General features: G+C 45.9%; 3 protein-coding genes and 1 non-coding gene across 9 annotated transcripts in view; 2 read left to right on the top strand and 2 right to left on the bottom strand.

The window, feature by feature from the left end:
* NTNG2 (netrin G2) overlaps positions 1-29,468 on the top strand; it is a 158,015-nt gene extending 128,547 nt beyond the window's left edge. For all 3 annotated transcript variants that reach the window (XM_066580181.1, XM_066580183.1, XM_066580182.1), the window contains exons 6-8: positions 13,780-13,947; positions 23,414-23,548; positions 28,207-29,468. In XM_066580181.1, coding sequence (XP_066436278.1) covers positions 13,780-13,947; positions 23,414-23,548; positions 28,207-28,421 — 518 coding nt within the window. In that variant the 3' untranslated portion in view covers positions 28,422-29,468. The remainder of the gene's footprint in view (positions 1-13,779; positions 13,948-23,413; positions 23,549-28,206) is intronic.
* A 34,226-nt stretch (positions 29,469-63,694) lies between these two features.
* Positions 63,695-123,556, top strand: SETX (senataxin). 3 transcript variants are annotated; one of them, XM_066580179.1, is made up of 25 exons: positions 63,695-63,756; positions 79,244-79,442; positions 79,536-79,746; positions 86,122-86,231; positions 86,785-87,004; positions 87,418-87,537; positions 89,608-89,779; positions 90,240-90,336; positions 92,094-95,867; positions 98,953-99,067; positions 99,345-99,524; positions 101,427-101,659; positions 101,867-102,034; positions 105,568-105,724; positions 108,141-108,242; positions 108,459-108,565; positions 110,514-110,585; positions 112,936-113,085; positions 113,177-113,284; positions 117,652-117,824; positions 117,908-118,000; positions 119,181-119,345; positions 121,061-121,153; positions 121,248-121,335; positions 121,662-123,556. In XM_066580179.1, the coding sequence occupies exons 2-25, from the start codon at positions 79,263-79,265 to the stop codon at positions 122,271-122,273; spliced, it is 7,500 nt and encodes a 2,499-aa protein (XP_066436276.1). In that variant the 5' UTR covers positions 63,695-63,756; positions 79,244-79,262; the 3' UTR covers positions 122,274-123,556. The 3 variants fall into 3 exon arrangements, with proteins under 3 accessions (XP_066436276.1, XP_066436277.1, XP_066436275.1); XM_066580180.1 differs by lacking the exon at positions 63,695-63,756 and adding an exon at positions 63,829-63,845; XM_066580178.1 differs by lacking the exon at positions 63,695-63,756 and adding an exon at positions 77,520-77,685.
* LOC136581192 (U6 spliceosomal RNA) lies at positions 74,140-74,246 on the bottom strand. Its single transcript, XR_010787065.1, has one exon. It is a non-coding gene; the product is annotated as a U6 spliceosomal RNA (small nuclear RNA).
* Positions 123,557-137,934: 14,378 nt separating the features above from the next.
* Positions 137,935-144,179, bottom strand: part of TTF1 (transcription termination factor 1) — a 47,519-nt gene continuing 41,274 nt past the window's right edge. For both annotated transcript variants that reach the window (XM_066580175.1, XM_066580176.1), the window contains exons 12-13: positions 140,226-140,305; positions 137,935-138,588 (exon numbers count right to left, since the gene is read on the bottom strand). In XM_066580175.1, coding sequence (XP_066436272.1) covers positions 138,463-138,588; positions 140,226-140,305 — 206 coding nt within the window. In that variant the 3' untranslated portion in view covers positions 137,935-138,462. The remainder of the gene's footprint in view (positions 138,589-140,225; positions 140,306-144,179) is intronic.

The following is a 144,179-nucleotide window of genomic DNA, read 5'->3' as shown; positions in this document are numbered from 1 at the left end:
GTATTATGAGCATAATACACGTTGCAAATACACCCATGTGAACGAGCCCCAAGACAGGTGAGCACGTGCATATAGTAAATGAGAGATTCCGAGACCCTCGAAGGGATGGACTATGGGGTCCGACTCTCCCAGGATTAATGGGGGGTGGTGGGGTATACATGTATAAACTGTACAAGGACTTTACTATCAAATGCCGTAAACACCATTGTACCTTCTATTTGCAAACCCTCCAGCCTTCAGGCTCCTGAGCTGTGCAGCATCCACCAGACATTGAGAACACGTGGTCAATAGACATATTTTGCCTTTGTGTCTCACTAGTATCAAGCACTGCAAGGCCTGAGGTCACCACGGCCAGACACGTGCACACAACCGAGCTAATAACCTCTCATACAACCCATGTAACCATCACTACAACAGGTTTGTGACTTACAGTAAAGCAAGCGCCACCTGCACCCCTCCATGCATAGATCCCCTCAACTCTTAACTGGCTTAGCAATGGCCCCCACCCCTGCTACTGTGTTTCTGCAAGCACCACATGCAATCAGCACTGCGTTTGGGTTCCCTATACAGAATGTGGGGCCACATAATGAATGTCTAAAACTGTCAGAACAATACATCCACGACAACCTGTGTGTCCCCTGCAAAAAAAAAAGTATGTGGAAACCATCAGCAAGCAGGCTAGCTGACAGATCCCATGGCTTTGTGCTATTCCAAATAAGGTTAGTGTGAGGAGAGCTCAGCTCCATAATACACCATGAACGCCTGGTGCTAAGAAGTACACCGACACCTGAAGAGTACGATTCTGAAGTCTCCTTATCTGGAAACTGTCAGCAAGCTGCTGCTGATGGGCATTATGGTTTCATATATACATGTTTTTTTTTTTGCAAATATGGCATGCATATCCCCAGCTCATAATGAACTCATCCAAATCTAATTTCTGCAAGGTTTGTTCCCCCCCCCCCCCCCCCTCCCCTCCGAAAAAAAAATGTCATAAAAGTTTTACAACACATTGTATGGACCCCAGAGTGCAACCAGCAAAAAATACAATGCACCCCATAAAAAAATGCAACAAATCAAATCGCTTAGTCCTTAAGGCACAAAATAGGCTGGTCATGATGGGGTTAACCAACAATTCCCCCAATTACTCCACCCCTGGCGTAATCCTATAATAATCAAGTTGGGTTACGCATCACGTGACATGAAGTCTCAGATCAGTTGCATGACCCAAAAAATTGATGCAACTTGCTCATGTGTAGCGCTAGCCTGAATTTGCAGAACGCTATTTGGGAAATAGCCACTTAAAGGCGTTGTTCAGTTATAAACCATAGGTGGCCTATCCTCAGCACAGGTAATCACTAGTAGATCAGTCGGGGTCTGTCACCCAGGACCCCCACCAAACAGCTGTTTGCTGGGTCGGTGCACTCATGCACTAAGCTGATTTTGGCTGGAAGCAGTCAGCTCTATCCTTGATGCAGTGGCCAAGCTTGGTATTGAAATGAATTAGAACTTTGCCTGCAATACCAAGCCTGGCCACTGCAGTAAGAACGGAGCTGACTGCTTCCTGCCAAAATTAGTTCTATGCAAGAGTGCTTTGGGCACTGTAAACGGATGTTCCGTGGGGCCCCACTGATCTACTATTAATTACCTGTCCTGAGAATAGGCCACCTATAGTTTACAACTGCACAACCCCTTTAAGCAACTTACCCAAATAATCCGTAACGTTGCTTCACTTTAAGCATTTATCCGAGAGGCTTTCCTAGACATTAAAATGCTATAAATTTGCAGCCGGTCGTGCCGCCGCCGCCGCTGTTCTATTACATGTCTTGTCTGTGCACAAGTAAATTACAAAGCAATTTATCAGCGGGTGACGGGAGCTGGCACTGGGCACGGGCACAAATCCTCAGCTCATTCTCCATGGTGGAAAGCAGTCAATGCTTAAAGATTGTGTAATTCAATGGTTTCGCTACCCCCCTGATGGTTACACGCTGGGAGTGAGCTGCAGGCTGTAGGACCCAGTGTGCACCTCCTGCAATTTGCATATTTAAATTGGAAGTCCACTAACATCCCTATATTTGCCTCTAATACACGGTTTCAGAACCCCTTTACCTGCTCGTTGTGCCAGTTACCTGCATGAAAATATGCAGCGCTCAGTGGGTGGATTAGACCTTTTCAGCTCCTTCCTGTCTCCACTCCCTGCTCAAGCTGCATCAAATGTATATGCCATTTTAGAAACGTCACCAATATCTCCATCTTCAGAAGCTGTGAAGTAACACATTGATACATGAGGCCCAAGAACAAAAATGCTGCTTTCATTGGTAGATGATAGGAGTAGTAGTTACGCTGCACGTAGCGCCTAGAAGCCTCAGTAGACGTTTCTCCTTTAAGTATTTGGACTGACACTGATTTTTTTTGCCATCTATGACGACCTCAGAGGATCCGGTTCTACAGACGTCAGATGTCGCTCATACCGAGGAAGCCGAGGAGAAAGCAGGTATCACCCTGTAGACGAGGCGCCGGAATAAGACGTAGAGTAGTATTCCTAGTTCTTCATGTAGAATCCAGCGGGGTCTGTAAACGCCATCGCCAGCGGCGCAATTATAATCCCATCACGAAAAAGTTCTGCTGCTCATTAATAGTCTTTCTGCTTCCATCTCTCACCATATTCAAGATCTCTGCTTGCTGAGAACATTGGGGACATTCACCTGCTGTAAACCCGTCCTGACGCGCGGCTGCTGAGGTCGTTACAATGTATCAGTGCCAGCGTGAAAGTCCCATTGACAATTGGAAAAAAAAAAACGCAGCGAAAAAAAAAACGCTAGTGGGCGCTCACCGTAATGGCGGCTTCTCACGGACATCTTAGTGCACGCAAAATGTGCACTCACAATACGCAGAGAATGGAAACCATTCATTTCAATGGGATTGCTCAAATGCGCTTTCCCCTGCGCATTTCGATCACACGCAAAAAAACGCAGCATGGTCGATTTTCTTGCATATTTGCGCACCCATAGAAGTCAACGGGGATGCGCAAATATACTAGAAAGCGTGAAACACTGTGTGATCACCCAGGAAGAATAATGCATCGTGAACTCATTACACTAGTTATGGTTATGAGTAGAGATGAGCGAGTAGTGCCTTAGCCGAGTAGCTCCCCGCTCGTCTCTAAAGATTCGTGGGGCGGCGCGGGTGACAGGTGAGTTGCGGCGGGGAGCGGGGGGGGGGGGGAGAGGGAGAGAGAGATCTCCCCTCCGTTTCTCCCCGCTCTCCCCCGCCGCTCCCCTCCCCCCGCCGGCCCCCGAATCTTTAGAGACGAGCGGGGAGATACTCGGCTAAGGCACTACTCGCTCCAGTAATGTGCCTTAGCGAGTATACTCGCTCATCTCTAGTTATGAGCATCAATGCGTATTTTCCGCGCGCGCAAAAAGGACAGTAAAATGCACTGATGCGCGCCCAATGTTTGTTCCGTAAAAACACTAAGCTGACGCGCACACAAATACGCATGCGCTCATGTGAAGCCAACCTGAGGGCTCATTCACAGAGGTGTATGCAGGATTTGGTCCATGTACACACAGTGGACTCACAGACCAAAACTCGCCCGTGCAGGGTGGATTTAGTCCCTTTTTGCAATATTTATAAGCGCTGCAAACTCACATGCGCAAAAAAAACATTGTTTTTATACGCAAATATACAGTGAATATGCAGGTTTATGTGTATTCACTGCAGATTTGCGCAGCCGCAGTCGCCTCTATGGCCTATTTTGATCCATAATATGGAAGAAAATAGGACATGATGTGTTTTTTTTTCCGTATGACCGAAAATCGCATCTGTGAATAAACTGTAATCGATTGGTTCTATTCACTCTGTATTACATACATAAAAAATCTGCACATAATACATGGCGTGTAAAGGAGCCTTCAGGCCGTATTTACACCAGTGAGATTCCCTTGCAAGTTTTGTGTGTCGCAAAATCAAACGTAAATAGACCCCATTGTTTGCCCAGTGGTGCTGAGAGAGAGAAAAACCGCCATTTGGCAGAAAACGTGTCCATTATTTCCTATGGGTGAGTTAAAAATCGCACCTCCCATCGCACTGGCGTGTAACTGCGAGAGCCGTCTTTTAACACGCGGTTTTCTCGCACATCACATCGCACTCGGATAGGTAATCACCATTTTACAAGTGCGATCTCTCAGACCGATAGTGCATTCGCCAATGTGAATACAACCTTGAGGATTCACACAGGCGATAGCACGTTGCGCCCGACACAGCGTACCGACGTCCGCGTTTTACGTGATGGGCCGGACACCGCACATTGCAAGTCGTATTCTTGTGCACAAAAATAGGACCTGCTTCGGTTTTTCCATCTTGTACCATCAGTGCGGAAGGAAAATCATCCATGTAAAACAATGGGTTAATTCATCACACACGTTGTATATGTCGCGCAAACACACAGAACTCACGCGACTTTCTCGCCAGTGTAAGTACAGCTTTTAGGCAAGAGCTCCCGGCTCCCGGACAGGAGGCAGATTTGTGCTTCTGCTGTGTTTAGCTCAGAGGCTTCCCTGAACTGATACATTGTAACAACCCATAAGCTGTGTGAGCAGGACACGACCAGGGTGGGTTTGCAGGCTCTCTCAGCAAGGATTTCCATTCACTAGCAGTAAGCAGAGATCTTGAAAGTGGTGAGAAATGGAATCATAAAGAGGCAGATTTACTAAGACTGGTGTTTTATCTTCACGTGGACAATTTTCCACTCGCAGCATGCACTATTTTGAGGTGGATTCCATGCGGACGGCTTCTATTGAAGTCAATGGAAGCCGACCGACTCACGGCTCTTCCGCAATCATCACTGCAGAAAGGCCCGCGCTTCCGCTTCATCGCCTATTGACGGCGCGGCATTATCTGCACTGCGCATGTGCGCCATCTGGCACATCCGCAGCACAGATAATAAGAATCCGGACAGGTACGCAGTGGTCACCAGCCGGGTATGGGGTCAGATTTCGCTGCAGCATCCGGCATGCAGAATCCGACCCGGCCGTGTGCATTCGGCCTTAGTGTTTCAATTCCTCACCATTTTTAACATCTCTGTTTGCTTTTAGTGAATGGGATCACTGATTGACATTCAAAGCCTGTAAACCCATCCTGACTTTTACACAGCTGCTGAGATCGTTACAGTGTATCCGTGTAGGTAGGCGCTAGAGCCAATTTCTCCCAAGAAAATGCTGGAGAGCAGGATGGAAGTGCGACAAACCCCATTATAGTTGATGGAGTTCATCCGGCTCTGTTCATTTCCTTCGTAGAATAGATCATGTTTGCCGTTTTTCGGATCCCATGACAAAACAGAAGAACAGAAAGTATGATGAGCCCGAAGAGCGATCCACCTGAGATCAGGCAGATTTGTGCAGCTGTTATGGTTTTTCTCAGAGGTTTGCCTGCATTGATACATTTTAACTAATTGATACATTGTAACAAACTGATACATTCTAACAACTACAAGCTATGAGAGCAGCGCTGGATCAGGATGGGTTTGCAGGCTCTGAATCTCAGCAAGATTTTCTATTCACTGATGGTTAGCAGAGATCTTGAAAATGGTAGGGAATTGTATCAGATTGTAACTTCAGTAGAATCTGATAATCTCTTATGACCCCGATAGACCACCGATGCCTGTAGTAGAACCAGCTCTCCTCAGCAACTCACTGCTGTTGCCCTCTGTGGTCCATCATTGCTGATGGTTTCCCTGTGTATCAGTGGACGATGAGGTCGGACAGCAGCGGTGTGTTCCAGGCCCGGGTCTTCAGTTCATCTTAATGGGGTCTTATGTAGGAAGTGGATCCTCTTTTATCCGGAGAGCGATGCTAAACTAAGATTCTCCCATGTCAGCTTTTTTGCCGGTGCACACAAGCTCTTCTGTTGCGGCCCCCCTCCAGGTGGGCTCCCCTCCCTCAAGGAAATACCCTCACCACCATCACCACCATCACAACCACCACCACCACCAAGAAGGTAGGTTCTGGCCCCCACTGTAGTGGACTAGGACAAGCTACTGCTAGCCGTCCAGCTCTCTGCTCCTCCGCCTTAGATAGGGTGCAGCTTATAGAGCATTTAATGCCTAGAGCTCAGAGACCCCTGATTTGCAACAGCATTGTCAAAAAAGGGGAAACTCCTTGTCCCCCAAATACTTGGACCATTGCTAACCGTTTGGAACACGTTACTAAGGCCATAGCCCTGTATTTTGGTAGTAAGAAGGATTCCAACTCCTGGAGTACAAGCGGTATTATCCTGTGTGGTGTATCCGCCGTACTGCAGTAGGGTCCATGCTAAAAGTGGGGACAGGTCTGAATGGCTTCCCGTCACACAGTGTTTACCCAGAGCCACCACTAGGGGGAGCTCCCTGCATACAGATGTGTACAGCCACCACTAGGGGGAGCTTACCTTCTAACAGATTTAAGGCTCCTGCACATGGGCGATTTTTCACACATTCTCGTGTGCAATATCAAATGCGCAAACTGCAGACAATAGAAGCCATTGATTTCAATTGGCTCCCTCACATTGAGTGTTTTCGCGCCAGGTGAAAAAGCATATGCCATGCTCGATAGAAGTCAATGGGGGTGCGCAAATACGCACCCCCATCTACATGAAATCGCGTGCGTAACTGCATGATTTTGCAGTGTTAATTGCTAACACTGGGGACTAAGTAGGCTGTTGAGCCAGAAATGAGCGGTAGAGTAAAATGTGCGCGCAAAAACACCTTATTGCGCTCCATACAGAACGCAATCACATCATCCTCTCAAGAATGTATCTACGCGTATGCTCGTGTGCAGGAGCCCTTATACAGCCATGACTAATTGGAGCTCACTGTATGTAGATTTATACAGCCACCATTAGGTGGAGCTTAATGCATATGGATTTATATAGCCACCACTAGGGGCAGCTCAAATCTAAGCAGTGAGCGCCCCCCTAGTGGTATCTATTTACATTTCTAAGTGAGCTCCCTCTAGTGGTGGCTGTATATATCCATATGCAGTAAGCTTCCCTAGTGGTGGCTGTATATATCTTTATACAGTGAGCTCCACCTAGTGGTGACTGCAGGAACCAGAATTCCAGCTATTATCTCTTTGTGTGAAGGGAAGCAGGGGATTTGGAGCTCTATGTCTCCACCCCTTGTAAAGATATCTGTTATGGGCCCTAATATTTAACTCCATGCCCTGGACCCTTCTCCCCAATATTTAATCACCAACTACAACCGAAGACGATACATATTGCAGCCGCTGCTTCTGCCACGCTACCGCTCTCTGCTAGCTCTAGGCGGCAGCGCTGCTCCCTGCTCTTTTCCACAACCCCTATATCTCATTGTCTAATCTGTTTGTTAGAAGCACACTGGATTCCACCGACTCCTCGAACCACTGTTTTGCTAGAACCTAAGATCCAACATCAGGAACATCCAGAAAGGATACGAGGTACGTCCATGGCTGATATACAACCGTCCCCCATGTGGTGTGTTATACAATGACAATCCTAATGGAAGGAGGTAGAGTGGCGACTCCTATAGAAACCAGTCCTAGATCTGACCAATACCTTTAGTATTCACCCCCTAATAAGTCACCCCTGTAGAAATGTCAGCACAGACCACTGGATACATTGTATCTCTAGTACATCTCCTGTACTGAAGCGAATGCCGATTAGATGTTAAAAGGGGGACCTGGCAAGGATGGAGTTAAAAAGGTTTTCCAGAGAAAGAATATTGATGACATCCACAGGATAGGTCATCAATAGTTGATTGTCTGGGATCCACTGCTTGCAATATTACCGGATCAGCTAATCAGGCACCTGCTGTCAGTGCCCCTACATACAGGGGTTGGAGTGGAAGCTGCTGCTCCGACCCCTGCGTAGTGGCCGGCGCTTGTAACTGCAGGCACAGCGCTTATTAAAATCAATGAGAGCTGCATCTGCAAGTACAAGCGCCGGCCACTACAAGGGTCAGAACAACGACTTCCATTCTGTGTGTAGCGGCGCTGACTGCAGGCACCTGATCTGCTGATTGGCTACGGTTTCCGAGTGGCGGACCTCAGTCGATCAACTACTGATAACCTTCTCTGCAGCAAAATATGCATTTAGATGTGCGGCTTGCACTCCGATCACGGTGTATCCCATCACTGATAGCGGGGAGGCTGCCTAAAGAAATACCGCGCTGCACCGATTCATTTCATAATGTATGTTTATACTGGTCACTGCTTCACTTTTCTTACACCGAGCTCCAAATTCCCTATATAGACTTACAGCTATATGATAACATTCTGGCCCCTGAAGCCACCACTAGAGGGAGCTCCTGTATACAGTTTTATACAGCCACCACTAGCAGGAGTTGACTGTATACAGATATATACAGACTACACTAGGAGGGAGTTCACTTTATAGAGATATATACAGCCACTACTAGGGGAAGCTCAGTATATACAGATGCATACAGTTACCACTAGGTGGAGCTCACTAAACACAGATTGTGTAGCCACCACTAGGGGGAGCATGCTGTATATAGATGTAATATTTGGTTTAATGTATAATCAGAGTGCAAGGTCCCCCTCTAGTGGTGGCTGCTGGGAATGTTATAGTTTAAGGTTATACAGATGATTTGTTTCTCTGTATCAGAAACTTGAACTCCGTTCTGGGCTCCTTCACACAGGGGTATGCACATTTGTACACGCCTCAGCGCTGCATTTTTGTGGAGGGAACTGTACTTTCGCACATATCTGCATATTTTACTGCCCTTTTTCTGCCCACGGGGCACATTGATCTGCGCATGGCAAACAAGACCACTTGAAATGGATAATTTGTTTCAGATGTGTTCTTTTTCCAGCGGAATTATGCAGCGTATCGCACCTCTCCTTGCATATTCCACGCGCATCCAAGCACCCCCCATTGACCTCTATGGGGCCTTTGGTGTACAATTGCGCAGAAAAGTAGAGCATGCTACATTTTTTTTTTTGCACGAGCGAAATTTGAGCGTAAAACACAGAAATGTGAACAAACCTATGGAAATGAATAGGTTTTATTCTCTATGTATTGTACGCACAAATTTTGCTCACACAAGTACGCCCGTTTAACCCTTCGCAATCCAATTTTGGATTCATGGTTTCCTATGGGGGCTTTTTTCTTTCTGCCATTATACAATGGCGCCATCTCCTGGCTAGAGCCAGTACTGCAGTATGGGACATGCTGGAGAGGCCCCGACAACAAAGCAGCCAGTAATACACAGTAAGAATACCCTGCTGGACGTCTTCCGACATCAGAGCTGTACAGCCTTCAATCAGAATGTCTTTAGACGTCAGACAGTGGATTGGAAAGGGTTAAAGGAGTCCTTAAGGTAGACATTCACTTCAAGAGAATCAGTTCGCCCCTGATATTCTATGGAGCCGCAAAGAAACAGGCAAAACAATCTCCAATTTCTGAAAGGGGAAACAAAATAGTGTAGGCGTCCCCCTCCCCTCGTCTTCACCCCCCCCCCCCCCCCGCTCCCCCATTCTTCTTCTGCTCTCCCCAAGATAGAAAGTGCTACAGATGATATGTAATGTCTATAGGCATTGTACCCCCATCCGATATGGAAGGAGTGGCAGCGCCCCCCAATGGTGGCGCCAGGTACGTGCCTCTATGAGCAGTCACTAGTCTACTGCGCAGGAAAACCATAGAACATCAGTAATATAATGTATGCAGGCGGCAATTGTCAAGCAACCCTCTTAATGCTCGCTGTCCATCTCTCATTCTCTCTCATCCCGACTGATCAAACGCTCCAACAGACAGTATTGGGCTAGGGGGCTGGTAACGCTGTCCTATGACTATAGCCCCCCGGCTATTGCCACCTGTCCTATGCTATTCAGCACCCTTGGGTTCTGTGCCTGTTCAGAGCCGAACACAAAGGCCTTCTGTATTAAAGTCAGATTAGCCCGGCCAGCGTCGCTGCCATGTTATACACGGTGCACACAATTCTCTTAACCCCTCGGCTGTCAGACCAATAGATCATACTTGGCCTCGTCATTAATGCTAATTAATAGACACTGCAAATTAGACGTCTATTCCAGAGGCGTGCATTTTTATATATTAAGGGGGTTGTCCAGCATTAGAACAATTTGGCTGCTTTCTTTCAAACACAGCACCACCCTTGTCCATAGGGTTGTGTCTGGTATTACAGCTCGGCCCCCATTCACTTCAATGGAGCTGAGCTGCAATACCACACACAACCGTACAAACAAGGGTGGCGCTGTGTTTGGAAAAAAATCAGCCATGTTTTTCTAATGCTGGACAACCCCTTTACGCAAGTGGTCTGCAACCTGGAGCTTTCCAGCCGTTGTGGAACTGCTCCTCCCAGCATGATCTGCCAGCGGCAGGGGGAGGAGTTAGTCATCATAAGGGGCGGTTACACTGGAGAGCAGCTTTAGACCCCACCCTAAAGAAAATCAGAAAACTATAAAAGGTATCCTTGTTTGATACACTGTAACAAATCGCTGCTCTCTATGGGCTTGTTCACCTCCGCATCAGAGGTTTCATTCAGCACCTAAATGCTGTCTAAGACAAATAGTTCGGCATGCTGCGCTACTACCGCTTGTAAAAGGCCAGAAGTTTGTCCGGAAATTAAACAGACCCCATTATAGTCATCGGGGTCCATTCTGGTTCCATCTGACTCCCATAACAGAGCAGGACAATGGAACCCAGAAGAGCTGATATGAAGGAGCCCTATGGCAGCATGGCGTGGTCCAGCAACCAGATGACCCTGACCCCCTTCCTTTTTATATGCCCCTGATTTACACTTTATGCAAATTAGATGGGACCCCTGAATTTGGGCATAGCCTAATCGCTGTTATTAAAGACATAACATGGTGGCAGCAACTAGCGCCAAAGCACCAGCTGTCCGTCCGCTGCAGGCCGTGTGTAGTCTATGCCCTTTTAATAAGCCCCGCCTTTTTTCAGGTGCAGCTAAAATCAGATGGAGTGACACCGGGCAGCTGTAGAAATGCGCACAGAATGATTGTTTCGTTTCTCCACATGGAGAAGTGAGCTGTAGTGTTCTCCAGATTGGTAGTAGAAGGAATGATATCCCACTGCAAAGCATCATGGTCCTGAAAATTTGGACCAAAAAAAAAGTGCAACTAAAGTGGTTTTATGAAAATAAATGTGAAGCATTGCATAAAATATTCTGCAACTTTCTGGACCTGGTAAGGTATTATAATGATTTATCACCTCTGCTTGCTGTCAGTGAATGGTAATACTCATTACTTAATGCCAGAACATGTCCAGCTGACACAGGTGCAGGGCTTGTTACAGCGCCCTCTTGTGCAAGAAGTACTGCACTTCTGTTAGCAGGAAATGATGAGGACAGGTCTGTATTCATAAACAGCAAGCAGAGATTTATAACATGGTCATTGAACAAGTACAGATGTGGAGAACATTATCGCCCCCCCCCTCCCCTGCTTATTAAAGGGGTTGACCACTTGTAAACTACTGTTGGTCTGTCCTCCAATTAGGGCATCAATAGTAGATTGGCGAGGGTCTGCCTTTCGGAACCCCTGCCAATCAGCAGTTCGCCAGGTCGATGCATTTGTGGAAGAAAATGTCAAAAAGGGTCCTATAGCAGGATAACGACCCAAACACATCTAAAAGTGCACAAGAATGGTGAAAAAATGGACATCTGGCAGCAATGAGTCCTGAACCCAAAAGGAAAGAGCTGAAATCTGCTACTGCGAAAAGGAACCTGCAAACATTCAGTGGATAAAACCTCCAGGAGACGAGGAAGATGGCTGAAGACGACGACTGGAGACGCCATTGTTGTAGGGAAGCGCCTTTAATCCTGCCCATGTCCTGTACCAGGGTTATTCCCTATTTCTCATGGATAGACATAAAATATCCCAATGATATAAAGATTCTACATATAACGATGGTAAACAAACTGCGGGCCGATAACGTTGACCACAACTGTAGATGCCCTTTGAGGTTCCTCTAGTCCTTTTCGTTGTTTCTTCCACCCTTCACTTGCTGCATTTGTAATACACAGCTAACCCGCCGATTCACAGGGAGCCACCATCGCCCCCTAAGAAGCACCCAAAAACAGGTATCGTGACCCCACAGGAACCTAGTAGGTGACTAGAAGTATTGTCTTAGACTGTAGCCTAGATACATGTGTTACATCTTGTGGACGTGCTCCCATATCGATTAGTATAGTCGCAATAATCGTATTTGATTTCTCCAAATTCAAGAGTCTTCCAAGGTTTTCATTCATCATGAACCAACTCCGGCCTATGTCACCGATGTTTTCAAGAGTCCAAAAGGTACTAATTAGATCAGAGGTTCGTCCATCTTGGTGGGACTACTTTATTTAGAACTATTGGGGGTTATGGAGGTCTTGAGGGGTCTACCAATAGGGACCACTCTCTTCTAGACGGAGCAGAGCACATCTGTGGAGGCTTATGGTTACTGTACAGGAAGTGAACACTTAATGATGCCTTCAGTGACCATAATTGATTACTGGGAGCCTTGGCAGAGGTTCTTTCCACTATCATTGCCTTATAATTTGGAGGACATGGCTGGACCTCCATTTATAACACTAATTTGTGGAAAAAGAATGATAGCATGGAGCCAATATCTCCTCCTCCTCAACCAGCATCCTCCAACACTGTGCACTACATGGTTACAAAGCCATCCATGACCCTATGAGGGGTCCCTGTCACCATCCTTACTGTGTCTATCAGTTGAGAGTAGAAGTCCTAATGGTGGGTATGGCCAACAGCCATCATCGGATGGCCTTAAGAGTGTAGAGATGGACTAGAGCCATCAATAAGTTGATTTAACTGTTGGTGGTATATATAAGGGGGACTTCATATGCACCCTATGTGCGCTGGTCTTGGGGAAACCAACTACAGGTTGTGTTGCTTTCGTAAGTCTGCATTATGTAGCAATCTCATAATCGGGGTGTAAATCTACTACAGTACCTGAGATTTGCATCACAAACGGGTTAAGAGTATAGGGTTATGTCTGGTTCTTCAGGATCGGTCGCCTATTCTGAGATTGTGGAAGACTCCATGAAATGCCTTATATGACTGGAATACATTTTCTCAACTATTGGGGGCCTAGTTGTGATACTGATGGTTATTTGGGAGTGTTTGCCTTTGTGTGGTTGCCTGCATGTGATGCCCTCCTCTCATATGTCACCTCCATAGGCATGACTTGTCATCACCATGCACGTAAATTACATCCAAGTTCCATCATTCATGTTGACTCCTTATGACTTTGGGATGTCCCTCCGAGACATTGATCAGATTTATCCTTGTGTAGTCGCTGCCCTTGGCTTCTGCCCCAAGGCTAAGCTGCAGGGAGATTGACACTTACATGTGAGGTTCCCCACCGGTGTTTGATTAAATCTGGTAACAACATCTATAGCCCCCAGCAAGGTCATGGATCTGGAACTGTCCCCTCTGCATAGAACAAAGCTTAATTGAAACACGCACAAGCTTAGGGAATTGTGTGATTCACCGGTGACCTTAATGACTTTAGGTGGCACCTAAGTGGAGTAAAGGCCAAGATTCAGAATTTAAGGGTAACAGTATATCCTGCAAGAATCAGGTCAGATTTCCTTTAGCAGTCCATGAGGTGGTGGTCCGCAGTGGGACAAGTGCCTTTTTTTGCCCAGCTTTGGCTGAAGTGGTCCATGGCCTTTGCGGTGGATTAGATGATGGGACATCCCTGGTTGATGAGGAGTCGGGTTCTTCTTCATTGTTTCTCACTGTGGTTTTTCTCCGCTTTCAGACTGTGAGTGTTATGGACATTCCAGCCGATGCAGTTTTATCGACTTCCTGAATGTGGTCACTTGTGTCAGCTGCAAGCACAATACTCGGGGACAGCACTGCCAGCATTGCCGCCTCGGTTTCTACCGCAATGTGTCTGCCGAGCTGGAAGACGAGAATGTCTGCATACGTAAGTTGTCAACCGCAGAACCAACCCTCCACATTCTGAGCATGATGGTGGAAACTAGGCAGGTTCTTGTATGGCCAACACCAGCAACTATGTGGCGAGTCATACAGTGGGCCATGTAACTGGAGCCAAAAACACCCAGTAAGAGGCAGAAATGGCTTGTGGGCGAGAAGGTCCAAAGTAAGTTGGCATACTTGCCAATGTTTTAGAAGGGGCATCGGAAGATAAGTAGAAGGGGATAAATACCAGTGCACATAGCATGCCACGAAAACTGTTTTCCTTATGCTCTGCCTATTTCTACAGGACAGACCCCCAACATATGACACATATGAGTACATATACAGCCCTCCATATGTACGCCAGGCCTGCCCAACCCTCCTGTATTCGGACCTCAGACCAGATTTTCATATTCTTGCCTCTCCCTATTTTTCGGTCCCGGTTGCCACTACTGCAGGCAATCACCTGCAGCCTAGGACGGAGTCAGTACAGTGTGTGCAGTGGTGGCGCCCCATAGGCAACAGCAGGAACATTGAGAGGGGAGTATACTTTAACCCCTTAAGGACGTGGCCCTTTTTTATTTATATTTTTTATGTTCGGTTTCTCCTCCCCATTTTTTTAACATCCTAACTCTTGTCTGAAGGCTTGTTCCTTGGGGGACGAGTTGTGTTTTTCAATGATACTGTTTTATGTACAATATAATGTACTGAAAAACTTTTAAAAAATTCTAAATAGAATGAAGTGAGGAAACCCGTCTGTGTAGGGGTCTTATTTTTATGGTGTACACACTGTGCCAGAAATAACATGATAACTTTATTCTGTGGGTCAGTACGATTAATAGGATACCAAGTTAATTTAGGTTTTTATGCTGTACTACTTTAAAAGTAAAATATATTTTCTGACCGGCACAACTTTTTAGTCTTTCTGTTGATAGCGTTATGTGAGGACTTGTTTTTTTGTGGGACGACCTGCGGTTTCTATTGATACCATTTTGGAGTACATACGACTTTTTGATTGCTTTTGATTAAATTATTTTTTTCTGGCATTGTGACTTTTTTTTCTGTCAGTATTCACTGTGTGGAATAATTAACCCTTTGCAATCCAATTTTGGATTCAGGGTTTCCTAGGGGGTTTTCTCTTTCTGTAATTACACAATGGCGCCATCTACTGGCTAGAGCCAGTAATGTGGTATCGGACATGCTGGAGAGGCCCCCAACAACAGAGCAGCCAGTAATATACAGTAAGAATACCCTGCCGGACGTCTTCCCACATCAGAGCTGTACAGCCTTCAATCAGAATGTCTTCAGACATCAGACAGTTGATTAGAAAGGGTTAATGCATTATTGTGATAGATTGGATATGATACATGTGGCAATACCAAATATCCTTTTTTTTACATTTTGTTATAAATACGGGAAATGAGGAATTTGTTTGAACTTTTATTATCCTTTTTATAATAAAAAACTTTATTTTCTACTTATTTTTTTTTTTAGTCCCCATGGGAGACTTTAACTTATAATCATTTGAACACTTATACCATACACTGCAATACATCAGTACTGTATTATAATATATGGTATTCCTGTCGGCATTTTATTAAGACAGGCCACAGACATGTCCTAATAGGCAGAGAGACATGGCAGCTCCGAGAACCTTCACAAGGTCCTGGTCTACCATGATAACACAACAGCACCTAACAATCTCATGAGGAATGAGGCTGTCGGGGCCCCCAAACTCTAATCAGGGCATTGACAATGGCATTTAAAGGGTTAGCAGCCACGATCAGAGTCACCGCTGATTGTGGTTCTTGCCAGTTGGTGTCAGCTCTTATAGGCAGCTGGTACCCACCGTGTATGTAGTGGGATTGCCTGCTAATCCCACTCCATATGAATCCCAACGCTAGAGGACATATACATATGCCCAAACGCCTCAAGGGGTTAAAAATGTGATGCCTGGAATATTTGCCAGCTTTTCTGGGAGCTCTTCCCTTTTTTTAGGAAACTTGGCAAGCATGCAGATTGTGTTTTGTCCATGCCAGTTAGGCCGGGTTCACATCTTCCAATCGGAGCTTCCAGCGAAGATCCGGCATAAACTCCTGGATGAAATAGCGCAGCCGGTTAGAATTCCAAAGGCGCGATGGACTTCCATATAGTCAATGGAGTTCATTCGGCACTGTTCTGGTCCAGCATGTACCGGATCTGGTGGTTTTGACATTTCTAAACAATGGAAACGGACGGGAACTGCGGGTTCAGGTGTGAATGTGCCCTTAGCAATAGGCCTGAAGTAGTCGTGCCACACTTGGCATAGATGATGGGCTATAGATGCGTGGTAATAGAGGACATCCGTAGCAGTGGTGGCTTTGGGATCTTCACCGAGTCCAACATCAGAACCAAAGTGGCACAGCATGTGAAAACATTGTGGGCCCTGGGGGTCTAGCCATTGACAGGGGTCCCATTGCTCAAAGCCCTACCCAATGCCATCTCCAAACATGGTTCTATAACTTTGTTTTTGCTGTTCACCATGTCTGTATGTTGGAGATGTAATTAAGCAGTATGCACCTCATAAGTCATACCCAGACAGGAATCCGCCTCTGATATGGGTCATCCTATTTACCTTGCATTATGAATGCTTATAGAGGGACTTGGGGGATGTAAGTGTTGGGGGCAGTAACAATAATGGGGGTAGTAAGCTTCACTTTTGTCCTGAACAGTCTTGGATTGAGATGAAATGTCATATGTTCCTGCGCTCCCCCTTCTTCCAAATTCTTCCTGTTCTGCATTCAGTCACTTACAATTAATGTCCCTTCTGCAGCAGGAGAGGATAATTCACTCCCATCTATATAAAGACAAGCCATAAACATATTAGAGTCCCAGCATTGAGCTGGTGACTGCAGAGACATGGTGCTGAGTAATGGCCTGGGAGGACGGGTAATTTGATTACAATGAACAGTAGAACATCTGAACGGAGGAGATCACTCGAGTGCATCACAATATTCCCGCTATCTATTATCCTGACTCTTAACAAACTCCTAACATGAGAAGTGGCTGCTCACCCGGGATTGATACAATTACCACTAAATAAAGTGCTATCTCCCTACTGTCATCTGCTGCTCTGTAAAGACCCAGATGTGACCACCAGGTGGCGCTTTGTAGTCTCTCTGGTGAAGATGTCAGAATTTAACAAAGATGATTTAGACAACCAGAAGATTTAATCTATCTTTTTACAAAACACGTTATGCCCACATAAACAATAATTCATACAATAACTGCCCTTAAATTCCTTTTAGTATTTTAACACTGCCTCAGATGTACAAGAACATAACTACTATAATACTGCCTCCTATGTACAAGAATATAACTACTATAATACTGCCCCCTACGTACAAGAATATAAGTACTATAATACTGCCCCCTATGTACAAGAATATAACTACTATAATACTGCCCCCTATGTACAACAATATAACTACTATAATACTGCCTCCTATGTACAAGAATATAACTACTATAATACTGCCTCCTATGTACAAGAATATAACTGCTATAATACTGCCCCCTATGTACAAGGATATAACCACTATAATACTGCCCCCTATGTACAAGAATATAACTACTATAATACTGCCCCTTCTGTACAAGAATATAACTACTATAATACTGGTCCCTATGTACAAGAATATAACTACTATAATACTGCCCCTATGTACAAGAATATAACTACTATAATACTGCCCCCTATGTACAAGAATATAACTACTATAATACTGCCTCCTATGTACAAGAATATAACTACTATAATACTGTCCCCTATGTACAAGAATATAACTACTATAATACTGCCCCCTATGTACAAAAATATAACTACTATAATACTGCCCCCTATGTACAAGAATATAACTACTATAATACTGCCCCCTATGAAGAAGAATATAACTGCTATAATATTGCCCCTATGTACAAGAATATAACTACTATAATACTGCCTCCTATGTGCAAGAATATAACTACTATAATACTGCCCCCTATGTACAACAATATAACTACTATAATACTGCTCCCTATGTACAAGAATATAACTACTATAATACTGTCCCCTTATGTACAAGGAAATAACTACTATAATACTGCCTCCAATGTAAAAGAATATAACTACTATAATATTGCCCCTATGTACAAGAATATAACTACTATAATACTGCCTCCTATGTGCAAGAATATAACTACTATAATATTGCCCCCTATGTACAACAATATAACTACTATAATACTGCTCCCTATGTACAAGAATATAACTACTATAATACTGTCCCCTTTTGTACAAGGAAATAACTACTATAATACTGCCCCCTATGTACAAGAATATAACTACTATAATACTGCCGCTATGTACAAGAATATAACTACTATAATACTGCCCTCTATGTACAAGAAAATGACTACTATAATACTGTTCCCTATGTACAAGAATATGACTACTATAATACTGCCCCCTATGTATAAGAATATGACTACTATAATACTGCCCCCTATGTACAAGAATATAACTACTATAATACTGCCCCTATGAACAGGAATATAACTACTATAATACTGCCCCTATGTACAAGAATATAACTACTATAATACTGCTCCTATGTACAAGAATATAACTACTATAATACTGCCCCCTATGTACAAGAATATAACTACTATAATACTGCCCCCTATGTACAAGAATATAACTACTATAATACTGCTCCGATGTACAAGAATATAACTACTATAATACTGCCCCCTATGTACAAGAATATACCTACTATAATACTGCCCCCTATGTACAAGAATATAACTACTATAATACTGCCTCCTATGTACAAGAATATGACTACTATAATACTGCCCCCAATGCACAAGAATATAACTACTATAATACTGCCCCCTATGTACAAGAATATAACTACTATAATACTGCCCCTATGTACAAGAATATAACTACTATAATACTGCCTCCTATGTACAAGAATATAACTACTATAATACTGGCCCCTATGTACAAGAATATAACTACTATAATACTGCCCCCTATGTAAAAGAATATAACTACTATAATACTGCCCCCTATGTACAAGAATATAACTACTATAATACTGCCGGCTATGTATAAGAATATAACTACTATAATACTGCCCCTATGTACAAGAATATGACTACTATAATACTGCCCCCTATGTACAAGAATAGGACTACAATAATACTGCCCCCTATGTACAAGAATATAACTACTATAATACTGCCTCCTATGTACAAGAATATGACTACTATAATACTGCCTCCTATGTACAAGAATATAACTACTATAATACTGCCCCCTATGTACAAGAATATAACTACTATAATACTGCCTCCTATGTACAAGAATATGACTACTATAATACTGCCCCCAATGAACAAGAATATAACTACTATAATACTGCCTCCTATGTACAAGAATATAACTACTATAATACTGCCCCCTATGTACAAGAATATAACTGCTATAATACCGCCTCCTATGTACAAGAATATAACTACTATAATACTGCCCCCTATGTACAAGAATATAACTACTATAATACTGCCTCCTATGTACAAGAATATAACTACTATAATACTGCCCCCTATGTACAAGAATATAACTACTATAATACTGCCCCTATGTACAAGAATATGACTACTATAATACTGCCTCCTATGTACAAGAATATGACTACTATAATACTGCCTCCTATGTACAAGAATATAACTACTATAATACTGCCCCCTATGTACAAGAATATAACTACAATAATACTGCCCCTCATGTACAAGAATATAACTACTATAATACTGCCCCCTATGTACAAGAATATAACTACTATAATACTGCCCCCTATGTACAAGAATATAACTACAATAATACTGCCCCCTATGTACAAGAATATAACTACTATAATACTGCCTCCTATGTACAAGAATATGACTACTATAATACTGCCTCCTATGTACAAGAATATAACTACTATAATACTGCCCCCTATGTACAAGAATATAACTACTATAATACTGCCTCCTATGTACAAGAATATGACTACTATAATACTGCCCCCAATGAACAAGAATATAACTACTATAATACTGCCCCTATGTACAAGAATATAACTACTATAATACTGCCTCCTATGTACAAGAATATGACTACTATAATACTGCCCCAATGTACAAGAATATAACTACTATAATACTGCCCCCTATGTACAAGAATATAACTGCTATAATACCGCCTCCTATGTACAAGAATATAACTACTATAATACTGCCCCCCGTGTACAAGAATATAACTACTATAATACTGCCCACTATGTACAAGAATATAACTGCTATAATACTGCCCCTATGTACAAGAATATAACTACTATAATACTGCCTCCTATGCACAAGAATATAACTACTATAATACTGCCTCCTATGTATAAGAATATAACTACTATAATATTGCCCCTATGTACAAGAATATAACTACTATAATACTGCCTCCTATGTGCAAGAATATAACTACTATAATACTGCCCCCTATGTACAACAATATAACTACTATAATACTGCTCCCTATGTACAAGAATATAACTACTATAATACTGTCCCCTTATGTACAAGGAAATAACTACTATAATACTGCCCCCTATGTACAAGAATATAACTACTATAATACTGCCGCTATGTACATGAATATAACTACTATAATACTGCCCTCTATGTACATGAATATGACTACTATAATACTGTTCCCTATGTACAAGAATAAGACTACTATAATACTGCTCCCTATGTACAAGAATATAACTACTATAGTACTGGCCCCTATGTACAAGAATATGACTACTATAATACTGCCCCCTATGTACAAGAATATGACTACTATAATACTGCCCCCTATGTACAAGAATATGACTACTATAATACTGCCCCCTATGTACAAGAATATGACTACTATAATACTGCCCCCAATGCACAAGAATATAACTACTATAATACTGCCCCCCATGTACAAGAATATAACTACTATAATACTGCCCCTATGTACAAGAATATAACTACTATAATACTGCCTCCTATGTACAAGAATATAACTACTATAATACTGGCCCCTATGTACAAGAATATGACTACTATAATACTGCCCCCTATGTACAAGAATAGGACTACAATAATACTGCCCCCTATGTACAAGAATATAACTACTATAATACTGCCCCCTATGTACAAGAATTTAACTACTATAATACTGCCCCTATGTACAAGAATATAACTACTATAATACTGCCTCCTATGTACAAGAATATGACTACTATAATACTGCCCCCTATGTACAAGAATATAACTACTATAATACTGCCCCCTATGTACAAGAATATAACTACTATAATACTGCCTCCTATGTACAAGAATATGACTACTATAATACTGCCCCCAATGTACAAGAATATAACTACTATAAGACTGCCCCTATGTACAAGAATATAACTACTATAATACTGCCCCCTATGTACAAGAATATAACTACTATAATACTGCCCCCTATGTACAAGAATATAACTACTATAATACTGCCTCCTATGTACAAGAATATGACTACTATAATACTGCCCCCAATGTACAAGAATATAACTGCTATAATACCGCCTCCTATGTACAAGAATATAACTACTATAATACTGCCCCCTATGTACAAGAATATAACTACTATAATACTGCCCCCTATGTACAAGAATATGACTACTATAATACTGCCTCTATGTACAAGAATATAACTACTATAATACTGCCTCCTATGTACAAGAATATGACTACTATAATACTGCCCCCAATGTACAAGAATATAACTACTATAAGACTGCCCCTATGTACAAGAATATGACTACTATAATACTGCCCCCAATGTACAAGAATATAACTACTATAATACCGCCTCCTATGTACAAGAATATATCTACTATAATACTGCCCCCCGTGTACAAGAATATAACTACTATAATACTGCCCCCTATGTACAAGAATATAACTACTATAATACTGCCCCTATGTACAAGAATATAACTACTATAATACTGCCTCCTATGTACAAGAATATAACTACTATAATACTGACCCCTATGTACAAGAATTTGACTACTATAATACTGCCCCCTATGTACAAGAATATAACTACTATAATACTGCCTCCTATGTACAAGAATATAACTACTATAATACTGCCCCTATGTACAAGAATATAACTACTATAATACTGCCTCCTATGTACAAGAATATAACTACTATAATACTGCCCCTATGTACAAGAATATACCTACTATAATACTGCTTCCTATGTACAAGAATATAACTACTATAATACTGCCCCTATGTACAAGAATATAACTACTATAATACTGCCTCCTATGTACAAGAATACAACTACTATAATACTGCTCCTATGTACAAGAATATAACTACTATAATACTGCCCCCTATGTACAAGAATATAACTGCTATAATACCACCTCCTGTGTACAAGAGTATAACTACTATAATACTGCCCCTATGTACAAGAATATAACTACTATAATACTGCCCCCTATGTACAAGAATATAACCACGATAATACTGCCCCCTATGTACAAGAATATAACTGCTATAATACCACCTCCTGTGTACAAGAGTATAACTACTATAATACTGCCCCTATGTACAAGAATATAACTACTATAATACTGCCCCTATGTACAAGAGTATAACTACTATAATACTGCCCCTATGTACAAGAATATAACTGCTATAATACTGCCCCTATGTACAAGAATATAACTACTATAATACTGCCCCTATGTACAAGAATATAACTACTATAATACCGCCCCCTATGTACAAGAATATAACTGCTATAATACTGCCCCTATGTACAAGAGTATAACTACTATAATACTGCCCCTATGTACAAGAATATAACTACTATAATACTGCCCCTATGTACAAGAATATAACTACTATAATACCGCCCCCTATGTACAAGAATATAACTACTATAATACTGCCCCCTATGTACAGGAATATAACTACTATAATACTGCCTCCTATGTACAGGAATATAACTACTATAATACTGCCTCCTATGTACAAGAATATAACTACTATAAGACTGCCCTCTAGGTACAAGAATATAACTACTATAATACTGCCCCCTATGTACAAGAATATAACTACTATAATACCGCCCCCTATGTACAAGAATATAACTACTATAATACCGCCCCCTATGTACAAGAATATAACTACTATAATACTGCCTCCTATGGAAATGCTTGGATCTACAGATTGGAAAAAGAAAACAATGTAGTAGTTTAATTTGCAGTTCTCGTTTGCAGCTCTGTATTTGCAGTCGTTGGACTTTATACTTTTCACCTTTTAATAGCTGCTAATTTTCCATATGTTTTGCCCGTCAGAATGTAACTGTAACCAGCACGGCTCTGAACATGAACGCTGCAATGAAACTGGTGATTGTGTGTGTCGGCCCGGAGCTACTGGAACAAAATGTGATGAGTGCCTACTGGACTACCACTGGAGACAGGGTTGCCATCGTAAGTTCCTTGGTTTGCGTACATTGCTTTCTTGCAGATTAGCATTGCTGGGCTGGTAGAGATGCTGAATTTTAATTTTCAATGTCTGTAGGAGATTAAAGGGTGTGTAGACTTTCCCAATCATGTTTATGCTGTTCTAATACATCTAAAATACAAAATGTAACAACTTCACAATTCAAAAGAACAACAGTTTTCTGTATAGAGCCCCTGTGTGTCTCCATAGTTGCCGACTACAAATATCCCCGGTGTAGTCTGACCCCATAGTCTTGTGTGTCTCCATTGATGATTACAGATTGTAGGAAGAGGCGGCACAGAGATTGAAGTATCCCAGCACTGCAGGAGCAGACTACACAGGGTTTGTTTGTAGTCTGTAACCATGGAGACACATAGCTGGCATAGGAGCTGCTGTATGCACAAAACATCAATGTCTTCAGTTTTTAGAGTTTGCCTGGTGAAGTGTGCGGGTGAAAGCCAAGGCACTGGTGCTTAGGCTGCCAGCCAAGATAAATGGGGTTTTGGACTGGTTTGGAGGGGTGTCTTACCAAGTCGTATGTTTTTAACTGTTAGTGGTCCCAGGAGTAATAATGTGTCCCATTAGTAGTCTCAGTAGTAATAGTGACCTACACAATGGCTCCAGTAGTAATACTGCCCCCCATAGTGTAAGCCCTGACCTGGAAGCAGCTAGCCTAGCCAGCACATTCACTTAACTGGGATTCCATTGCGGATGCCGCCAACTGTAAACTCACAAAAGACCCCGAACTCCATCCTCACCCCTGGGGTTTGCATTCTGGCACCGCCCACTGTACTCATACAGAACCCTGAACTCCTGCAGCGCAGACACTAGGGGGGGCACTCCTGTGCCCTGTGTGGGTACAGCAGGCAATGTCAGAACGAAATCTCATTTAAGTGAATGTGCTGGTTGGTCTGGTTGCTGCCCGGCTGAAGCTGCTCAATGCAGGTAATTATTTTTTACTGGCATCTAATACTGCCAGTAATTAAATTAATACCGAAACCGGCTTTCTGGACAAATTACCAGCCGGGCGGTGGTTTACCAGGTGGGTGGCAAGCCTTGGCGCTGCCTCCAGCATTTAGTAAATCTTCAGGCTCCTTCAGCCCTGTCTCCTCCCAAAGCAACCAAGCACCAAAACCATCAATTTCAATAAAGCCCTGACCAAGAACCCAGCTGTATACCCAATGCTGGAGCTGGCAGCAACTGCTGGGGTGTCAGCGGGGTGTTTGTGGGTGTGTAAGCTTTCCATATGGTACATGCGGGGCAATACACAGGGGATATTTTGAAGAATTCTAACGCAAAGATACAACTTGCCACATAAGAAATAGTCTTGATCCACAGCGTTATACCAGACAACTAACATCCAGTGTTAAGGGTGCAGAGAACAGCGCCAAGCCGATTTATCAGGAGCGCAATGAAGGAATAACAGGTGTATACGGCTCCAGCACCTTGCAGAAAAAAATATAATTTTTGTTTTAAAACAAACAACTCCATAAAAAGGTTAAAAGACGCTCAGAAGTGAGAACAGAAATCTATGAGTTTCAGCCATATAATCTACGTGAAAAGTCGTGTGATTGAGAGATATCAGGATATGACGTAACAAATACATAGTCGCTCGCACTAACGAGAAACCATTAATATATAAACATAAGATCAGATCTACAATTAAGACGATCTACGATTGGGAATCTGGTTCCTTCTGGAGGATATATCTTTATTCAAAGTTACTGGTATTGAAAGGGTGTTTCGCCCATGTAGAAGCGGGGACTGGCTCAAAAAATTGCTTTCAAGAGAAGTTTCCTGGATAATGTGTCTCAACACTGAAACCCATATAGTCTTAATCTTAGGTCTGACCTTATGTTTATATATTAACCCTTTGCAATCCCATTTTGGATTCAGGGTTTCCTAGGGGGTTTTCTCTTTCCGCCATAATGCGTAAGTGCCATCTGCTGGCTAGAGCCAGTACTGCGGTGTGGGACATGTTGGAGAGGCCTACCGACAACAGAGTGGCCAGTAATATACAGTAAGAATACCCTGCCGGACGTCTTCCAACATCGGATCTGTACAGCCTTCAATCAGAATGTCTGTAGACATCAGACAGTGGATTGGAAAGGGTTAATGGTTTCTCCTATTTTCCTAGTAGTACGAGCGGTTAGGTATTTGTTACATCATATCCTGATCTCTCTCTATTACATGTCTTTTCACATAGGTTATATGCTATAAGTAAGGCTTATTTTTTGGCCAAAACATGTAGGTCCTGTTCTCACTACTGAGTGTTTTTTAACCCTTTTATGGATATGTCTCAATTAAGACTTCTTTTATGCAAGGACTGTGGGACCCGTGTGCATCCTTTATTCCTTCAACTGATTATTTGGCCTAGAAGAATAATCGGTATTCTTGATAATTCCAATAAACCTAAACCAGAAAAAAAAGCGAAGCTGGCGCGGTTTAGACTCGCTCCCCGCAGAATGTGCCCAAGACCTTTACTGCTGAGTGATAAAGTGACTGAGACGCGTTAAATCTGCCCGGCCCGCACGCTGCCCTTTGCTCGGCTGCATTATAAGATTTGTGTCTCTTTGACCTAAATTTAAAAAAAGCTTAAATTATGGTAATACGGACTGTGCAGTGCGATAAATCCCAGGACGCTGCGAGATCAGAGCAGCACGGCAAAAGAGACGAGTGCCTGTAACATCAGGGAAGTCAGAACCGGCCACATTCATGAAACGCCTATGTGGGGATCTTGGGGCTCTTTTCCTTATTCAGAGCTGCAAATCCCTCAATACGCCTTCACAACCACCATACAGGATAACATTGCCCACAGCAACCACTAGGGGGAGCTTATTCATTATTCAGTATTCAGTTCAATGAGAGCTATATAATAAATCTGAATACAGTTTGCTCCCTCTAGTGGTAGCTGTATGCATCATTATATAGTGAGCTCCCCCTGGGTGGTGGTTGTATATATCTTTATACCAGGAGCTCTCCCTAGTGGTGGCTGTATATATGTGTGTAGTGAACTTCCCTTAGTGGTCACATATATATGTATATTACAGTGATACCTTGGGTTACGAGTGCCTCAGCTTACAAGCTTTTTGACTTGCGAGCAGGCTCTCTTGAATTTTTGCTCTAATTTAAGAGCAAAAACTTGGGTTACAAGCCTTGCTCTCAATGAGGCTGCTGCCTGTGGCCCCATTGAAAGCAATGGCCTGTCGGCAACCCTTGCAGTGATTTTCGGGGAAGGGCTTTAAATATAAGCCCTTCCCTGAAAATCATCCCTAGCTGTAGTAAAATATATGTACTCACCTGTCCGCTGCTGCCGGGGCCCAGGCGTGTCTAGCCGCCGTTTGTTCTCCCTGCATTTTTAATCCCTGCCTGCCGAAACGCTCCAGAGCAGTACAGGAAGAACAAGCAGTGGCTAGACACACCTGAGCCCCGGCATTATTTCATGTTGTGGGGGAATTATTACCATGCATGCGCTGTTACTTTATGGGAGCACTGAGGAATATTGGGAAAGACAGGTATTGAGTAGGCAGAGGATCAGGGAAGTGCACAGAAAAGTGGTGCTGAAGACTATAGCTACGACATGGGGATTAGTACAGGCAAGGGTATAGGGGCTATGTCCATGCCCCTAGGCTCATAAAAGACTTTCCATAGGTACTCATGAAAGCTAGCCCACGGGACGTCCAGAGGCTCTCCTGGAAGAGGGGACGATTGTCAGGATTCAAACCTGCGACCTCCTGCACCCTGAGCAAGATTTTGGTTGCAGCATTATACAGGGGCGACTCTCCACCTCTCGTTACTCATGATACAAAGGTCTCATGGTGTACCCCCTACATGCTGGAGGTGCCAGGGTATCATAGGAACAATGCTTCACATCTGGTGGGAATGTCCCCCGGTAGCTGAAATTTGGAAAGATGTAGAACTTCTCTACAACAATATGACCAGATCGACGGTGTCCATCACAGCGAGAATGGCCCTCCTATTAATGCTTCCAGGGCCCATGGCAAGGATCAAGTCAGAGGTACTGAGACTGGTTATCCTGGCAGTTAGGATGTCTGTCCCTGGCCTGTGGCGCTCCACGGTCCCCCCCCACAAGGATCCTGTGGACAGAGAAATTAAACACACTTATGAGGTATGAAGTAGAGGGAGCGGAAGAAGAGAAGGACCGCTTAAAGTCCTACAATCTCTGGAGCCCATGGATTGCCATGAGATCATCGAAGCCCTTTGAGACCTGGTTAAGCACAGGTACCCTGGACCATTAGAGGAAAAAGGAAGCCCTGTAAATGAGATCACCGCCCCCCCCCCCCCCCCCCCCCATCCCTAGCCTACCCCCCATCCCTTCTTAGTAAGTAACACGTCTTTGGTTTCTACTATGTTATGTTGTTGTATTTTTTTTTCTTTCCCTATTTAATTTTTTTTTTCTTTTAAGATGAGACTGTATTCTGCAAAGCTGATATATTAAGACTGAACAATAAGTGCAGATCAATATGATGCAATACTGTTATAACGTTTATTGAAAAAGGTTTAATAAAAATTGATTGAAACAAAGGTCTCAGGGTGTTTTGCCCCACCAGGCGCCTGCGGAATTAGATTTGGTCCATTATTCTACCCTTTACTTCTAATCTCTTGTATCTTTTTTGTCTTTCAGCCAACGTATGCGATGATGAACTGTTGATTTGCCAGAATGGTGGCACATGTCATCAGGGCCAGCGGTGCATCTGCCCCAGCGGCTTTAAAGGAGCCCTGTGCCAAGATGTCAAATGTGACTCCACCCACAGGAACTGTGACTCCGCCTCCGACAGCCTGATGGTTTCCTCTCTGCTCCTCATCTGTACAATCCTACTGAGCATGGAAGGCATTTAACTACCCCACCCCCACGGTTCTTGATGTCTGAGCACACACTGCAGGAGGTGTCTACAAGTCATGCCATCCCCCTGTGAGGAAGCACAATCCAACCAATGGGGGAGCATCTGCGATGGTAACTTCTGCAGTGCCTTATTGTCGCATATAACATGGGACTTGAAGAAGCCCGTGTCCTAGCATACAAGGTGGAGATAGATACCACCGCGGCCCTCAGGTGGAAGAGTTATTTTTTAGTTAAATGGCTTCTATAGACTTGGTGGCAATATCTACCCACACTTTAGATTCTTGGGAGCTGGCATTTAGCCCGGGCACCAGCTAAGTCCATGCCTGGAAATACAAGATGGACGTCGTATTAAGCACCTCCCTTCTTCAAAGTAAAAAAGAGTGGGAGGAGACATAGACCAATGATATATAACTCTTATAACTAAGCAGATATGGACCTTGTGCCAAAAACAAGATAGAAACAAATCTAGATGGTTGACAAAGCTCGTCGCCGACGCCACCACTGGGTATTATATTGGGGGGGGGGAAGTTGGGTGGGGGAGGAGTACATTTAAAAAGTCAAACCCATTTGGCTCTGACTGTTGGACGTTTCTTTGTCTGTTAACCATTTGCTGCCTGTGCACACACCCCTTGGCTTTATTTGGGGAGGGGAGAAAAAGCAAAATTTCAAATTATTTTGACCCATTTCTCAGAGATCTCGAGATATTTTATTTTTGAAATTCCAGTTTAATCTCTTTATCCGCCATTCTAGACATAGGAAGCGATCACCTTCACTGTGACACACCAGTATAGAAATTTTTGTAGAGTGGGAGGAGCCTCGGGAGACCCCCGGGGTAGAAGGGGAGGGTGGGGAGATGGGACTGGTTCTGTTGGGAGCAAATACTATATATATAAAGCTATCACAAGGCAGAGTGACAGATATAAATTCTATTGATATATTGTATATGGATTTTTCTTTTGTAGAGAATTATTTTTGTTTCAACTTAAATGTTATATTAAAAAACACAGAGAGACGAGAACGATTTATCCTGAAGACTTGGACGCGTCGAGAAATATCCAAAGTAAAGAAATTGTGTATTAACACCGATCCCGCCTCTCGCCTCTTGTATCACATTATTACAACTTCACCCTTTTCAAAGGTACATTCCATGCGAAACTGAGCATGATGTTCTTTGTATCCCTTGTCAGGCTCCGCCCCCCTCAAGCATAAAAGTGTATTAGTTTTGCCCGAAGTGTTCCATTAAAGCTATCTCCTGCCCATAGAATAGGGGACAACTTGCTTATTGGTTGGTCCTATTGCTAGGACCTTCACTGATCCTGAGAATGCACCCTAAAGTGTGCCCAACACAATAAGCACATGCCCATCTCCGCTCCATTCACTTCAGTGGTACCACTGGAAACAACTTGGTACTTGAACTCAGCGTGTCCTCCGCTACCCACACTTTGGGATGCAATATCAGAAACAGTGGGGTCCCAGTGATCGGAGTCTGACCAATCAGCAAGTTCTCTCCCATTCAGTGGATAGGGTATAACTTGCTCCAATCATCCATTATCCTGATGTTGATGACATCCATAGAGGATACAGATGATGATAACACTTAGAGGTAACTAAACTTTTTTAAACTTCATATGTCATGTGACATACTAGAGGTTTTGATTGGTTGGGGTTCAAGTGCTGAGACCCCCACCAATTGCTAAAACATGGAGAGACACACTCATCTGATGATCGGATGCCCACTGTTAGCGCTGCAAATATACAAGAGTCAGAGTGGAAGCTACTGCTCCTACCTGTGTAGTGGCCAGCGCTTGTAACTGCAGGAGCAGCTCCCATTGATTTTGATGAGATCCCAGTCTGCAATTACAAGCGCTGGCCACTACACAGGTCGGAGCAGCAGCATCCATTCCAACCCCTGTATATTGCAGCGTTGACAGCGGGCGCCCGATTGACTGGGGTCCCAATTGATTGCCTATTTTGAGGATGCATCATCATTAGTATTTCGCCTGGAAAGCTCCTTTAAGTATCTTATTTTTTAGGTTTCTAGTTTAGTGCCATGTTGCATCACTTCCCAGCAGCCTCCTCACAATGAGTAGGGTTTAGTTGGTTCACAACTGTATGTGCTCTACAAGTGATGCTCATCTCAAGTTGTTCCTGCTTCTCTGGGGGGCACATACTTATCCAGTATTGTGAAAGGCATCCTTCCTTCTGTCAGAGGGTTGCATAATATTTTGACTCCCTCTTTCTCACAGATTACGTATTGTAAGTTTCATTCCAGTGATCATTTCTGTTAAGAAATCAGGTATTTTCACAGAAAGACAATGGCTACAATCACAAAGAAATAACACCTGGTTGCCTATGGAAGAATCCCAACATTACCACAACATCCATCAGATAAGGGTGCAAATAAGGGAGATGGAATAACTCCTCCACAGTGCCACCTATTGAAAGGCAGCATTCCTTCAAGTCAAAGGCCGACTTTTTATACAAGTCTTGTTACAATGACTGGGAATTAAAAGCAAAGCCAGACCCCATGTACATACAGCTGTTTCCGGGTTATTGCCCATCATCAGTGTACAGTAGGAGTCTGGCTTTTGCTAGTGAGAGGCCTGGGACAGGGGTCAGAAAGTTTATAGTATATAGTTGCTCTCCCTAAGGAGAAAAGAGTGTTTCTGACCCCCATAAGGGTGCAAGGAACATCTTGGACATAACAGTCCTAAACACAGCAGGATTCTTGTATATTTTCATGCTGGAGCCATCGCCTAAACCAAACCTCTCTGTGTGACTCTGCTGCCATCTAGTGGTTATATTTTATCACTGCACCTGCCTCATATTTACTATACATTTTTTTTTATTATACAGTTAAAGGGGTTGTCCCGCGAAAGCAAGTGGGATTAAGCACTTCTGTATGGCCATATTAATGTACTTTGTAATGTACATCGTGCATTAAATATGAGCCATACAGAAGTTATTCACTTACCTGTTCCGTTGCTAGCGTCCCCGTCGCCATGGTGCCGTCTAATTTCAGCGTCTAATCGCCCGATTAGACGCGCTTGCGCAGTCCGGTCTTCTCCCTTCTGAATGGGGCCGCTCGTGCCGGAGAGCTGCTCCTCGTAGCTCCGCCCCGTCACGTGTGCCGATTCCAGCCAATCAGGAGGCTGGAATCGGCAATGGAACGCACAGAGCCCACGGTGCACCATGGGAGAAGACCTGCGGTCCACCGTGGGTGAAGATCCCGGCGGCCATCTTCGCAAGGTAAGTAAGAAGTCACCGGAGCGCGGGGATTCGGGTAAGTACTATCCGTTTTTTTTTTAAACCCCTGCATCGGGTTTGTCTCGCGCCGAACGGGGGGGCTATTGAAAAAAAAAAAAAACGTTTCGGCGCGGGACAACCCCTTTAACTTCACCAAACTCTGAGCTCTGACAATTGCTGTGGCTGATGAATTCCTGGTTTACTTTTGCATTTATTGCACATTTGTATTAGGAGGGCAGGCAGCTGCTCCTTGATTATCTCAGTCACATCTGGGTGTAGCATTCAGAGCAGTACCCTGTCTGTTATCTGTTTCCGTTGATCGTGATAGCAACAAACAGAAGAGACACAGAACTTCACTCCCATGACCGGCCAAACTGCTGCCTGGTTTTCTACAATGACTGTACCAGTAAATAATTACAGAGGTCAATGCGTATAATAAATTACAGTTATGATCATGACCGACAAACAGCTGAATCACTCTGTAATTACACTAATTACTTATCCTGTACTGATCCTGAGGTACATCCTGTATTATACTGCAGAGCTGCACTCACTATTCTGCTGGTGGAATCACTGTATACATACATTACTTATCCTGTACTGATCCTGAGTTACATCCTGTATTATACTCCAGAGCTGCACTCATTATTCTGCTGGTGGAGTCACTGTGTACATACATTACTTATCCTGTACTGATCCTGAGTTACATCCTGTTTTATACTCCAGAGCTGCACTCATTATTCTGCTGGTGGAGTCCCTGTGTACATACATTACTTATCCTGTACTGATCCTAAGTTACATCCTGTATTATACTCCAGAGCTGCACTCACTATTCTGCTGGTGAAGTCACTGTGTACATACATTACTTATCCTGTACTGATCCTGAGTTACATCCTGTATTATACTCCAGAGCTGCACTCACTATTCTGCTGCTAGAGTCACTGTGTACATACATTACTTGTCCTGTACTGCTCCTGAGTTACATCCTGTATTATACTGCAGAGCTGCACTCACTATTCTGCTGGGGGAGTCACTGTGTACATACATTACTTATCCTGTACTGATCCTGAGTTACATCCTGTATTATACTCCAGAGCTGCACTCATTATTCTGCTGGTGGAGTCCCTGTGTACATACATTACTTATCCTGTACTGATCCTGTTAATGCCCAGTTTTTCCCAACACACACACTCCAGCTGTTCAACATTGAAAGCACACAAATAAAATTAAGCAAGAACATAAATACTAACATAATAAACTAATCATATTCAAAAATAAAGGCTAAACTAAATGGCATACAACCAAAATACCAGTCCGTGCCCAGAGATCAATGTTTGGGACATGACAGGCTATGGCTGAAGGCATGAATTCCACTCCCTCCAACTCCCCACCAAACCTACCTACCACCAAAAACGTGAATATATAAATATATATAAAAACATAATAAACTCCAATAAACCAACATACATAATATATACTACACACATAACCCAAAAGCCTAAGGTCGGCTCTCCTGCATCCCTACATTTTACCCAAACCAAAACAAAAGGCTTCATGGTGCCCTCACAGCCCCCCACCGGGATTGCAGATGATAAGCCGGCACAGGCACAGCAATGTACTTTCCTTTTCTTTTTAAAAGGGTTTCCCTATTCTTTCTCTAATTTGCCCTATACTGTCCTTAATCTGCCCCTTAATAGAAAACTGGCCCTCCTCTCTCCCTACTCTAGAAATTTAAGAAAAGACTGTCCCTAACTAAAAACAATCCCTCCCCATAGGAGAGAAGCTTTAGATGTGCCCAGCCTCTCATACTCCACGCACCAGGTCACCCAAGATGTTCCCACACACCTTATCCATGTGGAGGATTTTTTGCTCCGTCAAAATTAAGTACCGTGCACGCCAGATGTGGAACCTGACCACTAGGCGAACTACCAATAAAGTGCAGCGGTCCCTGCCACCAAGGCTCCTAACAGCCCCATAACCTGACTCCGCATAGGAGAGGTCTGCCAGCCAAGCCAGACTATGGAGACCCATACCCATTGGTATACCTCTGTATTAAAGGGGCACTGAAGCAGGAAATGCTCCATGCTTTCCAGCACTTCGCTGAACTCTTGATGGGGGGCAGCACTTATTAATGAGAGGCCTGCACTTCAGATTACCCCTTACATGCAGTCTCCCGTGAAAGCAGCACCAAGCCAAGTCCCAAAACTTCAAGGGGACCCGGGTTGAATTCAGTAAACATAACCCTCCCTCCAGGTCCCGACTTGAGCAGTCCTTGAGCAGCGGGGCTTATGGAAATGGGTCAACAGAAATCTATCATCGAGGAGCTCCCTCTTAAGAGTCCTGATCTCCCACATCCCCAGACCCCACCGGCGTATCACCTTCAGAACCAAGGTAGCGTAAGCCAGGAGATATCTGTGCTGCGTGCGAAGGTCCTTCACTCGCCCTCCTGTCTCCCATTCCTAGAAGAAAGGCCAAAACCATCCCCAGCAGGAAAAGATCCACAGAGGAGCCCTCTTTTTCCAGAGGTTACCTATGTTGATCGTAACAAACGTGTTCATTAGGAAACCACAGGGCTGACCATAGATAACCCCCCTAGTCTCCTCGTGCGGTATGTAACATCTCTCCTGATTAGGTTCAACCTATTCCCCCACAACATTCGGAAGAACAGGTTGTAGACCCGGGTCCAGAGAGGCTCTGGCAAAATGCATACGCTGCCCAGGTAGATGAATAAATGGAGCAGGTATGTTTTGATCAGCCTAACTCTTTCCTGAAGGGTCAAAGACCAACCCTTCCACCGATTCACCTTCTGAGTGCCACCATTCAGCCTGTCTACCCAATTTTGCATGGGGTAATCCACCTGGCCATATTTGATGTCAAGAACTTTTGCCAAAGTCTGGGGCACCAGAAGAGTGTCTGGGAAAACAAATGCAGGATCCCTTATTTCTAACCAAAGACTGTCACACTTATTCTAGTTGACCCTGGACCCAGATGCCTCTGAATAGCTGCCCACCTCCAACACCACAAACTAAGCCTCTCCTCTTGAGGACACGAAGAGCATGATACCGTTGGCGTATGGCCTCAGATTGGCCCCCGACACCGCCCTGTCTATCCCAACCCCTACTATAGGGCCATGATCAACCCTCCTAAGGAAGGTCTCTACCGCAAACACATACAATGGGGGACTTAGAGGACAGCCTTGACGGACACTAGACCCCACTTCAATATGGCAGCCAAGCCAACCACTCCCCAGCGGGAAAGTCTCAGCCCTGCATACAATGTTCAAAGCCAATTAACAAACCCCCTGGCAGTCTGTATCTTAGAAGGACTGACCAGAGGTACTCATAATTAGCCCGATCCAATGCTTTTGCTTGATCCACGGACAGCAAGTAGCCCTCTTATTGACCAGCCCTACCCTGCTCCACTGCTTCACAGACAACCAGAACAGCACTAAAGGTGCTGTACAGAGATGAGCGAGTATACTCGTTTCGAGTAATTACTCGATCGAGCACCGCGATTTTCAAGTACTTCAGTACTCGGGTGAAAAGATTCGGGGGGCGCCGGGGGGCGGGGGGAGGTGTGGCGGCGCAGGGGGTAGCAGCGGGGAACAGGGGGGAGCCCTCTCTCTCTCCCTCTCTCCCCGCTGCAACCCCCCACTCACCCACGGCGCCCCCGAATCTTTTCGCCCGAGTACGGAAGTACTCGAAAATCGCGGTGCTCCGGAGAAAAAGGGGCGTGGCCGAGTACGCTCGCTCATCTCTAGTGCTGGGCCCCAGAGAGGAGCCTGGGTGCAAACTTCACCAGCCGATTAAACAGCACTTTTGCCAGAATCTTCCTGTTTGTACTGAGAAGCGCTATGGGACACCAGTTCTCAATATGCCTCAATTCTTTAACCTTTGACAGAATGATGAAGGCCGACCTCTCTTCATTGACTTAGGCAGAGCACCAGAGGAAAACACTGATTGTTCCACTGGATTGGCACATTGCCAATGTGGTTCCAATACACAAAAATGGTGAAGAAGAGAGCCTGGTAACTATAAGCCGGTAAGTCTCACTTCAATAATTGGAAAAATATTTGAGGGGTTTCTGAGAGATGCCATCCTGGAATACCTCAAGGAAAACAACTCCTCATCAGCATGGGTTCACGAGGGGTCGATCATCTCAGACCAATCTGATCAGCTTCTACAACGGAGTAAGTTCTAGACTGGACCTGGGAGAGTCTATTGATCTCATATACCTGGATTTTTCTAAAGCGTTTGACACCGTGCCGCATAATAGGCTGATATATAAAATGAGACAGCTCAGTCTAGGCGAAATTGTGTAGTTGGTAAAAGAACTGGCTCACAGATAGAAAGCAGAGGGGGGTAATAAATGGTTCGTACTCTGATTGGGCCACCACTGCTAGATAATTAATACAATGGAGGACAATGTATGGCTGCAATTGGACCTAGATAAACTGGGGACTTGGGTAGAAAAATGGCAAATGAAGTTCAACATTGATAAATGTAAGGTTCTGCACATGGGCAGGAGAAATGGATGCCACCAATACACACTAAACGGGGTACTGCTAGGGAAAAGTGAAATGGAAAAAGGGGGTACTAGTTGACAGTAGACCTAACTAGAGCAAAACATGCCATTCAGCTGCTGCAACAGCAAGTAAAGTTTCGGGGTTATTAAAAGAGTTAAAGAGTTATAGGGGCAAGAGACAAGAACATTATTCTCCCACTATATAAGGCACTTGTCAGGCCTGACATGGAATACTGTGTACAGTTCTGGTCACCGGTGCTCAGGAAAGATGTTGCAGTGCTTCAGGGGGTTCAAAGAAGGACAACTAAATTAATACATGGAATGAAGGGAATGGAATACCCAGAGAGGCATCAAAACTGGGATTATTCACCCTAGAAAAAGACGGTGAAGGGGCAACCAAATAACTATGTATAAATACATGAGGGGACAATACAAGGATCTCCCCCATGATCTGGGGGCATCCTCTACGTCTAGAGGAAAGATAGTTTTATCACCCACACAAAAGGGGGTTCTTTACTGTAAGAGCAGTGAGACTGTGGAACTCTCTGCCTGAGGACGTGATGATGGCAAAATCAATAAAGTAGTTTAAGAGAGGACGAAGTGTCTTTTTAGAGTGCTATGATATTACAGGATATAAACATTAAATAACCAGAAGGGTTATTGATCCAAGGACCTTCCAACTACCAGACTTGGAGTCAGTAAGGAACTTTTTTCTGAAGAGTGTTGATCCAGGAATTATTCTGACTGCCATTAAGGAGTCAGGAAGGAACTTTTCCCCCAAAATGGGGTAAATTGTCTTCTACCTCATTGGGTTTTTATTTTGCCTTTTTTTTTAATCAACATGAGGGAAACAGGCTGAACTGAATGTACGTTTGTCTTTTTTTGGCCTGCATACTGTGTTACTATAAGAATATCTCAGTCAAGAGGGTATTCAAGAGGTCCTTGAAGGTCTAATAATACTCAGATGTTAAGCCATCTGGACCTGGTAATTTTTTGAGCCGGGGCCCATCAATCATCATAACTTCCTCTTCTCTGATCTCTTCTGTCAAAACATAAAGAGAGGTGTCTACCTCCGGCTCAGGGACAGTTTCAGCCAGGAAAGTCAACATCCTGTCCGAATCTAGATCCATCTTTCCCAAGAGTTGCGAGTAATAGAATCAGTCCAGTGATCACTTTACTATTCACTGACATCCTAAAGTTTCTGTAAGGGTTGGGCGAGCGGTACTTCCCAAAATCCCTCTCAAAAACCAAGGATACATGTCTATCATACTGGCATTTCTTGAGAATAGATATCACCCTATAGAACTCCTCGTGGCTACCTCCAGTCAAAATAAAATTTTGAGTTTCCTCCTCAGACCCTAATACAGCTGGTACTTGTCCAGGCACCTTAAGTTGGAGAGTTCTCGGAAGAACCTCGCCGCCCTCCTCTTGAACATCTTCCACCACTCTGACTTACTACTACAGAGATCCAGTAATGGTACCTGGCTCTGCAGAAAATCCTCAAAGGACTGTCTTATCTGTGCTTTCTCCAGGAGTGACGAATTCAGTCTTTACAAGCCTCTGCCCATCTGTGGGGATCTCTGCAACATTCAGAGAAAACAATGATAGATAGTGATCAGAGAATTCCAGCTCAACAACGGATCGCCGATCGTTCAGAATTAAACGGCCGCTATGTTATGTCAGAGGAGAGGGGCGGGGGAGCGCGAGGAGAGAAATCTTCTGCAGTCGCCCTGCCCCCCTGCTGGCTGCTCTGTGAGCGAGCCAGCTCTTCTAGCTCCTGTGCAGGTGCACAGGAGTGAGGACACACAGGGACAAGTGTCGGGCATCGTTTGTCCGACATTCGTCCCATGTAAATGGACCCTTATCCTATACTGCTCCTGAGTTACATCCTATATTATACTCCAGAGCTGCACTCACTATTGTGCTGCTGGAGTCACTGTGTACATACATTACTTATCCTGTACTGATCCTGAGTTACATCCTGTATTATACTCCAGAGCTGTACTCACTGTTCTGCTGGTGGAGTCACTGTGTATATACATTATTTATCCTGTACTGATCCTGAGTAGCAACCTGTATTATACTCCAGAGCTGTGCTTACTATTCTGCTGATGGAGTCACTGTGTATATACATTCATCCTGTACTGCTCCTGAGTTACATCATGTTATACTCCAGAGCTGCACTTACTATTCTGCTGGAGGAGTCACTGTGTATATACATTCATCCTGTACTGCTCCTGAGTTACATCATGTATTATACTCCAGAGCTGCACTCACTATTCTGCTGGTGGAATCACTGTGTACATACATTACGTATCGTGTACTGCTCCTGAGTTATATCATATATTATACCCCCAGAGCTGCACTCACTATTCTGCTAGTGGAGTCACTGTGTACATACATTACTTATCCTGTACTGCTCCTGAGTTGCATCCTGTATTATACTCCAGAGCTGCACTCCCTATTCTGCTGGTGGAGTCACTGTGTACATACATTACTTATCCTGTACTGATCCTGTGTTATATCCTGTATTATACTCCAGAGCTGCACTCACTATTCTGCTGGTGGAGTCACTGTGTACATACATTACTTATCCTGTACTGCTCCTGAGTTGCATCCTGTATTATACTCCAGAGCTGCACTCACTATTCTGCTGGTAGAGTCACTGTGTACATACATTACTTATCCTGTACTGATCCTGTGTTATATCCTGTATTATACTCCACAGCTGCACTCACTATTCTGCTGGTGGAGTCACTGTGTACATACATTACTTATCCTGTACTGATCCTGTGTTATATCCTGTATTATACTCCAGACCTGCACTCACTATAGTGCTGCTGGAGTCACTGTGTACATACATTTATCCTGTACTGATCCTGAGTTACATCATGTATTATACTCCAGAGCTGTACTCACTATTCTGCTGGTGGAGTCACTGTGTACATACATTACTTATCCTGTACGGCTCATGAGTTACATCCTGTATTATACTCCAGAGCTGCACTCACTATAGTGCTGCTGGAGTCACTGTGTACATACATTTATCCTGTACTGATCCTGAGTTACATCCTGTATTATACTCCAGAGCTGCACTCACTATTCTGCTGGTGGAGTCACTGTGTACATACACTACTTATCCTGTACTGATCCTGAGTTACATCATGTATTATACTCCAGAGCTGCGCTCACTATTGTGCTGCTGGTGTCACTGTATACATATGCTACTTATCCTGTTCTGCTCTTGAGTTATATCCTGTAAACAATACAAAAGAAAATGCGTCATTGCATCCTGCGGAAGACGAGGTGTCACACAGATCTGTTAACAGAAAAATGAAACAGAAAGATCTGGCTCAGGTGACAGAAAAACAAATGATTTATTTTTTTAAGTGCTTTTATTGTGGTAAAACATAAATCAATTGTATAAAATTAATTATGCTAATCACATCGACACGGAGAATAAAAGTTTTGTCATCTTTGTTTTACAACAAATACTAAAAGCAAAACACTAAATATACATTACTTTATTACGCCATTGTCACAGCTGTAGGTGGTATGTAAACATGTTGAAAGTGCAGAAAATGTTTTAAGATAACTGAACAAGAAAAAACAATCAAAACTCACCTGTTCAAAAACCAGTGCTGCCCCTCCAGCCCTCCCTGTATGGGTGTCGTTTACCTGGCTGCACCACTCATGTCGCTATGCAGCCTATAAACCAAAGCCCAGTAGGGAGAACGGTAGTGGTGGAGCTCATACACACATAGTTGGTTGTTTTAATCACCTTAGTGACCAAGCCTGCTTGCTCCTTAATGACTAGGCAAAAGTTTGGAAATCTGACATGTGTCACTTTAACATAGAATAACTCCGTAAAGGTTTTGCATATCCCAGTGATTCTGACATTGTTTCTTCACCACATGTTGTACTTCATTTAAGTGGTACAAATAGACTGATAGAATTTGTCTATTTTTACCACCTAAAGGTTCCACTAAAATCATTCTGGTGGAATCTTCCTCTGTGTTCATCACTGACAGCTCCATAACTAAGAGGAAAAAAGTCTAGGTGGGAGTGGAGAAAATGGATTTTAAGGGACATGCTGCATCCGGGTTGATGGTATTTTTCCAGAAGTTCTGTCACCAACTGAGTGTAGTCATCATCTCTTTTGTTGCCTAAGAATCCATGAATAACTCCCTTTAAGGCTTGCCAAGCTTCCTTTTCTTTTCCCTACAAAACTTGGTCAAACGCAGGATCCTTTACAAGATGTCGAATTTGGGGCCCAACAAAAATACCTTCCTTAAATTTTGCATCACTCAATCTAGAAAATTGGTCTCTTAACCCCTTAACGACCAGCCCATAGTGTTTTTACGTCCTCCCGAAGTGGGCTTTATTCTCTGAGGACGTAAAAACATGCTTCCTGCAGAGAATAATGCCCCTCGGGCTGTGGACGTGACAGCTCCATGCTGTCGGTGTCCGCAGGTAGCTGACAGCATGGAGCTGTCATCCCGGGCTGTTCGGAGCCCCCCCGGCATTGCGATCGGCGCTATGCAATGGATAGCGCCGATCGCAAAAAAGTAAATAAAAGTGCAATAAAAGTTAAAGATTCAGCTGCTCTGATGGATCGGATCCATCGGAGCAGCTGAAATTACTCACCGATGTCCGCCGCACGACTCCCAGCTGTCCCGATGCTCCGGGCGCCGTAGCCGTCCTTCTGCGCATGCGCGCCAGGCGGCATTACGTCGGCCGCATGCGCAGAAGGCCCGGCGGCGCGGGAGACTTAAAATCTCCTGGCTCCCGGCTCCTGTAGGTAGCCGGGAGACAGGAGATGTCAGCGGGGACCACGGTGAGCGGTCCCCGGTACCGCGATCGCCGTTATACAACGGATAACGACGATCGCGGAAAAGTGAAAAAAAAGTGTAAAAAAAGAAAAGTTTCACCTCCCCTCATGGATCGGATCCATGAGGGGAGGTGAAAATACTCACCTCAGGTCCGCCGATGTCCTCCGGCCGGTGTCGGGACCCCCCGCTGGCTTCTGTGATGTGCCGATGCGGCGCGCATGCGCAGAAGCCGGCGAGCCCGGCAAATTCAAAATCTCCCTGCACCCGGCTGTCACAGATAGCCGAGTGCAGGGAGATATGACTGGGGACCGCTGTATGCGGTTTCCAGTCATATGATCACCGTTATCCATCAGATAACGGTGATCATATAAAGTTAAAAAGTAAAAAAAAAAAGTTAAAAGTAAAAAAAAGTTTAAAAAGTTAAAGTTTCATCTCCCCTTATGGATCGTATCCGTAAGGGGGGATGAAATTACGTACCCAAGGTCCCGGATTTGTTCCCTGGTGGGATGTTGATCCGCGGATCTTACCCCAGCTTCGGCGCATGCGCCCGTCAGCATGATGGCGGACGCATGCGCAAAAGTGAAAGATTGCCCAAGAAATATAAAATCTCCCTGCTGCTGGCTACAAAAGGTAGCCAAGAGCCTGGAGATGTCACGGGGAGCCGCGGTATGCGGTTACTGGTCACGTGATCGCCGTTATCCAATGCATAATGGTGATCACGTAAAAGTTCTTTAAAAAGTGGCAGTTTCATTTCCCCTCACCGATGCGATCGGTTGGGGGAGATGAAACATCTTCTCGGAGGCTTCCGCATTTGAATCCAGATGCGATTATCCTCCATGGACCCTTCCGGCTGCTGCGCATGCGCCCGCCGGCAAAATGCCGGACACATTCGCAGGAGCCGGAAAGTCCAGGAAATTTCAAATCTCCTTGCTCCCAGCGACTAACGGTCGCTGAGTGCTTGGAGCAGTGACCGGTGGCCTCGCTGAGCGGTCCCCGGTCACGTGATAAAGTAGCGATCTAACATTAGGCCGGTCACACATGACCGGAGAGGAATTACAGGTTCTGCATGCGCTTGATCAGCGGTAATCCACGGATCAATCACATGCATTGGATTACACAATTCCCCCCAATTAGCGGGTCGGAATTACGTAATCCACTCGCAGAAACAGAACACAGCATGCTATATTTTACCACGAATATCTGCGACCTAGAGCCCTTTATGACCGCGGATATACTCGCACCCCATATGCAAACACATTGTGTACGGGCTGCGGGTACCCGAGTCATCTCTAAGCGACGGCGCGGGAAATGCAAACAAAAAACTGCCTGTGTGAGTAGGCAGTTATGCGCAGTACATTACGCGGCCGTACGCAGGGTCACAGCCGGGCTCACAGCTGGAATCCGCTGCAGGCCTCGGCAAGCGGATTCCGCCTACGGTTACGTGAGCACGGCATTATTCAGACCGCTACCAGTAATCCGTAATTTACAAGAAGCCCCGGGAACGTTCGTCTTCCTGCAGTTCCAGGAGCAGCTTGTTGAGCGCCTTCTCTGTGAGACCGCTGCACCGCAGCAAGATTAAAAAGCCTCACAGCGCCACTTTCTACACCCCATCCCCGCCGCTGAGGTTACAAAATACCCCCCAAAATACATGAGAGGAGGGGGGATACACGGTTTTCTTGCCCCATGTGCCCAGCCCAACCAGCCTCCGTAATTACCCCTGTCTTCGGATATAAAACGCAGTTTATATTATTACCTTTATCTAATATTTAGGGAATGCCAAAAAATGGGGATGGCGGGGGGGGGGGGGGGGGGGGGGGGATTATTTTTAGGAAGTCAAATTTTTTTCCGTATAAGTGGGCAATGGGGCCTGGAATTTATTCAGTTCTGCCCTGAAATCCAGCGGGCATTCCCTCCATTATGGGCCTAGCCATGTGTCCTGTAAGTAGATTAGGGCCACAATGGGTATGTTTCTGAACACGGGACAAACAGGGGTATCCATTTTGGGGTGAAAGTCTTCATTCCTATGTACACTGTACAAAAAAAACAGTTTTTAAATTGACAAAATTGCCAAACAAATGAAAATCGTAATTTTTTCCTTTTGCTTTGCTTAGATTCATTCAAATACTTTGGGGTCAAAATATGCAGTACACCCCTAGATGAATTTGTTAAGGGGTCTAGTTTTTAAAATGGGGTCATTTGTGGGGGTTCTCTATCGTTTTGGATGCTCAATGGCTCTACATGTGGCCAATGGGGACTGAAATTTATTCCGTTGTACCCTGAAATCCAACGGGTGCTCCTTCCATTATAGGCCTAGCTATGTTTCCTTTAAGTAGATTAGGGCCACAATGGGTATGTTTCTGAACACGGGACAAACGGGGGTATCCATTTTGGGGCGAAAGTCTTCATTCCTATGTACACTTTCCAAAAAAAACAGTTTTTAAATTGACACAATTGCCAAAAAATGAAAATCGTAATTTTTTCCTTCTGCTTGGCTTAGATTCATTCAAAAACTGTGAAGTCAAAAAAGTCATCATACCCCTAGATAAATTCGTTAGGGGGTCTACTTTTCAAAATAGGGTCACTTGTGGGGGTTCTCCATCGTTTTGGTCACTCAATGGCTCTACAAGTGGGCAATGGGGACTAAATCTCCTTCAAGCAAAATTTCTGTTCCGAAAGCCACCGGTTGCTCCTTTCATTTTGGGCCCCATTGTGCATATAGACGTAATACTAGGGCCACAATGGGTATGTTTCTGAGCACAGGACAAACAGGGGTATCCATTTTGGGGTGCAAGTCTTCATTCATATATGTGCGGTACAAAAAAACTGCTTTTGAAATGACAGAATTACCAAAAAAATGAAAATCGTATTTTTTTTCCTTCGGCTTGGCTTAGATTCATTCAAAAACTGTGAAGTCAAAAAAGTCATCGTACCCCTAGATAAATTTGTTAAGGGGTCTACTATTTAAAATGGGGTAACTTGTGGGGGATCTCCATTGTTTTGGTCACTCAAGGGCTCTACAAGTGGGCAATGGGGACTAAATCTCCTTCAAGCAAAATTTCTGTTTCGAAAGCCACTGGTTGCTCCTTTCATTTTGGGCCCCATTGTGCATCCAGACATATGATTAGGGCCACAATGGGTATGTTTCTGAGCACCGGAGAAACAGGGGTATCCATTTTGGGGTGCAAGTCTTCATTCATATATGTGCTGTACAAAAAAACTGCTTTTAAAATGACAGAATTACCAAAAAAATGAAAATCATAATTTTTTTCCTTCGGCTTGGCTTAGATTCATTCAAAAACTGAAGTCAAAAAATTTATCGTACCCCTAGATAAATTCGTTAAGGGGTCTACTTTTCAAATGGGGTCACTTGTGGGCGTTATCCATCGTTTTGGTCACTCAAGGGCTCTACAAGTGGGCAATGGGGCCTAAATCTCCTTCAAGCAAAATTTCTGTTCCGAAAGCCACCGATTGCTCCTTTCATTTTGGGCCCCATTGTGCATCCAAACGTAAGATTAGGGCCACAATGGGTATGTTTCTGAGCACGGGACAAACAGGGATATCCATTCTGGGGTGCAAATCCTAATTTTCATGTGTACTATAGAAAAAAGTCCTGTCTTTAAAATGACATATTTGCAAAAATATGAAATTTTTGTTTTTCTCTTCTAAATTGCATTGACTCCTGAAAAAAAACTGTGGGGTTAAAATACTCATGACACCCCTCAGTGAATACGTTAAAGGGTGTAGTTTTTAAAATGGGGTCACTTGTGGGGGTATCTATCATTTTGACTCCTATGAGCCTTTCCAATCTTGATTGGTGTAGGAAAACAAAGTGTTCCTCAAAATGCTGAAAAGTAATGTTACATTTGTACGTCTCCTAAATGGTTAAAAAAAAACCAAAGTTTTTCAATGTGCGCCCAAAATAAAGTAAACGGATGTAAATATAAATCTTAGCAAAAATTTCTATATTCTGTTTGCACATATTTGAGATATTGCAGTTGGAAATGTGAAAAAAATGATGATTTTTTTCAAAATTTTCCCAATTTTGGCGCTTTTAATAAATAAACACAAATTCTATCGGTCTTTTTTTTCCACCTAAATGAAGTACAACATGTGGCGATAAAACAATGTCAGAATCGCTTGGATATGCAAAACCTTTCTGGTCTTTTTCCATGCTAAAGTGACACGTGTCAGATTTGCAAAATGTGGCCTGGTCATTAAGGCGTAAACAGGCTTGGTCACTAAGGGGTTAAGTACTTAAATGCCCGTCCTTCCTGGTTCATACCTTTGACAAAATTTTTCATTAAACCCAGCTTTATATGAAGAGGTGGAAGAAGAACATCTTTTGGGTCCACGAGAGGCTCTGCAATGACATTTTTTTCGGTAGAATCAAGATTTCTTGCAGGCCAGTCCACTTGAATGTAATGTGATTTCCTATCCCTACTGTCCCACATACATAAAAAGCATCAGTATTTAGTGACCCCAGTTGCATTCCGTAGAGTACAGCGATGACTTTTAGATCGCCACAGATTTTCAACTTGTGTTCAGCATATTTGATTGAGTCGAGGAGGGCTGCCATGTTTGCATAAGTCTCCTTCATGTGAAATGCATGACCAACAGGAATAGAAGGAAGACGGTTGCCATTGTGAAGTAAGACAGCTTTCAAACTAAGCTTCGAGGAGTCTATGAATAGTCTCCATTTAGTTGGATCATGGTTCAAATTCAAACATTTCCTCAAGCCATTAACGTCGCAGCAAACAACCAGATTGTTTTTCTTCTCAAAAAAGGAAGCAGATCCCTCTGAGGTTCTCTGTACTGTGAGCCCCTGACACCACGTTGGAGAAGATTCCATTGCTGTAGTCTTCACCCTAGAAGTTCTGCCTTCTCCTTTGACAAGTTAAGGTCTCGAATGAGATCACTCAATTCCGCTTGACTCAGTCTGTGCAGTGTATCATCTTTTACCTCTATGTCAGGGTCATGGGATGTGGAAGGCTTGTTGGGTTCTTCTTTTTCCACACTTTCTTTATTTTCTACTTCAAGCTCATAATCTTGGGGTGGAGTAGGAACTGGTAAGCTATCTGAATGTGGAATAGGTCGAATAGCAGATGGAAGATTCAGGTACTGATTGAACTGTTCCTGTTTTCTTCATTGACAATCCTGCCTTTATAGGCAGAGTCAAGCAGAAATAGCAGTCATCTGTATGGTTTGTAGGCTACCACCAAACCATAGGCACAGCAAAAGCCATAGATGTTTGTGTTTTTTTTTGGGGGGGGGGGGGGGGGGTAGCCATTCTTGTAGTTTAACTGAACAAGATTTGCAACATAAATGTGGAGCCGATGACTTATCCTGGTCCCCTACCTTCATACCAAAATAATGACGATAGGCAGTCTTCACAAGAGGCATCAGACTGCGTTTCTGTGATGAAAATGTTATATCACCACAAATGTAGCAAAAATTATTCACTAAATTTACACATTTTCGTGGCATTTTGATATAGCAAATTTTACACTTCAAAAGCAGAAATTCTGAAAAAAAGAAAAACAGAAACAATATAAGATTCAGTCATGGCAACATTTATTATGTTTCTAATAGAAATGACAGAGTATACTCGCTAAAGGCAATTGCTCGAGCGAGCATTGCCTTTAGTGAGTACCTGCCCGCTCGAGACAGAAGGTTCGGGTGCCGGCGCGGGGGAGTGGTGAGTAGCGGCAGTCAGCAGGAGGGAGCGAGGGGGGGAGAGAGATCTCCCCTCCGTTCCTCCCCCGCAGCTCCCTGCCCGCCGCCGGCACCCGAACCTTCAGTCTGGAGCGGGCAGGTACTCGCTAAAGGCAATGCTCGCTTGAGCAATTGCCTTTAGCGAGTATACTCACTCATCTCTAGTTTCTAACCTACAAACATATGGAGAATATTGTGTTATGTCAGTTGAGAGTTGTAACAACTCACCCCCCATAAAATTCCCACAAAATAAAAATGTAAACTCTAAAAAATGACATGTCACTGTATCTCCAAAGAGCTAATCGGTCATTTTTATGGTGATTTTTGAATCCAGCAAATGGAAATACATAAGAATATGCTAATTTTGAGCCCGAAACAAAATCATCGTTGGGCAGTGTTATTAAACTTTTGAAGAACATTTTGGTTTCCTACACAAAGCCAAGATTGCGAAGGATCATTGGTGTCAACATGATAGATACCCCTACAAATGACCCCATTTGAAAAATATATATATACACTCCTTAAATATATTCATTGAAGGGCACCATGAGTATTTTGACTCCATGTTTTTTTTCCAATAGTTAATGCAATTTAGAGGAGAAAAAATAACATTTTACATATTTGCAAATATATCATTTTAAAATCACTTTTTTTTCTCTAAAATGCACAAGAAAATAAGGATTTTCACCCCAAAATGGATACCCCTATTTGTCATTTGTTCAGAAACATACCCATTGTGGCTATAATATTATGTCTGGATGCACAACGGGGCCCAAACCGAAAGGAGTAGCCAGTGGCTTTCAGAACAGGAATTGAAGGTGCTTCAGGCCCCATTGCACACTTGTAGAGCCCTTGAGCTGCTACAATGATAGGGAACCCCCACAATTGACCGTATTTTGAAAACTAGACCCCTTAACGAATTCATCTAGGGGTTACTGCATTTTGACCCCACAGTTGCATAAATATAAGCAGGGGGAAAAATTTTTTGGCAATTGTGTCATTGTAAGAACGGGTTTTTTTTGTACAGCACACATATGAATGAAGACTTGCACCCCAAAAGTGGATACCTCTGTTTGTCCTGTGTTTAGAAACATACCCAATGTAGCCCCAATCTGCTTACAGGGACACATGGCTAGGCCTGTAATGGAGGGAACACCCATTGACATAACTCCTATTTTCCACCTCATCCAATCAGAACAGAACTACTGGAGCAATACCAGATTATAACTTCAGGGAGGGACACAACCTGTAGGATCTTTCATCCACAAGCTCATATCTATACTAGCTGAGGCTGGCTTCACATTGGCATATTTGCGCATGCAATACGCGGAAAAGAGAACCCATTGATTTCAATAGTCATATTCACGTTACAGACAAAACATAGAAAACAAAAAACAGATAATTTTTTGGAGGGGTGACTGACACAACCTTCAGACAAAGATGACCGTCATATGTATTCGCTAAAAAAAGTATTCATTTATTCATAAGATCAGCGGAGACACAGGGACGACTGTCAGGCATGTTTGCCCGACACTCGTCCTGTGTAAATGGACCTTAAAGGGGTTGTCCCGCGCCGAAACGGGTCTTTTTTTTTTTCAATAGCCCCCCCGTTCGGCGCGAGACAAACCCGATGCAGGGGTAAAAAAAACAAAAAAAAAACGTCCAGTACTTACCCGAATCCCCGCGCTCCCGCGACTTCTTACTTACCTTAGTAAGATGGCCGCCGGGATCTTCACCCACGATGCACCGCGGGTCTTCTCCCATGGTGCACCGTGGGCTCTGTGTGCTCCATTGCCGATTCCAGCCTCCTGATTGGCTGGAATCGGCACACGTGATGGGGCAGAGCTACAAGGAGCAGCTCTCCGGCACGAGCGGCCCTATTCGGGAGAAGATCGGACTGCGCAAGCGTGTCTAATCGGGCGATTAGACGCTGAAATTAGACGGCACCATGGAGACGGGGACGCTAGCAACGGAACAGGTAAGTGAATAACTTCTGTATGGCTCATAATTAATGCACGATGTACATTACAAAGTGCATTAATATGGCCATACAGAAGTGTATAACCCCACTTGCTTTCGCGGGACAACCCCTTTAAGTCGGGTGTGTCTTATCTAACCACAGATGTGTCTTCTTATCTTTCAATGAGAAACAAGTAAACAAGGGTGGTCTTCTTATGTCTCATGTCATTTGCTACATCATCTTGTCCCACTCTTGAGGAGCTTTATAATAATCTATGTCAACTTGCTTCGGTTACACGTTTCTGTTTGCCTATAGTATCGATAAACTTCTGTGTAGTTATATCTCGTTACGCCCGATAATCATTTAGCCTAAACATGTTTTCTTCTCTCTAATATCTTATACACACATAATATGAATACTTAAATCAACTATAATATTACCTACTGATTTCTTATCTCAAGCATTACAATTATAAAGATCCTCTTAGGAATATATTCTCTAACATTTCCGTTTTGTGACTGCTTTTGCTGTCTCATTATCCCACGCAAGCCTCCCATTCTCTTCCCCAAACTATCCGTTCCACAGGGGAAGGTTGCTTTACCTAGAACTGAGAGAAGGGTGTAAATGCTCCCCGGGTACTTTACAGGAGTTCCATCCCCCCCCCCCCTCCCATATATGTTAACATCCCATAGGGCATTTACACTCAGGAACTTATGGCAACTGCACTATCCCTGGTTAGGGAAAAGGAGCGTGCATGTGTTGCCCTGAGACAAGCAGAAACAGAACACAATTCTTTAACCCCTTCCCACTCCAGGACGTACATTTACGTCCTGGAGTGTCGGAGTATGTATGAAGAGAGGTCGCGGGGCGAAACAGTAGGAGGGTCCTGCTCCAACAAGCATACTACAAATAATAGGCGATATAGAAGGTAAAGGGCTGGAGATGTGCACGGTATGGAAAGATGGAGGGTGTGGGGTGCTATACACAAAGACAATAGTCAAATCGGGCCGTGTAGTGGTTGAATCAGTATGATTGCAGGGGGCGGTTGATTACAGCTAGCAGGGATTGCAGTCTGTAGGACAAGAAGTATGTTATCAGGGGGACTGAGGAGGGTTTGGTTTAGAGGATATGGTATGCCTCCTTGAAGAGGTGTGTTTTTAGAGCATGCCTGAAAAGTAACCTAGAAATGTGTAGTTTTGCAAGGCTATATTAGATTGTTTCACAGATTAGTCTCTAAATGTAGTCCCCATCATGTTTTCATTGTAGTTTCCCTAGTAGCAACGTTTAAATTGTAGGATGTCTTGATGAAGGTGTTCCCCTTACCCCTTTGAATAGGCACCCATGTTCTCTTTAAATTCACTAAGATTAGCATCAAGGACATATACTTTTAATGCCACGGATTCCTTCTCCAAAGTGGTGACAAATTGCTTCATGAGGCCTAGATAGATGTTCAAAGGTGACATTTGTACCTTTCGAGGGTCTACAAGTGGCTCCCATTTAATGTTATTCTTTCCAACAGAAAACTCTGTACATTCAGGCTATCATCGCTGTGGTAGTGTGCTCTAGTGTCTCTGCTATCCCAAAGATAGCATGGAAACTTAGAAAACCTTCCTTAAAGACCAATCAAAAATGCGGCCATTTTGAAGTCTCCAATAACTTCCCACCATATACATATTTCAATGCATTTGGCAATCTCTTCACATTTCTATAGTCTTCTTTAGGTTGAGCTGAATGGCCAAGGGGAAGAGAAGGCTACTAGTTACCATTATGTAGTAATACTGCTTTAAGACTCTTTATTAAAATATCGATGAAGAGGCGCCACTCACTAGGATCCAATAGAATTCCAAGTTCCCTAAACAAACCAGTTACATCATGACAATAGCAGAGTTCATCTTCCCAAATAAAAAACCTGGAACAAAAGTGTGATGTCGCTTCATGACACGTGCACAGTTTCAAGTCCCATTGCTTGAGTCTGGATGTTAACAACTTGGCATTAGACTTTTCGTTTGGAATAGTATGGCTTTCTTTCACTGTTTTCATATGTAGCACTGTAATTTGGATCAGCAACATCTTCAGGACTCTCATAGTTACTACTTTCATTACCAGACTAATCTCTCTGTGGAGGAGTAGGAGCAAAGATCTAGGCCATGTAGCACAGGAGCAATGGATGAAGGGATGATTGGATAAATGACTGCAGGTGCATTCTTGTCAGCACGTTGTTTGGAAGGGTCCATCATGCAAAAATAGCATGAAATGATCAATGGGTTCTCACTGAATCCATGGAATACCAAACTTCATAGCCCTCTTTTCTCCTCTCTACCATCCTTCCAGAGTTTTCTTACACTTCTCACGTGTGAAATGTTGAGCCCATGATTTGTCCTGGTCTCCAACAGGCATCCCAAAGTATGCCACGTACGCTTCACACATCTTAACCCCTTGAGTGGCGGGTTTCCTACCACCCTGTCGTGCCCACCAGGGCAGGTTTTTTAAAATGGTCTAATCATTGAATTTCAACTAATTTTGCAGTTGCGTCTCAAGAGCCATAACTTTTTCATTTTTCCATTGACACGGCCATATGAGGGCTTGTTTTTTGCGGGACAAGTTGTGATTTTTTAAGCAGGGGGGAGGAAAAAAAGAAATGGGGAAAAAAAGAAAAGAAAAAGGGGCCATGTCATTAAGGGGTTAAATAATGTATTAACTTCCTTCTCTGGGTCATTACGACGCATGGATACCACATGTGTGATTGTATTTTTGATTTTTTACAAAGTAAAGGGAGACAAGTGTTTTTATTATTTTTTTTACTTTTTTTTTTGTCCCTTTAGGGGACTTCCACAGGGACCCATCAGGACCCCTGATCACATTCCGGGGGTCCGATGGTGACAGCCCTTTACATGCTGCAGTGACAGCCCTTTACATGCTGCAGTCACATAGACTGCAGCATGTAAAGGGTTAACACAGCAGAGATCGGAGGCTTTCTCTGATCTCTGCTGTAAGAGCTGGTACCTAGCTGTCCTCTGACAGCTAACAACCAGCTCTCCCTGCCACAGAGACCATCGGCTTGCTTCTGACAAGCCGATGGTCTCTATGGCAACCTGTAAACAAAGCAGGAGCTTGCCGGCAATTCGGCAATATCTTCTGCTGGTTTTTCAAAGCCCTTGCTTTGTTCTCTGTGGGTCTGTGCAGGCAGAGCACAATGCCACAGCTTGTGGCATTGTGCTCTGCAGCTCCCATAGTGATACATAGCCCGGAAATCTTCCGGGCTATGTTGCTATGAGCAGTGGAGCTCGTCCCGGAAATTCTCCGGGCGTGCCACTCAAGGGGTTAATTGATGATGAAATGGAAAACTTTTTTCCTCTTCCATTAATAAATTCCCCACAAACATAACAAAATGTATCTGCTGGATGCTTACAGCCTCTTGCAGCCATATATGCACTGAAACAGTGTAAAACGTATGGGAAACCTGAACTGTACAATGATGTACTTATGTGTTTATATAGATTGAAACGAGTAGCAGTGAATGCAGGGATGTTCTATCGGAATCTGGAGGTACTCAACACCTTACTGACTTCTGGTACTTTGAAAATAAATAATATTTTTTTCCTATCAAACTAATTAAATAGACAGAAATTTGTTTTAATATACTATTGTGCATTCAATTCACATGAACAAAGAAATTCAAATATAGTGGGTAAATATTAGAATACGCAAATATTAATGTGGGAGCCACAAAACAAAGTTTCCGGAGTCTAACAACTACTTTCAAAGTAAGTACTGCACAATTAAACAGGAAATAACACTTTCAAACAAGGAACAGAAAATGTTTCAAATTTTGTTACATAGTGAGATGTGAGACAGTTGCAATACATCTGGGTGCCAGTGCAGAGCTACTGCTCGCTCAGCATGAGGTATGAATGTATAGGTTTCATTTACAAGTGTAAAAGGGGAGGGTTAAATTGTACATCTCTGTGGTGACTCTGTTTTTTGTTACCATGCACACATATTGTGATCAGTGGAGTTCAGTACACCCACTCCAGTACCTACTCCTCCCAGTAGGGTATCATACCATTTCTTTCTTACCCTGTTACACTTATTTTACAAAGGATATAATGACACATGATTACTCTCCTATCTCAGTCACTCTCTTGCAGTGACTGGGGTGGACCCAGTTTGTTTTCCCTACAAACTTCACTGAAGTTGTTGTCAGTACTCGGTAAGTATTTGTATCATGGTCCCCGATATTTTCTCACATGACTCTTTAAAACCACCCAGTCTCCTGGCTCCAGAGAGTGTATTGCATGCACAGAGTCAGGATCTGGAAGGGAAGCAAATACCTGTTTATGCACCAGATTTAAATGTTTTTGCAGGGCTTAGACATACCTGGTTAGGATATCATGCCGCATCTGCAACACCTGTGGAAAATATAGCCCTCTTCTAGGAGCTGATCCAAAGAGGAACTCAAAGGGAGACAATCTTGTTTTCCTACTGGGCGTATACCTGACCAAAAACAATGCCAGGGTAAGGCACTCAGTATTTTGACACGTGATTACTCTCCTGTCTCAGTCACTCTCTTGCAGTGACTGGGGTGGTTCCAGTTTGTTTTGCCCACAAACTTCACTGAAGTTGTTGTCAGTACTCGGTAAGTATTTGTATCATGGTCCCCGATATTTTCTCACATGTCTCTTTAAAACCACCCAGTCTCCTGGCTCCAGAGAGTGTATTGCATGCACAGAGTCAGGATCTGGAAGGGAAGCAAATACCTATTTATGCACCAGATTTAAATGTTTTTGCAGGGCTTAGACATACCTGGTGAGGATATCATGCCGCATCTGCAACACCTGTGGAAAATATAGCCCTCTTCTAGGAGCTGATCCAAAGAGGAACTCAAAGGGAGACAATCCTGTTTTCCTACTGGGCGTATACCTGACCAAAAACAATGCCAGGGTAAGGCACTCATTCCATGGCTTTTCTGCTTCTGCCATTGCTTTCTGTATTTTAAGTCTGAGGGTTTTGATTCATCCTTTTTACCTTTCCACTGCTTTGTGGGTAGTAGGGAGTGTAAAAAGCCTGTTGTATTCCTAAAGATTTCATGATTTCTTTCATGATCTCCCCTGTAAAGTGGGTAACTGTCACTTTCTATTGTCTCTGGAACCTAATATCAGCAAATTACCTCATTCAACAATTTCTGGGCTGTTGTTTTAGCAGTGGCAATGGATACTGGATAGGCCTCGACCCTCATAGATAAGATGTCGACATAGATAAAGGCATACTGTTATATAAACACTTAGGGATTTCCTCTGGGTCCAGTAAAGGAATATGTATACTAGCACCTATCTCAAAACCAACATTATCCCAAAGTTGTACAGCAGTCATGTCATCTGTTAGCAGCTGAGACATAGGTACTTCCTTGACTGTGGCATGCTGGGTAATAACCTCAGTGTCCTGAGACTGCTCTGAGGATGATGCCCCATGGCTTTCAGGTTTATTGTCAGATATGTAGTTATTAATTCCAATGGGAAATTCTGCCAAGAGCTCAGAAATTTAGTCAGATATAATACTGGATTCTGAATTAGGACTCATTTTTCTGGGGAAAGCGTGGAGGGCTTCTACACTGCTTCTTTAGATGTTCCACCCCTCCACAATTGTAACAAGTTAATGATGACATGCCTCCTTTTCTTTCACCACTTCCTCTACCATACTTTCTATATATTTTAGTTTTGTTTATAAAATATTTTCCACTGCTCTTGCCACCTCTGGTGGTTCCACTTACCGCTCACTATATCAAAGCAGTGTACTTGCCCTTTGGCATAAAACTTCTACATAGTCTCATATTTTTCCTCTGTCAAGTCCGTAATAGTCATATCGTTATAAGGTCTACTCATGTTGCATTATCCGTCCATTATTAATTGTGTCGGCGTATAAGAAGAAGCAGAAGAAGACATGCTCGTCCCTCCTTGAACGGTTTCTGATATTAATTTATTACGCTGGACTTTAAGCTGCTCATACAGCATCTTATATCTTCACCCAATCTTTTTCAGTTGTGTTATAATCCTTTCTGTACGGCTATTATTTTAGAAAGTAACTCTCTACACTTCCCTAGTCCAGCAACTCTTTGTGTATGCAAAAATGTTTTGTCATCTGTTTCTTCTGCATCTTTCCTGTCCAAGTTATCGGGACACTTATAGGTCAGTTCATTGCCGTCAGCACATCCAATAGCAGAGCTTTCTATCTCTTGGATCATCTGCCTAGTGGGCTTTTGGATACATGCTTCCCCTCTTCTATGTTGCGGCAAAATGCCACTAGAGGGCAAGCGTGGTATAACCAGCTAATGACGTCATATGACGGAGGAATAAAATAACAGAGCCCACACAAGTATGGCTTCAGCAAGATATTCCTACCAGACCACAATCAGGCAGCTTTATTTATAGCCCCCTTACATTGGGGTGTCACAACATCATTGGACAGTTTTCAATCCAACCTTTGATTGGTTACTTTAGAGATTACATGACATTCATTGGATACATTCTAATTTTCTTGACAGAGTTCCAAGTGGCGCACTAGAAATTTCTTACAGTTCTAATCTCATCTCAACATGTGTCCCTGCTCATAGATAAAACCACATGGTCTGTGGCGTAGGTAATAATTCAAACATTATATATATATATATTTTTTACTTTTTTTTTTCAGTCCATGATTGTCCATTATCAAATGGTGTCCTTCACACCTATTTCCCTGTGAGCCCTCCATAATCCACCTGACTATTCTCAAGTGTATTCCATAAAATCACCTAAACATGTCACCATATAGGGGTTGAGAACCCTCCCCTCCATCTGTCTTGTGCCTTTTGGGGCTGATACCACCCCAAGACCCTCAAGACGGGTCACTAAGCGAGGTTCAAAATATCCTTCTGTCTATCTTGCACATTTGGGGCTGGTACCACCCCAAAGTATTCACGATGGGTGATGACACTGGTCTTATTTGCAGTACTCATGACTTTAATATTAGGGCTCACTTTGTTCAATGTGCTATAGCTTGCTAGGGGGGTTCCCGCCTAGAAGCACTGGGATGTATTAAGAGAAGCATAGAGTCTAGATCATATGAGGTCTTTTTAAAGTGGGCACCCCACTTTAAAAAAGACATAGACAAACTGGAACAAGTTCAGAGCAGAGTTACCAAGATGGTGAGCGGTCTGCAAATCATGTCCTATGAGGAACGGTTAAAGGATCTGGGAATGTTTAGCTTGCAAAAAAGAAGGCTGAGAAGAGACTTAATAGATGTCTACAAATATCTGAAGGGCTGTCACAGTGCAAAGGGATCAGCCCTATTCCCATCCTCACAAGGAAAGACTAGAAGCAATGGGATGAAACTGAAAGGAAGAAGACACAGATATTATACAGTGAGGGGGATCAATGAGTGGAACAGGTTACCACAGGAGGTGGGGAGTTCTCCTTCAATGGAAGTGTTCAAACAAAGGCTGGACAAATATCTGTCTGGGATGATTTAGTGAATCCTGCACTGAGCGGGGGGGGGGTTGGACCAGATGACCTTGGAGGTCCTTTCCAACTCTACCAGACTATGATTCTAGCATTTAAATGTATAGATAATTGTTTGAAATCATCTCCATTTCCCTCATTAGCTAAAGTAAACGCTGTATATGTTAAACAAGTAACTCATTGTTTATGCAAGACAATCACCTCTCCCCTGAAGTTGTTCAGTCTTTCAAGACTAAATAATTGCCATTTAAATGAAGCAAGAAGCAAACTAATGACCCTTTTTTGCAGGCTGCAGCTCAGTGATAAATGAATGAATAATACACGATGGCTTTGCTTTCACACATAACGATTATCGCGCAAACTTGTTCGTTTGAACAAATTTTGAGAGATAATCGTTGCTTGTAAATGGGCCTTAACTTGTCGTGACAAACAATTCTAGTTCCAGTTTCCTCTTATGAACTTTCCTCAAACAGTAAGTTGTTCAAATAGCTATGTCTTGCTCTTTTATGAAAAATAACAAATTTACTGACTGGATCTTAAATTATGTGACACGTAATGGTCAAGTTAGTTTAATAAGTCTTTTATCTAGTCTATACAGTCTGCAGCATGCCCCAGCTATGCATCTCTGTCTGCAGGCTTTTCCCCTGTGCCCTTAACCCCTTAAGGATCAGACTGTTTTGTACCTTGAGGACCAGACAGTTTTTAGGGATTTTACCCATGTGGTGGTTTTACTGCCCTATTTTTTTCCTTTAGCTATCAAAATTATTTTTGCTGTGTTTTTTTTCCCGTGACATATAGGGCTAATTTTTATATATCTTTTTCAATGACTTTTTCCCCCCGTTTTTTAGTTTTATTGGAGGTAAAAAGCTAAAAAAAAAAATTCTTTTTTAATTTCTAGTTAGATTTCATTAAATTAGTATATTTACACCAAAATAAAGTATGGGAATGGGTTTCTCATTTTGATTCGGACGTTTTGATAAATAATATGTATGGTTTTGGATTACAGGGCCCTTCTAGTGACGGTTTTGGTTGGTGTCAGTTTTGGGTTCTTTTTTTTTTTATGTATACATTGTTTTATTCTGTAATTTTGTTTTACTGATTTATGTAACTATGTTTTTTTTTTTTTTTACTATCTATGGCCCCCATGACGTCATGTAAGACCTCTGGGGGACATTCACATGTTTTTTCTTTTATTTTTTATTTGACACTTACCCTCTATAGTTGGGGCATCCATATTTGCCCCAGTAAAAAAGAAAAATAGAAATTGCCTTAGAGACAGAGAATACGGATGAAAAATGAAGACAGACTGAGTATATGTTAATTATAACTATGTTTATTCATGACGTTTCTCCACAATTTTGTAACCAATGTTTATTCATGGCAAGCAAAATAAAAACTGTTTGAACCATATGAGCCCCAGTTAGGCCGGCTTCACACGGCTGTGACGGGCTCCGCCACGGCGCCCCCCCAGAGACCCCAATACTTACCTCCGGATCCGGCGTCCTACATCCCACATGACGCTTCGGCACGCATGCGCAATAGAGCGCGTGACGTGCCACAGCGTCTTGTGACACGCTGGCCGCGTCATATGACATGACTGGCGGTAGGTGGGTAAGTGGTTTCACGCTATCTTCCGCTGTGCTACAGCGGAAGATAGCGTGATGGACGGCTTCCATTGACTGCAATGGAAGCCGTCCGCGCGTACACCCGCGGCAAATAGAGCATGCTGCGGGTGAGGACGGGTGACTTTACGGTACGGAATTCCGCGGTGGAATTTCGCACCGTAAGCATTGTGCTATTCGGTTCAATAGAACCTAATAGCTGCGGGCAACGTCCATGGGAAGGTGCCCTTAACATTAGTCACTGGCAGAGCTGGCCAGGGTCCAGTGTGACCCTCCAGCTCTGTTGTAGCAGGGAACCCTGGCAGTCACGTGACACCCCCCCCCTCCCCCCCTTCCAGGTTAAAAACCTCCCCTGCCTTCTCCTCCAGGTTATAAGATGTCACTAACAGTTGATAACCTGTCCTGTCACTGATTGATTGCAGAGTCAGGAGGTTTAAAGCACCACTGTAATTTTCCATATTGCTAGGCTTTAAGCCTGGGACCAGGCGCCATTTATTTACAGTGCCTGGTCCTTAACAGGTTAAAATGTCTTTATCCTCTTAAGGCCCATTTACACGAGCAGATAATCGCTCAAACGACAGATTGAGTGACAGCTTTGAGCGATCATTTTGCATAAAAATTAATTGGTATTTAAGTAGCTACTCAGCTACTTAAATACCAATTAAGTATGCAAATGAAGCCTTCACTGAAAGCAGCTAATAGCCAGAGCCATGGGGAAACAATGCTATCAGCACTCCCCGTGGAGAAGTACTGATAAAAATGAGTGACGATTTTTACGTTGGACTGATTTTAGCGATCAGCCGAAAAGCTGGCGATGGGTGCACATTTACACGCGCCGATTATCGCTAAAACGATCACCGAATTTTTTGCGATAATCGTCCAGTGTAAATGGGCCTATAGTCAAAGGGAGTCTCTTTACACACACAGTCCTGTCATCACCTGTGCAATCATCATTTACACATACAAAATTCATACCAGAGCAAATCTCAGAGCCACGTGACCCCATTTTGCCTCTCATGCATACAGTCATACGATAACATAGACCTTTCTGTCTGGTTCTTTTTAACCCAACATTACATGTCAGAATTGTTTCTATTGGCCAGCTGTCAGGGACCCCCACAGCCTCAGGGAAGGACAGATAGTAAATGTAAGAAAAATAAATTTTTTCACCTTTTTGATGGAGCTCCAAGAAATCTGTCAATTTTGGCAGAAGGTCACTATGTTGACAGCTGGACAAAAAAAAAAATCTCAGATTCCCCCTTCCACATGTTGCGGCGCCAAAATTGTTATCGCAATTTAATATGCAAAATCGGTATATCTTGTGACAAATTAATGAGACTAGAGCCCCATTTACACTCAATGATTATCGCTCACAATTTGTTCAAAGGATGGCATATGAGTGATAATCGTTGCGTGTAAATGCTATCATCATTTACTTTTCGGCTGAAAAATGATTGTAAGGTGAGCTTAAAATCCATCTTTCAGCCAGAGAGTAGAGAACACAGAGCGCACGCTGTTTTGCACAGGAGTCGGAGATTACATTTAGAGATGAGCGAACGTACTCGGTAAGGGCGATTTCGCAATCGAGCACCGCGATTTTCGAGTACTTCACTACTCGGGTGAAAAGCACTTGGGTGCGCTGTGGGGCGGGGGGTAGCAGCGGGGAACAGGGGGGAGCCCTCTCTCTCTCCCCCCCACTCCCCGCTGCAACCCCCCGCTCACCCACAGCGCACCCGAGTACTTTTCACCCGAGTAGTGAAGTACTCGAAAATCGCGGTGCTCGATTGCAAAATCGCCCTTACCGAGTACATTCGCTCATCTCTAATTACATTGTATTCAGATGACAGCCCGTGCCAGAACAATGCAGCTGTGTGCAGAGCTCAGACCACTTTAAAAAATTAACTATAAATGTAAAAAAAAAATAAATCATTTTTTTTACTTTTTACCCCCAATAAAACAAAAAAAGATGAAAAAAAAAAGGTCAATGAAAAAGGTACACAAAAAAATAGCCCTATATGTCATGAAAAAAAAAAAAAAAAAAAAACACAGCAAAAATAATTTTGGAAGCTGAAGGAAAAAAAAAAAAATAGGGCATTAAAACCATCATATGGGTAAAATCCTTATTAAAAAGTGTCTGGCCCTTAAGGTGTCTGGCCCTTAAGGTGCAAAACAGCCTGGTACTTAAAGGGTTAAGCAACGGCACACAATTTCCTCCCTGGAGGTCCTCTGCTTTAGATGACTTTCTAGCTGCAGGAGCCAAAGATACATAGAGCGTGCTACCGAGGTGGCTGCTATGTTCGTTTTTTTAAACAGACTAGATGTAGTCTCCCACGACTTTTTGAGGAGATCTGTCTTCTCATCAATGGAATATTTCAGCTGGGAAGAATCCTTGAACGGCAAGGAGTTCTTTTTAATCAATTTAGCCACCTCAATATCAACTTTGGACACCTCACTCCAGAGTTTTGTATTTTCGGATGCGAACAAAAGCCTATCTTTAAATTCACGGGAGATAGCCCGCCTTTTTATCTGCGTGTTCCCACGTGTCTGTTACGAGGTGTTTTAGGGTCTTGTTCACGGGAAAGACTATTGTACGGAGTGACCTCAGACCCCTAAACATTTCGGCCTGAACCGAGCTTGGTTGTTGGACGATAACTACCTCCATAGTATTCCAAACTGCCTTTAGCAATTCTTCAAAATAATATTTTTTATCGTCATTGACGATCAGGGGGACTATTAACTTGGAAGCTCTCCCTCAGATAGCCATCTCCGATAACTCAGATGTAGAGGACATCTAATAATGAGTATGAGCCCCTTTTTGCTGGTCTAGAGGGGCCAGGCTTGGGCTGGGAGACTGGTTCAACTTTTAACGCTTGAACCTCTTCTGACATCTAAGTCACTGAAAAGGACTAAAACGTAACTTTTATTAAGTGTATAGTAATAAAATTAAAAAATGTTTTTTTGGACGACACACGTATGGTATTACAATACCATCACCACCATTGGGTGTGATAGTTATACCCAGAGGATCAATAATAGATTCTTTCATGCAATAATACCCTAATGGGTTGATGTATGTAGACTTGTCTCATCTCATAACGGGATACATAGAATTCATTCCATCATAGTTTAGCATGCCCGTATTAAGTTTACTTGTCAGTTATAGGAGATACAAATCTCCTCATATAGTTCAATATTAGAGATGAGCGAGCACGCTCTGATAAGTCAGTTACTCGAGTGAGCAAGGACACACTGGACTAGAAGGTACTTAGAACTTGCTCTAGTCTTTTATTGCAAAGCACACACCAGGCAAAGTAAACAGAAAAGTCCTTTCAAAATAACAAGTGCACCACGCAGGGTACTCAGGTCCACGCTGTAAGGTGTAGCTCCCTCCTCAGCTTGATAGACACTGACTCCAAAGCTCTGCAGCCTTTTATGCCCCAGTAACGGGTTCAGTGCCTACAGCTGAGTTGGGAACCAGGGTGAAGTTATGGACTGGATCTCCACCCTGTCCAGACCAAGAGCCTGGGAGGGAGATATACTCCATCCACAACTTCACCCTTTAATTAACTGCCTACATGGCATAAAGCTAATAAAAACAAAGCCCCCCCCCTTTTTTTTCTCTCTTATTAATTGTTGATGCGTATTTCACACAATTGTCTATGCTGCTAATCGGGTGATATACCTTTTAACATCATCACCAGCAGACAATAGATAAACACCAACACAAACCTTTTGGGGTATAGATATAAGGAATGTCAGAGTATGCACACCATCATTTTCAAATCTAGGTAAACAGTGCAGCACACTCTCCAATCCTAGTTGCTATTAGGCTAGGGTCACACAGGGCGGATTTGTTGCGGTTTTTTCATTGCGGTTTTGACGCAGAAGAACTGCTTCTGCGGCAAAACCGCTTCAAAGGTTAATTTGGGCTTGCGGATTTTTCCGCAGCGCTTTTTTACTTTTGTCGCGTATTTGTCGCGCATTTGGTGTGGTTTTGACTGCGTCCATAGAGGTCTATGGACAAAAAAGCGCTGCGGAAACGACCAAAGAATGAACATGCTGCATCTTTTAAAACCGCGCCGCAGTTGCATTCCCGCTCTGCGGCTGTGCGGAAAAAATCCGTCCTGTGAGAACAGCTTTTTGGCAAATCTCATTTGTGCTGCATTGCACTGCAATCGCAGCGGTTTTGCCGCAGTGTGGATATGCAACAGCAATCCGCGGCAAAACCGCGGCAAATCCGCCCTGTGTGACCCCAGCCTTAGGTTGTCAAAAAGTAAACCAAACCAACCCATATAAAGAAATAGCAACCGAGACAATTATGCCTTATTTGCTGTTGCCATAGTATGTATTCTCTGATTATCTAAGAGAGCATCTCTAGGTTTCAAACTGCTTTGCTATTTTGATTGTATTGTTGTTACAAGCCGCCTATCGACGCGTTTCCCCGGTCATATATATTCAGACCGGTACATCAGGATGGCTAGGCTATCTGATAGTAGTTCATTTCTAAGCTATCAATCAGATGATTAAAGCCGCCTGCACACGGGCGGAAATCCCGCGGCGGTATTTCCCGCGGTATTTCCGCCACTGAAAGTTTGCATAGGAGTGCATTACAATACGCACTCCTATGCAGACGGCCGCGGTTTGGCCGCGCGAAATCTCACACTCACCCGGTCGGCGGCTCCGGTTTGCGCATGCGCCGGCTGCGCCGCAGCCGGCACATGAAAGAGCCGGGGCCGCCAGGCGCGGGAGAGTACGCGCTCGTCCCTGCAGGCTCTCGGGTCGGGTCCCGCGGCGAGAATTTTCGCTGCCGGATCCGACCCGCTCGTCTGCAGGCGGCCTAAATCAGATGATGAAGACTCTCCACCCCCTGAGGGGGGACACGGACACGCACACACACACACGGACACGCACACGGACACACGGACACACACGCGCACACACACACACACACACACACACACACACACACACTATCAATAAAGGATATAGCCATAAATTGGAATGGCACAATATTCCCACAATGTAAAACAAGCATAATGTATTGTGTGTCACTGCACACAAATTTCATGCGATTTTGACGCCTGTGGGAGGGCAGCCTAGGGCACAGACCCTTTTCAGCAAGATTTTAGCTTGCTGAAAACTGTGTTTTAGGCTGGGTTCACACGGGGCGGATTTGCTGTGGTTTTGCCGCGCGGAATTTCGCCACGGCAAATCTGCCCGCGGTCGCTAATCTCAGGATTAGCCAGCCATGTGGAAATCTCGTCCACACGGGAAGGCCAATCCGCTGCGGTAAGTCCGGCTGAAACCGCGGCTGCAGATGTTTACTTTCGTCGCGGCCGCGCTCTCCTCTATGGGAGCGCCGGCCGCAACGGAAAAGCGAGCAGCCGGGCCGCTTCAAAGCCGCCGCAGCTTTTTCTGCGGTGGTTCTCCCGGCGGAAATGTCGCGGTTTTTGCTGCGCCCAAACCGCGGGATTTCCAGCGGGAATACGCCCTGTGTGAACCCAGCCTTAGGGTACATGTATAACCCCTTAAAAAAACATTTATTAATCAGGTCTACCATCCCACCTCAATTGATGACCAAATCACCAGGATACCTAGAAATCAAATGCTCCAATACACAGAGAAGGAAGAAAATGGTCAGGTATCTCTAGTACCATAGTGACCTACAATCCACAGCTGGAGGCACTAAGGAAAACCGCAAGGAAACTCCATCATACCTACACAAGGATGACCGTCTGACCACCATATTCCCGGACCCTCCGCTTCTGTGTTACAGGCAACCTCCAAATTTGAATAACTTTATAATCAAGAGTGCATTGTCCTCCGACACACAAAAAGGAACCTATTCCTGTAATGTGAGGAGCTGTGAGACCTACTGACATGTACGGACCGCGAACAGGATACGGATCCCCCAACACACAGCAGGACTATAAGATCCCTGTAAGGTAAGGAGCTGTAAGACCTGCTGACATGTACGGACCGCAAACAGGATACATAACCCCAACACACAGCAGGACTATAAGATCCCTGTAAGGTAAGGAGCTGTAAGACCTGCTGACATGTACGGACCGCAGACAGGATACATAACCCCAACACACAGCAGGACTATAAGATCCCTGTAATGTAAGGAGCTGTAAGACCTGCTGACATGTACGGACCGCAGACAGGATACATAACCCCAACACACAGCAGGACTATAAGATCCCGGGACATTCACATGTTCCACGTCTGATGTTGTGTACATGATCCTGTGCAGTAAATGTCCCATTGGAGGCCTTTATGTTGAGGAAACAGGACAAAAACTGAAAGCAAGGATGAGGTCTCTCGGCCACACAATTAACCCCTTCCCTCCATATGACGTAAGGGTACGTTCTGGCAGCGGGGTACTTCCTGCAACTGGATGTACCCTTACGTCATGTGGATACCGCAAGATCATAAGCGTTCTCGCGCTATCCGGCAGCGGGAGCCAGCTGTCACTGATAGCCGGCCTGCCGCTGCAACAGCGGGCGTGCATCGGACATACGCCCCCTGCTGTTAACCCCTTCCCTGACGCGATTTATGTAGCGCGCTCCCTCTGTTGCCATGGAAACAGGACGACAGATACCGGCGGCCTGTATTGCCAGTGCTTATGATCGCTGTAATAAGCGATAAGGCATTGCAGGAGAGAAGTCCTGCAATGCCTTATCATAGCGATCAGAGTTGGTATGGTGTAAGTCCCTCAGAGGGACACAAATGGTGTATAAAAAAAAAAAATTCAAAATAATGTACAAAAAATTTAAATGCAAAAAAATCTTTTTGGGTCTTTTTTCATATTAGCATTACAGATAAGCAAGCACCAAAATGCTCGGGTGCTCGTTACTCGAGTCAAACTTTTTGTAATGCTCGAGAGCTCGTTTCAAGTAACGAACCCCATTGAAGTCAATGGGAGACTCAAGCATTTTTCAAGGTGACCCATGCTCTGCATAGGGGAGGGTGTATGATTCACCTGAAAACATCAGAAAGTGATGGAAACACCACAGAAATGGATAGGGAACAGCAGGGGCAGCGTGCATGGATGCATCTAAGGCTCCCAGGTCACACTATTAAGCCAAATTGTGGGCAAGAGCCTGGTGGTCACCCCCCTAACAATTTAGTTGGGCCAGACCATAATCAGCAAGGCACACATGCTGGCACATCTTAGCTAAACACCGCACTAGGTGAAATGAAGGCCAATCACCGCCTGCGGGTGACACCACTGCCTCTTCTGTGTTACATGCCGGCATTGCTGTCCAATCCCCCCCAGGAAGGACACGGGCACCAGCCTGCGTCCACAGCATACTGAAATTTTTCCCAACGCAGCGTCCAGCTGTCCCCATCCCAAACGGGGTAAGGCGCACCCCTTCACCTACTCAGTCCACAGCGTACTGAAATTTTTCCCAGCGAAGTGTCCAGCTGTCCCAATCCCAGGTGGGGTAAGATGCACCCCTTCGCCTACTCAGAAGGCCACAGCGTACTGAAATTTTTGTAGCAAGAGTATAGGCGAACCCCTGAAAGATTTGTGTACCAAGAGTACCCTTGAAAGATGTTTACCCAGAGTGCAGGTGAACCCATGAAGTATTCTTTTAACATAGAGCACGTACTTGCTTAATGGGATCCAGGTGGCGGTCCACTGACAGGCAAGCTACCGCCTATCCTAGCCCCTGCCTCTCCCCGAGGGGCTTTTTAACCAGCGCCCCAGGGAAAGACAGCATGTACTATGAACAAATTAGTGCCCAAACCAGGACAATTCATTCTGTCTCGATGTCAGATAGCTGGACACTGCGCTGGGATACATTTGTGGACTCTGCGGGCGTATGAAGCTGGAACCAGCACATTTGCTGAACTCTAGTGGTGAACCTCTTCAAAATTGGGGACGATAACCTGGAGGCGGCCCTCAGAAAAAATTGTTTTGACCGAGCCTCGAGACAGCCCTCCAAAAAAAATACTTTTTACAGAGCCTTTTGGCCTTCTGAAGAATTGGCTGTTCAGCGTGCTGACATGCTGGTTTAGGAGGAGGAAGATCAGAGAAGGATAGACCAAGCTACTTCTACCCTTTTTGGGGGTGATAGAGGGTGCATGGTTCTCCAGTTCCAGCTTAAAGATACTTTATGTTAAGCTGCTTTCCACCGGTGGAGAAGAGAAGTCTGGGAAAATCCAGGCTTTGTTCATCTTAATAAGTGTAAGCCTGTCAGCGCTGTCAGTTGACAGGGTGGACATGCTTATCCGTGATATTCCCCCCAGCAGCACTAAACACCCTCTCCGATAACACACTAGTGGCAGAGCAGGCCAGCACCTCCAAGGCGTACAGCGCAAGTTTGTGCCACGTGTCCAGCTTTGACACCCAATAGTTGTATGGAGCAGAGGGATCATGTTGGACGTTGGTACGGTCGGCTATGTACTCCCTCACCATCTTTTTTCACTGTTCCCTCCTACTTAGCCTAGACTGGAGAGTGGTGACAGTCTGGCTGGGGTGCCATAAAACTGGCAAAGGCTTTGGAGAGTGTTCTCCTGCCTGTTCCCCTCGTCTCCCCTGCTAGTTGGCCCACTGAACTACGTCCTCTACCGCTAGCGTTGTCAGATGGGAGGTTTAGTATCAGCTTTTCCACCAGGGCCTTGTGGTATTGCATCACTCTCGTACTCCTTTCCTCTTTATACCAGTTCTCCTTATAACATGGGTCGAGAAGGGTGAACACCCAGTGTTGGCCAGAATGTGTCTAACGCAAGGGCCACCGGAAAGGCAGCTTAACATGAAGTAAGCCAGGTGTGCCAGAGTCCCAGTACACAACACATCGCTGTTCTCACTAGGAGGATGACTCTTCAGCCCATACACACTGAACAGATGTAAAGAAAGTAGCATGAGTACCCTCTACAGTGTGGGCAGCAGTCTCTTCCCTCTCCAATACGCGCTGAGAAACAGACCTGAGGGTGGTCTGGCTATCAAGTGACGTATTGTCATCCCCCATATCTTGTTCTATCCGCAAAGCGTCGGCCTTAATGCTTAGCAGCAACCTTCTCAGCAGGTAAAGCAGCGGGATGGTTACGCTGATAATGGCCGCATCAACGCTCACCATTTGTGTTGACTCCTTAAAGTTTCCCAACACCTGACAGATGTCAGACATCCATGCCCACTCCTCTGTGAAGAAGTGCAGTGGCTGACTACCACTCCAACAGGCATGTTGCAGCTGGTATTCAACAATAGCTCTATGCTGCTCATAAACCCTGGCCAACATGTGCAAAGTTGAATTCCAGCATGTGGGAATGTTGCACAACAGCCGGTGAACTGGCAGCTGGAACCGCTGTTGCAGTGTCCTGAGGGTGGCAGCATCTGTGGTGGACTTTCTGAAATGTGCGCACACATGACGCACCTTGCTGAGCAACTCAGACAAATTGGGGTAGTTTTTAAGAAAGCGCTGAAAAAGCAGATTAAACACGTTGGCCAAGCATGGCACATGTGTTAGTCTGCCAAGCTGCAGAGCCGCCACCAGGCTATGCCCATTGTCACACACAACCATGACTGGTTGGAGGTTCAGCGGCGAAAGCCACAGATCTGTCTGCTCCGTTAAACCCTGTAACAGCTCCTGGGCGGTGTGCCTCTTGTCATCTAAGCTCAGGAGTTTCAGCACGGCCTGTTGACTCTTCCCAATGGCAGTGCTGCAGCGCCTCGAGCTACCGACTGAAGGCGACGTGCTCACAGATGGTAATTGAAAGGTGCAGAAGGAGAGGGGGGTGGGTTGGAGGAGGTGGCATAAGCTGGAGAAACCATGGCCGAGGTAGGACCCACAATCCTCAGTGTGGGTAGCACGTGAGCGGACCCAGGGTCAGACTTGGTCCCAGCCTCCACCAGGTTAACCCAATGTGCCGTCATGGAGATGTACCTTCAAGTGGACCTTCCCAGCAACCGCGTTGGTGAAGGCATGGTTGATATTCCATGACACGTGCTGGTGTAGGGTGGGGACGGCACAGCAGGAAAAATAGTGATGACCCGGGACCGAGTAGCGAGGGACGTCTGCAGCCACGAGGTTGCGGAAAGCCTGTTTCTACCAGCCTGTATGGCAGCATCTCGAAGCTCAACAGTTTGGAGATATGCATGTTTAGCGATTGTGCATGTGGGCGGGTGGCTGCATATTTGCACTTGCGCTCTAATGTTTGTGTTATGAACAGCTAAACGCTGCGCTGGGACACATTGGTGGAGGCAGGGGAGGACCATGCAGGTGAAGGGGTGGGTGCAGGGCGCTTGTGCCTGCATCCTAGGAGGGGGATTGCATCTCAGTGCCAGCATGTGACACAGGGGAAGAGGCAGTAGTGTGACCCACAGGTGGTGAATGGCCTTTGTTCCACCTCGTCAGGTACTTAGCTACCATATGCCTGCCTTCACATGCTGGTGGTGGTGAGGCTGGTAGTGGTGGCCCTGCTGATCTTGGTGCGGCACAGGTTGCACACCACTGTTCGTCGGTCGTCCGCACTCATTAAAAAAACCTCCAGACCTTCGAACACCTAACCCTCTGCACAGGAGCTTACCGTGAGGTAGTGCTGTGGGGAACAGTTGGGGGATTACTTGCTCTGGCCCTACTTCTCCCTCTTGTCACCTCCCTGCTCAGTCTGCTCCTCCTTCAGACTTACTGCCCTAACAACCTCACTGACAGACAACTGTGTCTCATCATCAACAAATACCTCTTGAGACACTATTTGGAAGTTCCCATCCTCATCACCCCGAGACTGTGAAAGGTCCAAATTTTGGCCATCGGTCACAACAAACTCCTTAGGTGGCTTATGAACCACTGTTTGCGACTCAGGCAAGGGACCTGCAGTATTCCGCTTGCGGAGCCCGTCACAGCCGTGGGTATGAGCCCTTGGGCTACATTCACACGGGTGAGTCCTATATTGTGCTTGCCAATTTGCGATTTTCAGGCAATGTGAAGCTTTCATTTATAAAAAAAAAAAAAAAAAAAAAATTTAAATAGTTTAAAAAAATTAAAAATCCCGACTTCTGTGAAATTGCGAATTTTACATGTGTGAAAGGATCGCAAGTGTTTCACTTTGACCTCAATGGGAAATGTCGCACCACACATCATGCAAGTGCCATGTGATGACTTTAAAGGCCCCATTCAAAACAATGATTAAGTCATTTTGAGGGAACGCCTAAAGATAGAACATGCTGCAATTTATTTTTTTTGCAGCAAGGAAAGAAGATCGCTCATGTGAATGAATCCATTCAAAGGAATAGATGCTATATTTGTGCAGGTTTTATGCACATCGTGTAAAATTCACACGAGAACATCATTCGTGTAAATGCACCCTTATAGTCAGAAAAATCCACTGTGTATATAATAGGGGTACTATACATATATACAACTGGGGGAGTCGATCAGCAGCCATGTTTGTGAATAAGCATATAAAAAGCACAATGTGGTTTGGGAAGGGGGTTCTGTTTCCAAGGGGGAGATGAAGGATTTAGATTTGGGAATATGTTAGACCTCCCTAAAAGACAGGAATTAGGTCCTACCTGTTAATTCCTTTTCTTGAAGTCATCCTGACAGCATACACATGGAGGTTGCCTGCTGGACACCTGTTGGGACAGGAAGCGGAAACTACAAAAGGCAACTCCCACCACCGGCTCACCAGTGTGTACCAAATAACTACAGTGACCCGGCTTTGCTTAACCAATCATTTCTAATATGGAAATCATAGTACAATACGTTACTTCATGTAAAATATAACCGAAGGGGAGGGAAAAGCCCCTATGCTGTCAGGATGACTTCAAGAAAAGGAATTAACAGGTAGGACCTAATTCCTGTCTTCCCCTCGTCATCCTGACAGCATACACATGGAGGAATACCAACGACCAAGGGCTTTAGGAGGGACCACTGCCTGTAGCACCTTCCACCCAAAGGCCATATCCCGGTTGGCCCCCAAATCCAGGCGATAGTGTTTAACGAAAGTATGTGTGCTCGACCCGTGGCGGCTCTGCAGATCTGGTCGGTTGTCGCCTGGGCTCTCTCCGCCCAGGAACAGGCGACCGCCCTAGTGGAATGGGCTCTAACGTCGCCCGGGAGTGGGATCCCCTGGGATCTGTACGCCTCTTCTATGGCCCTCCTGACCCAACGCGCTAAGGAGTCCTTAGTAGCGGCCCCTCCTCTGCGTGGACCTGGAAATTGAATGAAGAGGTTGTTAGACTTCCTGAAGGAATGTGTGAATTCCAAATACTTCAGGACTGCTCGTCTAACATCTAAATTATGGAACCTCTGTTCCGTGGTATTACGGGGTTCCTGGCAGAAGGAGGGAAGTACTATACGCTGTTCTCTGTGAAAGTCTGTGAGAACTTTTGGTTGAAAGAAGGGGTCAGGCCTGAACTCTATTTTATCTGGGAAGGTGGTCATGTATGGGGTCCTAATCGAGAGGGATTGGATCTCCCCGATCCGTCTGGCGGATGTGATGGCCACTAAAAAGGCAACTTTGTGGGGGAGGATCTTTACTGATAGATCTTCCAGGGGCTCAAAGGGGTGTGCGCAGAGGGCCTGCAAAACAAGGTTCAGGTCCAATGGGGGCATGGTTTCTCTAAAGGGATGGAGTCTGACTGCCCCTTTCAGATATTTCTTAATTAGCCTATGGTCGCCTAAGGGGAAGTCGAAGAAGGCCCCAAGGGCGGCCGCCTGGACCTTAAGGGTACCAGGTCTTAGCCCCATGTCCAAACCATCCTGTAGGAACTCCAATATTTTGTTAATGTCGGGCTGTTGGAGGTCATGTATACTATGCCCCAACCACCTAGAGAAGGTATCCCACACCCTGGAGTATATTTTTCAGGTGGATTTTTTGAGGCTCTCACATAACGTAGTGGTCACCCCCTCTGATAGGCCCCGGCTCAGGTATTTTACCCGCTCAACTTCCAGGCCGCCAGTCTGAACTGTTGGACCTTTGGGCCTATCAGGGGACCCTGCTGAAGGAGGTCGTTTCTCTGCGGCAGATGTAGAGGCGATCCTGTGTCAAGAGAGCGGCCAGGAGCGGGAACCAGGGTCTCTTGGGCCAGAATGGGGCCACCAGGATAACGGAGCCTGGGGACTCCTGAATTTTCCTTAGGACCCGAGGAATCAGGGGGATAGGCGGGAAGGCGTATGCAAGGTCCCAATCCCAGGCCTGGGATAGTGCATCTATTCCCAGGGAGCCCCGTCTGCTCCCATGGAGAAAAACCGGGGACACTTGGTGTTCTCCCGAGAGGTGAACAAGTCCACCTTGGGTGTCCCCCATCTCTCTAAATTTAGCTGGAACGCGTGTGGATGTAGAGTCCACTCCCCGGGGTCTATCTTTCTGCGGCTGAGATGGTCCGCCATGGAGTTCTCTGGGCCCCTTACGTGGTACGCTGTGACGGAAGGCGTCCGCTGCTCTATCTACCCGAGAACTTTCGCCGCCAGGTCTTGGAGTCGGGGGTTCCGCGTGGATCCCTGGTGGCGGATGAGGGACACAGTTGTTATGTTATCCGAAAAGATCTTAATGTGTCTACCCCTGATCTCTGTCTCGAGGCCCCGAATGGCCTTCCAGACAGCGCAAAGTTCTTTGTAGTTGGAGGGTTGAGCAGCTTCCTCCCGGTTCCAGCCCCCTTGGACGTAATGACGGCCTAAGTGGGCCCCCCAACCAGTTGCACTTGCGTCAGTAAAGATGGATACTGGGGATGCGGGGTACCAAGCCGTGGCTCTGGCAAGGTTAGAGATAAAATCCTCCTTGGAATGGTGGATGTCTATCTTGTAGGTAAGGACGACTTTCCGATCCAGGGAGGCGGGGGATTTATCCCAGTTGTTTAGGATAAAGTCTTGGAGGGTTCTACAATGTAACTGGGCCCAAGGGACTACCCGATGCAAGAGGTCATGAGGCCGAGGACCCTCATGCCTCTCCTAAGGGAGACTTTAGTGGTTAGAGAAAGTGCCCGACACTCATCCTGGATCGTTTTTTTGCCTTTCTAGGGGAAGGGATGAGCACTGATGGTGTGAGTCCAGAATCACTCCCAGAAATTTTTTTTTTTTTTTTTTTTCTCCTTTCTGCTCGGGCAGAAGACTGGATTTAGAGGAGTTGATGATCCAGCCTAATGACTCGAACAGACGGAGTGTGAGGTTGACCTGGAACTGGAGTTCTGAAGCCGATCCTGCTATAATCAGGAAATCGTCGAGGTATGGGACAATCAACACCTTGTCAGTCCTTAGTGCCGCCCCCATCTCTAACACCAGTTTGGAGAACACCCGGGGTGCGGAGAAAATCCCGAACGGCAGGCACGTAAATTGAAAGTGAGAGACAGAGCCATCTATCACCAGGGCAAACCGCAAAAACTGCTGGGAATCTATGTGTATACGGACATGGTAATATGTGTCCTTTAAGTCCACGGTGGCCATGACACTATCCGGCGCAATTAAGGGGATTGCTGACCGCACCGATTCCATTTTAAATCTTTGATACGTGATAGATTTATTCAGGAATTTCAGATTAATTATAGTTCTATAGGATCCATTATTTATTTATTTTTTTTGATTAGGAACAAGGGGGAGTAGCACCCCTTGAATAGTCCTTCTGCGGGAACCCGAGTGATGGCCCCTAGGGACAACAGCTCTTGCACCCCCAACTGGAGGGCCTGAGCAGACGCAGGTGACTGGCAGGGGGTGACGATGAACCTCCGGGGAGGAAATTTCAATTTTGTAGCCATCCGAGACTAGGCGTAAGGCCCAGGGATTGGAGGTCGCCTCGTTCCATCTAAGGGCGAACCCTTTCAGTCTACCCCCTACTTGTAGGATCCGGGAAGGCAGATTCTCACCCTTTCCGCCTTTGGGATAGGACCAGCGTCCGGTTTTCCCTTTCCCCTTGTATGCTCTAGAGGGAACAAAAGGAGAAGGGTAGGAGGAGGAAGCCGCTTAAACGATTTCTCCGATGGTAGTCCCTGGCTCTTATCTGATGCCTTCTCTAGGAGAGTATCCAAGGAAGGCCCGAAGATTCTGTGTCCTTGGGAGGGCAGGGAACAGAGTCTATTCTTGGAGGCGTTATCTCCTGTCCAGGCCTTAACCCAGACAGCCCTCCTGCTGTGTTCGAGAGGGCTGCTGAATGGGCCCTGAACCTCACTGACTCCATAGAGGCGTCTGCCAGGAAGCCGGTTGCCCCTGGAGGAGGGGAAGGCAGCTGGAGATGTCCTCCCTAGAGCCCCTCTGAGAAATCAGCGTCTGGAGTTGGTCTAACCAGACTGACATAGATCTCGCCACAGATGTGGCCGTGATGTTGGCTTTGACGGTCAGGGCCGCGGTCTCCCAGGCCTTTTCCATCGCAGAATCCACTCTGGTATCTAGTGGATCCCGCAGTTGGGAAATGTCCTCAAAGGGGAGGGCTGCTTTTTGAGACCCTGGCGACCGCCAGATCCACCTTAGGGACGGTTTCTAGGAACTCGATATCTTCTGGTGTGAAGACCATCCGATCCTTGAATTCCTTGGACAGGAAGAATTTCTGATCTGCCTGTTTCCACTCTGTCAGGATCAGCTGTTTTAAAGTGTCATTAACTGGAAATGACGGTTTTGGCTGTGGTAGGAGTCCCCGAAACAGGCAATCCTGAAAGGATGGCTGCTGCGGCACCTCTTCCTCCACCTGCATGGTGCGCCGGACTGCAGTTAACAGCTGACCCAAGTCCGCCGATGAAAAGAAATACTTCCTTGTATCCCTCATGGGCGGCATGGATTCTGAAGGAGAATCTTCTAGGACCTCCTCAGAGTCTGACTCTTCCATTCGTGCCCGCCTTACCCTTTCCGTGGGGGGCGGCTGAGAAAGAGAGGAGAGCGAGCCTTCAATCTCCTCGCGGATCATGGATCGGATGTCCGACATGCCCGAGGAGCCCTCTTTGCGGATCACCTTCTCCGTAGGGTCCGCGCATAGTGGCTTGGTGTGGCCCTCTTCTAGCCGCGGCAAGCCAACTGGACATTTGCGCACTCGCTTTTTGGCCTCTCTAACCTTTTGTGCATCTCTGTCCTAAGAGACAGAGACAGCAAAAAGGACTTCCAGCACCAGATCCTGATGTCTCAATCCTCCCTCCCCGGTACTCCCAAAGCAGTCTACTCACCAGCAGGCTGCTTTCAGTGTCCTCTCTGGCTGACATCTTCAGTAAGGTGCAGCCAGGAGAGATGCAGAGGAATCCAGTCCTTTTAAATTTTCAAATTTGGCGCCGACACGCCCCCTTTAAGTGAGGCCCCGCCCCCCATGATGCGGCTGCGCTGACGTCACGCTGCCGCGCCGGACCCGGGGCATACACCCACGTGGGGACGCCGCCAGACCCGCCGCCTAGGAGACACACATGGCGCTATATGGAACGCTTCACGAATTTGCATGTCATCCTTGCGCAGGGGCCATGCTAATCTTCTCTGTATCGTTCCAATTTTAGTATATGTGCTGCCGAAGCGAGCCCTTTTTTTTTTTTTTTTTGAGTAAAGCTGGCACTTGAGGGGACTTGATTTGAACCAGGGACCTGCCCCCCTGGCCCGCCCCGAGCGCTGCTGGCATACCTCTCTAGACGTGGATCCCTGGAGACACCGGCGTCGAGGCTGCAGGTACCGGGGCTGCTTCCTACCGGTACGACAACCCCACTGGGCAGCGTACCGGGGGGAGGATTTTCCCACTGGGGGAACATTGCTGGGTAGATCCTGCGGGTGAGGGTCCCCTCGTAGGGTCTCACCCGCGCAAGCTCTGCCAGCCCGAACAGAGAGTCGTTCCCCCACGGGCGGACAGGCTGCATGGGAGTCTTCTTTCTTCATTCACCTCCAGGATACACCTGGAGGCCCGCTTGGACTGTCCTGTAGGGACAGGAAGACACTGGTGAGCCGGTGGTGAGAGTTGCCTTTTGTAGTTTCCGCTTCCTGTCCCAACAGGTGTCCAGCAGGCAACCTCCATGTGTATGCTGTCAGGATGACGAGGGGAAACATGTATTTCGGGCACACTTAAGGCCACTCTCACACACACCGCTTTTTACCGTGGCGTCCCGAGCACCAAGCTAACCGCAGTACAACGCTCCCATTGATTTAAAGGGGGCTCCACAGACCTGCGCTCGAACGTGGTGCTTCTAACAGCATGATTTTCAAGCAGTGTTTAATTTTTTTTAACGCATCTCATCACCCATCACAATGATGGGGCGTGTTGAAAAGTGCTGTCTAACGATGAGCACTGCGTTCAAAAACTACGTTCGCAATTACGGTAAAAATGCGTGATTTCGAGCAGCTTTTTCTGACCGCCGTGTGAGATTGGCCTAGGGCTTTCGGGATCAGAGCTCTTTCACAAAGCGCATTTGTCCTCTGCATTACACGTGTAATACGGAGAGCTGAGCCCCATTGATTTGCACTGGGAGATTCCGACATCAGGTTTCTCAAGCGCATATTTACGAGAATGAAAAAAAAATGCAGAATGTCTTATTATGGTCCAAAATACCCCATTAGAGGAGCCTCTTGCGGGTTTTTTTAAGGTATGTGAAATACCTAAAGAATACGCACACAAAAAACCCAAATAAAACTGAATACACCAGTGTGAATGAGCCCTTAACTAGATTGCTGGGGTAAGAGCATTCCTGAGAACTGGTGTGGCTCACCATGTCTCTTAATCTCTCAGACTGCTCCCCATCCCCCTCACAGTGCCTCTGTCCCCTCAGACTGCTCCCCATCCACCTCACACTGCCTGTTCCCTCAAGTATTAGTGTATCTTGAAGCCACCAGGAAGTCCTGGGGGAGTCAAGATTGACAGTGTGGTAACACCCCCTCGAGCTGATTGGCTCCAGAGCCGCTTTGGCTGCAGGCTCTGGAAGGGCACTACACATGTGAAGAAAAAGGTTATACAGCAGCCCCATCTGCAGCAAGGGTTTCATTGATGCTCATTCGGAAGCTGCAACTCACCTGAGTTTGCCAGCGCTACGGGGGTTTAAAAGCAGGGAGGCAAACGGCCAGTGAAGCTGCTTTAACGCTACGTCCTCCCCCCCCTCTAACTGGGGCAGAGAGTGACAGCCGCCGGCCGCACACGCCCCGAGCACAGCATGGCTCACACTGCGGCGACCCACACCCCTTTCACATTCATGTCGGGCACCCTCAGGGAGGCCACTGGCCGTGGGAGGTGGGGCGCAGAGACACTAACAGGCAGCGAAGGCACAGTCCAGGAGCACCGGACGGATCAAACAGCGGCGCGGGGCAGACGGCTTAGTGGATCCGTACAGAAGGGAGGGTACAGTGGCGGGAGACTGACACAAGGAGCGTGGCTCCCTTAACCTGGTAGGCAACACCACAGGGGCAGTCACCTAGAGGCGGGTCACAGGGCTGCAACACAACGCCGGCTAACAGACTGCGGCTCACTTACATGGCATGCCACTTCAGACCCGTTATCCACTCTTGCACCTTGTAGGACCTTAAAATCTTGCGCCAATAGGGAGCTAGAGGTGTGAGAGGGCCGTTCCTCCTGTCAATCCCCTAGCGTCCGGTGGCATCAAGATACACTAATACCTCCCCCTCACACTGCCTCCGTGTCCTCGGACTGCTCCCCACCTCCCTCACAGCCTGTTCCCTCAGACTGCTCCCCACCCCCCTCACACTGCCTGTCCCCTCAGACTGCTCCCCACCCCCCTCGCACTGCCTCTGTCCCCTCAGACTGCTCCCCATCCCCCTCGCACTGCCTCTGTCCCCTCAGACTGCTCCCCATCCCCCTCGCACTGCCTCTGTCCCCTCAGACTGCTCCCCATCCCCCTCGCACTGCCTCTGTCCACTCAGACTGCTCCCCCTTGCACTGCCTCTGTCCCCTCAGACTTCTCTCCATCCTGTCCCCTCAGACTGCTCCCCATCCCCCTGCCTCTGTCCCCTCAGACTGCTCCCCATCCCCCTGCCGCTGACCCCTCAGACTGCTCCCCATCCCCCTGCCGCTGTCCCCTCAGACTGCTCCCCATCCCCCTGCCCCCTCAGACTGCTCCCCATCCCCCTGCCGCTGTCCCCTCAGACTGCTCCCCATCCCCCTGCCGCTGTCCCCTCAAACTGCTCCCCATCCCCCTGCCGCTGTCCCCTCAAACTGCTCCCCATCCCCCTGCCGCTGTCCCCTCAAACTGCTCCCCATCCCCCTGCCGCTGTCCCCTCAAACTGCTCCCCATCCCCCTGCCGCTGTCCCCTCAAACTGCTCCCCATCCCCGTCACACTGCCTCTGTCCCCTCAGACTGCTCCCCATCCCCGTCTCTGTCCCCTCAGACTGCTCCCCATCCTCGTCTCTGTCCCCTCAGACTGCTCCCCATCCCCGTCTCTGTCCCCTCAGACTGCTCCCCCTTGCACTGCCTCTGTCCCCTCAGACTTCTCTCCATCCTGTCCCCTCAGACTGCTCCCCATCCCCCTGCTGCTGTCCCCTCAGACTGCTCCCCATCCCCCTGCCGCTGTCCCCCTCAGACTGCTCCCCATCCCCCTGTCCCCTCAGACTGCTCCCCATCCCCGTCACACTGCCGCTATCCCCTCAGACTGCTCCTCATTTCCCCCTCCCTCTCCGCTCACACATTGCCTCCGTCCCCCTCAGACTGCTCCCCGTCCACCCACCCAGCTTGACTCCTCTCCTGTCACCTCATCGCTTCTATCCACAACCTTCTTCCCGCCATCAGCGGACACATGCGCACATGAGCCTTCTTGTAACCCCCGCCCCTTCTTCCTCAAGGCCCCGCCCGCCCCGTGACATCATATCTAGCCGGAGCCGCGCCGCTCGGCACACCGCCGTGTGTGGACGGCAGCAGCTGTTACGCGAGGCCGGGGAGTTAGTGCGGCCTGTGAGAGACGTGCGGGGAGAGCGGCCCGACGGGAGTCATGGCAGAGGCGGGCTGATACTGCGGGACTCCGGGTACAAGGAAGGTGAGCGGGAGGTGACTGCGGGGGGAATGGCCGGCGGACAGCGGGGGCTGCGGGGTGTCCCGGGACCGGTGCTGTTATCTGCAGGACCTTCTATCTGAGGGGATTTGTTCTCTTTTTGAACTGTAAATAAAGTTTGTTGAAGCGTGATGCCTCCATTCCGACCTGCAGAGAAGAAGCCGGCGATTCATCGAAGCGCAGCGGTACTTTGATTTAGAGTTGGCGAATGGTGATATCCACGGAGACAGCGGTAGTCGTATTATGTCCGCTCTGCGCTAGGAGGAGCGCTGGTAACCACGGAGACAGCGGGAGTCGTATTATGCCCGCTCTGCGCTAGGAGGAGCGCCGATAACCACGGAGACAGCGGTAGATTATGTCCGCTCTGGCGCTAGGAGGGGCGCCGATAACCACGGAGACAGCGGTAGTCGTATTATGTCCGCTCTGCGCTAGGAGGAGCGCTGGTAACCACGGAGACAGCGGGAGTCGTATTATGCCCGCTCTGGCGGTAGGAGGAGTGCCGATAACCACGGAGACAGCGGTAGATTATGTCCGCTCTGGCGCTAGGAGGAGCGCTGATAACCACGGAGACAGCGGTAGATTATGTCCGCTCTGGCGCTAGGAGGGGCGCCGATAACCATGGAGACAGCGGTAGATTATGTCCGCTCTGGCGCTAGGAGGAGCGCCGATAACCACGGAGACAGCGGTAGTCATATTATGTCCGCTCTGCGCTAGGAGGAGCGCTGGTAACCACGGAGACAGCGGGAGTCGTATTATGCCCGCTCTGGCGGTAGGAGGAGCGCCGATAACCACGGAGACAGCGGTAGATTATGTCCGCTCTGGCGCTAGGAGGAGCGCTGATAACCACGGAGACAGCGGTAGATTATGTCCGCTCTGGCGCTAGGAGGAGCGCTGATAACCACGGAGACAGCGGTAGATTATGTCCGCTCTGGCGCTAGGAGGGGCGCCGATAACCATGGAGACAGCGGTAGATTATGTCCGCTCTGGCGCTAGGAGGGGCGCCGATAACCATGGAGACAGCGGTAGATTATGTCCGCTCTGGCGGTAGGAGGAGCGCCGATAACCACGGAGACAGCGGTAGTCGTATTATGTCCGCTCTGGCGCTAGGAGGAGCGCCAATAACCACGGAGACAGCGGTAGTCGTATTCTGTCCGCTCTGGCGCTAGGAGGAGGAGACAGAGCGCTAGCCGTTAAAAGCTGCCGTGTTTATAACGCACTCCACCATAATGGATCCAAACGGCAACTGACGGACCGCCACAACTCATCGGGTCAGATTGGGTGTCTGTATCTAAGTGCAGTATATAGAAGGGGGTCCCGAGTGACACCCCCCCCCCCCCCCGTCATCCAGGACCCTCTTGAGACCCACCCCCCACGGTGCCCTCCGGTTGAGCGGCCGCACTCTGGGTTGTGCAGTTGCCATGGTAACTTCCACTGGTCAGCTTTACATCTGCCCCGCCTCCTGCATGTAGTGCGGGCCGAGTGACGGATACACGGCGTGGATAACTGTTTTGTAAAAAAATATTTACCTTATTTCCCCCCTTAGGTTTGATGCACACGGGATAATGAGCACGTGCCGCTGGTGCACGCCGGGGGGTCCTGTTGCCGCGGAGCTGTTGAAGCGCTACGCCACCAAGGAGCTACGAAGCGATGACCTTATCGGAGCTGACGATGACCTCTCCTACTGCATGGAGTGTGTGGCGGAGTACCACAAGGTCCGGGAGGAGGCGCCGCAGCTGCACAAGGTAAAACTACTTCATGTTGTAACGTCTCTGTCTTCTGTCTGTATTTTTCTTCTAGCCTCACAGTTGTCTTGTGACTCTTCCTCCCTCCCGCAGGCTTTGTGGAAGATGGAAACGTCACGGATCATCCCTCAACTGGAGAGGTCTGTGCGCGAAGAGATAGACGAAGACGATGAGCTGTTTTTGGTGGAAGACGATGGGGAGAAGCAACTTTTTGGCTACACCGGCCCCAATTTTGAGAGTAGTATACGGGTCCCTCTGCTGGAAATCCTCAAGTATCCGTATTTGTTGCTTAACAGTCGCATTAGTAAGTAATCGGAGGTGGAGGGCGATCTTGGTTATCTTTAGAAATGGCCTGTACCTAAAGATTCCACTCTAGTTATCGACGCGTCTTCTATTAAAGCCCCTTTGCGCAAAGAATAGATCCCTACAGGAAAGATCCCCATCGACATGGTACTTCTTGTCAAAAATAGTGTTTGAATTTGGTAACCTCTGGTTGGATGGATTCTATAACTATTTTGGGCAGGGTATAGAAGTTCAGAGCGCCGTTTTGTTTTTTACCCCAAGGACCGAAAGCCACTGGTTGCATCCTTAGATCTGTCTTGAACGGCAACGTTGAGGATTATAGAGACTATCGTGGGAGATGGAAACTGAGGCCACCAGTAGCTGCCGATTAATTCCCTCACAATGACCACACTATTCATGCATTATCCCCTTGTCTTGCACGCTGTGTGCCGCTATGATCATGGCAATTTGGGTTCTTGAGCGTGTCATTGAAATAACCTCTCAAACTATTGAATGTCTAAACATAGGCCCGATGCAATGGGGCAATAATGAAACTTAGAACTTCTTCTTTTATTACTTGTAATGCTGCACAAAAATAGTCCACATTCATATCCGTCACTGTCCCCAGGGAATCTTACCATCTCAATGCCCAATCTTGAACACAGGCCTATTTCATACGAAGTGTTGGTAGGACACCTGAGAACTCAAGGAGGACTTACAAACTCCACACGGAGGTTGTTGTTGGTTGGATTAAAACCCACAACGCTGTTCTGCAAGAGGACAGTTCTAACCACTGAGCCACCGTGCTGCCTGTAGGGTCTATCGTCGTCAATTGGATATCCTCCATGGAAGTCTTCTTTCGACCAAAGAACAATTGGACTGCACAGAATATACTGAACTACGTACAGATGACCTGGCAGGATAATGCCATTGGTGCTTTTATGGACAAGTGCAATGAGCTCCGCAGACCTGATGTAGAAAGGTTGTCTAACAGGATTAGATGTCTCCTCCTTGAGTCAATATTCGGCATTGCCGGCCATAGAACATATTCTTCTTGTTATGAGTTGTAGTCTACAGGTTTTTTTTGCAAGATTGTTGTATGTGTTATCTTTTTGGGCCTTGAACACGTTGTAGAGGAGGCATCTGTTATGTAATGGGTTTGCAGTTTCCCAGCAAAGGAGATAAGGGAGAAGTTGTTTGGAACAAGTCGGCCTTGATTTCGGCACAAGGTGCTGAGAATCTTGAGTCTGTTTTGTTTGCTGTTTGACTTCATTCTTCATTCTCTAGAAAACTGAAGTTCTGGTTTGCGTAAAGCACCTGTTTGGTTGTTGCCATCTCCATGTCTTCCAAGATTGGCATTACAGACTTTTTTCACATGGCAGTTGTAATCTTGCGTGCAAGCAGATGAATATCCAGGGGATGATGTGGCTAACTACTTATTCAGATTAATGTCTGCCCATGTAATACATGAGTCACTCAAGCCTGTTAGAGCAGGAGCTGCTGGTTATCAGCAATCCTCCACTCTGGATCATAGAAGGGGGGATCCCAAGTCGGTAACCCCTCTTATATTCTATTGGACAAGCCTAAAGGGCCTCTCTGTTGGTACATAAACAGGGATATAACAGCAAAGTATGATTGGAACTCCCAAATTGTCAATATATTTTCTGTTAAGACTAGGCCTTTTTCAATGGATCTACTTGTTTTTAGGAAACAAGCGTTCATCTATGAGATCGATGCTAATCCACCAGGCCTTTAGACTGTCTGATTTGGACTCTATTAGGAGATTACTAATGGAGTTCCCGTTTGAGTTTCATCATTGATGGCAGCAATTGCCAAACAAGCGTTTGCTCGTTGGGTGATCAGTAGCACATTCAGATGGTTTGATTACCCGGCCATCGAACATTTGTTCGTTCCTGATGATTAGCCTAGATCATAGGCCCTTTTAATGACACGCCCCTAGGATAAGGGTTGACTGTTTATAAAGTCCCCCTAACTCTGTATGGAAGGTAATTATCCATAGATAGGCCTACACATCTGTTTCTGACTAGAAAGGTGTAGTTGATCTTTCAAACTAAGTTCAATAAGGGCTCCTTCATACTGGAAAGTGTGACACTGGGCCATGATTCACGGTCCGATATCGCACTTGCCACCATGTGAAATCCCCATGGATGCGAGGCGGTTTACATGTGAAAACAGTCTTGCATCGCAGTTTTCCCATTGCTTTCAATGGGGCTCGAGCTGCTGCCGCTTGCCTAATTGAAGACCATGGCAGATCTCGCAGCTAGATGGGACATGCTGCAATGTTTCCTGTATCACAGTACCATGCGGGAAAACCTTGCTATAGTGTATGAACCTATTCTAAAGAATGGGTTTCATGTTTGTGCGTCTTGGAACGCATAAATCTCACACGATTTTCATGCCAGTGTGAAGGCAGCCTTAGGGCTATGAAACAAGTGACTTATTTTGTAGACTAAGCTTTAAATATATGGTTTTGGAAGACTATTACGTTTTTGCTTTCTGAAGAATTGCATGTTGGCACGTATTTAAGTCTAGAGAAGAATATGAAAGGTCTTGGGACACGGTTTTGTCTTGAAGAGCACCTACAACCTTTTGAAGGATTTTATGGTTGGTGTAGTGACTGAGGAATTGTATTAAGTCTAGGCTCGACAGTCAAGGAGGCAGGTAGCCAATGCACCCAGCGAGCGGCTGGCACCTACTTGTTTTGGGTTGATTCTGCTTAAGGTCTATGGATATGTTTTTCACTCTTCAGTTTAGCTCTGGTAGTATAATATTGGCCTCCTAAAATGGGTAATACTTTTGTCCCGGTCTTTGTGAACATTTATTAAAAGTCAATCTGGTAAATTATCAAGGTGACGCTCCAGCTGGAGTTTGAGTCGCTGTCGGACTAGTAAAAGTAACTGCTTGAGAATCGGTTCATCTGGTTTTGATGTCCCGATGAGCCTGATGATTCAGATGTTGATGGGCTTTGTTTGCTGGCACAGCTGTTTTTGATCTTAATGTAGATGGTTTTGGGGGGGCCTGAGGGAGTGATTTTTAAGTTCTGAAATTGAAGGATCTGATGTGCTGGCACGATGGTAATGAATGTGGATGAATTGTTTAAGAGGAGGGTATTAGTGGTCTCTGGAATCAAAAAGTTGGTAGAACTTGGTGAAAGAGATCCAACAAAAAATCCAGATTGTTTGGATGGTGAATTATGCTATCGATTCTTATATTTTTTAAACTGTATCCTAAAATATAAGTTCTCCGTTGGCAGTCCATGGTAGAGCGCATTACTGAACAGAATATCCGGTTCTCGAGGCGCATTGTCTGAGATTGGGGATGTTGGGTTGTTCCTTAGACAAAAAGGTCGGTTGAAAAGCTGTCGGGTATCTCATTAACTGTCTCTTGGCTTTTGGGTGCAAACGTTGAAGAATTTGTATTTTTTGAAAACCTGTATTTGGCAGTCGTTAGACTTTAAAGAAATCCTGATTGGAGTTGTTTGTACAGTGGCATGAAAGCATGAAAATCTGGGTCATGAAACTAGTAAAATGATCTAGTTGAGCAGAAAGAAGGGATAAAGGAGAGAAGTTGAAAGAAGGTAAAACGTTAAGGCTTCGCTAATGAAGATGCTGATATACAGGATCGGGAATATTTATGGACTTATTGATGGGAGGTGGTTTGACTAGTCCTTAGGGCAGGCGCACATGAGTGCAATCTATTAACATATTACGCGCGTGATGTACATGCACATAATACACGGTGAATAGGGTCAAAGAAAGTGCATTGATTTTCATTGATCTAGTCACGCTTGCGTATATACATTGCATATGATACTCGCGTAACACCCCCCCCCCCCAAAGTAACATGTTCTATTTTGTTGTGTATTATGCGCAATAAAGCCCTATTCTCTATTGGCGCATAATAAACGCTGTACATACACAATTACATTGCGTATGTGCGGCGTTTATATACAACGTCACTGAGCGACAGAATGGGAAATAAAACAAAAACAGGGAAGACTGTACACGACAGCATGCGCGAGATACACTGCCATAGGCAGGCTCACACAGCGGTAAAACACTCCGTTATATATACTAGTATTTTACCACACACACTCATGTGAGCCTGGACTTGGGCCTCATGTCCACAGGCGGATTGGAATTGTGGAATCCGCACAGGTGCCCTGCAGTTCAACCCGCTCAAAGGAAACCATGGGCATCCACACTTGAATTGACACGTGGATTTCTTTTCCGGATTCCGCATGTGGAAAACAAATCGCAGCATGCTCTATTTTAGTGCAGATCCCAGATGAATCTTTTTCCATTGAAGTCAATGGAAGCCGTCCGTCCGCAATTGAAATTGCGGACGGGCCTTGGATTCCGCGGGAGAGCAGGAGTTTAAAAAAAAGAAATTTTTACTGCGCATGTGAGCCGACTGGCGCTTCTTCATGCATCTGCAGTACAGTTAATAGAAGACGAGGACAGGTACGCAGGATCTGCTGTGGGCTCCCGCATGTGCAATCCGCCGTGGCCGCGAGGACTGTCTTAAAGGGGTTTTCACCTGGAGTCTGTCGATCAGGACCCCAACCGATCATCTGAGCGGGTGCATGCTGTCAGCACTGCAAATGCAGAGGTCGGAGCCAAAGCTGCAGAAGTCTCCACGCCGACCTCTGTGTAGTGGCCTGGCGCATGTAACTGCTGTTGATTTCAACGAGAGCCAGGCCTGCAGTTACAAGCGCCGGCCACTACATGGAGGTTGGTGTGGAGACTTCCGCTGCTTCGACTCCAACCTCTGTGTATTTGCGGTGCAGACAGCATGCACCCGCTCAGCTGATCGGTCGGGGTTCCGAGCAACGGACCACAGCTGATCAACTATTGATGACCTATCCTAAGGATAGGTCATCAGTAGTATTCTGTATAGAAATTAAAAGGAGTTTTCAGGCTTCTGACTGAATTGTTAGATGTCATTCCCAAGGGGGACATCAGTGATCTGTCTGAATGTACATCGGCAACATTTTTGGCAATTGACTTGTAACAGTCAGCTGTTTTTCAGTTGTTTTGGATGACAGGTTCTTGACAGTAGGAGCCGGTCCATACTTTATATGTAGACTTTTGATCATTAGTTGTTGACATGATGATGAACTGAGGGGATGTTGGCTAAAAGACATAAAGGTCATTCATGAGCCGGCAAATTCAGCACTGTTTATTTCCAGGTTAAGCCCAATTTTGTTGAAGCAGTAGATCCATTTTCGGTTAGTTGTGGCAGAATGGACAGTATTCAGTATGTGAAGAAAACTGCTATATTTGACTAAAAACTGAAGGGTTCCATATAGATTTTTTAATTTTTTTGCTATTGAAGAGGAACTGGTTTTCAGTGGATTATAATCCACCATCTCAAATCTAAACGGGATTGCAGGATTTGGGACATGGCTCTCTTGTGGTGTTGCCTAAAGGGCTAAATACCATTTGGACCCCCTTCCATATGTTCTAGGGTGTATTGACATCAAATGAATGTCACCTGTTTGGAACCCCATTCTATTGGCCAATCCCATCCACAGAAGCTGGTTGATACTGGAAATCTCAAATCGTAGGTCACCCGAGACTCGTGTAAACTTCCATGCTTGTTCAGGAGATCTGTCCATTTTTCAAGATATTCTCTTTCATTATACTGAAAAAAGATGGCGACTGTTATTGTAAAAGGTGATGGATTAACTATCTACTGTATTTGGTAGAGCACTATTAGGCTGGGTTCACACGGGGCGGAATTCCCACGGATTTGCTGTATTTTGCCATTGCAGATCCTCAGGACGAACAAACCACTGCATTTGCAGTGCAAGCCAAAGTCAGTGTGCTTTGGCAAAAAGCTGTTCTCGCAGTGCGGAAATGTCGTTGTGTCGCGGGTTTTGAAGATGAAGCATGTCAATTCTTTGGACGTTTCCACAGCGTTTTTTTTGTTTTGGTTTTTTTTTTGTCCATACGTCTCAATGTAAGTAGCAAAAACCATAGCTGAAACCGCTGGAAATACTGTCCAAGCGCTGCAGATTTCATAACATGCGGAAATTCTATGTAGAAAAAAATGCACATAATACGCAACAATAAACGTGATTTACAAAATACGCTTGTCAGCGGATTTACCGCATTTTTCTGCACCGAGTGAATCCAACCTTATGGTTAGGCTTATGCATGATGAGATCTCACCTGGACAGACATCTGTCTGGGATGATTTAGTGATCCTGCACTGAGCAGGGGGTCGGACCCGATGACCCTGAAGGACCCGATGACCCTGGAGGTCCCTTCCAACTCTACCATTTTTAGGATTCCATTCTATGGCTTTTGACTACTTGCGTGTTCGTTTCATGAGCTCCGTATTCTTGATACGTGTTCTTTTTATTTATCAGGTGAACTTTGTGTTGATGCCTTGTGTAAGATGGAGCAGGTGAACAACCCCTTCCAGGTGTACGAGAAACTGCCAGGAATTTATCTCCTCCTTGTACATCCCAATGAGATTGTGAGTAGCAGCTTATTGTATCCTCCCTTCCTTTCTTCCACCTCTCGCCTCTTCTACCTTCTTGTTTTTCCTCCGTCCCTCAACTTCCTCTTTCTTTTGCTCTCCTCCGTTCTTCTCTTCGACCACCCCTCACATGTAGGTGTTAAACATGGGCAGTGAAATGCATCTTGTGGTGAGTGCCCATATAATATGCAGGAGAAGTCATGTGAGACAATCCTATCGTTAGGCTGGAGACGACTCAACAGGTTAAAGTATCAAAATTGTATTACCTGAGCAACTGACAGGCTGTGGGGAAACCGACAGGAGCAGCATTGAATGGGTGGAGGAATGATAAATGCCCCAAACAGCGGTATTAAGGGATTGGAAGAGCTTTAACCTGTAGATTTAATTAGCGGGATTCATAAACTCACCTTACAAATACTTTTCTTTTACTACTCTTGTACCGTTTTTTTTTTTTTCTTCTTTTACACCTAAAGCTCTTTTATTTATTTATTTTTCCTTCTTTCGTCTTCTCTTTAAGACTCCAAACTGTTCCCTTCCTTGTCTTTATCAGATCCGGCGTTGGGCCATTTTGACGGCAAGAGCTCAGGGAAAGGTGGACCGAGATGACTACTATGACCTGCAGGAAGTATTTACATGTATATTTAAGGTCATTGAACTTGGCCTCTTTGAGAACCCTGACATTTACAGCTTTACAGAGCTAGAAGATGGAAAGCTCATCCTCCTGCCCGATCATTTGTACGATACTTCTAATTACAAGAATTACTGGCTAGGTAAGCGCACTCCTCCATATTTGAGGTTCCAGCTGAGATATATGGTGTGTGTGTGTATATAATATGGCTGCCTGCAGACGGCCGGGTCGGATCCAGCTGTGAGAATTCTCGCAGCTGGACCCAACTCGAGCGTTTGCAGAGAGCAGCGCGGGCACTCACCTCTCCCACGGCCCCGGCTCTTTCATCTGCCGGCGGCCGGTGAGTGACGTAGAGCATGCCGCAATTTGTTTGCCGCGTGAGATTTCGCGCGGCCAAATCGCGGCCGTCTGCATAGGATAGCGTTAACGCAATCCTATGGCAGCTTCCAGCGGCAGAAATCCCGCCGCGGAATTTCCGCCCGTCTGCAGGTGGTATATATATATATATAGTGTGTTATAAAATTTTAAATATATAATTTATTTTTTTTCTTGCAGGTGTCTGCATGCTACTGACTATACTCGAGGAACAGGCCATGGATTCCTTCTTGCTGGGACCAGACAAACAGAATGACTTCATGCAATCCATCCTTCATGTTATGGAGAAACACACAGATGGTATGTGCTATGTCTTGTAATAGTGTTAGGCTGCATTTACACTTGCGTTGCAGTTCTGTTAGGGTTTTAGAGCAGGAAAACAGAACGCCCAATGATGGAATCAGACTGCGCCAAACAGACCTTATTTATTAACCGTTTAAGCCTAAAGGGTATAATTAGGCCCTTCAGGCACAGGATTTGTATAGAGCAAGATTGGGAGCCGATCCTACTCCATGCACAGCATCTATCTTTGAAACTGGTGCCCGCATGTAACAGCTGCTATCAGTGCTCACGCTGATCACGTCTGTTAATCCTGATTTGGTGTTCAGGGGTCCCAAACAGCCCTCTCGTGATGAGATTGTGAAGTGCCGTTCAGTTGTCATGGCAGCCCGAGGCCTTCTGAATGCCCCCCAGCAATGATATGAATGATTGCCCATCAAGGTGTGTCTGTGTCGTGTGGGAATACAGTATAATGCAATACTATAGTGTTGCACTACACTATAAGCGATCAGAAGACTGCAAGGTCAAGTCCTTAAAAGCTTTAAAAAAACAAAACAATGACACCGTACCAGGGGCGAAATTACAGGCTTTTTCGCAGAGGTGGGCTCAGATTCGTGAGAATGCCTGGATTTCAAACATTATAAAAGACGGTTACAGCATGGAGCTCATTTCGCACCGCTCTCAAATTTTCACAATAGCCTCTTGCCCCTCATTTCAGGCAACCCTATTGTAGCAGCGTGTTCAGGATTTATTGCAGCTGAAAACAGTGGTTCCGGTTCACTTAGCCGAACAAAGGAAAGGGCGTTACTCGGGAAATTTCGTATGATCCTAAATCTGAAACCTTTGAACTAATCAATAAGATATAGAAGATTCAAGATGGATCCAATCAACTCAACGGTTAAGTTAATAAAGAGGAGACTGGCCTTTATGGCAACCGTAGGCCTAAAGGACTCTTACTTTCACGTCCCAATTCATCCCCCTATCTCAACTATTCCTCAGATTTACAGTGCCTATTGGGAGAGAAGTATGCCATTTTCAATTCAAAGGTCTTCCTTTTGGGATATCTTCAATCATTATCTTTGTAAAGATACAGGGGGTAGAACGTTGTCCTTCAAAGGAAAAAATCTATCATAATTTCATTTTTTGGCAACATTCTGGATTTAGCCGAAAATGAGCAACTCTTAAATTCTCCTCTGAAAATAACCATCTCGCTCTTAGGGTGCGTTCACACGAACGTATATCGGCTTGGTTTTCACGCTGAGCCGATATACGTCCTCCTCGTGTGCAGGGGGGGGGGGAAAGGATGGAAGAGCCAGGGGCAGGAACTGAGGCTCCCGCCCCCTCTCTGCCTCCTCTCCGCCCCTCTGCACTATTTGCAATGAGAGGAGGCGGGACGGGGCGGGGCTAAGGAACCAGCGCATCTTCCAACCCTTCCAGATTTATTGTTCCAGGGTCTATTAACATATCGAACCTTCACCTCTCAGCATGGATACTGAGAAATTCCTACTCTTGTGGAGGGCCCTGTTAGAAAAGGTGATCCAAATGTTATCTAATAGGAAAGCTGCTACCGACAAGTATGGAAAAAAATTTGCAAAGGTTTCAGTTCTCATCTCCAAATATTCCGCTAATCCTTGGCTGTCTTCAGGATAGTTTAGACAGACTTGGGCAATATATACAAGTCTATATTGGTTGCCTAATAGAGGTTTTCTAGCCTTGAACAATTGATGACTTTTCAGTAGGATATCGGCAGGGGTCCACTACCTAGCCTCCACCCCCGTCATTAGCTGTTCGCCAGGGCTGGTGTGATTAGTTTCCGAAGCTCATGCGTGCTGGAAGTACAGACCTACAAACACAGCAGTGGCCCGGATTGATATTGCAGGTCCTTGATTTGAAGTGAATGGGAACTGTGCCTGCAATAGCTTTCCAACACACATCTGCTTCAGACCCTATCATACCAATCCTGGTGAACAGCTGATGGGCGAGGGGTCCCGGGCGGCAGATCCCTGCCAATCAGCTATTAATACCTATCCTGATGGGTGACCAACTGTCCAGTATTGGAAAAATTTTAAGTATAATTTTTGTTATTTTTAGATGAAAGCACAAATCCCTTTTGGCCTGCTCTTCATTGCTTCATGATCATTCTCGATCGCCTGGGATCAAAGGTTTGGGGACAGCTGATTGATCCAATCCAAGCTTTTCAAACCATCATCGAGAGCCCAAGCTATAAAAACGAGCTCAAATGCATAAGGAAAAGTTGTTACAGGTCAGATACTAAACTTCTGTGATACAGAAGCCTTCCTGATATGTTATAATGAGTAGAGGCTAGAGTTGAGCGAACGTACTCTGCCGAGCTTGATGCTCGTTCGAGTATTAGCATACTCAATGGTGCTTGTTACTCGAACGAGCATCACGCCGTGTTCAACCCCCGCCCCAGTTCTTGGCTCCTCCCCGCTGTGACGTGCCTGTTTTGGCTCGGCTGGCACACACCCGAACCAAGAAGAAGAAAAAAGCTCGGGACCTGGCGTCCCACATACAAAAATGCTCAAGTCTCCCATTGTAGTCAATGGGGTTTGTTACTCGAGTAGAGCTCTCCAATTTTACGAAAAGCTCGACTCGAGTAACGCAGACCCGAGCATTTGGGTGCTCGCTCATCTCTAGTAGAGGCAATTGTTTTACGACCTGAATGGAGCAGCATTATAATCTCCTGTTTGTTCTCTCTAAAGGCTGGCTAAGCATGAACCTGAATCTGATGACGAAGATGACAACATGGTCTCGTGTAGTCAGATGGTATATAATTTCAACACTGAAAAGCCAAAAAAGGTAAAATGAACACTGCATTAATTACATACAGTTCTTATACTCCATTTACTGCCAGAGCTGCATTCACAATTCTGCTGGGCTCTGCTTAAAATGTTCTTGTGATCATATTTTAATAGCTCAGCTATTCTGCCAAAATGCTTTCTGGTGATGGGAAGCTTGTAGAATTCTAAATAAAGTTTTGTATATAACTGAATGCTGCTTTAGATCACTGCAAAGTTACACAACATTTTACAGAGATCTGACCATTATTTTTCCCAGAAGAATGGTAGAGTTGGAAGGGTCCTCCGGGGTCATCGGGTCCTCCGGGGTCATCGGGTCCAACCCCCTGCTCAGTGCAGGATCACTAAATCCTGTGAGAGTGACTTCCAACTTATGTACATCCTACTGTATCTATAAAACGGGTTGTTAAGTGTGAAGGCTATGGTTGGCCTAAATACTTCATCTTATCTCCTATGAACATTTCTTATGAGAACTTTATACACACTTTATGATTTATCTTTACAAGAAGCACATGCTTCTCACAGGAATCAAAAATCAGACGGTTATCTCAGTAGCACAGCTACAAATATATTTCATATCCTCTTTTCTTTCTCTGTACAAAGGTTAGCGGCATCTTGGCTTTTGGTATAAAAGATGATTTTGAAATAAACTTCAGATTGCTTTTAGACACAGTACTGATCTGTGTCAATTGCTTTCCCACGCCGGACGCCATAACCACCTTTTAATTTGGAGCCTCACAGCATATAGATGGAACCATTGAATTTCCCTAACAAAAGTATTAGAGAAGCACAGGTGGTTTCTTCAAAAACTCCATGCCCTTCTACATATCTGTGGTATTGTGACGGAGTCCTGGTTCTTTTTTTGTTTGTTTGATTTTTTTTTTTGTTGTTTTGTTGTCTTTTCCTACTAAAGACCCTTTATACCCTATTCAGAGAATAAATGTCAGACTGCTGAGACCCTCGGTGATCCAGTCATCTTTGCATCCTGAAGCCCCATGTAAATAAAGTGTGTGCGTGCGTGTGTGCGTGCGTGTGTGCGTGCGTGCGTGCGCGCGCGTCCACTGTGCCTTTCGCTTCTATGTGATGGAGGGAGACTACCAAGTACATTGATATTTGCCTGTCCCGTAGAAGTGAATGGAGAGGTGGTCAAGCATGCGTACTCCTGCTTCTTTCACATGGGGTGTCTGGGTGCGCTGGTTTCGACATAGCGCTGAGAGTCCCAGCGGTCAGGCTCCCATCAATAAGAGACTTTTACCCTAGCCTGTGGATAAGGGGTATTTTCTCTTTTAAGCACCCCCTCTAAACCAAGATGGCTACACTGCTTCTCTGACTTCCTGATGCCCAGTATGCAGTGGTAGTGTATCAGTAGGCTAAGGCACGACATGCTGCTTTGATTGACCAATGATGCTACTGTGAACAGTGCTGGTCAATTGGAGCACCATGTAGTGCTTTAGACTGACTCGAGGGTTGCCTTAAAGGAGTTCACCCACTTCTAGTTAATATTATTGCAGGATGCAGAGTCCCGTTTACATCAAGGGGACTCAGCCTGCAGTACTAACCCAGTTTACTGCTCAATATACGGAGGGGTCTGCTTCCTGCAGCAAATCAGCTAGAAGTAGGACGACCCCTTTAATGGTAAAACTCCTTTAATGGAGCTGAGCAACAATACACCTCAAAATCTATGGACCACAATAGTGCTGTACCATTATTTTGTTTTTGCTGCAATGCTTTGACAGTATATCTATCTTTCATTTGCAGGATGCTGGATGGAAAAGTGCAATTTGTCCTGACTATTGTCCGAACATGTATGAAGATATGCAAAGTTTGGCTAATATTCTGCAGTCTGACATTGGCCAAGATATGCGAGTTCACAATAGCACCTTCTTATGGTTCATACCATATGTACAGTCAGTCATGGACCTGAAAGACCTAGGGGTTGCTTACATAATGGAAGTGATTCACCACCTGTACTCCGAAATAAAGGACGTTCTCAATCAAAGAAGTGGTCAGTGTGACAAGGTGACAGAACTTTTTATCAGGGTCTTGGTTTCAATCATTGAACTGCACCGAAACAAAAAGTGCCTTAACTTGCTCTGGGTAAGCTCTCACAAGTGGGTCGAGACTGTTGTCAAGAGCTCCATGATTCCAACCAAAGACATGGTGGCACGGCCCAACTCCAAAATAACCTCAACCTCACCCCTGTCATCTTCACCAAACTCTCAGGCACCATCTTCTGTACAATTTGCTTGTATCCAGCTGATCAGAAGCCTTTTGCGAGAGGGCTACCAGCTGGGACAGAACTCTACTTGTAAGCAATATCTGGACAAACTCAATCTCCTCATGCGGGGAAATATTGTCTGGAACTTAGACTTTAGTAAGTCAGAAATTCAGGGTTTACAAAGTTGCCTTACGCAAGTCATCAAGAGTATTAAGGACCGGACGTCCACAATTCCTAATTCTGTTGTGGAACAAACGACCGTGAGCAAAGTTCAATGCGTTCCTTTTATTAAGACTGAAAGGATCGATGAGGATGATGAATGGTATGGGCAGAGCAATAAGTCTCCACTCCCATCCCCAGACATTGCTCCAACCACTTCTTGCAGATCTTCAGAGCGTGGTAGTGGTTCGCCATTACCATCTCCAGATATCCAACCTGCCTTTCCCAGTAGCTCTTCAGAACGAGACACGAAAAGATTATTTTTCCCCGTTAAAAAAGAACCTCAAGATGTCCAAATCAAAGAACTGGAGCCTGGTTCTTCCTTGCAAGAGTCTGTTTTAAAGCCTTCAATTAAAAAGGAACCGTTTGATAAAACTATTCGAGAAGATCTGCAGTGCAAAAAAAAGTCGCTAAGTTTGTTTTCAAAATTAAGTGAAGTCATCGCAAAGTCTTCAGCTTGGAAGGATAAAAAAGTACCTTCCGTGTCTGAAAGTAATGATGTCAGCAGCACCAAGACAGTTAGTGCAATAAAACCATGTTGCGTACGTATTAAGAAGGAGCCAGACTTGTGGGAAAAAGCAAAGTCTTGTAATACCAAAAGTGAAGAAAGTGACAGTGACGGTGACGATATACCGCTCTCGCAAGTGAGAAAATGCTTGAAGGAAAAAACTAAATACCCAATATCTGACAATCTTCCAGTTAATAAACAGTTTCAAAAACTGTCGTTAGAAAATGATCAAACTATCAGGCCAATTAAGAGAGAGCTCCGCAATATAGAAGATGCAGAATATGACTGTGTGATGGATAGTGAAGCAGATGATGATCTTCCCTTAACTGAAGTAAAAAAAATGTTGCTGCTAAAATTGGGTAAGAAGTTGGACCCTGATAATTCCTTAATTGACCAGGATCTTAATCCTTCAGCTGCTCAAGCAGTGGCTCCATCTGAAGACTTCAGTCCCATAAAGAGAAAAGTTAAGGGAGCCATAAGGTCTTTGGTCTCCAACCATTCTTCCCCTGAAACAGAGCCGGTCTCTGATCAGATCATAACCATCTCTGATGACTCTTCAGACGAAGCACCAAGAGACTTTATTAAACCAGAGAAACCACAAACCCACCAAGATGCAGGTTCGTCTACTTTCACTAAACTTATGAAAGGAGGGCAGATAAAGCAGGAACCTGATTTAGAGAATTGTGAGGAGTTCAACTCGCAGTTCTTTGAGTTTGAAACAGAGGATGACATTTATTCAGCTTGGGGAGACTCTCAGTTGCAGGAGGAAAAACCCGATCTTCCAAATAAACATGAAAAATCTGAAACAAATGACCTCTCTAGTAACTGTCTGGACCAGTGGGGGTATGACACGGATTACATCAGTGATGATGTCCTTGAAAAGGCAGCAGAAGATGCTGAGAGACAGTTTCAAGAATCCTTAAAAACTACACCTGCCCAGACAGGAGGTAAATACAGTAGCAACAAATCGTCACTAGAGAAGAGAAGTTCACATACGTTTTATAGTAAAGATTTCCAGAAGGTCGAGACTAAAAAACTCAAAATTGATTCTGGAAGAAAACCTTCCAAAACTGCTAAAGAAACCTCATTGATCCGGTCAAAGTTCAAAGCAGAGTCTTCTGTAAAACAGGATAAAGTTCTGAAACAGCCTAGAAACAAAAGCCCACTGAAGGCATATGGACTAGTTAGGAAGATTGGGAGCCCAGGCAAAGCAACACTTGCTGTGGTCCCGCCGAAGAAAGTACGCAAGTGTCCAGAACCGGCCTCTACTGCTGAAAAACTTGGCCTAAAGAAGGCGCCTCGCAAAGCCTTCGACTTATCTCAAAGGTCTCTCGATAGTTTAACCGAATTGCGTAACTATGGAAAGTCTGCAGGGATTGTGAAAACAAAGAGGCAGAAAACAAAACTCATCCCTCCACAAGCGATCATGTTGAAGGGGAGCAAAAAAATGTTGGCTTGTCAAGATCTTCAGTTTTACCGACAGTCCAGACCGAAGGATGTTGAAAAAAGAAGGTCAAGTAACAACTCTGAGAATGGTTCCCGAACTTCAGAGAACTCTGCAAAGTCAGTGAGAAAGACGGATGGTGGTTCCTCTTTACAGTGCAGTCTTGACAAAAATGAAAGGCTAAATGACCTCTCAAGGAAACCAGAATCCCCAAAGACATCTCCACGAGCTTCTACCAATTCTGCAGCTGAAACTATCAGAGAAGACTATTCTAATGGCCTGCCAAAGGACACGGCTCAATCTCTGTCTTCTGTGCCAGTGGATGATGGTCAGCCATCTATAAAGGCAGAACTGAAGGATTATGAGGATGAGGATGATGATGAGGATGACGACGATGATGATGATGATTTATTTTTAACCCAAGCTGACCCCATCGATATGGACCTGTGCTCACAGGTGGAGTCTGATATAGTTGTAGACTTCAAGCCAACCTCTGCAGGGGAGCAATCTGTGCCTGTGCAGGAGGGGAAAGAAATTTTGAAATGCAGATATACGGACTGCTCAGAGCCGGTTTCCGTTATGGGACATCATTGTCCTAAGCATAGTACATCCGAGAAAAACGACGATCACCTGTTCGTTAAACCCAGTTTGCCGCCATTTCTCCAAAAACCTACCAAACCGGCTACAACCAAGGTTTTCAGTACAGAGACTGCTTCCCGAACGGCCAGCTTCACAAAGGACCTGGAAAATATCCCAAAGTATCCAACTCCTCCAAAGTCTAGAGTTCAACTTCCGAAACCCCCTCTGCCAAAAGTAGTCCTGCCACAAAGAAAGCCACCAGTCTCCTTCACTACAAGCACTGTTTTGCAGCCTATCGCTCAAAATAATGCCATGCTTCCATCTACCTCGGACAGCAGGCTGTCTGCAGCCGGATGCTTACCACAATTACCACAACTGGACCAGGCTTGGCTCATGCAGACTGTTCTACGCTGGAAATATGAAATGTTTGACAGCTTCCAGCAGTTTGGATCCCCCAGTTATCTGTGTCCATTACCACTGATGAAGGTGCCACTGAAGTTTTCCTGTTATGATGAGTATTTTAAAGTCTTCTTCCCTTTGATGCTCCAGAATGCTTTTGAATCGGTAAGAGGTTTTCTACATCTAGAATCTAGAATCAATAACCTATATTCAGTTATTGTCAAGATCTCTGCTTGCTGTTTGGTTAACCCCTTAGTGACAGCCCTATAGTGTTTTTACGTCCTGCAGATGCAGGACGTGTATGAAGGATGATCGTGGGGCGACTTACCTTTGTACATCCCAGGTGTCGGCTGTTTCTTACAGCCGACAACTGGCAGCAACAGCTGCGACATTTAACCCTGTACAAGGCTGTACAACTCCGCTGTTGAAAGACGCTCCTCATCCAAAATGCCCAGCAAACATATGGCTGGGTCAGGTGGAACCGGTATTCCCATTAGCTGGCCTAAAAAATTCTGTGATCTACCCCGGTACACATGGATGTCTGGGCAGATCCATAATAAATTATTAAAGTTTGCACCAGGTGCCTGGCAACAGTGGCATGGGTTGGTAGTTATGGAGCCCAGTCTGTGTCCCATAGCACTAGTGAAGTATTTACAATTGAGTTAGCTTATTATTTGCAGCTGGTGATACCATGGTATTTGAAGCCATTGCAGCATCCCAGCTCTCTCCAGTGAGGACTAGGGGGTATAGAGTAAAAGGTTGTCTGGGCTCTGGGAACGGTCACAAGAGCGTGTTGGTGTATCTATAAAAACCAGTCATGGGGACCCGGTAAAGCTGCTACAACTGTTCAAAGGCGGTTAGTCCACCGTTTAATATACAGATGCTCCAATGTGGTAATTCCCAGACTCGCCCAGAACTGCTTATTTGGTATGCGTGGAAGCGTTCGATTATCCCATAAAGGGGTACCTTCATATCTGGCCAGTGATTTACATGCCTGCCACACACTAACCACCAGTTTATGGACAGGTTGCATCTGCCTAGCCAGTAGTCCTGGCTTTTCCAGAATGATCCAGAGGAAGATCTCAGAAAGAAAAACCATCAGATGATCAGAGTTTGGGAAGGGGGAGTCTGATAACCAATGGCAAATATATCTAACTTGTCCGGCTGGATAATATAGCTTAAAATCTGGTAGCGCCATTCCTGCCCTCTTTTGGCTGCAGTAGGGTGTCCACACGGAGCTTGGCTCTAGATCTCCCCCAAACAAAGGACACTATTGATGAGTTGGTTTTATTGAAAAACTTCTGTGGTGTTATTGTGTCTGCATGCTCTATACAATAGAAGTACTTGGGAAGGACAATCCTTTTTAATGAGATTTAATCCACCGGCTACAGAATATAGTAGGGAACTCCATGTTTTGCATTTAACCTGCAGAGATGTTAATAGGGGAGCAATATTCAGATTAAAGATAAATGGTCAGGTATCCGCACTATCCATACTTTTCCTAAAAGTCGGCCATTCGTACTTGTCTACAAGGGGGTTGCTCACTCTTCTCTTATCCCACCTTGGGACCTTAATCTAGTAGTGGATGCAGTCTCATACTTTCGAGCCGTTGAGTGAGGTTTCCTCTTGCCATTTGACCTGGAAGGTGGCCCCCTTGGTAGCGGTCACTTCCTCAGTAACCTAGTATGTTAGGCTGAAAGTAGGCAATGTCTATCCAGTTCAGCCTGTGTCTTCCAGGTCATTGATAAATATATGGAACAGAATGGGGCCCAATACGGAACCCTGTGGCAACCCCATGGGTTTCCAAACTTGCAGCCTTGTTGGCTAAAACTCCATTCACCCTCTTCCATCAGGACCAGGTGGTCCTACACCCTGTCCCCTCCTTTCTACCGAAGGTGGTGGTGGCTTTTCATCTTAATGAGGACATCATCCTTCCGACTTTTGCCCTGCTGCAGTTCATCCGAGAGAATGTGCCTATCACAAACTAGATCTAATGCGAGCCTTGCAGGCCAACCTTTCGCAGACTACCTCTTTTCAGACGCTCTGGCTCTGATCCCTGATAGCTTAAGATGTAGCCTTGCGGCTTCCATAGTTTGTCATCTCTTGCTGGATCTGATCAGCGGTGGCAGAGACCTACCGTGCCAACGGCAGAGCGCCTTTGCCTTCCCAATACAGCGCATTCTACTTGGGCAGAGGGTACCTTGTGTGCAGTACATAATGGGACGTCTGCTGTGCTGGTGTGTAAAGCCGCTACATGTACCTTTTTGCACACCTTTTTTTTAAAGTTTCACCGAATGCATATTTTTGCGTCTGTGGACGCCTCCCTCAGTTGGTTTTACAGATTGCCATAAACTAACCACATGCGTTCTTCTATACTTTCCCACCCCCAAGGGACTGCCCTGGAACATCCCATGGTCTTCAGCTGTGTCCCCCAATGATACGGATGAAAAAACAATTTGTGCTTGCCGTAAAATCGTTCTTGCCTAGTTCATTGGGGGGGGGGGGGGGGGACAGCACCCACCTGTTCTGTTAGTACTTTCCCACATTTCTCCTTTTTGAAGTATCTTCTCTGCAGTTGCACATGGTGCTACTCCAAGTTGGAATAAAATAAATATACTATTAGTACTATGTCGTATTTAACTGTTTCTTATCATATCCTACTTGTCTGCTCCTTTTGTTTGCACACAGTAGGAGTAGTCAGGTAGGATACGATAAGAAACAGTTAGCTTGGTGCCTGTAGGAGGAGTATAGCTAGTAGGAGGTAACACTACTTTTGGCTAGTGTCTGCCCCCTAGTGGCAGTAGCTATACTCATGGTCGTCAGCATTTTCCCCAATGAACAAAACGAGAAAGAACTTACAATAAGTACAAAAATCTTGTTTTTACAATATGAGATGACTCTTGTCTTCTGGGCCTTCAGGGTGCTATTACACAAACCTTTCTCCCTTCCAAAATACAGACTGAGCTACACCGATTGCGTCCAGCGCTTGGACTTCTCCTAGTAGTGATTTGGAAGGACTACAGGCGCCGGATGCAGAGCTGTATCTAGCAGTTACTGGTGGCTGTCGGCTGTCAGACGGCTGTGGGCCTTTGGGCATAGAGCTGACTTTGCACCTAAGCATGCTCCGTACACCCTTCACGACCGCACAATGTATACTCATAATGCAGTAGTGAAGTGATTAATCTTCTTTATAGTCCTAATGTATACATCTGTCATATCTGATTGACTACGTTCCTTTGTGTGTTAACAGCTAGCACAAGAATGGAGGGACAAAAAACGAAGGCCACAAGGCTCCCATCCATATAAACTCTATCTGGAGAACTTCTGCCTAGATAATAACCAGGTGAATCGGGGAGAGTTTCGAGGTGAGCCTTTTTTTTTTTTGTTTATTTGCCCCAAAGCTTATGTATAGGATTTCACTTGAACTTGGATCCATAGATTGCATCTTGTTCTGTAACTTGGCTCCTTCACTTTGATGGAGGTAAGCTGCAGTTCCAGACACAGCCCATTGACAAATGGTGCGGTTTCGAGGAAGAAATGCTTTTATCTAAACCCGAACAACCCTCTTTTATTCTCTCCACCATCAGTTTTAGTATTTCTTGGGCTAACATGTCACTTTTTCTTATTCTTCCCATCTACCAGCCTGGGTACGAGATAAAGATTTAAACTTCCAACATCATCCAAAGGAGGACGATTTGGTGTTTCTGCTCACACCGGAGTCTCTGGACAGCCATTCCCGAGAGGAAAGGGAGCCTCCAGCGTCAATGGTTTATCATATGGGACATGTCTTCCGCTTCACCCGTTCTCAAAATACAAATAACTGTAAGTGGAAAGTCAGGAGGATGGATCTGCTTATGGAAGTTGCCTTGTGTGATATATTAAAGGTGCTTTTCCAGCACTACAGTATTGATGACCCATTCTCTGGATGGGTCATCAATAGTTGATCAGGGGTCTGCCACTCGAGATGCCCAGCGATTAGTTGATATGAAAGTACAGCGATGCTCGGGTGAGCGCTGCTGTCATTTCAGTCCATATCGGGCACAGCGTTGTACATTAAATAGTAGCTGTGCTTAGTATTACAGCACAATCCCATTCACTTGAATGGGACTGAGCTGCTCTCAGGCCATGTGACTAATGTACATGACGTCAAAGACTTAGAGGCCACGGTGCTCAACCAAGCCACACAGCCTCCTCAATGAGCTGATTTCCAGGGATCTCAAACTGTGGACCCTGCTGATCAACTACTGATAACTCATCCTAAGGATTGGTCATCAGTAGTATAGTCCTGGAAAGCCCATTTAGTGCTAGAACTACGTCTGCCCTGAATAGTAATCCTCTGAAAATTCTTGCACACTTAAAACTAGTCTTGTTGTGTGCATACCCACAATTTTTTGTTAAAGGGGTATTCCAGGACCTCCTCATCTAAACTCTGTTACTTGTATAGTGGCCAAATAAAGCTGTGTCCAATGTGCATTCTTGCATGCCTCTGATCCCCTTTTCTGAGTGCCTGTCACATTATCCCCATTCCACAAAGTTTCTCGGCATCCACTGACCTCCTATCCATAGCATAGCTCTTCCAGTCCTGTCCGTCTGAGTGCTGGTTGGATAGGCGGATGGACAGGACCGGAAACTCCAGTGATTCTTGAGCATGCGCAGTCACAGGTCATTTGCACATGCTTGCTCGGGGAAATTCTGTGGCATTGGAGGAAAAGTACATAAACCAACGTAGCAGGAGCACTTGTCAACAGGTGAGGTGCTTATTAGAGTCATTGACAATGATGAACGTTTTTTAAAACTGCGTCACATTCTCAGATAACTCCTTTAAAGTCAACAGTTGTTTCTAGAGGCCCCAATGGGCGTCTTGGAGCACCTCCAGCCTTAAGCTAGGTGCACACTAGCCATGAGCATGAGTCGTACCTGCAAGGCTTGTGCGCCATTCTCATTGGACAGCACAGGGACAGTAGTCTGTGCTGTTCGATTTACATGGAGGCAGCACACTGACATGCGTTGGCATATCCTATGTCTCGTCTGTGAAATGGATGGGAATGAGACATGCCATGAGTTTGATGGTCTGTGTGAAAAATAAGTCCATGTGCATAGCTTCATGGGCCTATAATGGGGTTGTGTGCTGCCTGTAACTTATCTGGGGCCGTGTACTTTCTGTGTTAATCCAGTGTGCTGGAGGCCTTAGGGCTCTTCCACACTTTCATTTTTCTAGTGTGCAGGGGCCCATAGTCTGACATACTGGGACATAATGAACTTCCTATAAGAGGACCTCCAGCTCAAAACCTCACCCCATTATTCAGAGCTGAGAACTGCTAATAGTTTCTTGCTGTGGCAGAGTCGGCGGGACAATATTTTTGTCTTCAGAGGCTTAGAAGGGTGTCCTTACTCTTTACACATAGTAGATTTTGGTGCAGATCCACATCGAAATTTGCAACATATCTACCGCTGCACCAAATGGTACGGGTTTTGATGCGTATCTGCAGCACATATGGCTTTTTCAGTTGAAGGACTGAACTCTTCTGCAGATCTGTGTCAAAATCCACATCAAATTCTGTGGGTTTTGTTGGAAGACTTTTCCCCTTTGGAAAATTGGCAACAAATCTGCCACGTGAACACCCCCCCCCCCCCCCCCCCCCATAAGCAGTAGCAAGAAGAGGTCTCTTGGAAAATGTATTATTTTTTTTTAGTTTGATTTAATCAATTTTCTTTTTCTTCCAGTTGAGAAGGAGCAGTACACGTTATGTGACTTGTGTATCCACACATACGGAAATCTGTCGGCGTTCCGCAATCAGCAGGTGCAGTGCGTCATCATCGGAAGCTTTATAACAACACTGCGGCAATTTAAAGCTTTACTCCAACTACAGAGGAACCCGCTGTTCAGACCCATGATTCATCCCACTGCTGCAGACTTCTTACCAAAAGACAATGCTGAAAATAAACCTCCTGATTTCGTAAGTTCTAAATATGCTTAGTATTCACAGATGTAGTGCAATAAGAATATACAGATATGGCAGCCTGGTTTGTGTTTGAAGGGTCCTGCAGGTTTGGACCCTTCAGCAGATCACAGGCTGCCACTTCTGATTTCGGCTCATGTAGACTCTGCGTTCCAAGGATATTGCTGCCGTCATGTTTACAGTCTGTTTTCTCATTCTCCTCAGATCCTCAACTTGAAGGAATATAACCATGACCAGAGATTCGCTATCCAGCAAGCATACACAATGGTGACCCAGAATCCCCGGTTTCCCAAGATATGTCTTATACACGGTCCTCCAGGAACTGGCAAATCTAAGACTATAGTCGGCCTACTGTTAAAAATACTGATGGAGGTATATAGTCACGTGCACTCATATTTACTTGGCCTGCACTTCTCATGTAACCCCCTTCCTTCTCTAAATTAGGACTGGTTCGTAATCAGCTGATTGTTGTGGGTCCAGCAACTAAAATCCTTGATGATTGGCTCTTTTCATTGGGGGTTAATGGGGTGGCTGCATACTTTGGCTATAGTGGCCTCTGTAGGTGTAAGGTGGTATGAATGGGAAACAGTGTAACACATAATCCTGCTGAGTCCTCTAGAAAAAAAGTCTTTCCTATCTGTGTCATTGGGGAGACACTGCTTGGACCGTGCGTATATCTACTGTCACTAGGAGGCGGACACTAAGCAGAAAAAGTGTTAGCTTTCCCTACCAGCTATATCACCACCTGCAGGCACCACTGTAATCGGTTTTAGCTTAGTATCCATAGGAGGCAGATCTCTGTTACCGGTCTTTTTTCTATGACTGACTTTAGGCATTTAAGGTGGCACTAGACTCTCTCTGGTACCCCACCTAGGAAGGCCAACTGCATGGAGCCAACCACCCTGTTTTATGCCTGGCCCTCAGAAGAAAAGGATAAACTGTAAAATATAAAATCCAGCGTTCAAAGGGTCCATCTAATAGTATCTGTAATCCAATAAAATAAACATAAGGGTACTTACTCGAAAGTGGAGTCTAAGGAACGTCCAGACCCCTTTGTTATCCAGGAATACAATATAATGAAATCTGTTTTTCAGGAAACTCTGAACTTGATCTACTTGCATGTTGCAAGGATTATTTATTAAATCATAGGAAACAAAAAAGAACGAACAGTGCAATGAGTTTCGGGGCAAAATCCCCTTTCTTGAGCACAAATGTGTTCCAGATGAAGTGTCTGAAGGGTATATATAATTGACAGTTGCGTGGGGGATGGCCGTGATTACATTCCAATGAGCATGAGCTTTCGAGAAGCTTGGCGTGCATTCAAACGACCAGTAGTGACCAAGATGCTGTGACGTAGGCATGTTCCCTGGCTCATTGTTCAACAAAATGGTACATGCGTGCGGCGTCCGTGTCAGATGAGGAATCAACCATGCTGTCTTTATGACTGAGGCTTCCAGAAGTTTTCTTGGCCCATTTCCACTGTACTCTCCTCTGTGGATGTCTTACTGAGAGGTTGTCATGTTTATCTTGAGTTGCACATCTGCATGGACCATGAGTCGCACATATGACGAGCCATCAGGAGATTAAGGTTAGGTCGCCCACGCGAGGTGAGTCGTGTGTTGTGTTTTTTTTTGTTTTTTTTTTTAATTCCTTCTATATCTTGAAGGGTTTTCTTGCTTTTAATTATCAGAAGAAAGGAGGTACAGTCTAACACCAGTTTGACCATGACCCGCCTGCCATAGCATTCACCCTCCTACGAGAGCACTCCCTCCACAAAGGGTAGGCGAACACTGGGGCGCATGCTGCTGGAATATAGGAGTCAATCTACCCATGGATGAGAATACCTCCTTATGAGGTAAGTATTCTCACCCCACCTCACTCCTAACCTCTCACACACTGGATGAGGGTTTGCCTATCTCTCCTGCTAGGGCCCCTACCACAACGCCCATCATACTTTCTTGAGGCTCTACCACCTCAGTTTAGCCCTCCGCTCCTGGTGCTCCAGCCCTTATTGTCCTTTTCTTTTACACTGCTTGACAGTTACCCCCACTAGTGCCTCTGTACTCCTCCTTAGGTGAGTGCCTGCTGCTGGGGACCAGACACAAATCTATCTCCCTCCTCCCCTATTTTTACTGCACGCTGTGCAGGATCTCCTCCTGGTCCTGTTTGCCACCGGACCATGGTTTCCTGGGATCTCTTCCTGGACCTTGGGGTATGGACTACTACTCTAGTTACCTGATTGGTGGCTACACTTGAAGGATTGGGCTCACAGGCTCACTTCAGCCTATCTGGGTGCTTAGTACTTCCTGCAGAATCCTCCAATCACTGCTCTGGGCTCCATTTTCCTGCGCTCTCATTGGTTCCCATGCTTCCTAAGGCTAAAGCCCGCCCCTGGGTCCTCCCCCCTCCCTGATCTCAGCATCCTCCCCCTCCCCTCTCCTGGGCTGAGGTGTGGTACTGCTTAATCTCACAGCTGTGAGGACTGGGACCACTAGCTTTTTTTTTTTTTTTTTTTTTTTTTACACTTGTCCTTTTGTAGCACCCATAGCAGCAAGTGAATAGGACCCTAGCAGTATGTCTGTCCCCAGGACACCCTGCAGGTGATAGATCTGGAGCCAGAAGCATCCGCAGGGGAAGTCTTTCAGACATCTAAGGTGTTTCCTTCCCACAAGGAATTTTAAGACTGTCTGACCAGGGAATGGAATCTCCCTGACAAGCATTTCACTAAACTACCAGTTTGGGGCTCTTCCATTAGGGTTGGCTATGACTCCACAGGTGTTCACAAAAGTCTGGCAGCTCTTGAGTCTCCAAATCACCCTAGACACTGTTTTGGGTGCATTATCAACTACCCCAAGTCATCTCTTACCTTCTCAGCGTCTGGAATTTCCTGGCCCGGTCTGCTACCATTGCAGAAATTTCAATTTCTCTAGACAAACTTCACAGCTCAGGGAGAGTGGACAGAACAGGAGTTGTCGCTCTCAAGAAATTTGTTTTGGAACTTCGGGCCATACTACTGTTGGTCCGTCACGTTGCAAACAGCTGTGGGGTTCGCAGTCTGTATCCAAATGGGAAAACGTGACGGCTGTTGTGTATATAAATCATCGAGGCGTTATCTGCAGCTCAGCAATCATGGATGAAGTGGAAAAAATTCTAGCATAGATGGAAACCCACCTCCCAGTGATCTCGGCAGTCCACATATCAGACGTGGACAACTGGATAGCCGACTTTCTAAGCAAAGAGTCTGCTTGGGAGAATGGGAAACCATTCCAACGTCTTTCAAGACCTGTGCCACAGATGGGGTCTCCAAGACATTGACATGATGGCGTCAAGATTCAATTGAATGAAAGATTCCAGGTTAAAGGATCTTAAAGTGTGGGCGGTGGACACTTTTGTAATTCAGTGGGGGAAACGGCGCCTGCCCGTTTTTTGTTTTTTTTCTTTTAATTTTTTTATTTTGAGACCTGTTTTATATCTCCATCCTTGTTAAAGAGTTTTCCTCAGTTATGCATGGTCCTTAACTGTGTTACTGTTTAATTCTCAATGTTTTATGTTACATTGCCTGTTATACCATTTTCACATCCTACTCTTCTGCTTGCATACAAACTGGTTAGCTTGGTGCTTGCAGAAGGGGTATAGCTTGTAGGAGGAGCTAACACTTTTTCTAATTAGTGTCCGCCTCCTGGTAGCAGTAGCTATGCCCACGGTTCACGCTGTGTCCCCCAGTGAACGAGATGAGAGCGTTTACAGGGAGTACAAAAATCTTTTTCCTGTGATGCAAAGTAAATGGATCGGGCCAGGAATGGCACCGTCATGTGATCCTATTGGTGTGATGGGTTTATATTTGTGACGGGTGCTTATAGGTGGGAAGCCCACTTGTAGATGATAAACCGTTTTCTTCTCTGCAGAAGGTGAACAGCACTGTCCCAGATCAAACATTCAATGCCAGGAATAAGCGCAACAGAGTTCTTGTATGTGCCCCATCCAATGCCGCGCTGGACGACCTGATGAAAAAGATTATACTGGAATTTAAGGATAAATGTCACGACAAAAAGAACACCCTAGGTAAGGAGAGGGGTGCTCCGCTAAAATGGATGTACCGTTATGTATGTTTGTGGGTTGGGATCAAGAAGTACACAACCATCTTTGTAGCGCTGCATAATTGGAGATGATTTATATGTGTAAAATGTAGGTAAATGTAAAGAAAAGAATGCAATGATTTGGAAATCTCCTCTAACCATATTTTTTGCCAATGGAATACATCAGAAGCTGAAAGCGAGACCTTTTTCCACTTAAAGATTAACATATTTAGAAATTGATGGCAGCAGCAGATCTCATAAAAGTTGGAACAGGGGGGAAAAGCTGTAAAAGTGTAAGTGGTACTGAAAAGCAGCTGGAGGGTCAATTTTCCATTAAGTCACATGACCATAAAAAGAGCATGTTAGAGAGGTAGAGTCTCTCAGAAGCAAAGATGGTCAGAGGTTCACCAATCTGTGAAAAACTGTCTAAATTGTGGAACAATTTCAGAAAAATGTTCAACATAAAATTGCAAACACTTTGACTATCCCATCTACAGTACCATAAGATGTGGAAAATCTGGAGAAATGCTTGTGCGCAAGGGGCAAGGCCGTCGGTCAGTATTAAATGTTTGAGATCTACGAGCTCTCAGGTGTCACTATATTAAAAACGGGCATAATTCTGTAATGCAAATCGCTGCATGGGCTCAGGAATACGTCCAGAAATCCTTGTCTGTAAACACAGTTCACCATGCAATCCAGAAATGCAAGTTAAAGCTATATCATGCAAAGAAGAAGCCACATATCAGCCATATCCAGAAACGCCGGCGTCTTCTCTGGGCCAAAGCTCATTTAAAATCGACTGAGGCAAAATGGAAAACAGTTCTGTGGTCAAATTCATCAAAACTTCTCTTGCTATGACATCTACTGCAATTCTAGACAGGTTAGACTGTGCTGTTCTCGCTCAGGGCAGTAATTCTGATCGCCTACATTGTCGTCTTGGCCAGCCCTTCCCGCTCAGATTCTTTCTCCAGACACAATAGTTGCTCAGAGAGCGAACGGTCTGAGACCCCCTCGGAGTCCGATCTAGATGAAGAACAGGCTTCTAAACTCTCCACTACAGTGGATAGCCTAATAGTTGTCGTGAAGGATACCCTTCAGATTTCGCATAAGACACCTACTAAATCAATGGCTACCTTTACCTTCAGAAGCCCACAACGTTCTTCAAGGCCCTTCCCTATTCATGCGGAATTCAACAAAGTATTGACCACGGAATGGAATCTTCCCAACAAACTCTTCAGTAAACCTAAATGATTGGACCTCCTGTATCCTTTTACAGAGAAGTTGGGGAAGAAGTCATCTGCAGATGCTTCCTCTAAGAGGTCCTTAACAAGTCTTCCTTTTGTTGGCGCAAGACTTGATGAGACCTCTAAGGCCACCAGGGGGTAAAAGTTCCCACCGGCCACATAACCGATCCAGATGTGCAAGAGCTCCGCAGAATAAAAGGCCTCAATTTCATTCCTTTCGCCGCCCCAGTTCCCTGGAGCTCGGATACGAAGAAAGCATCACAGAACAAAAAACATTAAAGGGTTTACGTCAGCAAAATGAGAAAAATTATCCTCGCCTGCATCCTGCCCTGCATCACTTTAGTCTAACCCGTGTTAACAGAAAAGTTAAAAAAAACAAAGCATACTCCCCTAATCCCATTGTACTTGAATGGCCATCAACACTTTATGCAAATAGATCGCTAGATCGTCGGTCCTTTTGAAAGATTATCTTTGCGTGTAAATGGGCCGGCTCCTAGTGGCAGCAGCTAGACTAACAGTCTTCAACGCTGTCCCCCAATAAATGAGGCGAGAGATTTTACAGTGAATGCAAAATTTTGTTTTGAAGCCCCAAACATGCGGACTCAAGGAGGGGGACAATGCCGGATGATGATAGAGTACAGTTCAAAAGCCTGCATCTCTGATACTATGGGGTGGAGTGGCATTAGTGCCTATGGCATGGGCAGCTTACACATGGTGAAAGACCCTCTGAATGCTGAGCCATGTATAGATGTTTTACAATAACCTATGCCCCATCCAGAGAACGTCTCTTTTAGGGCAGGCCTTGCATATTGGAGCAAGACAATGCTAAACCACATACTGCATACATCGCCACAGCAATTGGTCTCCTCATAGGCTATAGTATAAAGAAGAGGGGATGCTACACAATGGTAGCCATGACCCTAGCCCCACCTTTTAAGATGTGATGCTGTCATCTATTTCTAACTGAGTAAATTGTGTTTTAATGAAATGGAAAAAATGTCTCCCTGTTCTCTTCTGACTTGTGTTCTATGAGATTTCCAAATCATTGCATTTTACACATCGTCCCAACTTATTTGGAATTGGGGTTATAGAATTTTTATGGTAAGAGATTTGTTATACATCACATTAAAAGACTTGTCACCTGATGCTTATGTCCAGGAAACTGCGGCGATATAAACTTGGTGCGACTGGGAGTGGAGAGGACCATCGATTCTGACGTTGTGAAGTTCAGCCTGGATTGCCAAGTCAACTACAGGATCAGTGAGTTGTATCCGATACCCTCCTCCTACTTAAAGTCCCAACCGAGTCCTCTTACATTGGTGGGCATGCCATCATTTGGCACAGTCCATGCTGTTGCTTTTGTTGCAGATTATTGGGTTATAGGCTTTCACTATGGATGCTCTGTGAAGACCTGATGGCGATAATCGTATCGGAATTGTGTCCTTGTGTGATAAATGACTCTTAATATACCTTCAGGCAGAGCACATCAGGATTTTGGCATTCTCCGGAAGAAGGAAGAATTAGACAAACAGCTGGATCAACTGGGCCGCCAGAGAGCGATGGAGCGCTGCAACAAGCAAACCGTGAGTTAAGCTAAGTTTGCCTGAGGATGGACCATAAATGGTTTATAACTGGACAACTAGTTTACAACTGGACATATCAAAATACCTTTAAGGTATCTGGATACGTATAGAGATGAGCGAGCATACTCGGTAAGGCGATATACTCGAGAGCATCGCCTTTTTCGAGTACCTGCTGGCTCGTCCCTGAAGATTCTGGGGGTGAGCAGAGGGGATCGAGAGGGGGATCTCTCTCTCTCCTCCCCACACCTCGACTCTTTAGGGACGAGCCAGCAGGTACTAGAAAAAGGTGATGCTCTCTCGAGTAGATCGCCTTACAGAGTATGCTTGCTCATCTCTAGATACGTACCTTAAAAGAAAGACACTGGTTTTTGGGTTTTTTTTGTTACTTACCGTAAAAATCTTATGTTCATTGGGGAACACAGCAAGACGTTCAGTATAGCTCCTGCCACTAGGAGGCAGATGCCGAATAAAGAAAGTTAGTCTCTTTTACCAGCTATATCCCAATTACAGGCACTGAGCTAAATCAGTTTGTACAGAAGCAATAGGAGAGAATTAAAGGGGTTGTCCCGCGAAAGCAAGTGGGGGTATACACTTCTGTATGGCCATATTAATGCACTTTGTAATGTACATCGTGCATTAATTATGAGCCATACAGAAGTTATTCACTTACCTGTTCCGCTGCTAGCGTCCTCGTCTCCATGGTGCCGTCTAATTTCAGCGTCTAATCTCCCGATTAGACGCGCTTGCGCAGTCCGGTCTTCTCCCTTCTGAATGGGGCCGCTCGTGCCGGAGAGCTGCTCCTCGTAGCTCCGCCCCGTCACGTGTGCCGATTCCAGCCAATCAGGAGGCTGGAATCGGCAATGGAACGCACAGAGCCCACGGTGCACCATGGGAGAAGACCTGCAGTCCACCGTGGGTGAAGATCCCGGCGGCCATCTTCGCAAGGTAAGTAAGAAGTCACCGGAGCGCGAGGATTCGGGTAAGTACTATCCGGTTTTGTTTTTTTTTAAACCCCTGCATCGGGTTTGTCTCGCGCCGAACGGGGGGGGCTATTGAAAAAAAAACAAAAAACCGTTTCGGCGCGGGACAACCCCTTTAATGAGCATGTGAAGACTACTTCATATTGGTTTTCCCATTAGGGTCTGTATTGATAAAGACCAGACCAGAATAAGGATCCAGTTTTTTGGGGGGGGGAGGGGGAAACACTACCAGTGCAAGCACGGAAGGCACAACTGGTTGGGTGCTGTGTCCCCCAATGAACGTGATGAGTTTTTCTATGTCATTGGGAGGAGCAGGAAGACTCTGGGACGTTCAAAAGCCGTATCCAAGGGGGTGAACAAAAGTGGGCGCGAGCAAGTGACAGGTCTGCCGAATAATAACTCCTGTAGAACTAGAAGTAACCAGGACCTAATATGTTGGCCATGGTCAACGAAGCGTCCGCATACATAGTGGCTCTTCTTTAACTGTATGCATTCATGAAAACCGATATGTGCAGAGTAGCTGGTAGTGGTTCCAATTAGTTTTATACTCACTGAAGACAACCGATTTCTGTAGCGGGAGAAGGAGAGACCAACTTGATCCTCAGACCTTAAGTGAAAAAGGTGGAAGAGGAAAGGCCTCGGGTCCCTCCGGTTTGCTACTTGTGGGGGGGGGGAGGGGGGGGGGGAGAAAAAGGTAACCTGCAGTCATGGCTGAATAGACTCTTGAGAACAGCGATTCTGGATCTTCTCCAGAATAGCAGAACCCACGCTGTGGACTGCTGTGTGCCCATCCGCTGATGGTGGCCCTGTAGCTGCCTAGTAGCAGCAGGTATGCCGACCGTCTTCCTGTGTCCCCCAATGACGGGGACAAGATATCACGTTTGCACAACAAAGGTGCACAGACCCATTGTTTCCTGTAATGTACGTTCACTACTGATTTGCATGATTCGTTCCATTATATTGAACAGTGTGAAGAGCTGGATCAGAAAATTAACAAGCTGGGTAAAGAGCGGGAACATCTAGCAAATGCTCTGAAAGAGGTAAGGCTGAAAACTTCATATCTACATATTCTTAAACGGGAATTGCACCTTAAATCATGGATTTTGGTGGTTTGGTGCTGCACGAGCAGTACTACATATGATTCCAACCATTTAAGAGATGCTGAAGGGTTTTTGGTGCTTGCCGATGAGCAATGGCTGCTTTTGCAATTGGTGGGTTAAAATCTAGGTTACAGGGTATTTAACCACCAAAGACACTAATCCCCCTATTAACAGAATTGGGGAAAATGTCTGCCTGCTGGGGTCTAACTTACGAAACCTCCAGCGAACCTAAGAACGTCCGTGAATTCCATATTTGAAGGGAGCTGTGATGCTCATGCTTGATCACCACTCAATTCACTTCTATGGGATAGAAGGAGATGGCTGAGTGCATAGATCTCCCTCCATTGTATTAGTTAGTGGAGCAGTGGTCACATGTGCATCGCAGCTCCCTTCAAATATGGCATTAAGGAACACCGTTCTTAAGATCACTGAAGGTCCTAGTGGTTAGACTTCACCAGCTGCCAGGCATTTATCTCTCATCCTTCGGTAAAACCCTTTAGGGCCTATTCACACAGGTATATTTTCTGTCTATATTTATTATTTAGTCCATTTATTTTTTTACTGACAGAATACGGGCTCATTGAATTGGTGTGTCTGTCTGTCTTTTTTTTTTTTTTTTGATGTTTCGCACTAAAAAAAAGGTCCCAGTATGTCCTATTCTGGTCCATATTCAGACCAAAATTGCCCATTTAAAGTCTATGATGTGTGTGTAAAAAAAAAAAAAAAAAGCAGCGAACACACATTAGTATCCATGGCTTTTTTTTTTTTTTTATTATTGCACCTCGCTCTCTATGGGTTGTAACATCACTTAGGCCTTCTCGCGTTTTTTATTTTGTTGTTGTTTTTTATGGAAGGGGGGGGCATTGCGCTTGTGAAGAATGGATTACACCAATGCGACACTGAGATTGGAAAGAAACTAAAATAAATGCACATGTGCAGCAAAAATGCATGTAACCTACACATGCAATACCAATAATGCATTATAACAGACAACAATGCGTAAGATAATTTGAACAAGCAGTTAAAGGGGTTGTCCCGCGGCAGTAAGTGGGTCTATACACTTCTGTATGGCCATATTAATGCACTTTGTAATGTACATTGTGCATTAATTATGAGCCATACAGAAGTTATCAAAAGTTTTATACAAACCTGCTCTGTTGCTGGCGTCCTCGTCTCCATGGTGCCGACTAATTTTCGGCCTCCAATGGCCAAATTAGCCGCGCTTGCGCAGTCCGGGTCTTCTGCTGTCTTCAATGGGGCCGCTCGTGCAGAATGCCGGCTCCGTGTAGCTCCGCCCCGTCACATGCCGATTCCAGCCAATCAGGAGGCTGGAATCGGCAATGGACCGCACAGAAGAGCTGCGGTCCACGGAGGGAGCAGACCCCGGCGGCCATCTTCAGCAGGTGAGTATGAAGACGCCGGACCGCCGGGATTCAGGTAAGCACTCTCCGGTTTGTTTTTTTAACCCCTGCATCGGGGTTGTCTCGCGCCGAACGGGGGGGGGGGGGGGGGGGGGGGGGTTAAAAAAAAAAACCCGTTTCGGCGCGGGACAACCCCTTTAAAGGGGGTTTCTCACAATCTTTGTTTTACATAAAATACACCCCCCCCACCCCCCACCCCTCTGCCATAAAACAAGATATAGCCATATATTCCCCTGCTGTATCCTTCACTGCTGCTTGGTCTTCCTCTGTTTCCATCGCTGAGCTCTGTTAATGTCTGCAGCGCCTGTGACGTCCTGTAAGCAAGCCTGTAAATGTGATGTCAGATGGAAGACCCGACGTGGACACTGGGGAGAGGGGGAGTACATGGCTAGGTCTTTTATTGCAGGAGGAACTGGATTTTATGTAAAGCAAAGATCTCGGAAAACCATTTTAAGGTAACATTCCTCCTTTTCACTTTTTGTTCCTGTCATACATGTAAACAAGACTATTCCAATTTGCCAAAGGCAAGGGAGGATCCTAAAAACGAGGATGAATTTTAAATGCATGGCAGTATACATCATGGGACTAAAGATCTGCACAGATCGAATACTGTAGTTCTCACAGTTTGCAACAATTGCAGTAAACTCCTCAACAGCGCAAATCTCTCACCTGCGCAGACTTGTTCCAGTGTATCAGTGCAGGTAACATGTATGAATCCGGAGTCCTGGGTCAGAGAACTGTCTACACTGGATACTGTTGTAGGAAACTCCACCGGCTCAATAAACATAGGGGATCTGCAGCTTGATGAACAGGGTGCATTGTGGTGGTCCTTGCGTCTAATGATCGCGCTTCAACTTCTCTTGCTTTAGTTGCGCAGGAGACCGCAGGAGTTGCAGCGGAACATCATCCTAGAGTCACATGTCATCTGCTGCACGCTGAGTACGAGCGGAGGGGTGCTGCTGGAATCTGCCTTCAGGCAGCTTGGACATGAACCCTTCAGATGTGTCATCGTGGATGAGGTCAGTCACCTGGATGTTTTACTGTAACCATGTGGTGATCTTACAAGCCCTGCAGAGACCATGCCTAGACTCATGAATGCTCCTTCCCCAGGCTGGACAGTCATGTGAAGTTGAGACCATCATCCCTCTTCTCTATCGATGTTCGAAACTGGTTTTGGTGGGAGACCCCGAGCAGCTGCCTCCCACCGTCATTTCCACAGTAAGAATGAAACTTTATAAAACTCGCTCGGTGAATCTGTACAGAAAGTTGAGTGACATTTACTGAGATTTTGCTTTGCTACTTTCGAAACCATTTAATATCGTCTTCTCCATTCACATCCAGAGCTGCCTTCAAAGTTTTAGCTCCACCTCTTTGTGTGACCTGTAACCTTACAGCTTACTTGTATCCCACAATGCACTACTTCTTGGGAAACCAGTAGCATTTTGAATGCACCTTTTTTATATGTAAATAGAGACGAAAACTTCATGCTTCAGATCAATACGAGATAAAGCAAAGGAACCAGGTTATTAAAAAGTTTTCTCATTTGTCATTGGGGAACACAGCAAGACCTTGGGTACAGCTGCTGCCACTATGAGGCGACAGTAAGCAGAAAGGAAGTCCCTCCCACCAGCTATACCCCCTCCAGTGACTAAGCTAAATCCGTTTTAGCTTGGTGCTCGTAGGAGGCAGATCTCCTGCTCTGCAAATTGTTTCTCCTTTTATTTTAGTTTACCATTTTACTTCTCTACTCTGGGAGGGAATGGGGAGGGTGAAAAGTGCTCCGTCAGACACACTGTTACTCTCCTCCAAGAAGAAAATATGGCAGTAACTACTCTCTGTCCTGCAGTCATGGGGTCACCTTCAGTTCCCATTGTCACCCACATCCAGTGATCCCTCACCACTATGTGACAGTTGGCTTACCAGGCTTACATAGGTCTAGGTGGGGCATGGGTGCCGAGCTTCTGGTTGGCACACTGACTAGGGCTGGACTTTCGGTGAGTGGCACTTACTGGGCCAGGTTTCCACTGGAGGGCTCTGGTTGGTACTGGAGCACTTACTGCAGTAGGCATTACTTTGGCAGGGAGCACTCCCTGCAGATGCCATGATCAGTGTACACTTCCAACCACACCCTGGGATCCTCCTCATGCTGACAGAGTTTTGGGTAATAATAATAATCTTTATTTATATAGTGGCAACATATAAAGGGGCTGGAGTTGTGCACCGTATGGTGAGGTGGAGAGTGAGGGATGCTATACACATAAACAATGGTCAGACTTAAGCCGTGTAGTGGTTGAATCGGTATGACTGCAGGGGGGGGTTGATAGCGGCTAGCAGGGATTGCAGTCAGTAGGATAGGGAACATGTTATCAGGCGGGGTACAGAGGGGTTTGGTTTAGGGGATACGGGCACATCTGAAGTCTTGTGAGTCAGGGATTGCCTGGATAGTTTGGGTAGTGCGTTCCAGAGGACCGGTGCTGCTTTGGAGAAGTCTTGGAGGCATGAATGAGAGGTTCGAATTAAAGTGGCACTCAGTCTGATTTCATTAGTGGAGCGGATGGGCACAGGCTGGGTGGTGGATTGAGATGAGGGAGGCAATGTAGGGTGGCGCTGCGCTGTGGAGGGCTTTGTGGATGATGGTGGTGAGTTTAAATTGAATTTTGTATTTGACGGGCAGCCAGTGCAGTGACCGGCAGAGGGCAGAGGGGTCTGAGTAGCAGCTGGACAGGAAGGTGAGCCTTGCTGCCGCATTCAGGATGGATTGGAGAGGGTAGAGTCTGGCGCGGGAGACCGATCAGCAGCGAGTTGGAACAGTCAAGCAGAAAGTTGACGAGGGCAACAGTGAGCGTTTTTGGCGTGTCCATGGTGAGAAAGGGGCGGATTCTTGCGGTGCAGCTGGCTTGTTCGGGCGAGAGATTGGATGAAGAGGTAAAGGAGAGATCTGATTGGTCGAATACAATCCCAAGACAGCGGTCAGTTATGGTGCCACACTGAGATGGAGATGTCAGGATGAGGGCAAAAACACCAGTCGGTCAGTTTTTGAGAGGTTTAGTTTTAGGTAGAGAGAGGACACAGTGTTAGAGACAGCGGCCAGATAGTCGGTGATGTTTTTGCGGAAAGGTGCAGAGATGTTACGGAGAGGAGGTGTATAACTAGGTGTCGTCAGCATAGAGGTGGTATTAGAGGGCAAATCTCCTGATGGTTTGTCCAATAGGGGCTGTGTAGATGGAGAAAAGGAGGGGGTCGAGGACCGAGCCCTGGGGGACCCCAGCAGGAAGGGGAAGAGGAAAGGAGGGGGCCGAGGACTGAGCGCTGGGGGACCCCAATAGCAAGGTAAAGATGAGGGGAGGGGGCCGAGAACCGAGCCCTTTGGGAACCCAACAGCAAGGGGAAGAGAAGAGTTAGCGCCAGCAAAGGAGACACTGAATTAGCGGTCAGATAGGTAGGAGGAGAACCAGGAGAGAGCAGTGTCCTTTAGGCCAATGGAGCGAAGCATACTGAGGAGGAGTTGGTGGACGACCATGTCAAATGCTGCGGAGAGATCGAGGAGGATCAGTAAGGAGTAATCGCCCCTCGATTTGGCTGTCAGGTGGTCGTTAAAAACCACCCTTACAAAGGTGTCAGTTGAGTGTAGAGGGCAGAAGTTGGACTGTAGGGGGTCGAGAAGAGTATTTTGATTGCTTATAAGGCGGGAGTAAACCAGGCATTTAGTAGTTTGGAGATGAAGGGGAGGTTGGAAATGGGTCCGTAGTTGGCAGAATCAGTTGAGTCAAGAGTTGATTTCTTTAGCAGTGGGGATATGATTGCCATTTTTCCCTCCTCTTTCAAACCTGCCGAGGTCAGAGAGCAGTTGAAAATAGTGGTGAGGTGGGAGATGACCACTGGGGAGAGGGTCGCCAGCGCAGGTGGTGGGGCGACAGAGGAAAGCAATCTGGAGACGTCTTCCTCTGTCGTTGGTCTTAGTACAGAGTGAGTAGGCGCTAGATGCAGTACTGATGAGGCTAGGGTCGGGGCTAGTGTGGGATTGGGAGGTTATTTCCTGCTGGATGTCATCGTTTTTTTTTTGTTGTTTTTTTTCAGATCCGTCATCTGGGGCTGCGGTTTAGGGCTGAGAAGGGAGTGAAAAGTATCAGAGCCATTTAGGGTTGTGAGATAGTGAGGAGACTAGATAGGTGAAGTAGACTTGTTTGGCATGGTGGAGGGCGAGGTTGTAGTTCTGAGCATGAATTTAAAGTGGAGAAAGTCTGCAGACGTTTGCGACTTTCTCCACAGCCATTCAGCACACCTAGAGCCTTGAGCCAAGGTTGCTGAGGTCTGCGGTGGACGGTTTGGGTCACGCGGGGTGCCGCTTCATCCAGGCTATGGATGGGGTCATTAATGAGGATGGACAGCAGACAGAAAAGTCATAGGGCATGTACTCCAAATGATGGAAAAGTTAGTGAGGGTACCCGGGGGGGGATGACCTGGAAGGTGCATTTCGGGGAGAGAAGAGCAACTACTTCTCCACCATGTCTTCCAGTCTTGAGGTATGGGAGAACTGCAGGCCATTGTAAGACAGGCCTGTAATCTGCGCAAAAATAGAACACGCTGCTATAATAAATATATAGATATATAATATATATGGGTTTTTTTCTCTCGGCAAACAGAAAATCACAGTTTATTTCCTCTTGTAGAGGAAAAAGCGGGCTTCAATAGCATAATATGGACAGTATTTGCTGCAGAACCCAGAGACTGCTGTCTGTGCCGGATTCCGCAATGCAAATCTGCCCGTGTGCATGCGGCCTAAATCCGGTTTTTGTGTTTATTGTCTATTTACAATATAGTTGTGTGCGGGGTCGTTTTTTGCTGGATGTCCGGTGGTTTTTATTGGTACCATTTTGGAGTACATACGGCTTTTTGATTGCTTTTTATTTAAAAAATGTTCTTGGAGGCGGGGTGACCAATTCTGACACGTGTTTTGTTTTTTTTGTTTGTTTTTTCTGACAACATAGTTAAAGGGGCTGTCCAGGTCCGATCATCAATTGATGAGCAGGAGTCGCTGCCTGGCTTCCCCAGTGAACAGCGGTTATCTAGTCAGCTGTCAGTGTTGAATTTAATGGGCCACTGCAACATGTAGGGAACTATCTGCTTCCAGCTCTGTTAACACTGACAGGGGGCTGGATAAAGGGGGGTCCTGAGCAACAGATCTCAAAAGCCCCATTTACACGGGATGAGCTGTCAGGCAAACTATGCCTGACAGCGCTTCGCAGTGATGGTCGCTCCTGAGCGGTTACACAGGAGTGAGTATCCCTGGCATCGCGCAGAGCGCTGCTGGCATGGAGGCGGAGCGGCCGGGAAGTGTTCGCCTCCATTCACTGTAAGCAGGCAGTCGCTAAGTCTCTGCTTGCGTTTACACAGGACGACGATAGCTCGAATTCCCGCGGGAGCGTGGTTATTTGAACTACTCTGAACAATAATCGTAAATGGGCCAAAACCCAGACAACCCCTCGAATGAGGTGGGGTTCTGTTTCAACCAACCTCTTTCATTCTGCGCCTCCATATTAAGTAGTTCTCTCACATTGATGATTTTGTTTCATTTGCGTCTTCAGAAAGCTGAAGATTTGGGCTACGGACAGTCCCTGATGGCGCGGCTGTGTCGGCGTCTGGAAAGCACAGGCCACGGATCCTGCGTTCTGCAGCTGACTGTCCAGTATCGGATGCACCCGGACATCTGCTTCTTTCCATCCAACCATTTCTACAAACGTGTGCTGAGGACTGACGAGTGAGGGCTTATTCTATTACACACATGATTATGTTACAGTGGTTGCATGAACCGTGGGATCACAATATCTCATGTCTTTGCAGAGCAACAGAGGAAGCGCGGTGTTCATCAGACTGGCCCTTCCAGCCATACATGGTGTTTGACGTGGCAGATGGCTATGAGATGAAAAAGAAAGAGTAAGTGCAGAATTATGCGGCGACTCCGTCTCAGCTGAGTGTTTGGTGCAGTTGTATCCTGCCAGGGCTACAATTGTTTGACCTAAACAGGCCCAAACATCACCTACGTTTCCACCGCTGCGATGTTCGAACACTGTCTGCTCTATTTTATGCGTTTTAGCACTTGTTAACGCAACCTTATTGCCCATTACCATAATGGGGTGCGTTAAAAACAGCTGTCAAACGCAGTAGCATTCGTCTGAAAACGCAGCGCCAAATCGCAGTAAAATGCAGCGCTTTTGGATGCAGCGTTTGTGAATGCATGTGTGAGAGCGGCCTCAGAGGTGTGAAGCCTCGCTGGCCTCTCGCTGCTCAGATCGCCTAGACTGATGGGTTTCTCCTCCTTGGTGTATATGCAGAGACCGGTCAGTCCAAGTTCCCCTTATAGCGGATAGCGATAATTTCTCCTGTGCTTTCACACAAAAGCGAGGATCGCTCCGTGAATGGAGGCAGAGCGGGCTGGAGAGCGCTCCGGCCAACCACCTCTGCCGTTCATAGATAAACAACTGCCTGTTTACACGGACCCATTATCATTTGGTTTTTATGCCTGCAGAAATTAGACGGCAATCGCTTGTCGTTCAATCGCTGCTGGTATTTACACTGAGCAATTCCTTCAGAATCTCATGATCCAGCAAGAATCTGAACCATGATCTGCCTGTGTAAAAGGGCGGGGAGTGGTTAACAAGGCTCCGCCCCCATGACTAAGCAGATTGGCAAAGTACATTTTTTTGTTTTTCTTCTGAAAGGTTGTAGCATTTCAAAATAACATACATGGCTGCGCTGTGGTTCGGACAGGATGAACCGAGTGACAGGTTCTCTTAATACATTGATATACCTCCTATTAACAAGACGGGACAGGACTAAAGTACACCATGTCACCTCATAGAAATGGAAAATATTACATGATTGCTCTTAGCCAGTCAGCAGCTATGAAGACTATCATGTGACGCAGTCTGACTTTTTTCTCCCAAGTAGTTTTGGGATGTATTTCACATGATTCTTTTCCCAGTTGCTGACTGGCTGAGGTGGATCATGTGACTTACCACAACCAGAAAATGTTAACCTTTTATTCTTGCCTGACATTTTGAGGTAGGTGGGGGTTAGTGGATACTACATTGACATGGTTTCCTTTTCCATGCAGGTCATTTGCCAACCCACAAGAAGTCAAGATGGTTGTGGCATTGGTAAAACTCATTAAAAGCAAGAAGAACTTTTCTTTCCGGAATATTGGGATTATCACCCCGTACCGCGCTCAGAAGATGCTGATCATTGAAGAGCTCGAGAAGGAATTTGGAAAAGACTCGAGGTGAGAAAGTCCAATGTAATGGAAAATTTACCCATAGGTTGGGGCTGGCTGTACCTATCCTCATGACTAGCAGTGCCGGTGGAGCGTATGCTGTAATCTTATGGACCTCTGTGGTTGTCGCTCACAATCTGGTGTTGTCACATGCTTGGCCCAGTTTGGCACTGGTTTTTCCGGGGATTAAAGAGGAAGGGGTTGTTCGAGTGCAGAGGATTTTTTTAACATGTGAATGCAATGGTATTATAATCCTAAACGAAGACTGGGAGGACTGCTTTTATTAACAGCTACCACCTGACCACTACAGCCAATCAGAGGCCGCAGCGGTCACATGCCACTCTAGTATCACTGCCCAGCTGCTGAGAGCCATGATGTCTGGAGAATGGCATATGACAATTATGGCCTCTCATTGGTTGTAGTGATCAGATGGTAGCCATTTGTAAACTGAGACTGGGAAGACCACAGGAGCTGCAGCTCTGGATTTCTGGGGGAACAAACAGCGTATGACTGCTTTTATTGTATTAACACTAGAGATGAGCGAGCGTACTCGCTAAGGCAAACTACTCGAGCGAGTAGTGCCTAATGCGAGTACCTGCCCGCTCGTCTCTGAAGATTCGGGTGCCGGCGGAGGAGAGCGGTGAGTTGCGGGAGTGAGCAGGGGGGGAGAGAGTGAGAGAGTTCTCTTCCCGCCGGCCCCCGAATCTTTAGAGACGAGCGGGCACGTACTCGCATAAGGCACTACTCGCTCGAGTAGTTTGCCTTAGTGAGTACGCTCACTCATCTCTAACACCATTGCACCCATCTTTTAAAAAAAAAAAAAAACTGCAGCTGGACAACCCTTCCCTAAGGCCTAATGTCCACGGGCAGATTTTGATTTCCGGAAGATCCACAGTTCAAGCCGCCCATTGGGAAGCATGGGCGTCCGCACTTCAATTTACACGTGGGGAATTGGTTTCCAGGTTCCACATTCAGAAAACAAATTGCAGCATGCTCCATTTAGTTTGGATAGCTTTCATTGAAGTCAATGGAAGCCATTCGATCTGCGGCCTGTTGACACTGCGGATGGATTCTGTGGGAAAGCAGGAGTTTTAAAAAAAAAAAAACTGTACTGCGCATTTGCAGCGGCCGGCACTTCCGCACACATGAAGACAGGCACAGGTACACAGAGTTGTTGGCCGTATGCAGAATCCAACCCGCCAATGGCTATGAGGCCTAAGTATTACAGTGTATTATGGAAATTCTGAACCGAGCATCCCTGGTAGGGATTCAAAAGAATTTCTAAAGATCCCACAAAAAAGAAAAAAAACTTTTTTTACTTTTGCAAAGCCTACAGTATAGGAAAAGATGTAAAGAAAACTAAAACCTATACATAATTGGTATCATCACATCTGTAATGACCCGTACAATAAGAGGAAAATGTTTTAAAAGGTGTTTTCCAGGTCTTAAAGAATTGATACACTCCTGTGGATAGACTAAATCCTGTGGAGAGGTCATCAGTTTTTTTTGAGACCTAGAAAACCCCTTTAACTCATTCAGTCAATGCCATTATTATACAAAACCTCAACTGCTAGAGTTGGTGTTTTGTTCCTTCTGCCTCCCATAGATAAGAGGCGATCAAAGAGTCTTGTGTACCACATTATGACAACCATTATGCCAGTTTTGTATATGGCTGCTGGACTCTGCACATTTTATCCTTTTTGCTCCCGATTTGTGTCTTCCAGGCCAAGCGAAGTCGATACCGTTGATGGATTCCAGGGTCGCCAAAAGGACTGCATCATTGTGACGTGTGTTCGTGCCAACCAAGGGGCTATTGGGTTTGTATTGTTGGTTCAGAATGCCACAGTTTTACAGCAGCGGTTGGTTATGTAGGAGGCATTTGACGTTCTTCATTTTCTGCCTTACATTCAGATTCCTGGCCAGTCGGCAACGATTAAACGTGACCATCACGAGAGCGAGGTACAGCCTCTTCATCTTGGGGAGCTTACGAACCTTAAGGGTGAGTGATGATCTGCCAATGTGCTGAACATGGGGTGGTTATGTGCCATGGGTGGCTTCTCCTGGCCTTTCCTTGTTCTGTTAATTATGATTGACAGATCTCTATGTATAGATGGATATGGAGAGATCAGTTGGTCACGAGGAGGAGGAGGGGAACGTATCTTCTCCCAATTCCAATGGTGAGCAGGCACCGTGTAGTCCTTTCTTTGCTGGGCACTGCCGTTGTAGTACTTATCGGTTGGATCCCCCATGATTTCACATTCATGGCAGATATAGCCTGATGTAAGAACTTTTGTGGGTGCTTACATAGCTGGTGTCCTCTTGCAGGGGAACACTGACTGGTATGAATTGATTCAGGATGCAAGCAGACGAGGGGCTATTGTCAAGACGAAGGAGGAATCCTACCAAAGAGACATCAGTAGGATCCTAAAAAGTAAAACCGCAGCACTAAGAACTTCTGTACGTAACCCAGTGATGGAGCGATGTGCGGGCAGCAGCAATTCCTCCCCTACACCTTCTGCAGAGGCCTCCTCAAGAGAACTGGTGCTACCTCCAAAACCAGTGGTCCAGCCACCTCAGCAACTCATTGCACATCCAGCAGTGGACATTAGACCGATGCAGAACCGTATGGCATCTCCAAGTCTGCGTTCTGTCACAAGAGGAAAGCTTCAAGATCCCAGACTGGCACGACGGCGGGAGGAAGAGTCTCGAGATTCTAATTTCTCAAGATCTGGTGTGCAGGAGCCAAGTCCTGGGCCTCCCCATAGACCCTTCTCCTCTTCATCAATAGCTGGAGTCAGGCGCCCTTCACATCCTTTTCAAGAGCGGTCATCCCCCAGCACACAGAGCAGAGTACACGGCTTCTACAGAGATCAGGACTATCGAGATAACACAAGGTTTGATCGTGACAAGGACGCTAAGAAAAGGAAAATCTCTTAAAATTATGCTGAGTCTTACCCAGCAAGGTGGAATCCATAGTCCCATGGACTGAACCCCCTGTTATACACTGGCACCCTTTGGCAAGTATAATCCATTCAGTGGCACTTTACAGCCCCAATAAAACTTGACTAATTAAAGGGGTATATGCAAATAAGGCTTAATAATTTTATAATCTGCAATCTTATAATAGACTTTACTTCAAAGCCTTATCAAGATCTCTGCTTGCTGTCACTACATGGTGAAACTAGGACAGATGTTGTCTAGTTACTAGTGTCTAGTATTCTTTAAAATGTACCAGATTTATCACTGTGGGTCATGCTGGATGGTAAATCTTGAGCATCTCTAGACCCCCTCTGTCTAACATCATACAGCATATTAAGTTGATTTTACTTTACGGCAGTTTTGTGCACAATTTTTGATGCATGGTGTCATTCAAGCCACACCCCCTTTCTCAAGCCACGCCCTATCACCCAGACTAGGTATAAAAAGAAGTTATTTGGTTTCCAAGCGTGTAAGAAAGGTCACTAGTGGAATTGCCACCAGAAAACTGGTGCATTTGTGATAGTAAATCTGCCGAATACTTCCTCTTGGTCCAAGGCTGCCCCACTTCTGCTTTCACAATAGATACATTTTCTACAATGTGTTAGTGTAAGTAAGAGTTGCTACAATGTAGATAATTCTCTGTGAGCTTAAAGGGGTTTTCCAAGCTTATTGGTGGAAGTGGAGAATGTAGTGTACAGAAAAGTAAACCCTCCCCTCCCATTGCTGCGTTGCTCGCCTGTGGCCGGCGTTATGGTCTTCTGTTTACAAGCACTGGTGCTTGGTGGTTTGTCCATGTGACTGTTGCAACCAACAGAAGACCGAACAGGGAAGTCATCTGTCCAATGCCACAGTGAGTCTATTTTTCTGTAGTTTTGGGCAAGGAGGACCCAAAACGTAACTCAGAAAATCCTTTTAATACAGTAACAAGAACATAAGCTGTGTGTGCAGAACTTAGACAAAGTCTAGTTGCTCTCCGGTCACTGACCACAAGCAGAGATGTTGATAAGCTATGAAACAAAGTGCATTATAACGCTGCAGAGCCTTGTGTTTATATGTTGAGTTAAGCCCTTTAGGGACTCTTCACACATACGCAACATTTCTGCAAGTTGCACGTAAAGACGCAGGTTAATCTGCGGCAAATTTCTGCTCCATAACCTGCATGTATACATTCTGATTTTGATGCAGAATTTTCTGCGTCTTTAGGTGCATCTTGCAGTAATATTCTGCCCAAGTAAAGGGTCCCTTAGAGCAGTGTTCCCCAACTCCAGTCCTCAGGGACCACCAACAGGTCATGTTTTCAGGATTTCCTCAGTGTTGCGCAGGTGATGTAATTATTGTCGGTGCCTCAGACATTGCCAGCGGTGTTCTTACCATAGGATTTCCTGAAAACATGACCTGTTGGTGGTCCCTGAGGACTGGAGTTGGGGACCTCTGCCTTAGGGTACCCCGTACTCCTTGTGGATCGCTGCTGGGTGGCACCTGGTTTTGTCACGGTTTCAGCTGACCCAGGTGTGGCCTGGCAATGCGTGTAGATACGCAGCGTGGAGGACCATCCTTTAATGAATTTTTCTTCTCTTCCTTCTGTACAGTTGATATTTTGGTGCTGTAGACAGATTGCTCTACACATTCTCCATTTTCTCTCACATGTTGGGATGTTTGTACAAAAAAAAATGTATAAATGTTCAGCAAATGCGTATTTTTATAAACAGATCAAAAAGAGTTTGATTGAAAGTAATTTATCACCTTCGCGTTACGCCGCACGTCACCTAATGCAGGTAAGGAAAAAAACTAAACTGGTTAAAAGCAAACCTCCTTCTGAGCTCCATCAGGAGGCTGGAACCGGCACACGTCATGGGGCGGAGCTACGCGATGACGCGTACAAGGGGGCGGAGCCAAAACGCCGATGCTGCCGAGCGGACCCGAAGGGAGAAGACCCATCTGCGCAAGCGCGTCTAAAAAAAGCAAGAAGACACCGAAATTAGACGGAACCACGGGGACGCTAGCAACGGAGCAGGTAAGTGAATAACTTCTGTATGGCTCATATTTAATGCACGATGTATATTACAAAGTGCATTAATATGGCCATACAGAAGTGTATAACCCCACTTGATTTCGCGAGACAACCCATTTAAGCCCCTATTAGACACAATTATCGTTAAAAAGATGTCACTCAAGTGACTTTTGAGCGATAATCGTTGTGTTATTTACAGCGCAAGATGAGTGATCACCTTGTGCTGCCAGCGGAGGATGCAGAAGATAAGCGGGGTGTCCCTGCTTGTCTTCTGCATGCAAATGTTCTGTGCTCCGAGCGCCCGGCTGTTATACAGCCAAGCGTTCGTAGCAGAGGATGTAGAACATGGTCCCCCAACTCCAGTCCTCAGGGACCACCAACAGGTCACGTTTTCAGGATTTCCTCAGTGTTGCACAGGTGATGTAATTATTGTCGGTGCCTCAGACATTGCCACAGGTGTTCTTACCATAGGATATCCTGAAAACATTTGCATGTTGGTGGTCCCTGAGGACTGGAGTTGGGGACCCCTGATGTAGAAGACAAGCAGGGGTGTCCCTGCTTGTCTTCTGCATGCAAATGTTCTGTGCTCCGAGTGCCCGGCTGTTATACAGCCAAGCGCTCGTAGCGGAGGATGTAGAAGAGAAACGGTGTCTCTGCTTGTCTTCTGCATGCAAATGGTCTGTGCTTCGAGTGCCCAGCTGTTCTACATCCTCCACTAAGAGCGCTTGGCTGTATAAGACACGCGGGGTGTTTTTGGCGTTTGGCTGTACAACAGCCGGGTGCTCTGTGCAGAGGATGCAGAAGACAGGCGGGGTGTCCCCACTTGTCTTCTGTATCCAGATGTTTTCTGCACGAAGCGCCCTGCTGTTATACAGCCGAGCGCTCCTTGCCAGGTATGGAGAACAGAGCTGGACTACTCTGTTCTTCATACCCCGCCTGTTATCAGGCAGCGGAATACAGCTGAAACAATAGTATCAGCTGTATCCCGCTGTGAATCCATGATGAGGCTCACTGTCGTCTTTCAGCGTGATGAGCGAAAGGATAACGAAAACTGCAAGACGTAAGTGCACTTACACACAACGATTATCGCTCAAAAGATGGCTTGAGCGATAATCGGCTAAATGGGCCTTTAGAAAGATCAACACAACTGAGATGGCAGGAAATTAAGCCCATTTACAAGACTGAGTACAAGATTTGTCTAAGAAAGTCAGACTCACATAAAAATTGCAGCTTTACAATTGAAATAGAAGTGTGATGCTTTTTGCAAGAAAACTACATTGAAGCACTTGCAATTTTCACATGAGTGAAAGCCACATTTTACAATAGTGTAAATAGAAAATTGCACTCGCATGCGATTATGATGTAAATTCTCCACCCCCCCCACTTCCCCCTCTAGGGCTATAGGAAATAATGGGTGATATCACCCAAACCTAGGGGATGCTTTTTCTCCTCACAGCATCACACCTGTAAATGGGCCCATTTAAAAATTTAAATTTCTGTACTTGCTGTAAAAAATTTTTCATTTCGTTCATGAAGGGGGAACACACAGCCTAGGACTATGAGTATAGCCACTGCCCTAAAGGGGTGGACACTAAACAAGTGTTAACGCCTCCTACCATTTATAACCCTCCTACAGGAACTAAGCTAGCCAGTTAATATATAAGCAGTAGGAGCAGCCAAGTAGTTTAGAAACTGGTAAAACAGTCAAAGCAAAAATTAGAAACCTCAAACAACGTAACAGAATGTAGATCCATGTGCAGCTTATTAAAAATACTTCAACGAGGCTGTGAACAAGATTTACGGTAAGTACAAAAATCTTATTTTCTCATGCATTGCAGTAGGAGACACCACTTCAGCCCTTGGGATATACCAAAGCAGTGCCCTGGGGCTGGAGGAGAAAAATCAAGATATATGCGGTCAGTGCATGACCACCTGCAAAACTCAGACTAGGCGGCATTCATGGATTCAAAAGTGTCCAACTAGTAGAATTTAGATTCTTCTGTGTACCACCCCTAACAATATGTTGATAGCAAAGGGACTGTTGCAATTGCCCAGGTAGAGTTCTCTTGGTGCGATCGGCCTCCACTGTTGTTGAACCATTCCAACATGAGAACAGAGTTAGGGGTCACCCTCCCACCCCCTTGGGCTATCTGGAATTGTAAAAAAAAAAAAGTGTGAGAACCTGAAAGATGTTTGGGAGAGTTATATCCCTAGGCCTTCAACCAAGTACAATGGATGGAGACCGGTGGTACGGTCCCAAGGCGGGATAGGAAAACTGTACAGCGTAGCGGTTTGCACAACTCCCTCTTGGAAAGTAGACGTCTGACTTTGAGTCCATGGGTCTTTGCAAAAGAACGGATGCTGATACCTGACCCTTCAGGGACCTAAGTCTCAAGCCCATGGCCAACCCTTTCTGGAGGAAAGACGAGGTGAAAAATGCAAAAGATGGAAGTCACGTTCTTTATATAGTGCGAACAACATCTTCAAGATGCTATGGTAAGCTTAGACTAGCAGGACTGTCTAGCCTTCATAATAGTTTGAATGACTGGTTTGGCAAAACTATGAGCTGTCAGAACCATGTCTTCAACGGCCATGCCATTAATCTTGGGTGGAAGAGGAGTCCCTGCATGAGAAGATTTTCTCAAAGAGGGTGGGTGCAGAGTGTCATTGGGCAGGTCCATGACATCTACATGTGACGCGCGATAAAGTGTGTCTGGAGCAATGGAAATCACCAGAAGGAAGAGAAGATTTACGGGAACTGGAATTTGGGCCAAGGAATTACTATGGCAGCTACTCCTAGAGCTTGAGGCTCTTGACATCTGGACACGGAGGCTGGAAGTTTGCGGTTGAATCTGGACGCCATCAGATCAATGTCTGGATGACCCCATTTGTGAAGTGCTCATAGAACACGTAGTGGTATAACTCATTCTCCCCTGTCACCCGTCTTCCTGCTTAGGAAGTCAGCTGTCCAGATGTGTACATCTGGTATGTGACCCACCAATAGTCCTGAAAGGTGATCTTTGGTCCATGTCAGGATCTTCCCTGCTTCTGCTATGACGACAGAGCTGTAGGTGATTTATTTAACGTGCTTGTTTCGGAGTTTGCTTTTTCCTGTTCAGGTCCAGTTACCTGGGGTGTAAAATGAAAGTGACAGAAGAATGGCCTGAAGTGCCAAAATGTTTATCAGAGTGGCAGACTACTGTACTATCCACGTGCCCGATGCAGTGATTTTCTGCAGCATACTCTCCCCCGTAGCTGAGTAGGCTGGCCTACATGGTCAGAACTTGCCAGTGTAGAATCAGAAAAGAGTGACCCAGGATGATCTGTGAGAAGTCCAGCCACCAGCGAAGATTGTGTTGAAACTGCCAAAGTAGTTATATTTTCCAAGCGAGTCCACAGCTTTGTCCCACCGGGAGAGAATGACACACTAGAGAGGCTGTGCGTGAAACTGCCTGAATGGGATGGCCTTGATGGATGAAACCATCAGTTTCAGTACACTCCTGCAGTGAGAAGTGGTCACTGGAGACTGGGTTTTTAGGAAACACATCTGCCCCTGAAGGAAATGCACTTTGGTCAGTGGGAGCCAAACTGTGGCACGTATCATTTCAAATAAGAGACCAGATGTTGAGCTGACGAGAGACAGAACTTGGGGTGGGTGAAAATCCACTTGACCCAGGACCGTGTGGCCAGAGTGTAAGACTGAGTTGGAGATTTCACCAAAATTGTTGTCAAAGCAGAGAATGGTCACTATTCCCTTGGAGTGGAGCAGAGCCATCACAAATGCCAGCAGAATGCCTTTATGAAGATCAGGAGCGTAGCTACCCTGAATGGCAGGGACGTGAATTGGTAGTGATCCAAGTAGATGGCAAAGCAGACAAACCGCTGGTGCACTTTACATATGGGGACATGAAGATAAGTATCCTTGAGGGCGGTGGAAGACACAGCCGTTTGTTATGCTTTTAGGCCACTCTCTCAGTCAGCAAGAGGGCTTCCATTAGTGTCTTCACATCTTTACTGGTTTTAATTGCCTTTTCATTGCCTGTGAATAACAACCTTGCTGTCCAGATGGGTCCGTAGTCATGAGCAATGGCGAAGGCATAGCGTGAGTCTGTGTAGATGCTAGCAGTGTTCTGTTGAACATGCTTCTTCCCGGACTCACAATTCAGCTTCTCGGACTGACATGCAAGCTGGAAGGGGATCGCCTTGACTATATCATGTAAGGAGAGCACAACATAACCTGTCTAGAACCTGCCTTCTTGACCATACCTCAATCCATCCACAAAAAGTGCAAAATCAGGGTCATCTAATGACTAATCAACAACATGACTGAATCCTCTGACTTCTGGGCCATTAGCTAGTGCATAGTCATGTGTATTAAAGGAGATGTCCCGAGGCAGCAAGTGGGTCTATACACTTCTGTATGGCCATAATAATGCACTTTGTAATGTACATTGTGCACTAATTATGAGCCATACAGAAGTTATAAAAAGTTTTATACTTACCTGCTCCGTTGCTAGCGTCCTCGTCTCCATGGAGCCGACTAATTTTTGGCCTCCGATGGCCAAATTAGCCGCGCTTGCGCAGTCCGGGTCTTCTGCAGTCTTCTATGGGGCTCCGTGTAGCTCCGTGTAGCTCCGCCCCGTCACGTGCCGATTCCAGCCAATCAGGAGGCTGGAATCGGCAGTGGACCGCACAGAAGAGCTGCGGTCCACGGAGGAAGAGGCCATCTTCAGCGGTGAGTAGAGAAGTCACCGGAGCGCGGGGATTAAGGTAAGCGCTCCGGTGAGCTTTCTTTACCTCCCTGCATCGGGGTTGTCTCGCGCCGAACGGGGGGGGGGGGGTTGAAAAAAAAAAAACCCGTTTCGGCGCGGGACAACCCCTTTAAGCTGAAAGGAAAAAACCTAGCTGCTGCTTATTCCCCTTTTCCAGATGTAGCAAGGTAGCTGAATGGAGGGTGTTGCAACGCTGACACGTTGAGTGGCATGAGCAGAGCCCACTGTAGGTAAAAGTGATGTTCTGTGGACCAAAGTTTGAACTAAACCTATGACCATGTTGGCTGGGACATCATGGGGCCAAATACTGTTATAAGAAAATTTAAAACTATCTCAGAACTTTTGTCCAGCTGCAGCTAGTGCTTCTAACACAAGAGGACGCAACACAAGTAACAGGGTGAAGGCATACTTAGTAATAGGCCATGCAGTGCTGCCGACCAGCCTGGGCCGGAATGTGGACAGCGCAGTATGTCCATAGTCCGGTACTCCAGGGCCGCAGGAAAAAAACTAGACATTCCACCCTGAGCGGTCATTAAAGTTTTATGCATATGGGGAGAGAAATGTTTAACCACAGTGAATATCCGTATCGCACATTTTACATTCAGCAAAGCTTGAATACTTGTCATTAACTTTTATCCATGCGGTCAAGTCTCTCTCTCTCTCATAAAAAAATTTAATAACCATATAATCCTTCACACACAATGTTTACCGCTGTTACGGATTTGAGGAAATTGTGGATCCACTGGACCAACCAAACTTAGGACAGTCCTGGAATGGTTGGTGGCTGACTCCTCAGATAGACGGACTGTAGCCAGGAAAAGGGGAACTGACCCTTTGCTGCAGGGGGAAAGGCAGACCCCTACCTATAAGCAGGGCGATCGGCCTGATAAGAGCAGTTCTGCACTGGAACCTCAGGTCTGACTATCCCTGATCGGGTGAAACTCAGAACCAGGCTGAACTGGCAAACTATGGAACCAGAAGGCAGTAGCAACAGACAAAGACACTGATGCAGGAATATACAGATACAGAACTGGCGACCATTCCAGCTCAGAAGGTCTACGGCAGACACAGAAGTATGAGACAGTTCACACAGAACAGAACCCGCACAGAATGTATGAGAAGGACACTGCTCATGCCATGACATACAGCTATGCAAGAAGCCTCAAACAGGCCAAAGGGTCAGAAAGAGACCCAACACAGAAAAGCTGACAAGAAACAGGTCAGACAAAACTCCGAGAGCGGGGAAGAACTGAGACAGAACAGAGTGATCAGAGAAGGTAGAGTGCATTAGCTCAGCTGAAATAGGGGAGTAATGACTAATGAACCCCTCCAAGTTGAGAAGTAGAGAGCTGGTTAACCCTCTCAGTGCTGGAAAAAGCAGATAGGGAAAGCAGAGGGACACTAGCAACTGGCCAGAACAGCATAGCCTAAAAATTCACTCAAGTACTACAACTCTCCTCATCCATACAAATGCATTCAATCACTACTATCTCCCTCTGGAATTCCTGTTATCAGGGACAGCAGATGTGAAGAGAATAAAGAAAAACTTTAACTATTTCTAATACTAGAGCTGTACAACAGATTACACAGCTAACGTCAGTATCACTAATATTTTCCCATAATAGGAACACTCAGGTCTCACAGAGGTGATAAACAACTTATTTCTCTTACATTATCACACTGAAAACACAACAGTAACACCATTTAACAATTATACACATGTCCAACCAATCACATAACTGACATTTACACAAACTGCAAGAATATACCTTAAAAATTATGTATCTTTCCTTATTAAACTTCCTATTTGCATAAGCTTATAGTAAGACACTGTAATTCACTTCATTCATGTTTGTCTTCATTACAAGTTTCTATTCCACTCACATAAGCAGAGTACCGCTGTCAGACTCCTACATTACAAGGTCAACACACATTCCTCCCTTCTCTCTCTTGCTGAAAGTGTCTCACAAGTTCTGTAAGGCTGAAGGAAGGGGGGGGGGTGAAGGTGGAACTGCAACTGAATCAAGCATTCTTTAACCATTTGTAAGTTTAGCCATACCACAGAGCCTGTATCTCATCAAGCCATTTGTAAATGCAACTCCATTCAATGCTGATGTAGCCTACATTCCTTTTCACTGTCTTGTCCCAGGACTAACTGATGTCTTTTTTGTCTTTCTCCTTGTCCTATACATAGGTCTATTCCTATATTCTTCCCAAGGTGACACAATAACACTCTTGCCCCCTCTCTAAGGCCACAAACAGTGGTTATTTGTCACATATGACAGACACCTGTTAATGAGAATGTTTTCACAGATTGTGCATGAACTTGCTTCATGACATAGAGGGACATAGACTGCATGAATGAGAGGATAAGAGGATTCCACTTTTCCCTCCGCTTTGGAGCAGAAAAGATCCCTTAGATCTTTCCAGCAACAACTTTATGTGCGGGCAATTTAAGCACAATACCGGGCAAAACGACTTGAGGTGGTTGCTAACACAGGCTGCAGCGCAGATATGCGGGGAGAAAGATGATAGAGGGGTTTTGAATATTCCTATGGGATTCAGAGAAGGCACCCATCATTGGTGGTGCGCACTACCACCAGTGCAAGCATTGGGATGCCAGTTAAAAGGTGCATCGATGGGAGGTGAGAAGCCAGCCCGTGCCTGCTGTGGAGCTAAAATGGTGCTTGGGCGGCGGCCGAAGGTATTGTTACAGCAGATTCTAAAATGGCTGCTGGGCCATGACCGGCACTGAAATGGCCACTGGCGGCATGGCCTGACTGGGCGATGGTAAGGAGCGGGTCTAGGAACACTAGACATGTATCAAGGTATGCAGGCTGCTATTGGCCACATTGATGACACGGCCTTCTGGGGGCAGGGCAATAAGGAGAAGACACCATCCATGACACGTCCCGGGCAGAACTCTCAGATGGTGAAGGTCTGGCCTTTGTCCTGCACACAAAGCACATGTAACAATCGCCCTCTTGTAACTTCAGCTATCTTGCCCTTCGTTACCTGCATAAACATTATCCACCAGGCCTCTGCAAATTTGAGCAATCGTCTATAAGCCCAAAATTCCTCTATTATCATCTAACACATTTTTCAAAAACTTCAGCTAAACGTCCACTGGAACAACAGTCCGCAATTCCCATCAATCTCTTCATTCTCTGCTCATGCCTTCTACCTTTAACATGTTGCACTATATCTCCTGCTGTGATCATCCTAACGGATAATAAACTACTTTTATGGTCTGAATTTCAGTCAACTACTTAGCAGTTTAATGCCCGAAGTAATGAGAATAACCTTGAGATCAGACGTCCCTACAGACACTATGCCAGCAGGAGACTGTCCCTATTGAGCATACGGCTCTATCTCAAATAGCCATCAAATCCTCGTCAGAATTTGGAAAATGAGGTACATTACGGACAATGATAGCAACATAGAACAGTGAAGTTATAAAACAGGGTTCTTCAATAGACAAGTGACCATTTAACAAAAATTAACCCTTTAGACAGAATTTACTCACCCAACACTTGGCACGCAGAATGCCAGTATGTACAATGGGGGAAAGGAGAATAAATTCTCACCTTTGTTTGCGTCTGTCAAACCTCATATCCGTTGGTTGGGCTCGTATTTCCAGGAGTACTTGTCATGTGTTCCTGTTCGGGCGCCAGATGTTATGGGAATAATATATTCCAGATGAACTCACTGTCTGCATCAAATTGGTTATAATGAGAAGTAGCATGTGTCATGGCGAGAGAAAAGCTTTAGATCGTGGAGTGACTGGTACCCAACTTTCCAGGACTCTGCCGTCACCCAGACAAGCGACCATCACCTTCTGCGACAACTCTACAGCAATCCGTCTGGCCCTGCACTGCAAACCAATTTGTCCTGTACTGGACAGGAGGAGAGAGAAGGAACGATACCTATCGATCCCGTCTCTGTCCTCAATCACTCTGCAGTATGACAAGCTTGAAGTCGTTAGAATACAGGCCGATTTGCACCCAGCTTTCCAGGGCACCTGCACGCATGTGAAGCGAAAGCTCAAATCATCCACCTAATCCATTCCAACGCACTCCAGAGCCCTACAATACTCATACAAAATGCTTAAATACTGCCACCACCAATGTTCACAGATATTGGACCCGAATTATGAATACAATCTTCAGAAAATATGGTTTCATGTTAACACAGACGAGGCTCACTAATTTAAAGTTTAATTCTCAAAAAGGAGCAGTGCTTATTTACAGAAAAATACAAAAATGTTGTTACAAGATAATCGGCAAGAGACTTACATATGATATTACAGACAGTAAAATAACAAGGATTAAAATAAGTGTTACCATTCTTATCTGTGGAGCCACACGGAAAGGAGAATCCGGCCAGCCCACACACAAGGTGCACTCCAGGGGGCTGACCATGAGTGCACGTCCGTGTGCGATTTTTAAACTCTCAGTGAGGCAACTCCCATTTAGCTCCTTCCAGCCCTAGTGGGGAGCTTGGTTTACCTTAGAGCACATAATCCCTGGAATCCATATTTTCTTCATAACTCCGTGTAGGTGTGACCCACCACGAAAATATGATGGCAATGTTTCCGCTCATGGATTTGAAATGTGTTTTGAGCCCCCAAACCACTATGCTGACATATTTTCTAAGATAAGTGGTCTGGAGTCTCTGGGGATCACACAAGGATGGGAATCTCTGCATCTTATTCGCGGTGATGCAACATTTCGCAAAATTTGTTGTCGGCTAGCTGCAACGTACAGATCGGCCATAATTTCCAAATTACAGTTTTTCTTTGTCTAGAACGAGCTTTCTTTGTTAACTTTTGGCTCCAAAAGTTATCAGTTCTGGCTAAAACCAGCTCCACAAGGGAAAGGAGAATTTAGTGGCTCTTGAAGGGCCAATTCCTGTGGTTATCTTCTTATATAAATATTTTCTAGCTCTGGCTTCAGTAGGGCTGTAGGACATTAGAGACCCCCTGGCGGGAGTGTAACAGCCTTTGTTGAATACTTCAAAGGTATTTGGGCACTCAGCTATCCTGGATGCTGAAGAGCATTTAACTCTTCCACCTACAAGCTACATGTTGCCAAACCATGTGGGACTAAGGTAGCTGCATGTGCTAACATAACAATGGACGCTGAGACACACAAAGAATGTCTGACAGGCTACAGCGTCCACACCATAACATATCTATGAATCAATCTCATCTCTTTATCCATCTTTCTGGTATCTATCATCTCATCTAGAAAGGGAATATTCAAGGTGGAAGGATGTCACTCCACTTTCCTAGTGTCCTGCACAGCAGCTGATTGATACTGGACATCTGGGAGGACACTTTATTCATCTCTTTATATTACAGCATGCATGCAATGTAACCAAGTCTGACTCTGTGTTGGTCAATCATCAGTTCTGGTTTAGTCACATCATAACGGTACAGATATAGTGGAGATGATGCATCAATACACATGTACACCCCCAACAGCATAACAACTCATGATTGGCTTATTATGTAACGACTCTGATTAACATATGTTAACGCCTTCAGACGTATGCTGATAAACACGTCATTCCTAAGAAACTTAACTAGCATAGACTTTATCAATATTCCTGCCTGGACCAAGGAATCCAATACAGGAGATAAGGAACAGCTTTCCCCCTTACGAGACTGGGTATCCCAGGTCTTTCTTGTGAGAAACACATCTGGAGACAGCGCTAAATCCTGGAAACGGTGTGTAGGAGGGTGTTGGAAATACCACGCAAGAATCCAATACACACACCATGTACAATATTGAATCAGTTAACCATTTAAGTACTAGCTACTTTCTATGAAGGTACATATATGAATATATATATATTAGCCTAGACTGATGTAAAAAAAACACATGGCAAGGTATATATACATAATAGAATACATATTTTATTACTATAACACATGCCTAAGGAGGAGAAAGGGAATTGTCAACAGAACAGTGGTGGCGGTGAGAGGAGAGCATGGCTTTCACCAGAATATACAAGCAAGAAGGAAGGGGAAAGGGAATTCTAGCTCCAGAGCTCATAGATCTAGTCTTTTCTCCCTCCTTGGTGGTGTAAACTGGGAGAGTCTAATGCCTGCCCTGTAGTCCCAGGTGCAGAAGGTACAACTGAAGACCAAAGAAGGGAGAGGTCTGCCTCCTACAGATACTAAGCTAAAAATAGCTAGCTTGGTGTCTGTAGAAGGGGTATAGCTGGTAAGAGATAACTTTCTTTTGCTTAGTGTCATCTCGTTTCTCCAGCTCCTAATCATGGAGGAAAGGAGTAGAAAAGCAAAGAAACCACAGTTTCGGGCTGGTTTTGCAGCTGAGCTCCACTGACGTGAATGGGGCTGAGCTGCACTATCACACGTTGCCTACAGCCAGGTGTTGCCGTTGTTTTTGGAAGCCACCATGATTTTCTAATCCTAAACAACTCCTATAAGGGGCATGGCCAGCGACCAACATGGACGGTCGCACCTAAGTGAAGCTCCCCAGGGGTCCTTTATAATCCTGGTCATTCTCATCCTACTTACCTCTCTGATGCACCGACTGGACCTGTGAGCCCTGCGGCTGATGAAGACGTGCTGTAAGCGTCTTTCAGACCCCTTCTGAACACTGTGGGTCTCGTGCCTGAGCGCCGGAGAAGCTGTACGCCAACGCCCTGCCAACTTCCCGCCACGGGCCATCGGCGCTGAACACCGTGTGCGTCGCACTCTGCACACCCCGCTGCATCACGGGGGCCGAATGCTGACGCCTGGAGGCTAACCAGAGCCGATCCCTCTCACCCAACGAGGCCTTTCGGCGGATCGCAGCTCGCTCCCTCCTTGCGGCGTGTCTGGCTGCACCCGATCCTCCCGCCTGCAGATCCCTGTGACCCGTGGAGCCTGCCAGGTCCCGGACCGCAGCCGTCCCCCCGACCCTGGTGGCGCGACTCGATTCAAGCGCCGGAGCACGTGAGACTTGGCGCCATCGCCCTGCCGCTCGACTCCTGCCCCGACTTGGCGGCACGGTCTCCGGCAGACATCTTACATGCGGGCTCCGCTCGGCGCCGGCTATTGTTTCCCTGCTCGATGGGACTGAGGAGGTCCGCGACACACTGTTCCAGGCTGTCGTCCTGCTGCGCTGGGCCTCTCTGCTCAGCGGCACACAAGACCTGCGAGGAACCTCGACCCCACACACCCGCAGAACACGGCTGTACGGACCACTGCTGCTAAACCCCTGCTCCAGGAGACTACTAACCGTGAGTAGACCCCGGTCGGTCATCACCGGGAGGACAAGCGACCCGAGGGGAAAGCAGTTTATATCAGGAGAGGCACCCATTGTGGGTTGAACCCCCCAGCAAACGCCATTCTGCGGCCACTCTTACATCCGGTGCCAGGAAATAACTTTGGCTTGCCGTGAGGTGGCGAACAGCGGTTACGGCTGGCCCTGGGGTGTCTGTTTGACTGCATCTCACGGGCTGCCCCCCACCCCCACCCCAAGACACCACGAGACCCCACCGGGCCCCAGCGACTCGGCCATTGCGGCTTCTCACATTACTACCTTCAGTTTGATTTATCGGACCAAAATTCAGGCTCCCCCCCTGGAGGGCTTTCGGGACTGTGACCCATACAGAGATCCTCTCCCGCCCCACATATCTTCTTTCAATTATCATGGAACTACGCTCCTACAGCCTTTACTAACCTCCCGTGCTCAATATTTGTTCAACGTGAGTACCCGAGCCAAGAGTGGCTCCGCAGCCGAAAAACTCAGAGTTCTCCCGTACAGACACACCTGAACACACACCACGACTGATGCGACCCACTCAGGCAAAGGAAGGCGAGGCTGACCCTCGGCAGAATCCAGAACCCGCTCTGCGTCAACTTCTGGAGGCTATCAATGCTTGCAAAGTCCTTCCTCACGGGCAAAATAGACTAAATCTACAAAATATGCGGGGCAGGATAAGCGAGATGGAAGACCGAGTTTCTAGTGTTGAGGACTCCCTGAGGCCACTCCCAGCGGCAGTACAAACAAGCAGAATTCTGTCAATCCAAGACAGACAACCCAGAAAATCGCCTCCGCCGTAACAACCTACATATAAATCGGCCTACCAGAGAAAGTGGAGTGCTCTCAACCAGAGTCTTTCACCGAGAACTGGTTAAAATCTATACTGTGGAATGATATCTTCTCTGCCTCCTTCACCGTGGAAAGGGCCCATCGTGTCCCGACCAAACCCCCGTCTCCGCCCCCCCCCCCCCCCCTTCCTGGCAAGGATTTTGAACTGCATAGACTGTGATGTCGCCCTGCGCCAACTACAAATTCAGGCGATAGTCACATGCACAGGCGGCCACTGACAGGACACTGAGTGAGAAGTCGCTCACCTATAGGAGTCGCTTGGTATTTAACAGAACTAAAAACCAAATGACCGTGGGCCCGTGTAAACAGGAGCCAGTCAATATTTGGGCGACTGCAGTTTACGGTGCATGGAGGCGGGTGGGCCGGAACGAACCCCGACTGCTCCACCTGCCTTCACTTATAGGGCCATCGCTCCTGTATACGCAGAGGAACGATAGTCAGTCTGTGCGACGGCTGTTGGATGTTTGTGCCCCTTCAATCCTCCCGTGTAAAAATACTTTAAGCATACTGATGGGCCCCATCAGAAAAGACACTCTGTTGGGAAGCAGTTCAGGATAAGCTTAGTTCGTTCTGCAGAAAGTGGATTCGGGAATACTGAATATACAAGAGGTTTTTTAAAAATAATTAGAATGCCTTTTTATTAGATTTTTACAACAATAAAACAGTTTACAAAAACAAACTCTACAACCCCCCCCCCCCTCCTCCCCGTCTCTTGTCATAAAGTCCAAGCTGAAGTCAAGGAAAATACCATCCATCAGTCATTATAAAAATAAGCCTTAAACATAAAAGCCAGCAAAGCTCCTGTGAATGCTAGCCCCTCGCTCACATAGCCGCGGGCAATAGCTGAGGGCAAGCTGTGGGATACCCGTAGCAATTCCACGACAGCAAAATCTGCTCCTAAATGGCGTGGATTTGGACACATTTTTGTGGAACAGCTGCGGAATTCAACCCTCGTATTTCAAAAATGCTGCAAATTCATGGTGGAAAATATCTGCACCTTTTTGAAGATTTTTTTTTATTTTCCTCCACCCGGCTTGTACTGTAAACGCTGCGGAATTTCTGCAGCGATTCCACAAGCGGCAATTCGATTACGTTTCTGTCATGTCCGAAGGCGGCCTTATCAGATTTGTCGGTGCAGATTCTGCCTGCAAATCCACGACTGCTGCAGATTTAGTCCTTTAAAAGTCGCGATATACTTTAAGTGAGCCACAGGCATCCATAAACTGATAGAGTTGCTAACGAGTCCTCACAACCCCACAGAGTCCTCCTCTCCTAACGACATCAGGAGCTTCCCACTTGGCTTCAAGTTCAGAGTATTCCTGAAACATTTCGCTGAATAAGAACTCGTCTTTAGTCTCAGGCTATGGAGATATAAGAAAAACCAGAGATTTACAAGCGAGGATACAAATATACTTATTGTCAGCAACACCCATCCTCTAGAAGGCGTATATACCCAGTTGCCCGAAAATAAGACAGGGTCTTATATAAAATTTTAGAGGGAGAGGGGGAGAGAGAGAGGGTGGGAGAGAGAGAGAGGGGGTGGGAGAGAGAGAGAGGGGGTGGGAGAGAGAGAGAGGGGGTGGGAGAGAGAGAGAGAGAGGGTGGGAGAGAGAGAGAGAGGGTGGGAGAGAGAGAGAGGGTGGGAGAGAGAGAGAGAGGGTGGGAGAGAGAGAGAGAGGGTGGGAGAGAGAGAGAGAGGGTGGGAGAGAGAGAGAGAGGGTGGGAGAGAGAGAGAGAGAGAGGGTGGGAGAGAGAGAGAGAGAGAGAGGGTGGGAGAGAGAGGGTGGGAGAGAGAGAGAGGGTGGGAGAGAGAGAGAGGGTGGGAGAGAGAGAGGGTGGGAGAGAGAGAGAGAGAGAGGGTGGGAGAGAGAGAGAGGGGGGGAGGGAGAGAGAGGGGGGGAGGGAGAGAGAGGGGGGGGAGGGAGAGAGAGGGGGGGAGGGAGAGAGAGGGGGGGAGGGGGAGAGAGGGGGGGAGGGGGAGAGAGAGAGAGACTCACTGACAGTAACATATCCCTCTAGAAGTTGACGGATGGATGAAACTTTCTCTGCGTGATTGTAATGTTGAAGAGATTACAATGACAGAGCAAAAACGACCATTTATTGTGGAGAACCGACCCCTTGTAGGGAGGCTCTAGTACCTTGTTGTACCACCTCTAGCTTGGATACAAGATGTGATATGGGCGGGCATGGAGCCTCTAGTACCCTGTTGTACTGCCTCTAGCTTAGTGGTCTGTCGGCACGTCCTGAGCCTGGTCACCTTGTGTGCCCTCACACATCCACTGGTCCCAACACCTCCTAACAGTCTGCTCAGACAGTCCTCTCTACTGGTGGTCTGTAGGGGGCGTCCTGAGCCCGGTCACCTTGTGTGCCCTCACACATCCACTGGTCCCAACACCTCCTAACAGTCTGGTCAGACAGTCCTCTCTACTGGTGGTCTGTAGGGGGCGTCCTGAGCCCAGTCACCTTGTGTGCCCTCACACATCCACTGGTCCCAACACCTCCTAAAAGTCTAGTCAGACGCTCCTCTCTACTGGTGGTCTGTAGGGGGCGTCCTGAGCCCGGTCACCTTGTGTGCCCCCATCCACTGGTCCCAACACCTCCTAACAGTCGGGTCAGAACGCCCGGTGGGAACAATTCATCGATCCGACCATCCAGCTTCTCACATCCCAATAATGCGCCCCCTCTCAGACTCTGGTAACGGGGTGACATCTCTTCTCTGCGTCGTAGAGGCGTCTAGTGGCCAACAAGCTCTACAAGCAGAAGAGGTCACTACACACAAGGAGCCTCCAAGGGCCTCTTATAGGCCAAGGGGGGGACCACTTTTAGGGCCTCTGGTGACAAGACCGTTCATCTAATCACCACAACTCTCATCATTTACAGATCTGCCTGAGATGGAACTGCATGCAGCGTTTTGTAGCAACTTTTTCTGGGGGCGCGTTTGTTTTTTGTTTTTTTTTTTGACAAAGAGTGTACAGGGAGACCCAGAGTAATGACTTACCTCTATTGGGAATTCCTGTGCAGCAGACAACTTGTCTTCCAGGCGTGGCAGCTTCACGCTGCATAAGTAATTCACAATTTCTAAAATGGGAGGAATGTGACAGATCAGGAGAAGAAACCAGAAAGAACATTTCCCCTTCCACCGTCTCATGACCAAGGGTCATGGATGCTCCTGCGTCTAGGTCACATTCTGTAGTTCTGGTATTCCCACTTTTAAAAAATCATAACTTTATTTTTCGGTGACCTATCTGCACAGGGCTTGTTTTCTTGTGGCACAAGTTCCAATTCATCAAAGCACCTTTTAACGTATGATACAATGCATTGGAAGACTTACAAACTTCTGGAGTAGGACAAAGTTGCAAAGAAATACAATTGCACCTTCTTTTCTGGGGGGGGGGGGGGGGTGTTACAGCGTTCATGGTGCAGCAAAAATGACATGTCTGTTCTGTGGGTTGATGCGATTTCAGCAATACCAAATTTATATAGTTTAGTTTAAAAAAAAATTTAAAAAAATTGCTTTCTGTCACCATTTTTGACCCCCACAACCTTATTTTTCTGTCGATGGGCCTGTGTGAGGGCTCATTTTTTGGCAGCTGACCGGTTGTTTACATTGGTATCGGTTTCGGTAATATGCTTTTTCATAGCCTTTTCTTCAATTTTTTTCTTGGAGAAGCGACCAAAAAAAGCAAAATTCTGCCATTTGAGTATCTCTTTCTGATGGAGTTAATTTTGTAGTATTAACAATGTGATATTTTAATAGATTGAATCTTTATATATGCAGCAAAACCAATTTTTAGATTATTTTTATTTATTTTTTTTTTAGATTAAAAAAAAATAAAATAAAATAAATCTTTATTTTACTTTTTATTAGTTCCCACCGGGGCTTTGAACTTGCGATTGTTTGATTTTTTTATACTATAGTATTGCGATATACTGTGTTTTAACAGTTACGTCATGGGGGTTCGGGATGTGTATGGAGCGGGATCCAGGGTTGATCCCGCTCCATACAAAGCGGGTGTCGGCTGTTATTCACAGCTGAAACCCGCCTGCAACAGCTGCAATCAGCACTCGTGCTGATCATGGCTGTTAACCCTTTAAATGCAGCCATCTATTCTGATAGGGATAAATCAGAGTTCGAGGATCCAAAAGGCTTCACCCCCCTGAAATGAGATCATGGGGCGCCATTAGATTGCCATTGCGGTCAGGGTCCTTGGCTCCCAGGGCTGTCATGATTGCCCATGGTGTAGCTTCATAGACTGCCTGTCAGATTGCAGTATAAAGTAATACAATGGTGTTACATTATACTGCAGGAGGGATGAAACCATCGCAACTTCAAGTCTACTATAAATACAAAAAAAAAATGTAAAGATTAAAAATAAAAAAAATTAAAAAAAGCTATCTATTACTAAAAAAAATAAAAAGGTAAAAGTTAAAGACAAAAACCTTTTTCTATATTTATAATGAAAAAAAAATGAAGTTAAAACATTTGAAATAGCTGCTTCCGTAAAAGTTTAATTATCAAAGGGACGTATTATTTATCCCTCACGGTGATCATCATTAAAAAATAAACACATCACAAGTGCCCTTTTCCCTTCTGTATCATTGGGGAACACAGCAGAGACCTTGGCTATAGCTTCTGCCACTAGGAGGCGACACTAAGCATAAAAGTGTTAACTCCTCCCACTAGATATACCCCCCTGCAAGCATCATGCTAGCTCAGTTTTTAGCTTAGTGTTGTAGGAGGCAGACGGTCTCTCCTACAGAGACTATTTTTTCATCTTATTTTTCAGTTTTTCTTCGGAAGACCTGGGAATAACGGGGAGGCAGGAATCTCCCAGTTAACCCACCGAGGATGGCGAACAGAGGATAACTAACCTTCTGTTCTCTGCCCGATCCCTCAGAAGACAAGGAGACACATGCAGGCCCTAACCTGGATGGGACCCGCCAGTCATAGAGCCCCCCCCCCCCCTCCCTTCCTAAAGGCAGGCGATGGTTGGGAGAAGCTCTGCTGGAGCCGGGAAAGCACCCTTCCTCGGTCAAGAGGTAAGTATGTGGCTTTATTATGTTAGTCCGCCGCCCTGCGGACAGAACAGGTTGCGCTGCCTCTTGTGTTGCACGGGCCTACAACTGCTGGGCTCCTGCGGCTTGTGTTTGCGCTGTCTGCACCTGCTGCGCTCTGGCAGCTTGTATTTTGCCGCTGGCGGCTTATGCCAGCGCCGCTCGCAACTGGTCTGCCACGGCAGGTTGTACTGTTGTGCATTTGGTTTTACTGCCCACGGCCAGTGTTTTGTGCCACCGCCCGCGGCCGGTAGTGCTGCCGCCACCAGCGGATCGTACTGCCGCCTGCGGCAGGGCTGTGTTTAGCCACCATGCGGCTCAGACATTATGGTGGCAGTGCGGGGGGTACTTTTCCCGCAGCGCTGCCCCTGATCTAGCGCGCGGTCGTCTGTCACCCAGCGCCGCTACTTTCATAGACTTGGACGGCACCGCGAGCCCTTCCTCTCCCTGCTGGCATGGTTTGGAGCCACGTGCACCGGGTGCCGCACGCTATGTGACGTTTGTCACCGGCCTTGCACTGCCCTCTACAGGAACAACAGTCTCAATTTTGAGTCTGACCTGTCATTTCTGTTTCGTTGGTAGGCTGGAGTGCAGGGCCGCCAGCCAGGTTTTTCGGTGTATTTCACCGCTGAGCAGATTGCATGACTAGCCACGTACAGCTTGTGTTTATGACCGCCATAGGCTGGTGTATACGGGAGGCCCGTTTTGCCAGCAGGCGGCGGTTGTTCAGGGCTATGCTGACCACTCGATATGTGCCTAGCACCATCCATCCTCCTCCCCTGTTGCCCCTCCTGCAGTTCTCTGCAGCCAGGCTTACACAAGTGTCTGTGTGCAGAAGGACACTACGGTAGCTCCCTTGTTGCCCCTCCTGCAGTTCCCTGCAGGCAGCCATACCGCAGTGTCCGTATCCAGGATGACACATGGACAGGGGTGGCCAGACCCACATACCAAGTGCGCACTCGCTACGATACGAGATGTACATCCAGCAGAGATTATCTCGTTTTACGGACTAAGTGCGTGAACTCTTGTCAGCACTACTCTAGGCTTGCTGATTGCGCCCCATGTCTACCAAGCATGGGGTTGAGTTTTTCCCTGTCGGTAATACCCTGCAGTTCCTGCAGTCAGTCGTACCGCAGAGTCCACATCTAGGATGACACGCGGAGAGTTGCCGACCAAAGCCACAGACCAAGTGCGCTCTCGCTAGATACGAGATTACATCCAGCAGAGAAGATCTCGTCTTACGGACAACAGTATGCAATCTCTTGTCAGTACTTGCAGGGAGTCTCCGGACTCATCGCTCCCCATGTGTGCCCAACACCGGGTTAAGCCATGTCGGTTGGTAACTCCTCTGCTACCTCTCCTGCACTTCCCTGCAGGCAGACGTACCGCAGTGTCCATGTCTAGGATGACACTGACAGGGGCGGCCGGAGCTACATACTATGTACCAGCCGGAATAGATCTCATCTTACGGACGACAGGGTTCAAGCTGATTGTTGGCAGTACTCCAGGCATGCTGAGACCTGTGAGCCCTTCCGTGCCTGAAGGAGCACATGCACTCGTCCGGGGTTCCCCTCGGTAGCTTCCTGGTGCCCCTCCTGCAGTTCCCTGCATCAAGGGTCTGAGTCCAGGATGACATGCGGACAGGGGTCAGACAGCCACGGATTATGTGCGCTCAGCGGTGCAGTACGACATTACATCCAGCAGTGCATATCTCGTTTCTACAATGTTTACTTGCACTGATTTCAGCTATACTCCGGCCTTGATGGCATGCCGGACCAAGTTGAGCCTAGTCTAACGGCTAGCTGCCCTGCTACCCCTCCTGCAGTTACCTGCAGGCAGCCTACTGCAGGGTCCGAGGTCAGGATGACACGTGGACGGGCCGGCTGGAACCATGTAC

The sequence above is a fragment of the Eleutherodactylus coqui genome, chromosome 10 (assembly GCF_035609145.1).
Source record: "Eleutherodactylus coqui strain aEleCoq1 chromosome 10, aEleCoq1.hap1, whole genome shotgun sequence".
In the NCBI taxonomy this organism is placed as follows: Eukaryota; Metazoa; Chordata; class Amphibia; order Anura; family Eleutherodactylidae; genus Eleutherodactylus; species Eleutherodactylus coqui.
The sequence above is the reverse complement of the archived record's forward strand: the minus strand, read 5'-3'. Positions and strand labels throughout refer to the sequence as shown.

What these genes read in the sequence shown, in the direction of transcription:
- SETX (XM_066580179.1), top strand. Translation starts at nt 79,263, where the DNA reads ATGAGCACGTGCCGCTGGTGCACGCCGGGGGGTCCTGTTGCCGCGGAG. An exon ending in TTCTCAAAATACAAATAACT is followed by an intron (nt 99,525 to 101,426) that starts GTAAGTGGAAAG and finishes TTTTTCTTCCAG; the next exon opens with TTGAGAAGGAGCAGTACACG. An exon ending in GCCAACCAAGGGGCTATTGG is followed by an intron (nt 121,154 to 121,247) that starts GTTTGTATTGTT and finishes CCTTACATTCAG; the next exon opens with ATTCCTGGCCAGTCGGCAAC.